General features: G+C 40.2%; 2 long non-coding RNA genes across 3 annotated transcripts; one reads left to right on the top strand and one right to left on the bottom strand.

Moving 5' to 3' along the window:
• Window positions 1-2,681: 2,681 nt before the first annotated feature.
• On the top strand, window positions 2,682-31,890 carry LOC112990946 (uncharacterized). Its single transcript, XR_010389071.1, has 3 exons — window positions 2,682-2,789; window positions 16,949-17,139; window positions 31,089-31,890. It is a non-coding gene; the product is annotated as an uncharacterized LOC112990946 (long non-coding RNA).
• Window positions 22,316-99,391, bottom strand: LOC112990945 (uncharacterized). 2 transcript variants are annotated; one of them, XR_010389054.1, is made up of 5 exons: window positions 99,292-99,391; window positions 64,202-64,255; window positions 33,485-33,590; window positions 28,829-28,975; window positions 22,316-24,830 (listed from the first exon to the last, which is right to left on the bottom strand). It is a non-coding gene; the product is annotated as an uncharacterized LOC112990945 (long non-coding RNA). The 2 variants fall into 2 exon arrangements; XR_003261191.2 differs by lacking the exons at window positions 64,202-64,255; window positions 99,292-99,391 and adding an exon at window positions 38,103-38,212.
• Between the last annotated feature and the right edge of the window lie 31,239 nt (window positions 99,392-130,630).

The following is a 130,630-nucleotide window of genomic DNA, read 5'->3' on the forward strand; positions in this document are numbered from 1 at the left end:
ATACATGCCCTATAGAGTGCTTAAATACTCACCCTTACCCAGGATAAAAAGGAAAAAGGGAAAGCAATTCCACCAAATCACATGAGGTGTAACCTACTTGAAAGCTAACAAAGCACTTTCCAAATGAAACAGTCTCCAACATGTTACCTCTCCCTGTTCTTCTCTGCTTGTGAGAATAATTACACATGAACTGAAACAGAGAAAACACTTTTTTACCTTATTTGAATTGATCATAATTTCTGGCTCTGGTAATACAAGCATATATTTTCCATTTGTTTCTCTTCACAGTTAAAAATGTAGATGGGAAAGAGAGAAAGGGGAAGGTAACAAAAGCTAAGTGAAGCAGAAAGGTATTTGTGAGGACCTTTCAGCATGAATTTTATGCAGAGGCTTTGTGAACCATTTGGGTTTTGTTCTTGAGACAAGGGTGAGGAGCAATGTAGTACTCAACTGGACACTTTCTCTGTGGAAACCTGCTGACCCTATTATGCATTGCAATTCAAAGCAGACATTTTCTTTTGTCATACCCACCTTTTCATTACAACATGCATGTGTATACTCATGAGCTTGTCTTCCAGTCTTCTTGTTCTTGCATGTTATACATGTATACTGCAGGACTGAAAAAAAAGGTGGTTGTGACTGCTGTGGCAGGCCAAGAAGCTCACTTCATTTTCTATTTTTCTGTTCCTTCCCACAATCCAATTCGAGACATCTAAAAATCAAAAATGAACCTAAGCTCATTTAAAAAAGAAAAGAGAAACAGGAGAAAGAAAAAGGTCAAATGTCTAAATCTTTTCCTTGTAGTAGCTGTCTTGAAATGTAGGTGATACAAACCAATCATATCCAGAAAAAGTTTTAATGGCTTTGTTCACCCTCACCAGGATGTGGAGAACAATAAAGCAATATCCTCAAAAAGCTTGCTTTTTGAGAAGGATGTAAGCAGCTCAGAGTGCTAGAGCATACTGATGTCCAGATTGCTATGCATTCTACCGAGACCCTAGAGACTCCCTACAACCCAGCAGTCAGTCAGCTTAGTCTGATAAGCCAACAGTTTTAACCAGAGAAAGAGTCTGGTGGCATGAAATAACGGAACATTAAATAAGGAACTTAAATCAGCAGTTATATTTAGGATAGGATTCTCCTCACCTACACATAGATGTGTAAAAGTCAGGATCTTGATTCTGCTGTCCAGACATAGGGAATGGATGCCATTTGAGATGCCCTAAAATGCCATGCCTAGCTCCTAGCTCTCACTCCAGACGGTTTCCCACCTATGCCATATCTGCCAGGCTAAATATATATACCCTCATATACCCAAAAGAGTATGGTCCTAGGGACCTTTGTCTGAGCAAATGATTCAAACTCTAAGTCCTCGACAATTAGAGCTGAGAGCTAGTCATTTAGACTTAGACTACTTAATGGAGAAGACACATCACCTCCAGAAGAAACTCACATCACTTTAAAGAGAAATGGAGAGAAATATCCACCATTAAGACAGATAATAGATTTCTGTATTGTCTACAAGCTGATACTAAGACTTCAATTCAGTTGCCCAAATATTAGGCACCAAGAGTCATGTTTACGCTCACTCAGTGGTCTCTAGACAGCAATTCAACTGACAAAATGGAAGGACTGACTTTTGAGTGAGCTGAAGTGACCTTTTGCCCCCTTGGCTGTATTAACTAGATCTGCATTGGATATGCTGGGAGCTCAGGCAGATAGCACATGTAGACATTATAAGCTAGGCAAATTGAATATCACTTGTAAAATTTAAACATCTGAAGTGAAGTGAGATGAATCTCATTCTCTGTTTCTTTGTAGATTTCTTAAAATCACCAAGGCCAACATCTACATGAATGCTGAAAGGCACTGTGAGAAAACAATGAGTCCTCAGCCACCATGGTTGGCATTACTCTACAAACTCAGGGATTTACACCTGATATGTATTGGATGTTTGGGCCAGGGATGCTACACTGACAACACTCCCTGTCGAAAAGTTCCTAAGGGTGCTTAGAGTTTAGTACATTCTCGGAAATTTTTCTGAATAGTTACAATGGATCTACATTTCTGTGTTAGTGCTTACTTGAATTAGTGATTGTAGGATCTTGTCTTATTTCTTTTCAGCCAGTGAAAAATTTGAAAGGCTTCTAACACTACCTAATGTCTTCTTAATATTACTATTGAAATCAACCATTTCTGGAATTTTACCACAGGACTACTCTATTGATTGTGAGGAGAATAATTCACAAGTCACTCAGTGCAGTATAACATGACCAGATTGTGGAAAGATTGGAGGGCCCTTCCTACACAGGAAGACTTAAACTGCTTGGAAGAATTAGCTATAAAGACCAGGGGAGTAAAGGCAGGATGGATTTCTGAAGAAGAAATATATTTTCTCTCATAGTGGCCAGTGAATAGTTTTATCTAATTGATCAAAATACCTCAGTTGTAACATGTGACAATATGAAGGATGTGGTAGGAAATGCTGGTTTTCATCGACTAGATAAGAATGTGTTTATCATTTGCAAGATTTGCAATTTGCAAGTTATTGCAGGTATTGCAAGACTTGCATGTTGGAGCGAATGAATCAATCAAGCACATAAGACAGAAGTCAGCTCTTTATAGAAGACACCTTGGAACACAAACAACCCTACCGAGGAAAACCTGCTGATCGCCTTTGTAAAAACAAAGGTGGAAAGTTGCTCGGGCAGATTATAGGTGTGCTGTCTATTGGCATAACTTGCCAGGGCTTACAGATACAAAACAATTCTATTGCAGAAAAGGATCTGGTAAGTAATTATTTTGCTTTTGAATGCAAACATTAATTTCTTTAGAAGTAGCCATTCTCATAATGAAGTGATAAGCAATTAAAAAGCCCAACAAAACCTTGTTTTTTATTTACACATTTGTATTTCCTTAGGAAAGGTAACATAATTTGATTATTCAAAACAACTAAAGTTTTCCCAGTGCTAATCTCTGTGATATTTACAAAGAATGAACTGCAAATCTATTTAGAATTACTTATAAAAATATCCCATATAAAGATACACAAGTAATACTCAGTGAATAATTTGTTTTTCCAGCTTTTTTTCTTGCAGTCAAATCACCTGAAAGTTGTTTATGGTTTTTTTCAAATTAAAAAGAAAATATTTTTGCAATTCAAATTATTCACCAGATATTTCTTGTAAATAATTGTATATAGTTAGTGTCTGCTGGCAGGAATATACAAAATCAGAACTGTGATAGAACATGCTGATCACATGATGCTATTTTTTTTTTCCCAGGTTGGATGAGTAAAACTTGGAAATAGCTTTCTTCACAAGGACAAAAATGTACTTTGATTTGCTTATGCTCCATTAGAAATATATTGTTTAGCTGATCATTTCTGTTTGAAATAAATGTTACCATATCCATGGGAAATGAATACAAGAACAATCAGAGAAAGCAGATTCGATTCACCATTTTTAATGAGTATGCATGCTAATGTATGTTGATCTTTACGTAGTTCTTACAGACTCTAGCCAAAGCCAGTGAAAGATAAGAGGTATTCTTACATTGCATTCATGTGGACTTTGGTCTCTCCCATTAATTGTTGCTGTTTCTTGAATATGTTTGCGATGACCCATTAAACTGAGCAAGTCAGTGTATCTAGTTTGCTTCAGTGAAATCATTCTTATGCTGGCTTTTAAAATAATGCCTAAAGACTGACATTTACAAAATTGTTCTCAGTAGCATTGCAGTAATCCACATCTGACCCATTTTTGTATTGTGTTTCTAATAGCTGGACTGCCTTTTATCATATGGTATAGACATGTTTACTAAAAAAAAAAAAGATGTTAAATGTCAGTTTTCAACCTGTAGGTAATTACCTTTTTGTATAAAGCTACAACAGATAAAGTTTTAAGTCCTTCTTGCCAAAAAGATTGTATTTATTCCCTTAGTACAGCCATGTCTTCTGTTCTTAACCATTTTTGAAGTAGAACATAATGATGTGGAAGATTCAGTGGTCTGTAAAAACACACACAAAAAAATTCAAAATCTCTCACTGCAGCTTTAATTTTTTTAAATAAAGATCAATAGAAGCCAATAAGAAGCCAATATTTATTTTCTTAAAAGGAAGATCACCATCTTTGACATATCAGCTGAAATACATTAAACCCTGCTATTTTTATCATTGTTTTACACTGCTTCTGGATGATTTTCAAAGCATTTCAACTCAGGTAATGCTATACCACCTGCAAAGAACTTGCTGTCCAATCTATGAAGGAGTTATAATTCAGTGAGGAGTTTAATACACAATGGTAGCAAATATCACAGTTACAATTCTGAAGGCATATAGCTATTAAATTTTCTGGTAGGAAATCATTTTTTACACAATGGTAAGTTGAAACAGAGAAACACAGAAAGGTCTCCAAATTTGGAAAATGAATCCATAAGGAGTTAGAAACACACAGCCACCTCCAGGTACCTGTCCATGGCCTAATGTAGACCCAAAGGCAATGTAGTCTCGATTGCCTCAGTTCCTCTTCACAGACATAGATATTTTCTAGGATCAAGTCTGCCTGTTCTTTGGTATAGTAGACTTTATAGCAGGGGTAGTGCTAGTTCAGGCAGATATTCTCTTGCTAGCTCAGGAGTCCTATGTTCTTACTTATGGTGTTGATTCAGAATAGGTTCTAGCTAGCATTAACTCTACTGTAAATGAAGACAGGATTAGAAGTACTCTTTTGATGTCTCCTGTCTGTAATGGAAGACGAGGAAGGCTACAGTCTTATTTTGCAGATCTTATTTCGGTCAGTGACAAGAATGATAATTTGCCCCTTCCTACACCACCATATTCATGTTTATAGAGGCTTTGGAGAGAAACTAGCTTGGGCTCCTTTTTATGTGCACAGGCCTAGGTATCCTGTAGGACTCTGACTCTGATCTTTTCTAAATCTTCACTGATTTCAGAATGGCCTGAAATAGGTCCAGCATAAGACACCACTTTGTTAGTCCTATCTTCTTTCCAGCGGCAATTCTCTGTTGCTGATGCAGTCAAAATATAATCAGAACACAGAATTCTGACCTTCTTGAAGTTGAAAAGATTTAATGCATTGACTTAAACCGGACTAGGATTTCACCCTAGCTCCATTAAGAGCATGTGACATATGAGAAGTGGCAAAACTTAATACAAGGACCTGTCATAATTTAGAGAAACAAAAGATTATCTCACCTGCAAAACCAAATGGTTTACTAACAGGTATTCTAACAGCAATGCAGGATTGCCTATTATTTATTAATATCTTAAAATAAAATCTAATTTGGGATGTATTTAGTAGAATCAGGAAGAAAATACTGATGTACATGAAAAAGCATACGGTGGTGACTGATAGCAAAGGAGTTAATGTGGAAGATAGTGTCTGGTTTATCATTGAAACTGTTGGAAAGGCATGTAACAGCTAGCCTTTCTACCCCTGCCCTAAAGTAATAAACGAAATGGGGTTATCAGAGGATCTTGTAGTAAATCTTGTGATAAATAAGCAAGCAATCACTGCCTACGTTTGTTGTCAAGAAAATACCTCTTATTTAATTATTCAGAAATAACTATTGGATAAAGGGATTTAAAATCTATAAGCATATGCCATATTTATTAATCTATACAAAAATAATATGAGGAATACATCTAAAAGCAGATTACAGCATTGGCATGAATTTGGGAGCTTCTATGTGGACCATGTCCAGATTGCAACCTTAGTTTGAATATGGGATTCTTTTTTACTTACCTATTAGAATAGAATTCAAATGGTTAGTGATGCAGGTCAGTGCAAACTCTTTGGCCTGAAATAGATGAATCCAAGAGAAAAAAAAGTTTTCTCCATTTTTTCTGCAGCAGACCAAGGATGCTGGATTTTTCCAAGGGCAGAACACCTGCCCTTGAAAACAACAGTGAAAAAATGGGAACAAGGGGAGAATTATCACTGACACAGGGAAGCAGGGATGAGAGAAGAATTCATACAACACAAGCTTATGTCTGCAGTTATATTCAAAATAATTCTCAAGCAGTCTGAACTACCCAAACTACTCTCATTTCTTTCTGTATTTCAAGTTTTGCAGGTCCCACTGAAGTGATTCATAGCATGTTTTGTTTTTTTTTTTTTTAAACGTCAGTACTGTAGACAGATATATTTCAGGTAAGGTTGCTGTTAGCAGCAATCTTCTTTGCCTTCTTTGCTAAGTTCCAGTCTCATGCAGTTAGCTGTAGCAAGTGAAACAAGCCAAAGAAGAAAGAAAAATGCCTTCTTGAGATTGAGAGAGGCCATGAGTCAGAGGGGTGTTTTCACACTCAGCACTGAGGATCCTGGATTTCTGAGAGGAGCCTGATGCATATTCAAAGAACACTGAAGAGAAGGTAGCTGAGGCAGGGAAATTCTGATAGGTGTGTTGTTATTTTTTCTAGATCTGCGTACATTTATGATAAATAGAACATAATTACATTTTGGAAACCGTGAGAGTAGATATATAGTATATAGTAGTTAATACTGTAAGGAAACATAAAATGCTGCATTAGAAAACTCATAAGTTATCCAGTCAGAGAGATTATTCCCAGATTTCTAAATCTGAATGAGGACAGCATACCACACTGCACTGTGAAAATATACTGATAGGCTTCTTATGCTTGAGGGTTCCCAAATAATCTGGGCAGAAAGGCCTAGAGTTGATGGAAAAACTTCAGAATCAGGCCCCCATTTAGGGGGAAGAAAAGGTTTTTGTTCCTCCCCTACTCCAGACCTATCTCCACATAGATTTGGCCAATAGTTTTAGTGGCAGCAATTGTAATGCTTTATGGAAAGTGTTTTTCGTTACCTGTTATAAAAATCACATTGCATCAGGAAATCACTATCATGTGAACAATCAAAAGCCAATTGTTTCATGGCACTTTAGCATCACCTTTAAATGCCTCTGGGTTACTTATTGCATACTAATGATTAGTGAACTTTAATATCATTCATAATTAGATTAGAAAGTTGACAGAGGATGAAAAAGGCAAGGGGAATGATTCCAGTGTCCTTCAATGTCAGACTTTTAGTATAACAGAGGACTTACTCAGGTCTGAGAAGGGAATAAGAGCAGATTCAGGCCCTGAGTCTGTGCTCCAAATGATAGGCAGGTTAAGTCAAAAAAGATGGTGAAACTGCAGTGAACTATTATACAATGTTTGCATCTTGTACACAAGACTTGCAGAGGCACAGGGCAAAGAAGCATCACAGTCTATCCTCAAAGGTCTACACTATCTCCAGAAGCACGAGAACATCAAACGCCAATGTAACAAGTGCCAGAAATTATCTGAGCTGTCTATAATGCTATACTAAACAAGGCCAAGGCACAGGATTGAGCACTCCATGCTGCTAGCACACTCTTTGGCATGGGTTTGGTCTAAGACAGCTAACACTCCCAGCCCATGGGATAGACCAAGCCAGGAGTTGTTTTCATTAGGCAATACAGAGGAGGGCACTATCTTTCAGATGTGGGCGAGAAAGATGTAATTTAGCTGTACAGATATGAGCTCTACTGTGCAACTTGCCCTCAGGGCCAAAGAACTGGACCTGTTCCATTTTATTTACCAGTAAGATGCATCCGCAGATATCAGAATGGGAGGTATGGCATAACACTGAAACGTAGAAAGTGCCCCTTTCTGTATATGTAAAAACATACTCTATTTTTCATCTTGAATATTGTAGTGGTATTTAGAGTTAGAAGTTTTGTCTTTGCAGAAGAAATACACCCATCATTGCACACAATTATTCGTAATAGCTGCTTTTCATTTTACATTTTTTCATTTCATCTTACAGAACATCACAGGTGTGCTTAGTATTCCTTGTGCATAATCCTTAAAGGTCAGTACACATATTTACGGTTTTGCTGCACAAAGATTTGTTGTTGAATGTAATTTTAGGTCACAATATTTAAGCTCACTTCAGCTGAGGTCAAAAAAGAGAAAGCAAAGAACAAGACGATGCAAGTACCATGCATGAGGAGAACAGCTCATAAAGAGGACAAACTTTATATTATTCATTTTAGGCAAAACACACAAAGGCTCAGTCCAAAAGGAAAATCTTTCAGAAAGTTAGAGACAAGTAGAAACAAGGTTAGCATGGAAACGGTTTGGGAAACTACACTAAAGTAATGACATTTTAAAAAATGTCTGTAGACTGAACATTTACTGTAAAATTTTAGTCTTCTTTTCTGTTGCTGATTTTTTTCTGTGACAAAGAGTGGTGTTTTATTTTACTCCATATTGCATTATAGAGTACGATTCAATATAGTGTTACAATGTCTATTTAGATATTGCGTGCAAGAACAGGGCACTTAGGGAAGCCACATGATTGTAATATCATCTTAGCTGTAATTGGATAACTATCTGTATTTTCTTTTATATCAGCTAAAGAAGCTAAGTGTCCTTCTGGAACACATTTATTGCAATTGATAGATAAGTTTCTTGTTGTTGTAACATTATCTAGTATTCTTAGTATCTAATTGGATTATTCCCTGTTGTGCTCCACATATGTACAAAACAGTGCTGTATTTTTAATTTTTGGTGCATGGGTTAAGGATGACTGGATATAAAAAAAGGATGTGCCTCATAAATGTAACATGAATATTACAGGAACACAATGACCCTGTCTATCAAGAAAAAAGAGTTCATTTGTAAAACACAGACAAAAAGCAAAATAACCAAAAGACAAAGAACAAAAGGTTGGTGCTTCATTCATGTACTAGCTAAATTAAACCCACTACATTAAATTTCTCTCTCATGAATATCTATGTTGCTGTATTGACCACAACTCTGACCTGTTTACATGTTAAAGCTATAGAAAAAAAAGAGGAAACAACCAGGCAGAAAACCAAAGCTAAAATCGGTTCAAGTTACGTTAAAAAAGAAAAAAGAAAAAAAATAGTTGTGTTTGTAACAGAGAAAATATTCTCCATTAGGTTTTGGGTCATTCTTCCATGGGGTTATTCACACCAGTGGCACTGAGAATAGAATTTGGCATCTGATGGTTTCAAAAACTGAGTATCAGCTCCTGGTCACTCTGTCAGGGCACTGCCAGGGCCCGTCCCCCCACCCGAGGGAGCAGGGGCAGCCCCAGCCATGGGGGCATCGGGCACTGCCATGGGGCCGGGGCCAGGGTGGGGGCCGGGGGGTTGCATGGCTAGGCAGGGCTGGGCTGTGGTGGGGGGGCAGGGACAGGGAGGTCTGGGGTGGAGGGTGGGGCGCAGGGCCCAGACGCTCTCTAGGAGAAGGTTATGTTAGAAAATAGATCATTTCCCCAAGGACGGGTAAAGCCATGAGGCTATCTCACTTCTAGGTCAGTGCTTTCTCCGATAGCCCAGCTCAGTAGGAAAAAAATCCTTACAACAGCACCTTTTTGATTATCTAGGCAAAATTAGCTGTCAGTCTCAGTTTCTGGAAAAACTGGTCACATAGACAAGACCAGGCTTGATTTTTTCTTTGATGTTCCAGCATATACTCCATCAAAACCGATACAAACAAATCCTGTTTCACACGTGTAAAACTGAGTATAATTTTTTCTGCTGTGGAGGCAGGCTGCCTACACAGACGAGCCTGGGAAAGTCAGCAGGCATGCTTTTCCGAGTCTCAGTTCTCTTTCTTTAGACAGTGACACATCCTCTGTAACTGTAGATGTTTTTGACTGGAAAAGATCCTACTTTCCTCTGTCTGTCACTACCTTCCCGCTAGGAGCTCCCATGCCTGCAGGTCTGCTGCTTCAGCTCCTTATATCAGGTCTTCCCGTTCTGTCAGTCAGACAGGCATGTTTTAACTGAACTTTGATAACCTCTCTCTTGAGAATGACATAGGTGGGAATATCTTCAACACAGCTGCAGCCAGAATGAGATTTGTGTCTCTGTTCAGCAGGTACCCAGCAGGCAGAGAAATCTAAGAATTGGTTCAAAGGTTCAAATCCTTCTATCAACCTAGTCCTTGGGTGAGTTGCCCAGTTATTCAAGAAACCTCTGGTAAAACATAAACCAAGAGCTGAATCTGCACCGTAAGTTCTGGATTTTGCTCTACCTCATGAGCCCCACGTTTCTTTTGAAAATACATATACACCAAAAAACCCTTTCACTTAAAACTTTGATGGCTAACTATGCTTCAGATTTACCTTGTGAGCTACTCTCATCATCTTAATGTTAAATTTGCATCAAAATTATCATTTCAGAAGGCATTAAAACAGGTAGCGTTTTCTTTCTCCACCCTTTTAAGTTTTCCTGCATTTATTGTGAAATATGTTCAAGCTGAGAGATGAGACAGGTTCTGTTGCTTAAATATGCTTATATAAAGCATAGTTTACTTCTTGGGCATTACTATGTTCTTTGTGCCTGTTGAGTGATACTCCAGGGTTCTTGTGGTGACAAAAAAAGGTCTGTGGTCTGGCAGGCTTCTGTTTGAAAAGGGTTAGGTTACTTCAAGAGAGAAAAGGCTGAGAATAAAAAAGATTTGACAAGAAAAACTTGCTTGATATAACTAAGTGCAAAAAACCAAGGTTTTGCATACACCTGAAAATTATTCCATAATAAGATGGGATGATGTGTGTGTGTGTGTGTGTGTGTGTGTGTGTGTGTGTGTGTGTGTCTACATGTATAAAATGTACATTTTTTCCCATTACTACTGAATTCAGTAATAACTCTATGCACAGATCTTACTCTGAATAAGAGCACCTTTTCCTGGCATCATCCACTTCCAAAACTCCCTCCTCCTGGAGAGTGGCTTAATTTTTAATTTTTTTAAGATAACCATTCCTGAATAAAGTCTGCATAAACAGACCTTTATAAATACCTGTTTATGATGACAATTTGTTCTTGGTTAGAAACAACAGATCATTATGCAGAGTACTAGAGTACACAGTATATACAAAAGGTAGAGGAACTATGTTTTGGGGAAGATGTTACAGGATAAGTACAAGGATCATAAAACCAGGAAATTCTTATTTATCATTAATTATAAGAGGAAATCTAGACATGTTAATCTTAAATGCTGACGTGTTTAGGCATCAAACCCAGTTATTGACAATCACTGTTGCTGGGATTTGGTTGCCTAAATAGAAATATATAATACATACATCTAAATCTATAGCTATAGCTATCTGCAATATATTAATCGTGCACAGGACCTATGGGAGACTTTCTCTTCTCTGGAAGAGCGACTGGCAGCTAGTGCATCTCAAATGTCAGTAGATACCTCTGTTCAGGCAACTGAATTCCATCTTTTGTTTCAGTGCAGACTTTTTTATTTTTGATTATATAAAAAGCTATATTGAAAAATTCTGAATAAGAAATTAAAAATAATTGTTGGCCGAAGTGCCTAAAGTACTGTTTTGGTGTAGTCTAGTTTTCTTTGGAAATGAAATACCAGTGGAAATGACCCAATTTGATGAAGTCTTCATGATGAAGATTTCAACAGAATGGCTGATTCCATCAATCCTTGGTTGTACTGAAATTTTGCTAACCAGCTCCACTGTTCAGCTTCTGGCCTCATATAGCTTCTCACATCACACATCTGTTACACTGCTGTAGTGTAAAGTTACACTGGATAAACACTGGAAAGCACAGTCTGGCCCAGAGCCCACAAATTACTTTATCTGTTTTTAAAGCCAGTCTTACTCTCTCTATGAATTCAAATGGCTAAAATGATTGACATTCAGAGTTTAGTTTTTTTTTCTTGTGAGCAGAAATTTTTATTTTGGAATAAAAGCACAAAATATGAATTGATACATTTTTAAAAAATCAATACAGGTTCAAGACATATAATGAGAATTAACTGTGATGAAGTATTTGGTCCACTTGATGTAGAAGTGCTGTTAGTACAACTTAAAAGTTTGCTACTTCATTGCAAATGATCATTATAAAGCAACCTAAAAACTCATCCAGTTGTGACAGCTACTATCCTGGCTGACATCACAGACGTCCAGAACTGAGAGAGAGATTCTCTGTAGCTGGAAGTTTCATCATCACTAAAATGAGCTCAACATAGAGTCATATATACAAGCAAGTTTATGCATTCATTGGAAGCTGGGGTAGGACGTGAAAAGAATGATGCCAATGGAATGAAGCCTGAATAGGCAAGGTCAGCACCAGCCCCACATTGATGGCTAAACAGTGTGGGGATAGAGCAGAAGGAAAAAGCAAAAGCAATATGTGCAGGTGCAAAGTTATGACAAGGACTCTACACGTGTTATTGGGCCTCAGAGCCCAGCATCTAGGAAGAAAACATGGAAATGGAAGAGTCCTAATGAGACTGTGATGACCAGTTGTTTACTCAACTACAGCACAGAACTCATTAGTATCAGTTGACTGCCCTTGTGGTGTGCTGTGAGGGACCTCACCTAATTGCCTGAGTTGCTGGAGATGAAAGATGTCTTCCCTTGAATAAACAATGATCTAATTAGTGCATTTCAGTGCAGCATTTCTGTTTCTGTATCTTTTTCGTATTTTGGTGACCATGTTATGTGGTATACAAAGGCAACAGCATTGAACTCTTTGGATGTTTAGTATATTGTGCCAGCCTTTAAAAAAAGGTCTTTCAGAGCTGAACTGCCATGGGAAATTTTAACGAATCAAGGTACAGATTTCATATTCTGCTTTACCACAAAGGTGTTCAGGAAGCTGCAAATTAAATAGATTTATTGTATAACATTTCTTTGTGAACAGTTGGACTATTGAGGGAGAATCCTACAAAGAACGTGAAAGAACCAGAAAGCTAAATAAAAATGGATATCTCAGTGTATGCAGCTTCTACACAATAGAAAAATAGAAAAGTTTATGAACTATTACTTAAGGAAGGCAATAGATGCCCTGTGCAACACCATCTGCTATAAGATTCAGTTGCATTCAAGTGAGAGAGACTCCTCAGATACACAGTATTATGCATGACAAAATGGCAGATGACTGGAATGAATAATTAATGCAGTTTATGTGTATTTAGAGAAAGCACAGGATGAATGATAGCAATAAAAAGGGCGACAGGAGAAATGCTCTTTTGGCAGAAGTGTCTGACTGGCAGATCTGTGTTATATATATATATACACCAAGCTCTTTGGTAGGCTTGCTTTGTAGCTCTCACTGCAGAAATTGCAGGGATGTTTTATATTACTACTGGTGAGTCATCTAGCCAGCCTGAGCCTCAGCTTCTTCATCTATAAAATAGGACAAAAATACTTCTCTGGTTTGCTGGAGTGTTACAACTTAGCAGTTTCTAAAACACTGTGAGTCACAAAGTGGTAAAATACATGGGAGTGCAGAGAATGGTCATTACTTTTATACTCTGTGCTGCGCGGTTTTGCCCAGAGACATATCTACCACAGGTACTTCTTTGATAAGCTTGTTTGAAGTGATATGCCAAAAAGCCTTTCAGTTTTCAAGAAACTGTTTGTGTGTGCTTTGGAGCATGTCAGAACGTATCTGAGAAGCAAAATGCATTTTCCAGGTCATTTCAGATCACAGAGCCTCCACACAAGGAATAGCTGCAGCACACACACACTACCCTTGCACTACCAGCCCAACAGAAGCTTTTGATTACCTAGCGGCAAGGGAGGCACAACGAATTCTGGACAGTCTCCATGAAGAAAGGACAGGGGAATTGGCTGGTGACATCCAATGGATAGAGCACGTAGCTGACTGCAGCTGGAGCCTCTTTACAGCCCTGATGAAGTTTGACCAGCATTGTGATAACTAGTCCATAGCTGGTGAGACACAAAGTATCTCCAAGCGTTGAAGTTGCCCGAGGCTCAACTGAAATTTCCTGTGTTTTTTCCAAGGGCTCTGCTCCTGCCTGTGATTGCCTTACATACACACACAGACGCTCATGCCTCTCCCATGTTTGGGTCAGAACACCCCTTCTCTTACCTCAAATATTCTTGCTCCCCTGTTCAAGATCTCCCTGCCAAGCCCTGTTCTTGCTGGATCTGTCACAGGCACGTCTTTGCCAGACTGACCACTTTTAACAGATCTTCATGCATACATGAGACCAAGGAGAAGTTCCCATGTCCTGGTTTAACATAAACCTTCACATACCTCTAGAAATCTAGAAATAAGAGATGTCTTATATTTGTGAATGTAACCGTGATCTTCAATTACAAATAAGTAGTCATCTTCAAGAGACAACATTGTGTAGAAACACAATGAAGGCTTGTTCAGATAGTGAATAGTAGGCTTGAGTGGAAAAAAAACCCAAAAACCTGGAGAGCTTTAGGCACAGGTAAGTATATTTCTTCAGTAAGCAATAAACTCTGCAAACTCATTAGGGGGTGAAACCCCCTATCCCTTATTATGTGAATTGCCTTTGAGTGGTGAGAAAAGTGAGCAAATTTGTGACAGTGCCCTAGACACTGAAGCATGCAAGACTGAGATTACCCAGACTGGGAAACCTCACAGAATGGATGATATTCTCATGTTTTACAAAAAAATAGAATATGGACGATGTTCAAATGATTTGGAGGGATGCCATCTTTGTAATTTAATGTGGTACCAAAAGTACAGAGAACTAGGAGAAGTTTGATTCATTTACTGTTCATGTATTAGCCCTGAGCTATTCATGCAATGGAACATACATAAAATCTATACACCTAGAGACTGGGGTCCTTCTAACATCAGTATTGCATCTACTTCTTTCAACTGAGCTTAGAAATGATCTTTCTTGATTATAAGTATAAAAACTAAGGGCTTTCTTTATTAAACATGCATTTGTTGACATGACTTGTAGAATGGTTTATCAGGCAGTGGAAAAACTCACAAATTGCATAGAGCAGCATTAGGTCTCTTTGCAATTAGAATTACCCATTTCACAAATGTTTCTCAGCTTCTTACATAGGAGAGGCTTGGATCTGAGTGGATTGTTCAGGGAGCATTCTCAATGAATAAAGCTGTGCCAGAATGGCCAATAACTGAAGAAGTTTTTAATGTACAATATATTTATCATAGTGAATGGTGGATTTTGGTAACCCTCACAGGACTGTGAGCAGGAACTGGAAAGCCCAGCTGAGTGGTGAGAATTAAAGGACAAGCTGAATGAAGTTTAGTCACTGTGGCCTTTATCGCAAGGAACTACATCTTAAAAACTGCTGGTCGTCTTGGAAATGGCTGTGGATTAGTTGAGCTGTAAAGCTGTCAGTTTTATTAAGATATGGGTGCTGAATTCATGCTTGTTTTCAGTGATGTAAGAGAAATGGAAGACAGTCATCAAAAGTGTCTTCAAAAGGAAATGAGCTGGCTATCATGTTGAAAATGGTTGTTTGGTCTCTGAATTCTGGCTTGAGAAACAAGCTTTCATAGTGATTTCAGGTTTGAAGGCACAGGTGATTTTTGGCTGTCAAGATGAGCCTAAGTACCTGACTTGTTCATGTGTCTCAGTGAATAGACTGAGTTTACAGAAATTGAAAACCATGTCTTTGAACCTTTATGATAAAACTAGGGCAATGAAAAAGCAAGCATGGCTTATAGGAGCAGAAATTGCTGCTCACTTCCAGCCTTGGAGTCTTTCCTCACTGAAAATTAATTGAAAAAATATTCCAACCTCACTGATGACATTAAAGAACAATTGCCTATATTTGGTTAGGAAGTCAAATGAATTTTTTTCTGACAGTATAACTAATGAGGTTTTTATCATGTACATTCAGCTTAGAAGACACCATCCAAGATGACTTTCTGGGAAAGGAAAAGAAAGAAGTGATTAAATTATGATGTGATAGTATGCTCATACTCAAATTCAAGAGAGTGTCCTCAGAGTCTTTTGGTTGAGAACAAGAAAAAAAGAGGTTGTTTAGCTTGATATTGATTGTGATCATCTTGATATTTTACATATATATTTTTTATTTTCTTTCTCAGACACCATTAAAATATATATAGAAAAAATCACAATGATAAACTGGATTTTTGGCTGCTGCTTGTCACAAAGCAAAGCACACATCTGTCTAATAAATAGTCTCTGGTTTTCTATGAGAGAATACTTTCCGTTTCTCCTTATTTCGATCCTTTAAAGATATGTAAAGTAAATTTTGGTGCTTCTTTGATAATATATCTCATTAGAATGAGCAAGAAATTCAGAATTATGTAGCATGAAGGATATAATACAAAATTATTTCCCATGTTGCAGAACATGAACCATCTAAAATCACAGGATTCAGAGTTTGTATGATCATACTAAGACTAATGTAGGCATAGTCCATCTAATTTTCAGATTCCTTGCTCAGGAGGTGTGTGGAGAGACAGAGAAATCCATTTCTCCTAAGTAAGTCTCTATGGTCCTTAGAAGGTCAGTGAAGAAAGGTAGGCTCCTTTGATGTCCTCTGGATGTTAATCAGTACCTCCTAGGTTAGGTGCCTCCTTCCTTATTCTGAGAGTATATGTAATTCATTAAAAACGTGAGATGTCTCCATTCTTTTGCAATGTGAGCCAGCTTAGGAGGGCTACCTAAGAGAACAGATGAATTTAAAAAAGTAGTTGTTGGCAGCAGTTTTCTCCTTTGCAAAATAGCCTAGCATCTACAGTGCTTGCCTAGGAAAACTCACTCTCATTTCTGAGCTGAATAGAAGTTTTAACCATACCTCCCGTATTTCAAAAGCATATGAATTGCATCTGGAAGCCAAGAATCATGGAGTCAGAAGATAAGGCATGAGGAAGTCTGATGGTAACCTAGTGGTTAGACCATCAGCATAGGAGCAGGGCCTTTAGATACTTGTCCCTCCAGAACAGTCCTGGTCTGAAAGCAGACTCTCTTTCACTGTATTAGATGGTTCAGTACCTACAATGGAACACAGATCTACCTTCCAACCATTCCAAAGTTTGCAGTCTATTTACGATGGGATCCTTGCTCTGTCTTCATACCTGGAATAGACGCAGCTTGGAATACACAGCAGGTAAAAGAGCTTTTTCTTTTTTTCTTTTCTCATAGGACATCATCAAGCGTCACATCTGCCAGACATCTGTGCTGTTGTCTATTCTGCGTCTTCTGAGAGAAGTTTGAGGTTTTTGTTTTGATTTGCCAACATGCAAAGTCTCCTCCCTCTCTATCTGATAAAGACACAGCAGTGATGAGTGCAGCTACTCAGCTAGGAGTCTAGTTGGACGTCTGCATTGGGGCTTGTAAGTAAAGAGAGTTTTCATTTTAATATCAGCTAAATTCATAAAGAGGAAATAACGAAGGAAAGAAGCTTCAGCTCACTATGTCACATAACTAGCTATTTAACTTAATTGAAGCTCCTGGGCTGTCACTCATCAGTTCAAGTCTCAAAGGGACAGCAAGCCATAAAGAGCTCATCGAGCTCAGAAATGCTACTTCCGACAAGTTATGGTCTCCATTAGGCTTACGTCCCTGCCGAGGCTAGAAGTTCAGATCCATTTGACTCTTTGGATACATTACAAAGCCTCCTACTCAGACTTTAGAAAGCCACAATAGCAATGCAGCTTGATATTTGGAAGGGTTGTTTTACTCTATGCAGAGTAAATAAAAGCATAAATAAATAAAACCACTTAATGGAAAGCAAGACTGAAGTAACCATATGAATGGAACTCAGGATTAATTGACCATAGGGCCAGGGGTTGCTGTATTGGTTTCAGATAGTTAAGATTCTCTCAGCTCTCTGCTTAAGTGTGTTTTGACAGGATTTTGGGGATATATCTCAAAAAGTAAAGCACTATCTTTTCCACCAACAATAATCAATGTGAATCTTTGAACTACAGTATTTGAGTGAATGACACCACATTTCAGCTTGGACCCAATTATAAACTTCAAAGACCCTTCAAAGATCCTGAAAACTGTGTTAAGACAAAATTCCCATTTGAAGTCAGTTCCTATAGGGAATTGAAGGATATTTATATTCAAAAAACCACACAAATTATAAAAGGAGTGGCCTATTTTATGCTTGAACACAGCTCATTAGAGAAATCTCTTAATGAATATTTTTCAATCATCTAACAGAGAAAATCAAAGCACAAAGGGTATCTTGTAAGATTTGCATGGATTGAGAGATACTCTAGTGAACATGTGCACTATAAATTGTGTGCCATTAATAGTTTTGTGCTCATTCATCAGCATATGATTTGATAATAATTTCAGTAGTGAATTTCTGTAGTATGTATCTTACGAAAGAGAATAAAATGCATGAAAGAAACAACAATCTGCTGCTCTAAAATAGCGTGTCTTAGACAATTACATAGTTAATGGTAGTAGGACTTTTACATATACTAATGAATTTTCAGCAACAAAATTCCATAAATAATCTTGTTTATTTCTTTGACTTATTTGGTTTCATTATGTGAAGCAAACTGCTACAGAATCTGTCGCCTTTCTGTCAGCATGACATTTATATTTTTTTCTTCATTTCAACTCCAACTTCAACAAAAAAGGATGGAAGGTGATAATAATCCGATAGTTATTTTCTTGGGAGTCTGTAGGTTGGAACTGTCTCAGGGTGAGGGAGATTTAAAATATCTATGAATGTTTGGATGCATTGCTCTGACCAATGGGGTATTCTACAAGGCAGCCCCAGGCATTTACCAGTGATACTAGCTACGGATTTTTCTGAATATTGTCTATTTCTAGTGTGCTCAGCTGGGAGAGGACCCTGAAGGACACCTACATGTGGGGAGACAGGCAAAGCATTCTGAAAGCAGAGAAAAGAAAGACTAAGAACATTTTCAAAAGTAATCAGAGATTCAGGCTATGTCAATCCTAGGGACTGCATGAGCTGCAACTTTCAAGAAGAGTCAAGCTCCGACTGATTGGAAAATTTGAGTTAAGATCTCAAGCTGGATGCTCAGAATCGTTGTTTTTATTTAGTGAATCTAAGAACGGAGACATAAAACATCCTTCTCACACAGGGACCTATTTATGTTTAACAAGCTGGCACGGCTGCACAGGGAATAAAATATGGGACCTTACTGTTTGTATTGAAAATGACTTCCTATCAATGAAATAACATTTCATGAAGGTATAGCAAGAAAAGCAAAATGCATATCATTGCATATACAAATATGTAGTAAATTATTACTGCTCAATCATTGTTCCCCCCTTAGACTGCTCCTGAAAGAATAGTTTTTTTATTTATTTAATAAGGATAAATTCAGGCTTCTGTATAAACAAGAGCTAGATCACTGGTTTACAATGTATTCTGTGCAGGATGTAGCATGGGGTATATAACGGCACCTGGGGACTGGAAGAATACGATAGAAGTATGTGTCTTCCCCTGAACTCTGTTGCTACGGGAAAGAAGTTACCTGTTACCCATGCAGCAGGTACACAACAGTTAAAACGCCAGGAACAGATGATATCCTCCTTAGTGATATATCAAATTGATTAACAGGTGACCTCTCCTTCTTTGTTTACACTTTCCCGTTTGCGACAGGACAGGGGCAGTCTGATGCGTAAGGCAGATGACTTGCTTCAGGCAGTCGAGCAGACCAGGAAGCAGCGAGCTCATGTGTGGAGCAGCCGCACTTCCCTATCATGTGACTGGGAACATGAGCTATGTCAGCAAGGTTGCCAGGAACGTAGAAGAACTCTACTTTCCTACCCTTATTCCTCTCCATCTCCAGTCAGAATAACGAGAATGAAAGTAGCTACACTGAAAATGTAGAACAAGACTATTTCTACTCTGTCCGTGAAATTATTACTAAAAATCTATTAAAAATGAGATAACATTTCGCTTTTATGGAAAAGTAATATTCAGATAGTTATTTTGGCTTCTTTTCTGCTGTTTGCCTCCCCAGCAGACTAACCCAGAAGGTCTCTGAATAACCTGTGCTGGAGCAGAGTTGACATGTTGTGGGAGCCTTCCATCCAGTGGCATATCTCTCCTCCTCTCTCCCTCCTGGAAAGATCTGAATTCTTGCGTTGACTTACCCAAGCCTTTCTACTCACGTTCAAACTTCTCTTTCAGGCCCAGCAGACTCCTTGATCTCTGTGTGTGTGGCCTTTCTCACTGCCTCCTCTTCCACCATCTGATGCTACTTCTGCCATATATCTCCCCACATTCTCCAAAGCCACCTATGTTTCAGTTCCTGCTTAATGACCTCCCACGTGCATTGTCTGTTCCACTCCCTAGGATACAGTTTTCTATAATGCCTACTAGGAGTAGGCATGTCTGTTGCAAGAATTATGCTCACCACACAGTTTTTAATCATAAAATGACATCTAAACAACTCTGATTTGTGTACACCATCTGCTTACTCAGTGTATTCAGTGTCTTGAGTTGCTCTAGCAAATTTAGGACCTGCCTGGGGTGGCTCATTACTCAGCTGCTGAGGCTGTGAGGGCAGCAAATTCACAAAGGATAAATCCACATCAGGCAATGTAGCAGTATGTAGTTGTAGCCAAACTGGCTGCAAATGAACTGGCTCCAAAAGTATAAGGGTTATAGCCATTTCAGAATGATACCTCACACAGACTTCCTCCAGTGGAAAACTGTATTAATTTATGCCTCTGAGAGCCAAGCTAATATCTCTGCAAGACAGCGCATTGTGCTGTTTAAATGCATTCTTTTATTCAGACCTAGCATGGGGCTCTCTATACAGCATTGCATATGTACAGAGCAGTCTCCTCTTCAGAACCTGCTCAGGAACATCTGAGTTTTGCTGTTCAAGGTGTGAAGTTGGGGCCAGGAGAGATAGGAAAAGGGGTTGCATTGGAATTTCTCCCATGTTGCAGTAACTATCGCCTCACTCACCTTGACCCCTACTTCAGCAACAGTACCACTAGCAGCAAATCTAGTCTGCCCTACACACAGTAGACAAAATCTTGGCCATTTTGCAAGCCTGCCAGTCTGCTGCTCTGGACAACTGCCTGCACAGACTGTGCTTCAAGCTGGCTTTACTCCTCTCTCAAAGGCCTGCTGTATCCTGCATTTCTGCTGGATCCCTGGGGAGGGTCATTGACCCAAAGCAGAGAGCAAATCTAGCCTGGCATGCCAGATGTGCATGCTTTATATTCTAAAGGGAGGTAGCAGCTGGCACGCTTCCACTGCATGGAAAGATGCAGTAATCTACTGCTCCGGGCTCAGGCCAGTCTTCAATAGCACAGCATAACCCATAGATTGTAAGCTCCATAGGGAAGGGACACTTTCTTGCTTTTTTCTACTTTATACAGTGCCAAGAACATCAAAGGTTTCTGTAAATAAAAATGATAAACAGCAATCTCCCAGAGTTTCACTGTGACTGCCACATTCTGTGCTTTAATGTGATTTGACATGTTAATTAGTTGTGAGTGGTCTCATTTTCTTGCAGAATGAAACAGATCTTGCAATAAAACAGAAGAGAACATATGCCTAATGCTACTTTCATTTTGCCTGCAAGAAGGAAATTGAATTCACCTTTAAAAAATCCTCTTGAAGGCAACCATCAAGATGTGCATAATTTAAAAGGAATAATCATGAAGTTGTACCGTCATCTTCAGTTTGCTTCCCCTCCTCACACTGTTTACTAATCCCATTTGTTGTGTCACATCTTAAAAGCAGGTTGCACACAGAGCTAATGGGGATTTTTTCTTCCATTTCCATAGTCAGCAATATTTCCATCTCACAAAACTAAGCCTCAGCCTGGCAGGCTCTTGCCGATTCTGTTCTTACCCAGTAATAAAAGAGAACTGAAAAGAGTCTTCCACTTGGGAACCTACAGGCAGACTTAGTGCGAAGCAGGAAAGGCTAAATGTCTTGCCTCTTCTCTCTGTTCCTTCAGCATCAGCCAAGTTGTGGGCAAAGCAGGGAGTTTGAATACCCTGGCTGTTCAGTTAGCCAACAGCTTGATTTAAGTTGGTGAGGGAAAAGAAGGGAAAATCAGCTTTCCAGGTTTTCCAGTTCAACACCCTACATGGAAGCTGGAACTTCCAATTTTGTTTATGAGTGGATATTTTTCTGCAAATGATGAAAAATATGAGGTGGAGGTTGGAATTCTCTTTCAAAATGGATTTTTTAATCTGTGTCTATTTTTTTAATCTGTCTATGCAAAGCAGGATTGGCTTTGCATTTGGCTGCTAAATCTAGTAGGCTCTGCAAAAGAGAGATCTTATCATTTGCTGTTATTCTTCCAGGCACTATATAAATCTGAATTTTTAAAAATTAATGCTTCATTTCTTTACTTTATTGCTGATGCCTGTCTAAATAGAAATACCTATGTAAATATATATTACTAATACATATATAAAAATATACATAATATATACACATAGACACACACTTATACATGTAGCACTGCTGTATAAATTCAACAGAAATTTTATTTGCTGATAGAGAAAACCAAGTCTGTCAAGGTTGTGTGTGGACTAAAATCAGGTAATCTGAAATGATTTCCTCTTTCCATGTAAACATGTCATGTTTATTGTCACTTTTCTTCCATGATTTCAAGCACAAATTGAAACTCCAAAATCTTGGTTTGTGATTAAATTCAAAATTTGACTTCATCTCAATTTGGAGTGAAAACAAGACAATTATTGTTTTCTTAGTTAAGCAGATGCTCTTTCCCTCACAGACTTTGTATTTTGAAAAGTTTGCTTTGGAAAAGAAAGCTTGAAGTTGAACTTCAAATTTCAGATCACATAGGCAGGGGTGCAAAATAGGGTGTACACAAGATTCTGAATCACATTATGTCATTGCATGTCAACAGTGATAACGTTTCATTATTCTGCTATATCTTAAAAGAAATTAACAGCAGCTCCTAATTATTAGAGATTAATGACAAAAGGTTTCAGTGTCTCCTACTGTGCTATTAAATAGTTTAATGCTTTCAGCACTTTATTTTCTATTGAATGCATCATTTCTTCAGCGCATAAACGGGGAACACTCATGTGGAAGGCAATAAGGGCTCTGATTCACAGTCTCTGATGGGTTTAACTGCAGTGGCAAAAGAGGTTACTGTTTCCAGCTGTCCACCCTTTTCCCGTGGGGAAAGATTAACAGCCCACTGCAGAGTCAGTACAACAAGCAGTATGCCTGCCCCTCAGACACCACAGCTCACTGCCGGGCATATTAGTGTAAACTGCTATCAGTTTACCGGGATAACTGTAGCATCTGAAGACATGCTCAATTTGAGAGGGACTGTGAATCAAAGTTCTCAGTTAGGATTTTCAAATAGTACTAACTGGCAGCTGCCCTTGATTAATATTTTTCTGGGCACCCGTACCAAGTGCTTAGAGTTGCCATTAGTTCAGCCTCTTGATTCACCTGGGGCCACAATATTCTTAAGTTCATCTTACAAGAGAGAGACAGAGACGTGAAATGACTTAACTAATGTTGTATGGCTGGGCAGCCACTGAACTGGGGTCACAGTGACCTTTTCCTAACTACATGGTCATGCTGAAACGAGATGAGGTCTGTAAGACAAAATGGTTTCCTGTCCCGAGTCTTGCAAAAAGCAAACGATACTAGGGTGGATTAGACAAAGTAGGACCTCCTATCTGAGATGTTGCTCCTTTGTGCTCCCATTTTCTTGTTACCTGAAGAGTACTCAGAATGTCATTTTATCTGGAACAATGTTTTCCGTGCTGTTGTCAGGTCATGAATAATGGAGAACTGAAGAAGAGAACCTGCAATGAAGACTGTTTCTGTGCAACACCCCAAACAAAATCATTAGAGATTTTTTTCCTTCTTTCAAGAAAGAAATAAGCCTTCTAGTAATATTGGCCCTTGCTTTGGAAAAGCCTAGCTTTCTACACATCCAAAAAATACACATCCAAAAAGACATTCCATTGGTTTCTCTACAGCTCAATAAAAGGGCAGGAAGGATACAAGCTTATTATATAAAATGAGCTGTTAACAAAGACTGTGCTTTCTCTTAAACCCAAATGTCTACACTAACTGTCCTTACTTGAGGAACAGTTGAATCTCTTAGACAGGAAGCAGTAACGCTTGCATGCTTACACTGATAGCAAACCCTTTCTCCCTTCCAGAATGGATAAAAAGAGGCTGCTTCTATCTGCCAGAATAAAACTGTCGGGCTGATTTCAAAAGACAAACATGTAAGCTTTTGCCCTAAATCTCCCCCAGCACTATTGTAAACCATTTTAATTGCAGGGTTTTGTCAGTACTTTGAGTCCTGTGAAAGAACTTCCCAAGGCATCTGCACATTGGGAGACCTGAGATAGCCACTTGCCTACTCTGTTTCAGTTTCAGGAGGATTTGCTGCAGCATTTCAGGTAGGCTGAAACCACATCAAAAGGAAAGTGTTTGTGCACAGTGAAGCATGTCTTAGACTGCATGCCAGTTTGTACCGTCCAAAGCTGCTCTATGTGTATAGTTTGCATAAAGCTGCAATCATATGTCCTGCTCTGACTGCTACTAAGTCAAGCAAATAGATTGTCCCCCTTCCTTTTCGTTCAGTTAGTATAACTGCACATACAATCACTCTCTGACCCAGTTCAGTCAAAATGATCCAGGTTAGCTCACACACTTTAAATAGGAGGGTTTTTTTCCTAACCTGTTTCATTTTGATTGAACTGGGTTAGGGAACAATTACATGCACATATCAGAGGGGGAGAATAGGGGACGGGGAGAGGGGGATAACCTTCACAGGAGACAGTGACAAGTAGCTGGTACTGGGAACCGTTTGATCCAGATCAGCTGAAGCAAGACATGAGATAGCAACTTAATACTGGCAAAGCAGGAAATTCCTATGGGACTGGGTCTTCATCTGGTGCAAACGATCTTACTTCCTTTGAAGTTGAGAGTGATACGTTCATTTAGAGTAGTGGAGATACTGTCTCCTGTGTATTTATGCAGGGCTGCAAAGTGTTTTACAGCCATTCAGACTGGCACTCAGTGGTGAATCACTTTAACTGTTGGAAGTATCTGCAAACAGAAAAGATTCATCTCAGAAAAGGATCACACCAGTGGGCCTCTGTAGGCTCACATTTTTCACTCATAGAAGAATTCTACTGACAAGGTTTCTTCATTGAAAACAGAGATAAGCTCAGCTTTCCAGGCTTCATTAATTAAGGAACAAAATAAAAAATACAATAAAGGAAGACCAAACAAAACCTAGCAATGATTCTAAAGGCCAGGGAATTCAATCCTTTAAGTCTGCTTCTTCTTTATCTTTTTTTTTTCCACAAAGCCTCCACTATAAGTCAATTAAAATGGACTTGCTAATGGCTAAAGAGGTTGATTGCATATGTGCACCCTATTAGCCATGTGCTGGCCACAGCATGTCACAAGGACAGAGAAGCAAATGAAATAGCTCCTGCACATGCAGTGGTTTTATGTGAACGATTTACTTGGCACAGCTTGGCTCTTTCTTACTTTCGAAAAAGAGGTCTCTAAGCTCTGGGTTTTTGTTCAGTAGGGAGGAGAAGGATAGCCTCACTTGACTGAATGCTCTAAGCTCTACCATCTTTGAATGTTACATTATAAGGAAATGAATTATAAAGAGCTATGCAACTCTTAATTGTGTAGTCAATCACTGTGTGAGAATAATGGGCAGAGGTAAGGCATGCTCTCTGCCCCACAGCATCTACTGTCTAATTTATGTTATTTGATAAATATAACAAGCAATGATATAAATCAACAAGGAATTCATTGTGTGTGGGTGATAAAGGAAAGGCTGAGGTTAAAGAAGTTAAGGTGAAAAGAGCAGGATAAAGCCTCTTCGGAACCCTGAGCCTTCAGCTGGTTGCAGTCATCTGAGTTGCTCAATTCTGCTGATTTCCTTGGTGTATTTAACTTTCAGGGAGCAGGGGAGAGAGTGCTAAGTTGGGATTTTTTCTGGAGTGGACTTACATGAAAGAAGTGAGAGACAAAAGAAAGAAATATTTCTTTAGCTGTCCTTGAGAAGTGTAGAAGGGAGAGAGGGGCAACATGAACTACGCAGATGTGACTGGAGGAGAAAAAATGCATAGAAAAAGTTAGAAGAATTGGTTAGCAGAGTTTATTAGAGATGAATTAGAACCATGCTGCTGTTCAGCAGGGCTATGGAGAATGTAGGACTCCTACAAAAAGTTTGTGTGGGGAAGCTAATGAAGACTAGAGCTAGGGGATTATAATGGTGTTAAGAGAAGGAGATGACATCTCTTACATTTTGGAATGAAGCACACTGGGGAAGCAATGGTCAAAGCTACATTTCATTTGGGCATGAACAGTATTCTTTTTTTTTTAATGGGGCAGTTAGGGAAAAGCAAGCTTCACAGACTGAACGTTTGAGGAAGACTCCACATGATGGGAGTAACAGGGAGGAAAAGATATGAGTTTGGGAAAATGGAGTCTTACAGTCAATTCAGAAGAGCTAGAGGCTGCATCCAATCCCCTCTTATGCTTTCAGGATAGGAAACTATCATGTCCAACCCAGCTTCTTCTCTATCATTAATGCAACTCATGAACCCATACTGCTGATGATAGGAGGTGTTTTGTGAACAAATCCCATTCACTCTAAGAAGAGATGTGCTCAGCCATCTCAGGGAATAACCCTGTGTATATTTATGATACTACAAGGAATGGAAGAAACGTTCTTGAAAGGAGTTACAGAGGTGCTTGGATCAGGCATGCGGCACTAGAGGATAATGTGAGCTTGTTTCCTTCTCTGGCTTTTCCCAGAAGTCACCACAACCTCATGTGTGCAATGCTGACACAAGAATTTAGACATGCATGGCCTCAGGCTCCTGCTCAAAATGCAGTCTAGATATAATTAGGTGTACTTGACTTACAATTACGTCTCTGATACTGACTTTCTTTTATTGATTGCCTTTGGGCAAGTCACTTAACTTCTTTCTTTTTTTAAAAAAAAAAAAGCCTTTAGAAACAGATATGGAAAAACTTACCTGCTTGTCTTTCCGAGATGAATGAGTGGCTGCTCATAAAACTCTTTGAGGATGAAAATATCATGTACATGCTAAATAATAGTTTCCTGTGTATGATTTAACTGCTGTCTGCTCAGTCTCACTGCTGCCTATTCATATCCATTTGCGCAGGATTATAATTCTGACTGTTCGCACACTATAGACAAGTCAGAGATATGGAAGATTCCCCTAGCAACTTTCTTAGAGTTAAATCTTGTTTATCTGACATCCCAATGAACTGATTTAAATTGTTTCTTAAAGACTCCCAGAGATTTTTCTAGTCTTATGCCTAATTATGAGGCAGAAATAATTTTTTCTTTAAAATCTGAATCTATTAAGAACAGCCTAATTGGTCCTTCTAACCCAGTATTCTGTTGCTGGCGGTGGCTATCAGCAGTTACATGGGGAAGAGGAAGAACAGGTCAAGTATTTCCCATTGCCCAGAACCTCTGATCATTTTTAGTTCTCTGATCATTTTTAGTTCAGGAAGCTTCCTGAGTAGATGTAGTAGCCTGTAATGGATCTCTCTTCTAGTGCTTGTCTCCATCCTGGAGCCTAAGTAAACTTCTTGCATCTGTCCCCACACTGTAAAGAACATTCTCTTTTCTCTGAATTAGCACTATTCCAGTGACAATCCATTCACAACTGCACTGCTTTTCCCCATAAGCAGTACATAAGCAAAAAGCTTGTAGAAGAGAAAAAAGGAAAGACAAAAGAGGAATTTACCAAGAAATCAGTTTCTCTGTGCATTATTCCATATTTTTTCTGTTACATTAAAGGGGCTGCACTGAGTAAGAGCATGAAGACATTAGCCCTGTGGCTATGATTGAAAAATCCTTGTTAAGAAATTATTCCTTCCTTTTTTTATAGAGAAATTTATATTGTATGCAATTATGTTATTCATCTTGAGATTCATCACTAATCCCATATTATTATGACATTCTAGCTTCAATATAAAAGTGTAATTTGGAAAATAATGCATGGATTGGGATCCATTTTATTCACTGTTGCTAAACTAAGTGAATGGAAGTTACATAGATTTGCAGAAGGATACAAAAAGTAAATTCTTATAATTACGTGGTGGATTATAAAGAAATTAGTCTGTATTTATCAATTACTTGCTATATTACTCTTTACACACATAATTCAGTAACTGATGCATCAGCTCCTGTGCTCTGTCACCTATAGTGAAAACAAACAAGAACCCTGATAAAGACTTGTGCCTTGTGTTTCCTATACACTTTTCTTTCTGCTAATGCATTGAGTTATTAGTGCAGTACTAATGAAATCCATTTATAGCCTGTGTTGTCCAAACAGTTGCCTGAGCCTTTCACATTCTATTCAGCTACATATCTATGAGATTAACTGGCTGTTAATCAGAGCAATACCCACCATCTGCATGGCATATACCAGGGAACTTCTGTGTTGTAACTCATCACAGCAAAGTTTAGCCAAACCACAATACTTTAGAGACCTTCATCTTCCCCATCTTAATTGAAAGGAAGCTTAGAGAATGCAAAAAATTAAGATAAAGGGATTCCAGAAGAACAGTAATCCAGAAAAAAATGTTGACTTTTTTTTTAAGACACACATAAAACAATGTAAAAAAGTATTTCCCCAGCAAAACATAACTCTCTGTTGGAATAAGTCATCTGACTTATCACAATCACAGAATGGTTTGATCATGACATGTATAGCAAAATAAGCATTTCAGTTCTTTCCTAGTCAATTCTGCTATGCCATGACCATATGGGAACTTACTTCCCTCAGATCCTAAATCCACGCTCCTAAAAAATTTGTGTAGAATCCCTACTGGTAGAATCCCGTATGTTTTACTTAAGTGATTCTCTCTTTTAACTGGCTCTGTAGGGAATTTAGACAACTTTAAGGAAAGATTCAGATTGGTGATGTTAGCTACCTGTCACCCTTTGAGTAACCTGTTCACTCAGGCTGCAGTCTACTCCTGCTCCTCTGTGGCTGGTAACTTTAATGGAGCAGTGTGATAACAGTGGTACTTACCTTCAATGCAATAACCTAAAGATTAGAGAAACTACTCAGGAAGCAGGAAGACTTAAGTGATAGGTCCATGATCCATGCCAGCAGGGCATCTCAAGTCTGGAAATTAGGGCATCCTCAGTCCTTCCATCAAAGCTGAGCCCCATGTAGCTAGAAGAGAAAGCCAGAGAAAAGTTAATCAAGAGAAAGCCTGGTTCTGACTTCATTTGCCTACAAGAAATATCCTCACCTCCAGCCTTGCTTCTGTTTCTACCCACCAACAGTCCTCTGCAAAATTCAGGCTCTTTCTTGGGAATTCAGAACCCTAGTTTTGCTGGGCAGTGGCAGGAGACTGTCCTCACTACGTGAGGGGATGGCAGCCTGTTGCCTGCTGTCCTTCTGGCCTCGTGATTGTTGCTGTGTTTCTCAGATGGAGACCAAACCTCACACCCATCCCCTTTGTCCATGATCCCCCCAAACCCTTATAATGAGGTATAGGGAAAGGGGAAAGCAGCACTGATAGGTCAGGAGAAGTTAGCTGTAGTTATGAGCACAGTTAACTTTTGAGGCCGCTGTCAGGATTTGGGCAGCATTTAAAAATTTGCTATCTGAATGAACTACGTAGCAGTAAAGCTTCAAGTGGGACATAAGCAGCCACTTTCCCGGAACAGGTATTAGAGTATCTAAAAGCTAAATAAGGAAGCATACAATGACGTTAGGCCCTTCCAGAGGCAGGCAAGTAGTGGTGGGGAGTAGGTAGGTTGGATTTAGCCAAGCTGAACCCCATGCTTTCAAGAGTTTTGTTAGATTCCCCACCACATCTTCCTTTTATTCCTAGCTGGGAGTTGAACCTATCTGTCTTAATGTCTTTGCAAACTGAATAGATTTTTAGCAGTTAGAAAGCCTGAATGCTTTGACACACTTTCCTCTGAGATACTTAAAAATATCTATTTTTCAAGTAGTGTCCCTAAAGGAAGACATGTCATTGCTGCGGGCACTAGTTACCCATCAAGGATAGAATTAAAATAATTTATTAAAGAAAGACCATGGAGTTGATTGAAGACAGATATGTTTTCCTGTAAAAATCTATGATCTTGCTGGTAGATAAAACAGTCATGAAGATTCATCCAAAATATCTTAATGGACTGGTATTGCAGATCACTCTAGAGCAGCTAGAAATCCATTAGAAATTACAGAGCAGATACTGCAAGGAGGAGTACCATACAGTAGGTAATCATGGGAAATATATTTTAAAAGCTGCAGATTAAAGAAAATTGCTGTTTTCAGTTTAGCAGAGACAGTCAACCAAAACAATTGAGTTAACAGAGAATTGAGCTGACATCCAAAATACTACCATAAAGAGAAAAAAAAGAATTAAATCTGTCAAGGATTCAAAGAAGAATTTGGGGTTTTTCAGCCTATTTAACTGAAGAATAGATATATAGTAGCTCCTGCCAATTTAGCGGGATGTCTTTCAAACACCTGTGCACAAAAAAGTTCCATTATTTTCAGTCCCATTATTTTCAGTATGACTAATCTAACAATAAAGAGTTTTGCATGTTAAAATGTCTGAAGAATCAAGGCCTTAAGAGTCATGGCTGATAAATGATACTCAAGTACTCATTATTACTTTTACTTAAAACTCATTTGGTTTCATGTAGGCATTAACTATGTGATTTATTTTAAATATGAAAGCAGTCCTTTTGATGCCAACTTAAATTTACTCATGGGGTAACCAGTGCTTCCCAACTAACATTAGAAATCATTAACTAAGTCCCCCACCCCCCAGACATGAAAATAAGGGGCTACAAGGTAATAATTTGAGCACTGACTTAAAAACAATTTTTAATTCTGTAATCTCTTGTCATAGCATCAAGGCTCAGGTTTTCAAGCTCTTCTGTAGTGATAAGACTCATGCTTTCAAGTTTTCTGCTTTACCCACATAAACTAGAGCTGTATTTTAATCTCGGGAACTTAAGTCTTTCCATGTTCAACAAATTTCTGTAGGTGCAACAATATCAAAATGGAAAAACTTTGAGGAACACTACCTTGTCTACCTTACCTTTGGATTTTAGTTTTATGCATAATGTAACAATATCTGGGGACAAGCCTAGGGGCACACATCTAAGAGAAGGCACTAGTAAAGAACCTGGAAGAAATAGTGTCCTGCTCCTAATGAAATACAAGACACTATACCTAACAGGCATGATTTCTTTCACAGAAAAAGTATGAGACATGAAATTGCTTGAAAAGTATTTGTTTTGATGTTTGTTTCTTTCCATAGACACACAAAAACCAGGATACTGAAAATGGAGAAAGCTTCAAGCAAGATTTTTTTTTTTTTAACAATCGTCTTCTGCAGCATCTGTTTTGTCTCTGTGTATACATGTGAAAACACAGACCAGTTCAACTCTGATTGTCCTGCTGTAAATCAGAGCTATGTACTTGGCACAGGACCATGGCTGTGCTGACTGCTAGAATTATTTCCTTTCAATTAGCTTCTCTGCTTGTGAAGACAGCTGTCATTTAGGTGAGCTTAGCAAACTGAGATACTGTAAGCTGATTTCAATGATTATTCTGTGAGCTACATTTGGCTAGCAATAAATGAGACCAAGTAACAATTTAGACTACTGAAATCAAAACCGTACCTGAAGAATATCTTGAACATGTATTTCCATTACCTTTGGACTTTCCATTACCTTTGTCATGAGACTTTCAACACCCTTAATAAAGTTGGAGACTTTCTGTCATGTGGCATTTGAAGGTCAGTTAGTGTGAAATCAATCACTTTAAATCCCTTTGCTAAATTTGATTAAGTTTGTTCAAGTATCTTTGTTTGCATTTTCTTGGGGGCTTTTCTGCTTAAAAGTTTAACACATTGTGGCTGTACCTGTAATATTAAAACTCTTCTGTTACAGAAAACAGTTGTATCCTTGGTCTAATTGGATGGACTGAAGATAACTAGTCTTTCCTCAAAAGGATTGGCCTTCTCTAGATAAAATATTGAACTATTGTAGAGTTTTCAGCAGAACTGTCTATCATCCTTAATGATGTTCAGCCTGATTAAAAAATAAGCTTTCTCTTTATTGCTTCTTTTTATGGGTCCTTGTGAGATCTCTTTCAGAATCCCTCATTACATCGTTTTATGCCTACCCAGTTGCAGGCAGCTGAAGGTAGTTCCCAGATGGCAAAGACAGTGCATCTGCAGATGGTCTGTCTGCTTGGACAGAAGGGGTAGATGTTTTCTGGTGAAGATATAACTTCATATTTCATGCAGTATAGTATCCAGTTTGCATATTTTATTTTACTTCTGTGGATTTCCAAAATATTATTTCAAATGTGCTTTTTAATTTGTAGTTTGGTTACTATGCCTGGTGATAGGTCTGCTATATGAACAAAGCTATCATAGTGTTGTCCAGCAGTTATTTCAACACCAGTGACGGTTTCCTTCACCATTTCTGGGTTTAGATAGTAAATGCTATCACTTGTCCTGTTAATGCTTCAGTATTATGACTAATGAAAAGTTTCCCTGATTAGCAGAAAGCCTAGCTTGAACTTAGAGGCTTTTTTGGTGTTCATATATGTGAAAATTGTTACCTGAAATGATGTTTATTGAAAAAAATAATTGTTAAATTTGATAATTGAGAGAGGATTTTAGCTTTCTGAACATTCTTTTCTCATTTTTCAGCTCTGTTTTGTAGTTTCTATTCAGAGGAGTGATATGAGGAAAAGATGGTAAGATAGAAGGGAGCAGGAAATGTCAAGATGACAATAGGGAATGGATGATTCTTCCACTTTCTTAAGCCTAAGAAGATGTTCAGTGAAATCCCACCTGAGCAGGGACACATGTGAATGCTTACTTGCTTTAGAAGTGAAATATTCAGCTCGATGCTATCATCTACGAATTATATGGAAAAGTAGATGAAGAATTCAGATCAAAAGAGAATAAAAATGAATTGAGGTTAAATTCTAGTTTGATGAGAATTAGACTTCTCATCCTTACTCTCTTAAGCTTATTCATGTATTTGGTTGCAGGATCTTGCAATCAGCGGCATTTTTCATCTTTGAAATGTAGTCTTCTCCGTTTTAACCAGCCATATTTGAAGTTATGTCATTTTAGTACTTTGGAAACATTGACTGTTTTGGAGAGGACTTTGTCCCAGACCATGAGATAGGGTGCCAGAGATGCTAACAGAGAAAGGACTGTGAATAAAACAGTACTGGGAGACTGATTCCTGGGCATGCAAGAATCAAGGTTAGGGATTACGGAGCTATAACCATAGAATGTCTGCCTTTAGGATAACTGATCTTACTCCGTTTTTGTGGAAACAGCGCATCGGTCCTCAAAGGTCTAAGTATCACTTTCTGTTTGAGTATGAGCTTAATCAACATAAAGAGAAAGAGATAAGACAGAAAAGTGTGTAAGAAAATGTGGCATGTTCCTTTATGATGTATTTCTGAATAAATACAGGGTGCAATATCCCCAGGAGTAAAGATAAGAAATACAAAAAATTGGATGTTCTTTTTTAGTGGTGTTCGTGTAGGATTCTTCTGTTAACATAAAAGGCCCATGAAGGAGACTAGGGCTTCATCTTCTGAACCTGTGGGACTCAGAGTGCTGCATGGTTCTCAGAAACACTGAGGAAAAGGGCAGAATAAAACTCTCCCCCACTTTCTTACTGTCTCACTCCTCAGTTCATTGCCACTACCAGACAGCGTAGTTCCTGTGGGAGCTGTGCCTAGTCATAGGATGACTACAGAAGTACTTTGAGTCAGGAGCTCTAACCTGTGGAGAAAGGAAGCAGAATTAATTAGCGAAAATATGTTCCAGAGTCACTTAATATTCATTGAGACAGAGATTGCAGGTCAAGAGAACTTGGCAGGCTGTATTTAGGATCAAACCTCTTTCCTCAGAGAATTTTGCAGTATTAAAGAAGGACTAGTGGGCTAGTCTCTTCTAAAAGTGAAAGGTTATTGTTATTGCCTTTATCGATACCAATAATAATTAATTATAAAAAAACTTCTTCTAGAATATAAGGAGATTTTCACTCATTGAAGTCTCCTTGAAGACGCTGAAGGTTAGTGCGGCTGTAGAGGTCTCCTTGCATCTCTGTGCCTAGTATAAAACTAAAACTGTTGGGTTTATACTTGTAGTTAAGCTATCTTGGATATCTAAATATTTTGAAGGGGTAAATGAGTGCTGCTATCTGAAGATCTCTGAATAACAAACAGAAAACTGCCTTAGTGCCTGTCAGCACTTGATAGGAGTTTTCTCTTTCTTTTTTAACCAATTTTGTGGCCTCTTTTAACTCTCTAGCAATGTAGTTCCTTGAATACTTTTAAGTCCAGAAGCAGGTACTTACGCTGGAAGAAAGAAGGCTTTTACTCCCACTGCCTTTGAGCAATGACTAACAGCCTTGCACTGCCCTTCTCCTTCATGCTTGCTGGAGTGTTTGTGAGTGGGGCTCTGTTCTAGCTTAAGACTGTTCAGAGGTAGGATTCAGCTTGAGATTAAGCCAGCTAAATTTTTTCAGCATCTATGTTCATATGCAGTTGCCTAAACATAAACATCTAGTGTCATGCAAGATTCCTTAGACTAACCCAGCTGTCCTCCAGCTACCTTTCTGGAAGGGCATGGTTCTCCCTTAGATCCTGTGTCATATATACAAGCTCCACAGAGGTATCTTAGATATCTTAGGGCATCTGAGGTGTTAACAGGTACCTACTGAATTCTTGCTTAGATCTCTATTGATGCTAATGGAAATTCAGACACCCTTTAAGGGGCTGACCTTTAGACTCTAACATTGGAGACAAATACATTTAGGAGCCTGAACCTAGACCCAAAACCTACTCCATGTTGCTACATGGTCAGGGAACTGACCTAAGTTAAAACTAACTGGGTTTTTGTGTAGACTGTTTTTTTGTTGTTTTGCCTTGTTTTCTGGGGGGAGTAGGCATGGGGTGGGAGGTTAGGTTGTTTTCTTTTTCTAGTTGAGCTGTAATCAGATTGATTCCCTGATCCTGTGTACCTCATAGTCATGCAAGGTGACAGATGCTAAGAAACAGGCAGCCATGTTTGGTATCATGGGTGACTTAAGTTGTCTTGATGTGCTCATGGAATTACTGCCTGACTGAAAAGTTTCATAATGTAGTTTTGTGTTTAATGCCCTGATAATCTGGGAAGTGGAGGATTACTTTCCCCAGCTTTGCTGTATTTTCTGGCATTGGAAAAAATAAAAAAACCCTAGAAATTCATTCACACATTTCTATTGGATTAAAAAAATCAGCGACATTCCCTTGAGTGCTTGCTACAACTCAATCATGTCTGCAAAGTGAAATGCAAGACTGGATTGAAACAAAAAGATAACCTGAAGCTCTATGCTTGTCATTACAGATGAATAAATGCAAAAACTTCACCAGCAGCAACAGTGCAAAACTATATTTTTCAGACTGATTTACTTTTAATAATGTAGCATTATTAATAATGATGTAAAGGTTATGCATTAAAGCTAATTTTGCATTGGAGCATCCCTTACACATTTGCTCTAAGTGTGTGCTATGAAATAAAAATTAAACCTTGTTGCTTTCTTCCAACATCTCAATATTTTTAATTAAATAATAATTACAATAAGCCATTACTAGTTGGCAAAGAATCAGCTTGAAAAGACCTCACTGCCTCCATGCAGGCTATTGCAATGTCTAATCATTCAAATCACAAAGCTATAGCCCAGCTTCAAAGAATTCTAATTTTACTATACTGACAGTTAGGCACCTGATTCTTTGGGCAGTGTTTGATAGTCCTGACTGAATTTCATATACAATGAATGGAGGATTTAGCGGCCTAAAATCAAGATTTACCTGATGCCAAGCAGGTGGATATCATCAGAAAACTCCAAAGAAAACGTGTGTTTGAAGCTGTGCCTCTCTTCAGTATCTATCGGAGACTGCAATTGCTGTATGATCTCTCCATTGTCCCTCTCAGCACAGCTAAGTGTCTCCTCCATGACTGCTGTAATACAATCCATGCTTTGCAAATATTCTAGTGGTCACAGCACTCCTGCAAGCATGGGAGGAGACTTGATTTTGGGGCCTGTCACAGGCATCTGAAGAGACTCAGACGCACAGATCAAACATCGCGGAAAAGTGTGCTAACCACCAAGTTTTGAGCACAGCTGGTGTCAGCCCTGCTGAGCATGGACACCACAGAAGGGAATGCGAGTCCTGCGAGGGCAGTGAGGTGACCTTGGGGAGCGTGCAGTGACTGCAGCACTCCTTTAGCTTGTCACTGAGCATACACAGTATGTTAGATCCTTAAGTTTTATGGTAAAAACAGGAAAATTCAAAGCACTGAGCTTGTTTACAGAGAAATGTAGTACACAATTTGAGCAGTAGCTGCACCTTGCAAGCTTTTATTCAGCTCTCCTTCTTGCCTTGTAAATCATGAGTGTAATCATGAGTGCAGAAATCTTCTATTGACAGTTGGAAATTGTAGAGAAACAATAAGGTTGCCTGAATTTTTTTCCATTTAAACAAGGTATGAACACACTAATAGTAGTCCCTTGACTGATACAAGCTGACTAATTCCGTATGTTGTTATAGCTGTTCTCAGTTCACAGCCAATTGCCTAACATAAAAAAAAAAAAAAAAAAGATCAAATCTGAATGCTAAGCATATATATCATTGAGTTGTTAAGGCAAATATTTTCAACCATTTATTATAGCTTTTATTTAGCATCTGAAAGTGTGTTAGGTGCCGTACTGATAAAGGATATAGTCGCTGCTCCAAAATATTTAAATGGCTTATTATTCGTAACAGATCAAGTCAAAAATCAAAAGAATGAGGAGAGCAAAGGGAAACAAGCCCAAAACATAATTTGTTAATGTGTTTGCTTCTGTTGTTCTTCAGGAGTCCTATTATTTCAGGTTTTGTGTATACCTGTGTTTTTATTTTGTTAAAATAAATATCTAAATAATTTGGGAAAAGGTAGAAGAAAGAGCTGTGGTAGGGTGAGTGTGCATGTGTCTGCATAGGGAGACAGCAGTAGGGAAAAGAAAAAAGGGAAAGAGAAAACAAAATGGGAAGAAAGAGATAGCAATGAATAAAACAAGGAAAGATTATTGAAACAACGTCCACATATGAAGTCTGACTGCATAAAAGATGTGGCAGTAAAGGAATGATGGGAAGAGGCTGAAGTTAGAAGAAAGTTTGTTATACAAAGTAGTTACAATATTGGAGCCCAAAGAGAGTTCATAGCTGACTGTTAGTGGCTAAACTGAGGAAATTGACTATATTCTCAGAATGTGGCCAGTATCAGGCGTGCAGAAGACAAAAGTAATACCGCAGAAATGACAAATGGTTGTGGTCTAGAAGGGACGAAGTTAAGAGATTCCTCCTTTTGCTAAAGATGTATCGCTCCCTAAGTTCGTATATGAAACAGAAATTGAGAGTTTACATTTTGAAGCTGGATGGAAGCAGTAGGGCATGGAGTCTCTTTTCAATAAAGGCTGATCGGAGCAGAAAGGTACCAGACTGACCTTTCAGGAGTTTATCGTAATACTGCTAACCCCATGAAAAACACGTGCCAGAGTTTCTTGATGCTAGCATAGGTCTTGATGGACCTTGCATTTGCTCCCTGTACCATTGCACTTCTGGTTTAGTGCACATTTTCCAAGACTTTCTCATCACTATGCAGAAGAACCTACATTTCCCAATAGTTATTTCTAAGTTACTGGTGTCTACTTTTCAGCTAAATATTTTCTACTTGACATACCATTCCCTTCCTCCTTTCTTGAGCAAATACTTGGCATACTCTAGACCTTAGAAATATGATACTAGCTGCAATGTATTAATTACTACAGCCCTGTATTAAATATTGAGCACAGTTCCTGTATGCTACCTTTGATGGTGTGTGCCTGGTGTGCACACAAAATGGCCATCTCTTCATTTTATTACTGCACTCTTCTTACATAAACAAACTGCTTTTGCAATGGAGTCACCCTGTTGGCATGAAAATACCTGTCCTGTCAGAACAGTTCAGCACACAACGTTCAGATAACCAATTAATCACTGCATCTGCTTGAAACTCCCTAGAGGCTTGCATTGTCTGAGCCAATTGCCCTTTAAGAGTTTCTCTTTATCCCTAGGCACTTATGACTTCATTTGATCTGAATCTAATTAGGTGCAGAAGAATGTGAGAAGCAAATCGGTAAAACAATGGAACACAATTCTCAACGCTGAATTCTGTAGCAGCACCCGTAGCAGAATTATCCCAGGAATTTCAGAGTAGACAAAAACTTACATGCTATGTTATAGAGATCATATTTTCAGACCTAAGCATGCTGTTCTAGAAAATAAGAAGGACTTCCAGATGTCTTCCCACCCGGTTGCAGAAAGCTGTTGGACATCTGAAGTCCTGGACAAATAGACTTCAGACTGCAGTCTGAAACAAAAACAAAGTAGATTTATTGTGTTTCAGGATGACTGTCCCAACTGTGATAAATGCCACAATTCCTGCCTAGGATTTCAAAGAAAGAAATATGGGGCATATAAGTCACACCTGGATGTTTGCCATGGACCACACTTACGGTGGAAAGAGCTCCAATTTGGATCAGCAGTGGGTCTGCTCCTAAAAACATTACAGACTGCACATTCAGAAGAGAATATGCCTACCTGCCATGGCTGCTGAGACATTTATTTTTTATCCTGCTTATCTCTTTTACTTTTAAAATAATTATATGAACACCAAGGCAGTGTTTACACAATTAAAAATATTCCACTTACACATGAAGTAAGCAATACATACATCTAAACTGAGAGATACCTTGGCTGGACTCCTATCTACAAGTCCCTAGGTGCTTGAATGATGCCTGTAAAGTGAAAAAAAAATGCTTCTCTGTAGGTACTACTTCACAGTTTTGGACTTATTACCAAGATTTTAGTCCATTCTACCTAAGTTTTATGAAAAAGTCTTTATACACTACCTTTTCAAACTTATGTATGGTCTTTGAGTTCTAATGACTGCTCTCCTGCAATCACTTACTTATGGGTAAGCGGTATAGGCACCTGATTTGATAGGACATTAATAAAACTCACATAACTAAAATCCTGTGGAGTCTTTAAAAATGCAGCAGGCTCAAGAGTGACTAGGCACTCCATCCTCTAAACAGTCATGCTGATAGTTAATAATTTTATTTTCCAGTTCATTAAATTATGCCTCTCAGCACTTGGGCCAAAGCATATATTAAAAGTCAATCAAACCAGAGTGACGCAACATAGCATTTAAGAAATCAAACACAAAATTTTTATAAGTTTGTCTAAAGTGCTGCTCTTCTCCATCAACCTCCTTCGCCAGAGGCCAAATGAAGTGGAAGGTGCATCAGCATGGTCTGGAAATTAAGAGCTCCAGGTTGCTTATCAAGGGTTAAGGCAAGTTCTAGTCAAATGTCCTTCCCTGAGGAAGGGCCATCATGCCACCTACACTCAGAAGTTTCAGCCGATGTGGGGTTCAGTTAGGACTCCCAGATTAACTCAATAGTTGTGAAGAAGACCAGAAAGGTGGTGTCTGTGTGTGTGTGGGGGGGGGGGGGGGAGTGGGGGGGGGTGGTTAGATGAGTTCTAGATTGTTGGGTGAATTTTGAGAGACTTTTATACTACTATTTGGGTTCATACAAAAATTCTCCTTTCAGAGCTAATATTGTACCACTGATGTCACAACAAGCTTCATTATCAACCTCAGAGAGTGTAGCAACAAATCCTAAACAACCAAGAACAAAAGCGTGTATTAGTTCATGGGTTACAGCTGACACATGGAGTTAGAAATGAACTGGAAGCCGGAGCATTCTGAGCAATAATAGTGCACTTCATTTCATTAGAGATATGGTGAGAAAAGAGGTGTCAGCTGCCTTTTGCATTTTGAACCACCTAAAATTTATCAATAGTCTTTAAATGTAGATCATAGCACATTGCAGTCATTGAGTCTGGAAGACATAGAGAAGCACAAATGGTTTTGTTCACCTGCCTATATAAAATATAAGAAACATTCCTTGGCTACATTAGTACTGGAGTATGAAGAGTCAAGGCACAGATGTAGCAGACCCAGTTAGCACATGGTCCACTGAGGACAGCAAGTCCAGATATTCATGGATCAGACTCTTATGATTAATGGGCAAATGTTGATGTCCTTAAGTTCTGAATAAAACTGGAGAGGTCTCAAATTCATAAGCCACATTTACAAATGGTTGTTTTGGGCTTGTTATTTTACACTGCTGGAGCTGTTTCTACTGTAATCTCTTGAAAACATAATCTGCAAGGTGCAACAATATTCAGTAAATTCACAAGAATAAAAAAAAACCTGTATATTCAGCCTTATGCATGCAAACCCTCTGTAAATATTCAGTTGTAAAACTAATAATATTCTACAACTTTCTCATATACAAAGCCAATCAATTTCTGTGGTGAAAAACATGGTTCATTTTCCAGTCATGAGGGTGACCTAGTTCTGTTTTCCTGATGCTGTGCACATCACAGTCAACTTCTGTTTCAGAAGTGTCATCATTCAGCGCCCTGTGCAGGGAGATTTTATGCTGAGTACACCAGCGAAAGCTATAGGTTGATTTCTCCTTTCATCTATACTCAGCTACACAGACATAGCTTGTTCATTTTTTGTGTGCACTGTGAGTAAATATGGGGTCAGTGGTATAGTGGCAAATAAGAAAGAAAGTAAACTCACCTTGCTGGTGCTTATGAGAAGCAGGTAAATACTATACTGTCCAGATTAGAAAGAAATACATGCTGTTCATATGGATTTACAGTGCTGATGGAAACATAGCAGAGACAGCGTAGAGAGTGAAGTTTAATTACATTCTAAGGAGTATGAAAAACCAAAGGCACTTGAATCTAATATATGAAACTGTTAATACTTGAGAACAAAGCCCATGAGACTTCAAGATGCCTTTTTCCACTATTCACTGCAAACTTTGGCCCTTACTGTGTATAAAAGCCTCCTGATCAGGTCTTACAAAGGTCTTGACCTTTGTAACAATCATTGCTGTTTGCAAAAATGGTGAATGTTTGTTTATTGTGTATTTGATTTTTTTTTTTTTAACTAGTGCTAGGGGTTATGGGGGACTGGCCTAGAGACACCATTTGGCTGTTCTTGGGTTCTCCTACGGAATGGAGGAATCTGTGGGAGGCAGCTCAGGCACCAGCTGTGCCCGTGTAGGTATGCCAGCAGAGCCCTCTCGTGGAGATGCAATGTGGAGCAGCAGCAGGAGTTTTTCTAACCATGCAGCTATATTTTCCTCAAACAGCTATACTAAGAAAAAACAAACAAACAAACAAACAAACAAGAAACCCTCTGCCTTTGACAGGTCTACACAAGCCATTTGGTTGTATAATCAAATTGGTTGGGGAGGATGCTGTCCTAGCCACTGCTGGCTATGCTGGCAAAAGATTGTAGCATGCATTTGGCTTAAGATCCTGAAGTTACACTGCCTGAGGCTTCAGCTCTACTAAACATTGCTGTTATACAGAGTGTGAACAAATCACATGCCCTGTTTCACATGCCTATGCCATCAAACCCCCCCTATGAAGGTGCGAACACGCCGATAGAGGAGCGTGTCCATTGGCAAAAATAACATCACTTGGAATGGTGGTGTATCTCTCTCAACAAGGAAAAATCTCTTTTCTGGGCACTGTCTGTCTCCTTTTAGGGATCAGTAAGCAAAAGCTCTGATGTATGGATACCGGCTCTGAGCAGCAACACTCTAAATCTGAGGGCCTTCATTGTTCAGGCTGTGCCAATGGGGTTTTAGGCTAAATCCATGCCATAAGCATTATGTGGTAAAGGTATTTGCCAGTCAAGTTCTCCAGCAGCCTCTGTACTTTGTATGCTCAGAACTGGTAGAGTAAAACTGCTTCCCCCATGAAGAAACAGCAATGGTGGTGAAAGCATAGCTTTGAAAGTACAACTGTTTTTGCACAAGGGTTTTTGCCATGCAGCAATCAGCCCTGAAGTGTAGACTTGGTCTTAGACTGTAATCTTTTAGTTCTTTTTATGTGCTGCCTCTCGTGGAAGAATAGCACTAATTAAACTATTGACATTTGCATTTATCACTCCCTGATTACATTTTAATACCACTTACTTTGTTCTTCATCTTGCTTGGTTTAATTATCAGTTCAAGGATGTGCTGAAAAGTCAATAGCTACTTCCATGAGGACCCTCATGGTCCTTGCCAGGACTATTTTCTCTAGTATTCCTGTGGGAATTGCCAGAGCCTGCTGTTTGAACACTACTTGCTGCTTTCTACACGCTCACCTGTTTTATAGTAAATGTTTAGTAGTTAGGAGTTTGGAAAACACTGTAGAAATGTAAGTAAATAAACTGCTGATAGATTGCTTCCTGAGTAGAGAACTCGTCTACACCTTCACCTTAGGAGGTGGAATGCACTACAGAATAGTTGACTTCAGTGTCTTCTGCACCTTTATTTGCTGCTATGTTCACTAGGACTTAGTCTTCATGATGAATAACTCCTCTGCTAACCTATAAATCTGCCTGACATGCTGTACTTCCATCTCCTCTTTGTTAACACTGGTTCTTTATCCCTGCTTCTACAGCTCTTGGCAGAACAATTCACTTCCACAGCACTTATAGAAAAGAAGCCCGAAGAGACCATATGGCAGTTAAGCCTCCTAAGCCACCAGAGAGAGCGATCCTATTAAAGCTATATTTAGCTGGCACCAGCCCAGCCTTGTAAGTTGTGACAGTAGCGTTTCTGTGGCTGTCACAGCAATAGAGTCTGATGTGGGGCTTGGTGGAGCATCTCTATAGCCTCTCCCTCACATCGTGTTGGATTTGAGAGATCAGAAATAAAAAAAAGAAAGGAAGAGGTAGAAACTGATGCAGCTGATCTAATAACTGCACTGATTTATTCTCTCAAGTGGATGTCATGTGAAAAAAAAGAAAGGCTAAGCAAGTAATAATAGAAAATGTAAGCAACTCCCAAGCAGCCTCAGTGATACCTGATGTTAATATCCTGATACAACCTCATATCAGGGTGCTGAAGAGAATCTTTGGACCCCATGAGTTTCACTGTTTTCTGTTGTCCAGTTTCCTTGAATCCTACATAGTCAGAATTTCAGATCATCACTGACTATACAGGGTAGGGGAACCGAATTGATTCTAAGACTTAGGGGATCCCAAAAGGAAATAAGACAAAGGGAGTCTTAAGACTGAAGGCAGCAATAGTCAAAATTCTATGAATGCCTATTTGTACTGATCATTTTCCTCAGAGGAAACGAGGCCAGAACCCATACCATGTATTAGAATCAGAAAACAAATTCAGGTTTAACTCTATTATTCCTTAAAGGTTCTGCCTCACCCTGTGCATGCTAAATTTCCATGCTTGTGTTGTTTACCACTTCCCTAACATTCCTGATCCTGAAAGCACCTAACGTGAATGCTGCTGTCTATCACTCTTATGCAGCACAGTTCTGTGAATAGCAGACAAAGTGTTTTTGTCAGTCATTTCTTTCTCAGTACAGTTCTGTTTCTTTGTCTAATCTTTGTAGGTTTTTTAGGATCCAGGGGCAAACATTGTACAACACTGAAATAAAAAGCAAAAATTGGCTCAGAGTTCTTGGGGACTAAGCCTAAAGGACACCCCCTTGAGCAGTCTGATTCTATGTGAGTCTGAAATCTTTTCTGAAGAGCTGCTTAAACTGCAAAGCAACAAAAGCTGAGGAGGGGAAAAGGTTGTTAAAAAGGTGATTCCTCTGTGAAACTTTCAGAGTTGCCAGCTCTATAGTCATGTTGTCAAAGCCAGTTCTCCAAGTAAATTAGAGGGCTGTGAGAACAATCTTTAGCTCCCTTTGGTAGAGGATTTTCATCTATATTCCAAGTTGTTTTGAGGTAATTTGAATATGAATGCCCTCATTCAGGTCCTCAGATGGTATAGATTTAGGTAGTCTTTTGCAGAGGTATGGAAGCTTATTCACTTTTCTGAAGACTGTAAAACTCTACAAAACACCAACCCTGTCTAGTGCCCACTTCACTCTTTGTTGGCGAAGATCACATTTTGGAGAAATTCATTCAGGAGTAACTGGGAGGAATGGTGACAGGTCTTATCATAAGGGAGATTTCTGTCTCTTCAAAGAAGACCAAAGTTTCTCTGCTGTCAGAGAAAAGAACAAGTGCATGAGAGAAAAGCCAACACAGATTTTTAACCCTGAAATTGCCAGTAACATACTTGTCTCTGGAATAGATGAGAGGTGCTTAATGGACTGAGTAAAATATGGTTGCAGAGAATCTGTGATGGATCCATGGATCAGCAGCTACTGGCAATGTGGGATACCCTACAGCATCTCAAATCACTCTTTATTCCTTGGTATGGGCATCTGAACTCAGCCCGTGAGTTGTCTTTCTACCTCCAGGGCAGACAGAATGGGTGAGAGAAGTTCCCCTTGTCCCTCACGTAAGCTTGTTCCATTTGTTTCTTTTAAGGTCATACAAGGCAGATGCAGATCATGGAGTCAAGAAGAAGGGGAATGAATGGCATTGTGCCCATTACTTCTCCCTGCAAGCAAGGTTAGGTAGCACAGGGTTCATAGCTGGAGCCTGAAGCCAAGACAAAGGAGAGTGTCTTTCACCTCAGAAAAGGTGTGCAGTAAATTATTTGCTTGAGCTCCAGAGAAGATCTCTGACAAAAATTAGGCCTCTGTAGGTAGTATGGCTGCCTTCAGGGCAAACCCCAAATGCATTTTCAATAATGTGATTTGTAAGGGGAGATAACAAGCTGAAAAACAGGGAAAAAAAAAAAAAGGAATAAAAGATTCCGTATGTAAAAACACCAGTTATAGCAATATAATAATTTTAGCTAAATAGATCTCCTAGCTATGGCTTTGCATGCACATGGAGGTAGAGCTGCAGAGAAATAAAGAGCTGGAGGGAGCATATGGAAATGTCCCAAGTGGTGAGGACGGGATCCTAATAGTCATGGACAATCAGAAGGATGTGGAATGAAAGGAACTATTCCAGTTTCCTCTTGATTGGCAGCTATTGAAGAAACTCAGTCAGATTTTCAGGGGTGGCATGTTAACCTTACAACTGTTTTACAAGGCCTGATCAAGCAATGCTAGCAAAGCAATGCTAGCAGTGTACCATGCTAGCAATGTACATGTTACTCTCAAGTACTAGTTAATATCAAACCTTCCCTGAAAGCTCAGTGCTTTGTTCATGTCTCTTTATTATTAACATAAAGTACGAAATAATGCAAGGACACATACCAGTCAATAATGGCTGATGCTTATAGGAGTTTCCACTAGTAATGTTACCTCTGTTATTATTAAAATGTTCAAATTTTTGAAAAGATAAACAGAAAAAAAAGGAGCGATTGTCTTGCTTAATATGCAAAGTCTTAAAATGTATGAATTTTTGGACCTATAAGTAAAAATTCTTTACTAAAATCCAGGAAATTCATGGAGACACATATTATCCTGTACTCTGCCATTTAGGAACACCACCCAAGGTACCATCTAGTCCTTCATATTAAGTCCATTTAAGTCTTTTTTTCCTGAAAGGAAATTAACAGCTTAGAGCATAAAATGTGACTTAGAGCATAAAATTGCCTTGAACATGGCACTAAGCTCATGTGCAATCATAGATGACTCATTTAAGTATCATGGTGATTGCTATAATGTTTATAAAACACAATATTTAAAGCTCTAATAATTGGCTAAGAACTATAGTTTAATGACTGGTCCAGTTTCACTATAGACAGCACTGCTAATGATGCCTGTAATTCATATTATCTAGTGCTTCTGTTTATAAGATCATTGCGTGGATTGCTGGATCTGAACTCTTTAGGCCTGAATATATCCGATCTTGAGTCTACCTAATGAGCATTTTCAATTTCAGTTTAAAAGGTCCATTCATTTCTAAAAGTGAATTTGGAAAATTGTAACATGTAATTTTACAACTACCTGTAAATCTCCAGCATCTCTATGTTTTGGGACAAGGAATTAGAACAGTTTGCCCACTTGTCAGGAATATGCCCATGAAGTTCCCATGAGATGCTGCCCACCTTCTACCACTGTGATGCCCTTTTTATTTTTTTTAATTCATACCTTTTTGGTACAGCCTTATTAGATGTTAGAATTAGTGAAAATCTCTGGAGAGAAGACAGAAGATGAAGATGGAAATCTTCAGTGATCTTTTCTATCCCTTTACACTTCCAGGTCCCTAGTTCAGTATGCATGTGCCGTCCCAGATGAGCTGAATATCTTCTCCTCTAGTTCTACAATCCTAATTCTAATTTCATAACCTTGGGGAACTTGACATTGCAACCTTAAATTTTCAGTATAATGTGTTTGCGTGGACTGGTGAGTATGTACATGCACATTAATGTACATGTGTATTAAAAAGTTCTATAGCAGTTATTTCTCTTCAAGCATAACTTTGGATTCAAGCTTCAAGCATTTGGATTGATTGTTTTTTCCAGCTTTCCTTTGACCACAGCTATAAGAGCTGTTGCAAGCAGCATATTAAGTGTTTCCTAAGATACCGAAAAATATTTGAGATGCCTGGATGAGATGTTTTACTGTGGCTTTCTTCCTCTCTGTGCATTCAGATTTCCCTTCATGGTACTAGGGGCAAGGGGAAATGGTGCACGACCAACTGCTATCCTACATATATATTCAGGTACAGATAACACTGAAAGCTGGGAAGCAGTGCTGGGTCTCCTAACACAGACATAACTGATATGGGCTAATTTTTCCTACTAGCAAAAGTTTATGGAGAGCTTTATTGTCTGCATGATATAATAACAATATATGTAGTAAGGGTGGGGTGCAGTTGCAATGTTAACTGATAAGAGAAGGCAGGGAAACAACACAATTATTTTCTCATCCTGTAATGCAGAACAGTGGTAAGCTACTTACTGGAGCCCCCTTACTTTAACTGGTATATCCACTCCTGCCAGGAATATTTTAGGGCGTAAAGATCTCTACTAGAGTACAAGTAGCAAAACTTAACTGTAATTGATTAAAGCAGTCTTTCAGCAGTGGAACAAATTTTGTTCTGCTGCAATCTCATAATTCAAGTGACATGATTTGTTTCACTTGTGTTGAACTGGATTTGCTCCATTGTAATAGTAAGAAGAATCTGGCCCTTACAAAGTAGAAAAATATAATTCTGTACCTCCTTCTGTCCATGAAGTCCCAGCTGCTCTGCACTGTTTAGAACAATACTAAGAAGACAGTCGACTAAGTGCAGGGTATTATCTCCTGTGTGAGTGCACTTCTACTGTAAGATAGAGTAGGTGGGAGCCAAGGGAAGAGAAAGCTGAACAGTGTGTTCAGACCTTCCCTTCCCCTGACCCCCAGACACCAGGAGCATAGCAAATGAGCAAGACACTCCACAGTCACCACTGAAATAATCCCTTATAAGTACACACCAGTAACATGTTTTTCAAAAGTCTTTCTCTTCTCCCAAACCAATCCTCTTTCTGGATATTCGGTGTTTGCAGCGCAGAAAGAAAATAAATAGAGACAGTTGCTTGGAACATTACAAATGTTAGGAGCACACTGTGCAACCTCCTAATTATAGTTTCATTTCCCCGGTGTGCGCTCAATAGTCCATTTAACATGGATGCTATTTAGCATCCATTAAGCATGGATGCTTTTTCTATTCATTCTGCTTCAGTTGTAGCCTTTTTCAGACATGTGACATCATAATCACTCCAGCGTTCTGATGCTGCCCTTTTTCTGATTTCCAATATCTGCACTTCTCAAACAAGTGGGATTTTTTTTCCCTATCAGTGTATGCCAGGATGTGTGTTGCTTGAAAGGTCGGTAATAATACATTTTAAAGATGTCGTGAGAACCTGCATGTGCAGCAAAAGAAGACTCTTTCATATAAAATGACTCTGATTCAGCAGTACTAAGAGATTTAAATAAGCATTCAAGCTCTTAATACACACTGAAAACAATCTCTGTGTTTACATAACAATACAACACAATGCTGAATATTCAAAACTAGCCCCACATGGGGTTAATTTTTTTCTAAGGTAGTTGAGCAATATAATGCTTGAAACAGGGAAATAAAAGAAAACTCCATATTCTGCTAAATTTCCTATAACTGATAAAATCCTGAGCTGGGCCTGCAGCTCATTTGAATTGCTAAGGTCAATAGATCTACTGTGAATGGAGAAAATTAAAAGCTGTGTTGTTGCCTTTTAGATTATATTTGCTGTGACAGTTTTTAATTATGTTAGCACTGATGCTTTCATGGATGGATGAACACAATGGACTGGGCTTAGGGTTTTGTTCCTCACCTTGTAAACTGCAAATACAATGGAACCAATTGCTCAGTGGTACTTCATATCAAATACAGGATGTGGGTTTTTATCTCCAACTGAATAGTGGTTGTATTAAATAATTGTCTTTGAAATATAGCAGAGAAGCTGGGGAAGATAAATCACTGCTCTTCAAGCACTGAGAACAAATTTCTGATAATGTTGCAAAAGACCACTATGGTATAAAGGTGACCTGAATTGGTTTTTGTAAGTGACAGGCAACAACCCTAGAGTCCTTTGGCACATCACAAAATCTCTAAAGTAGTTTCAGCAAGCTGCTTTCATATGATTAAAAACTTCCACACCCTAGTCCACACACTGCTCTTGCTTCAAGACTTTGCTTCTCACTTGCATTGAAATCTGCAGACATCTGCCAGAAAGAGGAGCACAGAGCAGTGCTCAGCAAACCCTCTAAAGGTATAGTACGCTGCACCTATCCTATTTCTGGTACACTCCTGAGTTATGCCACATTCAATGAATTCACATGCCTAACAGTCTTGCACATAACTCTGTGGGACTTCAGAAAAAGAAAACCTTGATATTGTAGGCAACCAAGACATAAAAGCCAAGAACTCTAGCCAGAGTTCAGCTGCCAAGGTGCTTCCAAAAGAAATGGTAGGCTGTAAAAACAGTTCTGCCCTGATAACTCTTTTGCCTGAGGCCTGGCTCATCCTACCACTTGGCTGGAACTCCAGTTGGAGTGGGGCTGTAAAGACTGAGGGAAAAAGGATTTAAAAAAATCATAGGATGATCCAGGTTGGAAGGGACCTCACAGGTCTCAGGAGCATACTCCTGCTCAAAGCAGAGTCAACTATAATGTCAAAGTAGGCTGCTTATAGCTTTATCCAGTCTGGTCTTGAAATTGCCAAGGATGGAGAGAGACTGCACAACCTCCCCAGGCAACCTGTTGCTCTTCTTCACAGTTGGAACCTCTCTTGTTTCACCTTACACCCATTGCCCCTCACCCTCCTGCTATGCGCCACAGGAAAGAGCCCAGCTGTGTCTTCTTGATGACCTGCTTTCAGGTATTGGAAAGCTGCTATATGTCCTCTCTAAGGTGCCTTTTGTTGAGGCTGAACAAGCCCCATTCCCTCAGTCTTTCCTCACAGGGCAAATGCATGAGCCCCTGACCATTTGGGGGCTTCTGCTGAACTCACTCCAGTTTGTCAATGTCTTCCTTGTACGGGGGAGACCAAAACTGGACTCAGTATTCTAGATGTGGTCTAATGAGAGCTGAGTGAAGATGGCTATTCAATTCCTTCAGTCAGGCTATGGTCCTGTTAAGACAGCACACGATGCTGTTGGCCTTCTCTACTGCCAGGGCATACAGTGGGCCCATGTTCAGTTTGCTGTCCTCCAGGACCCCCGGCTTCTTTTCATCAGAGCTGCTCCCCAGCCAGGCAGTCTCCAACCTGTATTGCTGCAAGGAGTTAGTTATTAGTATTCCTCCCCATGTGCAGATCTTCACATTTATCCTTGCTGAATATCATGAGGCCTCCAGCCTGTGTCTGTCCCTCTGGATGGCATCTCTACCCTCAAGCATACTGACTGACTCTAGACCACTGCCTTTCCCCTTCCCTCCTGCCAAAGAGGTGTCATCTGAAAAACTGAGGAGAGTGTACTCCATTGCCTCCTTCAGCTTATTGATAAAGATTTTAAATAGGACAGGTCCCAGGATAGATGCCTGCGATATTCCAGTTATTAATGGCCTCCAAGTAGACTATGACCCATTAACCACAAACCTCTGAGCCCAATCCTCCAACCAGTTCTTTATCCAGCTGGTTGTCCACCCAGCCAGACCACAAGGTCCTAACTTGAAAACAAGGATATTGTGGGAGATAGTGTTGAAAGCCTTGCTAAAATTGAGGTAGATTAAATCCCCTGCTCCCCTCTTGTCCACAGCTTTTTCAAGTTGGTCAGCTGTTTCCACTTGGTAAATCCATGCTGACTGTTCTCAGTCACTGTCTTTTCCTTCGTGTGCCCAGATATGTGTTCGAAGAGGACTTGCTCTATGATTATCCCAGGGACCAAAATGAGGCTAACTGGCTTAAAGTTCCCTGGATTGTTCTTCTGGTCTTTTTTTGAACTGCAACATTTGCTTTCCTTCACTCATCAAGGATCTACCCCAATCTTCCTGACTTTTTCAAGAAGACAGAGAGCAGCCTCGCAACATCAGCCAGTTCTCTCCATGCTCTTGAATGCAGCCTGCCTGGTCCCATGGACCTGAATGGGTCAAGTTCTCACAAGTAATCCTGGACTCAGTCCTCATCCACTGCTGGTAGTTCTCCTCCTTGAATCTATTCACTAAGCACACAGGCCTGCCAGACCTTGCCAGTGAAGACTGAGGCAAAGAAGGCATTGAGTACATCAGCCTTCCCTCACTCTGCTGTTATTAAATTACCCATCCCATACAGAAACAGCACTACATATGTCTTTTTCAGCCTTTTACTACCAATGTAGAGCTGGAAGCCCTTCTTGTTGCCCATGATGCCCCTTTCAAGTCTCAACTCCAGCTGAGCTTTGGCTTTCCTAACACCATCCCTACATGCTCAGGTAGTGTTTCTAAATTCTTCCTTTGCTGCTGGTACCTACTTCCACATCCTTTGTACCCCACTTTGCATTGGAGTTCTGCAATGAGTTCTCTGCTTAGTCGAGATGGTACCCTGATACATCTACTTGTCTTCCTGTGTATTGCAATGGACTGTTATTCTGCTTGGAAGATTCTATCCTTAAAGACCTGCCAGCTTTCCTGATCTCCTCTACCCTTCAGAGCTGCCTCTCATGGAATCCCACCTACCTGAATAAAGTGAAGTCTGCTCACCTGAAGTCTGAGGTCTGTACTCTGCTATTCTCTTTCCTCACTTCTTTCAGGATTTTGAACTACAATATTTCATGGTTGCTACAGACAATGCTGTCTGTCATGGGTTAACATGTCCTCAGACAGTTCTTCCAGGCATTTCCAATAACATCACCTGAATATGGAACAAGGGGAATCTTAAGTACATTGCTATCAAGAGAACTGCATTATTGATTGTAACACACTGATTGTAACATACTGACAAGCATTAGTTCAGTATTGGTTGGCTTGCTGCATGAACAGTTACTTGTGATTAGAAACTGTGACTCTGGCCTTGCCAGACTTAACAGCTTTAACCAGTTACCACTGGATTGAGCCATGAGGTGTGGAAGTTCATCAACCTCAACAACAATAACTTTTATAAACAAGCAAAGCACATGGGCATCCCCACTCAATGACTGACCCACACCAAGTTTTCACCTAGTCTGTCAGTCATCCCACAGAACAGCTCCATACATCCAAGCTGCTCCATCCCAGAAGGCAACCCCTCTTCTCATCTTCCTGTCTGTCCTTCCTGAAGAGCTTGTATCCATCCATCATAGCACTCCAGTCACACATGACCTGTCCCACCACATCTCAGTTATCCCAGCACTGTCATAATTCTGTCACTGCATGCAGTTCCTCCTGCCTGTTTCCCAGGCCACAATAATTTATGTACATATGTGTGAGGCAGGTGCCCTTCTTCCTAGTTTTCTTTCTGAGGTCTCTCTTATAGCTGTTATCCTGCTCCTTCTGCTTTCCCCCTCTGTCCAGCACTTCCTCACTCATCTGTGGGTTATGACAGTAATCTCCCTGCCCTGCCCCGGCACCAGCCCATGTCTTTTCCTAGTTTAAAGCTCTTCTTTAGGGCAGTTTGTTGGCAAAGATGCTTTTGTCCCACATTTTTAGGTGGATCCCATCTTTCCCTAGCAAGCCTTAGGCCTCAGAGAAGGTCCCGTGCTTGTAAAAGCTCAATCTCTGTCATCAACACCAGCAGTGTTATTTTGTTAACCTTCAGGATCAGTCCACTTTTCCTCAAGCTTTCCCCTTTCAGCAGCAGTATGGAGGAAAACACCACAAGTCATGCTTGATGTGCAAGGTCTCCTTGGCTGTGTCACTGGTGCTTACCTGAAGGAGCAGCAAGGCAGAAGGACGTGAGGGCTTGACAAGCCTTGGCAGTCTCTCTGCAACATCCTGCATCCAAGCCCTTGGCAAGCAGCAAACCTCCCAGCTGGAGTGGGGTTTCATAAGGGCTGCCAAAAAGGCAATGTGCTGCAGGTAGAGTTGCCTGTTGAGAACTTACCCGAGAACTCTTTTTGACTGGGCTATGGTTGTGGATCTTGCACTAAGGCTCAGCTCAGGACTAGGGCTACAGCTAGGGTTAGGGTTGGGGTTAGAGTTTGGAGAGAGACAAAGCTTAGACCTTCAGCTGGAGTGGGGCTACAACTGGGCTGCAAAAAAAGAGGAAACCCTTGAGAAGTTTTTTATCTGGACCATGGCTGGGGGTTTTGAGCTAAGGCTCAGCCCACTTCTCTGGTTAAGGCTAGGGCGAAGGTTAGGAGAGACAGAAATCATAGAGCTCCAGTCACAGTGGAACTGCAACTAGGGTGCCAAAACAAGGTGTAGTACACAGAGATTTCACACCTGGCCGTAGATACCAGCCTTGAACTAAGGCTCAGCCCATGCTTACAGTTACGTTAATGGCTAAAATGATGTTTACGGCTGGGGGAGAGACAAAGCCTGGAGTTCCTGTTGAAGTCAGGCTTTAAAGGAACTGTCAAAAGAAGGAGTGTGCTCAGCACATGCCTATGGTAATGATTAAGGTTAGAGTTAGGGTTAGTAGAGAGACAAAGCCTCACTTTCCAGTTGAATTGAACTGCCAATTGACTGCCAAAGGAAAAATAAACGAATTCTCCCTTGATGACTTTTTCAGCAGTTATGGCTTGGAGTCTTGTAATAGGGTTCAGCCCACCTCTACAGTTTGGATTACAGTTGTAGTTAGGGTTCAGATTAGGAAGGATCAAAAACCTAGAGCTCCAGTTGAGGTTGCAATTGGGCAGCCAAATGAAGGAGTTAGTAGCAAAAAGAATTTTGTCCTGAGAATATTTTATGTGAAATATAAAATCTTTATCTTAAATTCATTAACTTGTTCACAGTTCCTTCCTTCCTTCTACATCTATTCCTTCATTTTGTCCACAGTGTAATTTCTTTTTCATTTCATTTCCTTTTATTGCTGCACCCATGTTTAGTATGAGCTTTTCTTTTGTCACAATAGTGTTTAGTCTTGTGCAATATGTTTAAAGAAAAATTGTGTTCTTTCTCAGCCTTTGTTTTAAGATTTTAAACAGCCACACTCTTTTAATCTTCAACGTTTTCTATTCCCCTAGACGTCATAGTATATTTATGTGTCTATTCCACTTTGAATCCACTATTTTTGAATACGGAAGACCAGAATAATGCATAGTATTTTAGATGAGCACGTTTTGCAATGGTATTTATGGTTTCATTGCTCTATAAGATATATTTTACTTGAAATACACTCACATTTGCTTTTCACATGTCAGTATCATCATCTGTATGTGGATCTCACTTTTTGCACAAAGGTATATAGAAATGCATACAACACGCTGAAACACTTCTGTACAAAACAGTAATATTTAATGAGACCCAGCCCTTATCTCTGCACAAGATATACTAAATAAATAGGTCTGCTAAAATCTTTCATTTATTAAATCCTGAAGCTTTTTTTTTTTTTTCCTGGGAAACTTTGACTGTCTGGGATTCTAAGGACTGCAGATGGTGAAACGAGATTGGTGAATACATGACTAAGCAAATCTACTTGTAATTTTCCTTTCCAAAGAGGTACATAATAAATTTGGGAGTTATTAAGACAGTCTGAAAGCATAAATGACAATGATTTCTATGAAGATCCTGGCAAAAGGTCCTAGCATTTTGCTGAGCTTTCCATATCAGTGCTGTGTACCTGAATTTGGCCCTGTCTTGTAAATCACTTCCTATAATTCATTCTTCAGTTAATTTCCTCCTCCGTTTGTTCTTATTTGTAGCAAAACCATCCCTTGGAAATGGGAAGATTTGTATCTCAACTCCACTTGACTTCAAGACCTACAAATAATGGCTATTAGCAAGTGGACTTGAAAGAGTTTACACAGAGATGGCTATCCTGCTGTTATTCAGTAAGTTGATCATTTGAGATTATCACAACCAGTAGGAAACATCCAAAACAATGGCTGAATGCTGAGAATGCAACAGAGACATTCAATTAATTTTAAGTTACACATTTTCTTTAAAAGGATTGCGCCAATATATGTTGCTTGTACAAAATACCCTTCAAACTAATTATCTTAATTAAAAAAATAGGCATATGTTCATAGAGCATTGATCACAGCCAAGAATCAAGTCTTGGACAAATTGAATTTTTCTTGTCACCTCATACATATATTGCAGTGTAACTATGAACGATTTCACAGCTCCAGGGAGAATGCTCTTCAAGCTGCACGACAAATTACAAATACCTACTAGCAGTTTCATTGTGCTATAACCATTACCCATTCCTATTCTCTTCCAACTTCACTCTTCAGTTTCACTTACCCATCTTCCAGTAAAAATCTTGACGTTCTCTCAAATTCCTCCTAAAAACTTTGCACCTTCACAGAGGTATATTAGCTAATTTGAGAAAGGACCTCTAACTATGATCAACAGGTACAGACACTTGTTTAAGGCCCTTTCACAACTCTAAACCATGTCTTCTTTCTTGTCATCTAAGCATTTTGTTCCTGCATATATTTTTACCTCATTAATCCAAGCGATTAGTTAATGATCAGAGACTTGTAAGATTAGCTGTGATAAAGGGAGAAATGAATGATGAGAGCTAGGTATTTTTTGCTGCAGTCCTGTTTGTTTACGAGAAACGTACATGGAGATGTTTTCTTCATGTAAGAAACAGGCAATTTCTTTGCTTTCAAGTGCCATATCTGAATCTTCTGTCTGTTCTCTGCCCCAGAAACTTTAATTCTCTGCTTATTTTTGAAACACTTTTATTTTCTGCTGGATTGTACCAGGTCTGCTGTCTCAGTTGCACATGGATATTCAGCACTGTTGTGTCCTATCTCCTGATCAGGTCTTTTCATGACACCATTGCCTTGAGTGGTGTTTTCAGCTACTCTGTGGACAGGCTTGATTGCTCCTTCCATTGACCTATCACATCCATCATCTGTAAGCAAGCCTGTTATTCCATATTAAGTGAAAGACCCACTTCACAGAACCTGTTAACACCTTTCAACAGTATTTCAGACATCATATTACTCAGACACTGCTGTTAAAATTAACTTATTCAAAACGTCTCTTTACCTGATCTCAGCCACATGGTATTTTTTCCTCCCTTACTAGATTATTGAAACCTCTGTAAACAGGAAGATAGATTGAATGAGTCACTGCAGTTTAATCCCTCCTGTGAAATTTTGCACTTCTGTGCTAATAGTTATGGATAATTTATTTCAGCTTTCTTTGTGCCAACATCCAACTACTGGTATTATGACAGGTTCTGAATTTCACTGCAAATTAAAATGAATTTGCACTGTAAAAATTCTTTGTGTATCTCTGATAAATTAATCCAGATACTGATTTAAAAATAAATAAATAAAAAGAACAAATTATTACCTCTGCTGTCTAAATTACACATGGTTGAAGACTAACCAGAATTTAGCAGTTAACCCAAATATGTTTCACCAGCCACTCACTTCCTTCTTCCACTTGCACCAGGATATGTCTTTCCTTAGTTCTTCTAGACAGGTTAATGTTTTTATTTGCCAGTGTTTATTTAAAAAGAACTCCAGATAAGGTACTTCTAACTAACTACTCTACATCATTAATGTAGACTTTATCCTGACCAAGTACTGATGTTCAATGGTCATCTATCACTCAGGACCTCCCAGGATTTGTTCATAACATAATAAGGTTGTTGTTTTTATTTCAGATGTGCCTTTCAGAATAATGGATGATGCTCTCATGCTTCATGTAATCATCCTGAAAAGACCATTACACATTCTTATTTGGTTTGTATAGATTGGGGGGGTCTTCTTCTCCCCCTCCTTCCTTTAGCCATTTTATTTAATTCTATTACAGAATTTCTAGCCTTCAGGATTTTTAGAAACAAGTGCACGTAGATATGTGTAAATGGTGGCTATCTTATACTCAGTGGACCAGAAGGGTTTCTCGTGTCATGATATATTTTAATAGAAAAGGTTGGAATTAATTTTTAGCTCCCTCTCTTCTGCCATCTGTTAAGAACAAACAATTATTTTTTCAAACAACTTTTTCTTGAAATAGAATGTTTTTCTTCTCTAAACAAAAATGCACTTTTGTCATATAATACTTTCAATATCACCAGTCACAGCTTGTTACAATGGCACAGAGATCAGTGTAGATGCTAAGCTGCAGAGTTGGATGCAAACTCTTCAGTGGAACTGCTCTGTAAAGCCATGGGGTGTGGCAGAAGCAGACAAGCCAGACATGGCGCAAATGCTAAAGTGATCTTACCAGGGATATTGCAAGCTCCTGGGGGATAGACTGGGGGCACTTGTCCTGGTATATGGTATGGACATAACCAATCCCACCCTTGAAACATACAGACCTTTTACACATAGCCAGTGTGGCTAACGTTGGTTTGCATTAGTTGTCTGTAGTGATTTGTGTGGCCCTGGGATGAGCACATCTGAAGTGGTCCCTCTTAAGGTTACAATAAGAACAATGCTCTAAGGAGCACTAAACGGAAATTTACGCTTCAGTCATTTATGGGCATAGCTAGGTCCCTATGTTACTATGGAAATCAGCAAACTATTATCAGCGTAGACTTGCCAGCACTACAGTGCTGTATCTCAGGTCTGTAGGAGTTTGTCGTGACCAGAAGGACATGCCCACCCACTTCTAGATGCAGAAGCATTTTTGTTCTATAGTAGGTGTCAGCTGTGGGATGGAATGGGTGGGTGAACTAAAAGAAGGGTTGGCAACATGCTTGCATACAATTGTTCGCTCATGGATATGGATTGCCCCCAACAGCTGCCACTTATTGACTCTCCTGGGGCAGGCTGCCTCTGGACACAAGCAGGTACCTGCTTTGGGCAATAATGCTGTTAATGGCCTTAACAAGGCTGACAGTATGGACCAGCTTGTTGGAGATCATTTGTAACGGGAGCAATGCAAATATGACAAATGCTGCATTGCTGTCTTTTTGGGGGGCATTCTTTGATCAGAAGCTGAAGGACAGCTGACTTCTTCTCCAGCTGAGTTAGTCAGTCTTTCTCAGAGCTCTGATCGTACACAGGAAGGCTTCTTGGCCATGGGCCTTTGTAATAGCTTAAGCTTGAGGCAGAAGGGTTTTTTCCCTACTTTTAGTAGTTCCTCTTTTTTGGCCTCAGTGTAGCTGTCCTTCAGTCTGTCTACATTAACCCAGTAGTGCTCTATAATAACCCAGTAGTCCTCTCCAGTCAGCAATATCCACATAGGTGTGATCACTGAAAATATCCTTTCCTCAATGCTGGTCCTGCATATACTCCTCCCAAGGAAAAAAGAATAGGCAAGATACTGACCCTCTGTTGTCTCCTCCAATTCCGTCCTCAACCAGAATGCCTTGGAATTGCTAACACGTCTAGCTTGCCATCACAGTACAAACATATAATCATGAGCACCACACGTCCCACCAGTGCAATGGAGTTTAGGAGAACACTCACAGTAAGTAGTAGTGATTGCAATAGAGCACTGGAGTGTGGTATAAAGCCATGTCGTGCAGCTTTGTTACATGCATGTTGGCAGATTCGGATGCCTCAGATGAGACTCTGTCTGCTTGCCATCACTCATTTGAAGCATACTGGAGGGAAAGTAAAGCTCAGATGCTCATCAGGTTCCTCCACTCACATTTCAGTTGTGATGATCTGTAAGCTAGATAGATGCTCTATAAACTAGACATTGTGGACCCTGCAGGAACTTTTCTTCAGGTATAATGTCCTAGCTATTTTGACAAGAAAATGTTGATAGTATCTTCTTTAGTATAGTAACAGAAAGAGGCAGCTGAGTAAACATAAAGTGGGAGGATGTTCCATACACAAGGAGCATGCAGAAAAGGCACTGAGGTAAAAGCAGGAAAAAAAGAGTATCAGCACTGATCTTGCTGGCCATAGAGATGAGTAATATAGCAGTCATGTAGAATCCCAGAACTGACAGGCAGCAGCAGACCACAGTTCTGGCTGAGAAAAGACCATCAGCCTCTCATACACTTGTTTCTCTAAACTGAGAGAAAAATGGCTTTAAAACCTTGCAGTATGACATAAGGAGAATTTCAGGTAAAAGTCTAGTCCACAGTGACAACATGTTCATATTCTCTTTCAAGACCCTGAAAATGTTCTACCATTGGTAACAAGGTCTGATTGGGCAGGTGCTGTGTGTAAAGTAAAATTATTCCTCTCTGAACTACTTTTGCACAATTTTATTGCTTATTCAAATGTTAGCAGAAACTGGGATGCATTCAGTATATCAACACTGTACAGTGAAGAAATTCTAACTGTCAGACCTCTACCCTCAATTAATGCAACACTCATGTCTGTCCCAATTTTCTGGGAAGCAAGAACACTTTTATTCAAGAATGAAGTTTTTATTGGTGTTTTAGTGATACAAAACCACAGCCCTTGAGTCTTAAAGTTCCACTTACGTTGTATAGAATCTTCTGCCAGGAAGGATGAGTAAACTTTGACCACAGATAAGTTATTCTAAAAAAGATATATAAACAGTTTCTGACAATAAAAATGTAAAGGTTCTGTGGAGAATTTTAGTGTAGCTGGTATGAATGGAAAACTTTCTGTTTTCCATGGTGTGATCCAGAAAGAATTCCAACCCCAGTCTTTTTCCCAGTGAGAGTTTTACCAACATGGAATCAAAATTGGTCTCTATATCAGTTAAATCTTCAGCAGGAATTCTCTCCATAAGTCAAAACTGAACTATTAATTTTGTCTACTAAGCTAAACTGTTAAGTGATTTGAAAAAAAAAAAAGAATTAAAAGCTCCTTTTCCTTTTGACTGCTCCCACACCAGAGATTAAAATTCAACCACACAAACAGTTGATCTGACATTCAGCTGAATGTCTCAGAGGCCTGACTGTTACTGAGAGAATTTTCCCTCTCTTGTTCTGTGCTGCCTTTCCCTCTCCAATTCCAGAAATTACTATCTTTTCAGCTGTGCTGAATCAAATGGTCCTGTTCTAGCTGAGGGGACACAAGCAAACTGCTGGAGAGGGAAGGACTATTGATCCACTTAAAACAGCAGTAAAAAGCTTTACTGATTATCACTGCAAAAATACTGATCAGAAACTGGTTACCACTTAACAGTCCTAAACAAGACACAACTATCTTTTCATGAAAAAAAAGAAAAACATTATCTGGTGCCCCCCGAATTAAGGTGACACATGCCCTTTGTATTAACAGGACTAAAGATTTGGTCAAGACTCAGACCTAGCTGGGTCAAGGAATGGATCTTTGAATAACCCATCGAGGAGTCCAGATACATTAAAGGAAACTCATCTGTTCATGATAATTCATACCCATTTAACTGTTCTATGCTCCTGGGAACAGTTTTGTTCCATTTCAGTTACAGTGTACAGAGCGAACATGGGCCAGGGACTGTTTTCAAGGGAAAGTATGGATAAGACCACCTTAACTATGGATGGAAAGGGGACAACTGTTTAGTTGCATGCGTTCAAGCAGCACTATGATGCTTGCCCTTGGGGCCAAATAACAGTCCCTAGCTCTCCAGCACTGCAATTTGAATACCTTTCACTTAGTGCATTTCCGTGTTCTATTTTTTATAACAAACAATTCTCCTTTAAATGCTATTTTGAATAGATTTGTTCACTGAATAAACAGTGTTATTTTCAGTGTTCTTCACTGACATGCATTTTAGGCAAGCAGACTGCATTGATATAAATTCAGCTAATGAGTTACCACAGAGGATTTTTGTAATGTTGCTAAATATTTCTGGCACATTCAAGGGTTCATCATTTTTTTCTAAAATCCCGGCAACCTCATTAATGTTACCACACACATTTTTTTGTAATGCCTTCCAGGCACAATGCTTTGCTTATTCTCCATCAGCTAGGAAATTTTTTATACAACATCAACTAGTATAAGCATGTGAAAATCAAGAAGTCCCACCTTATCCAACTCACAATATTTATTTTTTCAGGTACAATAGTTTGGATCACAAAATTCCCAGATGGCCTGCATTCTTCCTGAGGGCTATCTCACTCACCATGAGCTATTCCAGTCATTAAACACAACTAAACGCAACTACATGATCCATTGTTTAGGGGTGGGAGAGTAGGGCTGTATCTGTACAGGAAACTCTTAACAGGAGGACTCAGAATCATCCCAGCTGAGTTTAGATATCTTCCTGAACGGTCAGGACCATCCTTCAACAGCCAATGGAGAGAAATAGTCACCTCCAAAGGGTGATTCAGAAAGTTTATGGGATGAATCACCTTCTAGACCTTTCTCTCCATTGGCTGTTGCACCTTAACCCAAATTACAGTTAAGGTCCTAAAGGTCCAGACATGGATCTTGACTCTGACTGCCCAGTGGAGCCCGCAGATCTGAGTTACACCTAAAAGAGCTGCCTTATACATAGAAAAGGAGAGTAAGATAAAACTTTACACCACAAAAATTGTCATGCTGAAGCAAAGGACTCTAAGCTAGCAGCTAGCACATCAGCAGTGGTGGAGGGAGGAGTGGTCTAAGGCTTCAGGATTAAACACATTAATCTTGATTACAGAAATATGCCTACCTTAAGTAGGGATGTACAGCCTTGAAACTTCTTCTCAAAATAAGAGAGTATACCAGCTCTTTCTTTCAAAATATTACAGGATGAGGAATTTCATTTTTGTCATGTAGCTTGGTGGCTGTAGATTTCAGCGTGGTAACAGTAGATTCAGGTTCAATTTCCGCCTCCTCCTCCTGCACAGCTTTCAGTCAGGTTGTTGCATAGCACAGCCCTCATCTTTAAGTTATAAAGTCTTTCAGAATGAAACTTTCCCTCTTTCCTGCTCTGTCCCATGTTTCATTGAGATAGACAGATAATACAGCTCTACAGTCTTTCAATTACAGTATTCCCTTAGCAGAGAAAAGTGAAGATTTTCCACCTAGCCCTTATACCTTTTTTATATTAAAGCTTTCCCTGAACTCAGGACTAGAAGCAAGACTTCTGTCTCCTAAATGAGTAATCAACCCACTGTATTAAAGAACCACGTTTATTATTTCTCTTTCTATATCAGAGAATGTGACTGAGCAGGATTTCAGTTTCAGCAAAGATACGTGAAGTGTCTTGGATCTGGGATGGAATGTAATGTAACAGCGCAGACTGGTCATCAACTGAGTAGAGAAGTGACTGCACTTTTCCACCACACTGTTGGTGGACACCAAGCTGAACGTAAGTCAGCAGCATTGTCCATTTCACAGTGAAGTAAGTTGAGGAAAGTAGTTATTCCCCTCTATTTGATACTTGTCCAAACCACATCTGGAGAACTGTATCCAGTTTTGGGGTCCCCCATACAAGAAGTGCACTGATCTACAGAAGCAAGTCCAGCAAAGGGCCACCAAGGTGACTGGGAGATGGAGAACAGGATGTAAAGAGAAGAGACTGAGAGAATGAGGTTTGTTCAGTCTTAAACTGAGAAGGCTGAAAGAAGATCTTAGTGCTGTCTACAAATATTTCATTGGAGGATATAGAGAAGACAGAGCTACATTCCTCTGAAAGGTACAGTGATAATACAGGAAGCAAAGGACACAAATTGCAAGAGAGGGAAATACCAATTAGATTTAAAGGAAAAATTCTGCATCACAAATACGGTCAGACCCTGGCTGTAGGTTGCCCAGAAAGGTTGTGGCTACTCCATCTTGGAGTTATTCAAAACCTGACTGGAAAGGTCCTGAGTGTTGTAATCTAACTGGACCTGCTCTGAGCAGATGGCTAGATGAGACGAGCTTCAAAGATCCCTTCCAGATAAAATGTACTATGATACTGAGATTTTACAAACAGTGGCAATTCATCTGAAATGCATTCATAATAGTACCTTTTTCACCCAGCTATGCATTCACAGGTGGTGTAAGCTCTGAAAATTGTATGCTAGCAATCTAAATATACTAATTAAATCAGTTGCATTAGAAATCAAACACATTATCTGTGTGGCCTTTAGTCTAAATTAGCAGGGCCGAATTCAGTCAGGGGTAAGCAGATTTAAAACCTCTGAAGCCACCAAATTTGTATTTGATACCTGTAGGGGTAAGGCAAACTTATGCAGGCTTTTTCTAGCACCTTCAGTGTTGTACAGACTTGACTTCTGAATTTTTAAAATAAACTGATAAAAATCATCCACCTCTTCTGATCTTTTAATGCATTACAGTCAAAGGTTCTCTTACCCCTGTTCATGCCCTGTTCTCCACTGTCTCTTTATACCTCCCTGAATTTCAGCTGTTTCTCCCACTTCTAACATTGCACATATATTCTCGTGATGTTGACTATTGCTAGAATAGGATATCTCCAGACAGAGATATCTAGAATATCTTTAGATAATCCTGCTATAGGGTATCTTGACCCCTTAACCTTACAACCTTTTCAGTGTAATTAACTAATCTTCCATAGATATCCTTTTAATATTTCTTGAAAAATATTCCGTTGGAGCAATGAAAGCTGATTATTACAACAGTCTCAAAACTATGCTGTTTTATTCCTAGGTTCTGTACGGTCTGGCAGTAGATTTTTCAAAAGCTAAATGAGGTCCTTGGGAACAGATTGCTGGCTTGTTCACATATATTTTATGATTTGCTTTGAAGACATGACTACTTGAAGAGGGTAAGAATATGTGGTTAACCAAGGTACACTTGGGCACCACTTGGGCTCAACTGTAAGTGGGTGTACTAGGGTTTATACTGGTTTGTGCCTTTAGGCTAAAGTCTGGGTAAATGGGTCAAAGATATTAACTAAGGATGAGGTTCATTTTACCTCTTCCCTGAAACTCTTCTCCCCCCTTTCTACTTCCCCAGTTGTCTGCTCCTTCTGCTTGTGCAAAATCAAACATTCACAGAGACGTGCTGAAAATCAAAAGACTAAAATAATTTAGGTTAACTCCTCCAGCCTCCTCCCAAGCAATGTGTTTTTTATGAATTTATATAGTATCACTCAGATAATTTCCAGTGGGATCTTATTTACTGTTTGTATAAAGAAGCATGTAATAGTAACCCTCAATAACACTTTTCAATACCTTCCAAAAGTTGCTCATGTTCTGCAATACTAAGAGTTTGGGAATATTAGTCTGTGAGGGACTGAATTCCTTGCCCAAGTCTGAAAAAAAAATCTTAGGAGGTGTGCATGTACTCAAGTAGTCACTTTCTTTGGGTGCAAGTTTTGGGAGTCAGCTGAAATTTATATTTAAGTTTTTAATACCTATAACAGAAAATATCTGGGATAAAATCAATTCTTCAGTGATAGCCCTTTGAAGGAAGACCAAGTTAACAGCAAAACTAATAAGCTGTTTCAATAGGATCTGGGGATAAGGAGCCTGCTGGAAACCTCATTTTAGTCAGATAACTGAATGGTAAAAATTGAGAGGCATTGAGCTGAAACTTTTAAAATAAGCATGTACATAGACATTCTATTGTATTTTCTTGTGTCATTTACACTTCCATCAGTTTTTCCTCTTATTTTAAAGCTGTTTGAAAGTACTGCCTTCAGCCTGTCTGATAACATATCTCAGTGTGTCATGGTAACAATTTTGAAAAAAATGAATTCCTGATCCCCTATACTGCCAAATTGTTATTCTTGGATAGAAGTATATTCTGTCAATTACTCATAAGATGTAACTGACAGAAATATTCTTTAACAGAGGGAGAAACTGTAGGCTGAAGAGCCAGAGGGCAACAGGCAAGAAGAATCATTATAGTAAGGGGACTGAAAAAGAAATGAAAACATTTTAATGATGACAATGGGAGAAAGAGGAGTGAGAGAAAAAGAGCTGGAAACATGGAAGAAAATGAAAAATTGATAGAATGTATTGTCAGAAATGGGTGTGGAGAGGAATGTGTAAATATTTAAGAGAGAAGTGAAGGCCTGAGGTCTTCTCTGCTTTTATTACACTGGCTTTTCTTTGTTTTTTCATACCTTTTTCCAAGTGTGATCTGGGGCAATTTTCTCCTTACATCTCTTTAAATCCTCCTGTAAAGGCAAAAGAAAAAAAATTTCTATACACATTTTGCTATGAAAATGATTCCCACTTAACAGGATAGACAGTGCCAGTCAATCAGTAAATTACAGAGTTCACTATGTGTCTAGCTCTTTTTGGTCTTTGAGGCTCTTCCTGTATTAGTAAAGCAAAGAGGGTAAGGGCAGAGAAACAAGCAGTGACATATGACTGCCCAAACCATGTAATTACTAGAATGCTCCTAGGAACAGTTTTGGCCTGTGCTAGCTAGCACTTTCCCAAACACTGCATAGGACAGTCCTAGCAAGGAGGGGAGGTAAGGCCACCCTGTTTTGCAAGGAAGAGAGTCTAGTCCTTGGATGCGCTCTGTGCCATATTCCTTTCCTTCAGGGACAGAAAACATTCCCTGCTCCTTTTATTTACTGGTTTAGACATAGGAGGAAGAAACTCCACACTTTTTAATCTAAACTATGGACACCACCTAGTTAATGCTATGTAGAGAAGTTTTCCTACACCTGCATTTCCTCCTTCCCTTAGAAAGCTTCTCTGTCTTGTGTTTAATTTCTAAAGAAAAGCACTAGAAAAAAAATATAATGCTTATAACAACAGCCATCTTGCATATTTAGTTTTGTCTAATCTTACATTTATTTCATTACAAGCTTAGTTAAAAAGGCTTTTCCTCTGAACTCACAGGAGAAAACAGGATGGACAAACATGCTCCTGAGAAATTTGTACCTCACCAGACATGTGAGGTCTCATCTCTTATGTCTTTGTCAATATTTTGATATAGGCACAGGTGCAATTAGGAAATGGCTATTACTACGACTTCTCTGCCCAAACACACCTGCTTATTTCTCTTTCCATCTTCCCTGTGCAGATTTCTTTTTTGCCACAAGTTACCCAGCAGATTCAGGAAAATGTTGACTCTTCATCTGCCTCAGTGTAAAGCCAGTGATCTCAGCTTAAACCATCAGTGAATCTACCTAGCTTTCCACATTCTGGAGTATGTGCAAAGTCTATTTCTTTACCTTGAGATTCTTGGATTTTATTCACAATAAAAATGGCATATTTGTAAATAAAAATGCAGCTAAGCACATATATTCAGAGCTAAGGAAATATAATACAATGATAAAAATGAGCAAATGCTGTTTCTCTGCATTTACTCTAACTATTCCACAGGGCACTAGCTTTCAGCTAGTAGATCATAGTGAGTAGCTGATGAGAAATGTCTTCAAGTGTTTCAGTCAGCAAAACCTTAAAACTCATGTCTGACTGTGGCTTTTGAAGATCTGCTGTTGCAGATCTCCAAGAAACCCCTTCCAGAGTAGACTCAGCTGATACTGCCAATAGCTTGCACCAGTTCAGGCAGTGGAGGCAACACATACAGGCTGAGATAGTTTGAAGTCAGAGTAACTTCTTCTTGTAGGGTCTTTTATACCTATAGAAATATCAGAAATGAAATTATATCTCTGAAAAACATTGTCATGCTAAGAAAATGACTTGGGAGAAAACTCGCCATGAGCTGACCCATTCAGCTTTGCAGAGAAGGACCTTGGGGTCCTGGTGGACAACCAGTTGAACTTGGCCAGCAGTACACTCTCGTGGCAAAGGCGGCCAAAGTTATCCCGGGCTGCATTAGGAAGAGTGTTGCCCACAGGTCGAGGGAGGTGATCCTACCCCTCTATTCAGCACTGATGAGGCCACTCCTGAAGTACTGTGCCCAATTCTGGGTTCCCCAGTACCAGAAAGACATGGATTTACTGCAGCAAGTCCATCAAAGGGCCACAAAGAGGATTAAGGGATTTGAGCATCTCTCATACAAGCAGAAACTGAGAGAGCTGGTACTGTTTAGCCTGGAGAAGATGAGGCTCAAGGGGGACCTTATCAATGTTTATTAACATCTGATGCGAGTGTGTAAAAAAGATGTGGCCAGACCACAGAAGTGATCCCCTGTGACAGGATGAGATGCAATGGGAACAAACAGAAACACAGGAATTTCCCGTTGAACACAAGAAAACATTTCTTTACTGTGAGGGTGGCTGAACACTGGAACAGGTTGCCCAGAGAGGCTGTGGAGTCTCCACCTTGGAGATATTCAAAACCTGACTGGACAGAGGGAATTGGACCAGATGATCTTCAGAGGTCCCTTCCAAACCCAGCTATTCTGTGATTCTGTGATTTTGTGTAACCTAGTAGAGTATATTAGAGACATTGTTCAGAACTTTTCCAGTGTGTTTTAGAAAGTACCACAATCCCTTTTTCCTAGATAGTCTCTGCCACCTCATCACATGCCTAAGGGAAATATTTAAGAGAAACATTTAAGAGATAATCACCCCTTGATGTGACAAATCTGTCAGAAGACAAATAACCATGTATGTTGGCCACATAGAGGCTGCTGAGACTTGTTTTGGGCCACTTCTCTCAGCCCATCGTCTATCTCAACACCTGACCCACTTCTTGCTATCACCATTCCTTTTGTATGTCCAGCTCCTCCGCTATGTGGAGGACAGGAATGAAACATATACTCCTTCCCCACTCTTCAGCTTCTACTCCTCTGCCATTTGATATCCACTCTTTTAATAACTCTTTTCTCCCTTCAAGTCCCTTCAATTCCTCTCTGCTGGACCCTCCCCCCTGCCCCAGTTACATTCTGGTACCTGTCCCTCTGTTCTTCTACCTGCTGTGTGTGTCCACAGCTCTGCTAATAGTAAGTACAAGACCATGAGAAAAGGTCTGCTCATACAAGAAAGAGGTGGTCACTGGTGGGGGGGAGTCTGGTTCCATCTTCTGAACTCCCCCCATTAGGTATGTGTATAAATAGATGGTCTCCAGATGTCCCTTCCAACCTCACCTATTCTCTGAAAAAGGGCTGCTCGTACAGGAAAGACCGGGTGGGGGATGGGAGTGGAGCGAGAGAGAGAGAGATGTCAAAAGCTAACCAGCCTTTTTCTTAGTAAAGAATACAGAATACTGATAATACAGGTAATACAGAAACCTTATCAGATACATGAAATGGGTGATCCTATAAGAAACATAGGGAGAAACTTACCTTATACCCTGTTTCCCATATCTACCAGGGAAGTAGCTGCTGGCTCAGGAGAAGGGCTCTATAGTAAATTACACCTTGTGTATTCATGAAAATAGAAATTCCCTTAGTCCTCATAGCCAGCTGCTACTTCAGGGGATCTGTCCCAGCTATTCTTCCAACTTAGTGTGTCTAGTCACATAAATAATGACTAGTGTTACAGGCATTTTGATAAAAATGGATGGATTAAAATGTGTAACTAGAGACATGTCCCAAAAATAAATTACTAAGACTTCTTCCCATTTCCATTCCTTTTACTCACAGCTACTAAAGTTGGTGGCTAATTTTCTCCCAAAAAGAATTTCTCTAAAATTTTCTTTAATATTGTTCCCAAAAATGGTATTAAAAACCTCCTCTTTTCAGCAGTTCATAATTCCTTTCAGTGAGGTATATGGGCAATGAAAAATAGCAGTGTGTGTTTAACAGTCTGATCCATTTGGTCTCTGATAGTCTTTTCTCTGTCTTTCTCTCTCTCTCTAATCTTCATTGATCTCAACTCAGTATAAAATACGGCATTCTGCCTTTTTCTCTTTGCCATTCACAACAAAGATTTTAAGTAAAGGTTGAGAAAATCATTACGAAAGAATCAGAACCTAACCCACTATTGCACACATTTAAAGTAAGCTAAACTGATGAAAAAAGTAAAGTTGCCTCTCATGTGGTTAGTGTATTTGAAACAGAACTTATTCACAGTATGTCCTTCATTGTCATTTGATAGGCAACCTATATAACCAAAATATGTATTGAAGGAAAAATGAAAGGACCTGAAAAGTCTTTAAAGACAGTTACTCTGTGCATCCCAAAAGTGTTTTGGCTACCTAGATTTAAAGCTATCCAATGATTTGGTGTGCAATTGCACTTATACTCCTAAAATAATGTTAGGGGAAGGTTTTCTCTTTAATTTCTAGTCTGGAAATACTAGCTCCCCATGGACAGATATGTGGGTCACTCCATGCCCTGGGAAGGCTTTTGTTATGGCCATCATTCACCTAGCATTAAGCGACATCCTACACTGCTCACATGCAGTAAAACCCTCATATTTTGTCTCTGCAAGAGAGCTAAACATGAGCTTTAATCCTCTTCTGTTTTAGCGTAACCATGGCAGTTATTTATAGAATCACTCTCTAGCAATGGGTGGGCATTGCAGATGGTTCAGTCTCACCATAGAGCTAAATTAAGTAATTTGTTTCTGAAGGGGAGGTTTATTTATTGACCTCAATAAAGTTAATCTTGCTTTTGCCTAGAGCTCAACATACAAATATAATCCAGTGGGTTTATTTCACTTACTCTAGTATTTTTTACTTTTGAATGCTTGGTTTTGTTTCTATTTTCATCCCTTATGATTCTAACGCACCTGTTATTTTAGACCCCATTTCTTTAGACAAATCCTCTGGTGTCATTTTCTTTACAGTGTTTTGATTTATCTGGAAGTTTAGGAGCCCCCATTCAGTTGTAAAAATGGTGCGAAGTTAAAAATCTGTGAAAGTCATGGAAATAGCCTCACAGCTGAACCTCCCTCACAAGAGGGCCTGTTGCATTAAAACGCAGTGTTGAGGCAGCTGTCGCCTTTTAATGCGCAATCTCCCGTCCGTCTGAGACGGCACGGAGGCTCCTCCTGCCTCCGGGCCAATGAGCACTGACACCAATATGAGGATGCTACAAATGGTGTTTATTGGACGTATGCATTCACTTATATACCTACAAGCATACTGCTATCTCTGCGTCATATCCTTCCTCTTTCCGTGCCATCGCGAGATCTTCCGATCGCCGTTCCCTACATCTCCCCCTCCCCATGCTTTGGCTATGCTATTTGCTTTAAATTGCCGTGTCGCTGGTTAAGCGTTCATAATGTGGGTGTGGGCAGGACCACCCCTTTTCTAGCAGTTGTCTTACCAAGCATCTAAACACTAGTTTACATGCTAATATGCCTAGCACGAGCATCAGCAGCAGGCGCAACCCTTCTATTAGTAACTGCCTGGCCCATGGTCCTAGCCCAAGCCAATTACCAAACCAACTATCTAGCGGGTTAGTCATTACGGTAATTTTTTGCGTGTGCTCCTTTAGCCATTCTAACTCACTGTGTATTGACCGGCTGTGCTCCGTCAGATTAAAGCAGCACATGCCTTCCACATCTTTATACCCATGACCCTGGGCTAACAGCAGAAAGTCTATGGCTGCTCTATTCTGCAGGACAGCATGTCGTAAGCTATCCATATCTTGTGCCATTTCATACAGTACTTTGGTTGTTACGTTGCTCTGCTTCACCGCCCAACAAGCTAGCTTTCCCAAGGATGCCAAGGCATGCGCTGTACCAATCTGCGGGATGACTGATGCTCCGATTCGAGATGCCGCTCCCCAGATCTCAACCTTATCATCACACTCGGGGCCCAAGCTCGTCAGACTGCGGCACCTTCGACTTGTTTGATTTGCCATGGTTATCACAGCCGTTAGATTGGGCGCAAAGATAGTTAAGCTGCCTAAGTAACAAGGCCCCCCTACAGCACGTCTTGGGATCCCGGGCCACGCCCGGTCCCCACATATCAGGAACATTCCATCAGGGAGGGCCCTAGCCGTCTCATTTACCCAATGGGTCGGCCCTCCTCCTTTTGTTTCCGCCCCCAAAGAGCCGTTACAGTATGATTTTGCGGTATAATCAAACCCCGGTGTGCTTGAGGACACATTGGTCCACCCGGTCCAGTTAAGGTTTCTATAGACATTTATCCCTTGTTGATTATTCCCAAAGTGCACGCATGCTGCACCGGTGTAGTTAATTGGTGCTACCAAACCCAGAAGGTCAAGCTCTTGCGGGTCCCAGGGCAATGATGCATTCAGCGTGTTCAAGCAGTTACTAATATTGCTTGTGTTTGTGCAATGCTCTCTCAGCTTTGGTAGGTCTACGGTCAAATTCAATGGGACCCCTATTAAGCATGTCTTAAAAGGCTGCCCTGCACCCGCCAGCATCAGGCAAAATCGCTTATTTCCTGTCCGGTTTGCCCAGGTGAGCCATAGATTGTTACTACCCCATTTCGCTAACGTTGGTTCGCCTTTCACCCCTTGGAGTCCCAGTCCCAGCATCGCTACGAGGAGAGCTACTTGGGTCGCTCCCCCTGCCATCTTCTCGGGTTTTCTGGTTACGCGTTCTTCTTGTGGTTTCACGCGCCTTTTCTCATCTGTTCTTCTTCTCCTGTCTGCTGTCTTTGCTGCTAGGAGGGATCATCGGCCATTCAGGGTGGTCCTCCCCTGCAATAAAGCTCAGACATTCATTAATTCATCTGACTCTCTGCTTCCTGTCTTGTCCTTCCCCTGAGGTCTGGGCGCACCCACTTTGCAGGGACCCATCTTACCACTTCTCCCTGCCTGACCGCTGCATACCCTCGTCCTTGGGTTACCAGCTGCCACCCCTCTTTCCATTCCCCTTTTTCCGGGATTCGGACCTTTACGTCTGGTCCCTCGTGCATCGCTCGGACCGCCCAATGCTTTTCCGCTGGCGTCTTGTTCTCCTCCCCCCTGGTGAACTGGTTCAGACTGAATAAGGCCCGCATAATTATTTCTGATTGTTTGTGCGCGGGGATCCTTTGTGTATATCCTTCCCCCTCCCCAAGAATCTCGATCCTTTGCTTTAAAGTGCGGTTTGCTCGCTCGACGATGGCCTGACCTGTGCTATTATAGGCAATACCGTGCACTAGCTTAATTCCCCATCGTACGGCCCATTCTTTCGTGCTTTGCGCTGTGAAACACGTGCCGTTGTCTGTTTTAATAGTTTCTGGGGCACCCAGCCAGGCCATTGCCGTGTGCCAATGCAACTGTGCCGCCCGCGCTGTGACTCGTTTATGTTGGGTCGCAACGATGATACCGCTGTGTGTGTCCACTGTGACAGCCAGCCAGGGCCGTGGTCGAAGTCGCTGGCACATTGTGAAGTCCGTTTGCCATATTTGGTTTCCTTTCAGCCCCCTGGGGTTGATGCCGGCGCCCCACAGGGGGTTTTTTGGCAATACGGGCAAGCCGCAACCACTTCACGAGCCGTGGTGAGGGGGATGTTGCAGCTTTTTGCCAGTGCTTTTGCACCAACATGGAGAAGGTCGTGCACCTGCCTTGCTTCTGCGACTGTCCACACACCTTTGGCCGCTTGATCGGCTTTATTGTTGCCTTCTTGGTACACTCCTTGGATTGCCTCATGACTCCGAACATGAATAACAGAGGCAGTGGCCCGCCGTTGTTGTAGGGCTTCTTCTAGCATTAGCGCAATGGGCGATCCGGCCCATCCGGGATACGACATGTTGTGTAACAATTTAAAGACGAACATGGAGTCTGTCACTACATTCAAATGCTCTTCTGGCCACATTTGCAATGCCTGCGCCACAGCTCGGGCCTCTAGATGCTGTACGCTACTGTCCGGCTCGCTGATCTTCACTCGGTGCCATTGGGCCTTTTGATCTTGCCACACAACAACCGCTGCCCTGGTCACCGATGACGCGTCGGTGAACACTGTGCGCCCTGGTGCAGGTCGCTGTAGCACTCGGGCTTTCAGATGGGGCCGAAGGACGGTGAGGTGTGTATACATCTCCAGCACAGGCGATAATCTGATTGTTCCTGGGAATCCTTCTAAAGCTATTGCTATACTATCTTGTTTCTGGACCACGCTGTCCCATTGATTCCTTTTTACCGGCAGGTAAATGGACTCAGGCTCCTTCGCGAAGTGCCGAACGGTGGCGGTTCGTCCCTTCTGTATCATCTGTGCCAACGCTGTTACGATTGTGACGTATGCCGTACTTATTTGGTTCGACACTATCCACCATACGACTTCTGGACGCTCCGGTGTCCCTTGTCCTAGAACGCCTATGGCTCCTGTTCTTGTAACTGCCACGTACAGATTGATTGGTCTGGCCGGGTCGTATCTCGTTACTCCGCCCTTTGCCATGAGATCTTCTATTTTTCGGAGGGCTTCTAACGCGTTCGGTGTCATCTGCCTCGGTTCCCATGGTTTGTGGCCCTTGAGCAACTCGAGCAGTGGCTCCATCCACTCCTTGGGAATACCTATCAGCCCTCGCAGCCATTGGAGAGCTCCAACCAATTGCTGTACATCATGCAACGTCCGTATCTCTCTATTGAGCTTTATCGGCTGTGGGACCACAGCTCTGGGGAGGATGGTGGTTCCCAGATAGTCGACAGATTCTCCCCTTTGCGTCTTTGCTTTCTGAACGTACAGTCCCGCTTCATTTAGGCAGTTAATTACTGCCTGTTCTGCCTGATCGGTTTCTTGCTGGGTCTCTGCAGCTATTAGGAGGTCGTCCATGTAATGGATGATAAGCGCGCGCGGGAACTGCGCTCTTACCGGCTGCAATACCTTAGCTACTGCCGCCTGACAAATCGTAGGTGAATTTTTCATGCCCTGCGGGAGGACTGTCCATTGATATCGCGCTGCTGGCTCCTGCAGATTCTCTGAGGGCAGTGTGAAGGCAAATCGAGCTTTGTCCTGAGGGGCTAATGGTATAGAGAAAAAGCAATCTTGGATATCCATCACCACCACTGGCCAATTCTTTGGTATTGCTGATGGTAGTGGCAACCCTGGCTGGAGGGCACCCATCGCTTCCATCTGCTGATTTACCGCTCGTAGGTCGTGCAGTAATCGAAATTTAGACTTATCCTTTTTGTGTATCACAAATATAGGAGTGTTCCAGGGACTGTGGCTTTCCTCCAGGTGTCCCTGCTCTAATTCTCTACTTACTATTTGTCGGGCAGCCGCCAATTTGTCCGCTGTCAATGGCCACTGCTCTACCCACACAGGCTCATTGGAGCACCATGTCAACGGGACAGCGAAATGAGCCCCGAGGAGGTAGGCAGTGGCCCTTACCCTAAATTTGTCAGGTGAAAGCCGCTTTGCAATAAGGCATCTCGCCCTAACAATGGTTCCCCTATGGCAGTTATGTACGGCCGCACACGGATGATCTGAGCAGGCCTATCCGGGTCCTCCAATACAATTGTGATATCGGTTTCAGAAATCATAGCCTCCGCCCTGCCTCCCACTCCATCTAACGAGCTTGCCACTTTTGCTGGCCAACTCGATGGCCACAACCACGAGGGTACACATGTAACATCTGCCCCCGTATCTAGCATCATTATTAAGGGGATGCTAGGAGGACCCGCCCCTGGTGGGCCTATCAGATGCGCTTTCACTCGGGGTCTCTTCTCACACCCTAAGACCAGGGCCACGCGGGGTTTCCCTTCGGAGTTTGGTCGCTGGAGCTGTCCATCAGCAGTGTGTTGTTGTTGACAGGGGCTACTTGAGGCCGGCTCACCGGGGATGGGTGGCCCCCTACTTGCCCTCCCCGCTTCTCGTTTCCCGACCGCCGACAATCTCGTGCTCTGTGTCCTGGTTTTCCACAGGCCCAGCATGTAAGGCTCCCCATACCCCTTGTTGGGCGCGCGTAACTTCCCTTATTCGTGCACTGTGCTCTCAAATGGCCCATTCGCCCGCAGCCAAAGCATGGGCCTCCTTTTGGACCTCCTCTAGCTCTAACCTCCGGCATTGCCATAACTGCTGCAGCAATCTGTAGGGCTGTGGTCTTGTCCCGGTGTTCTAATACGTACTTGATCGTCTGCCCTAGACTTGCTCCCTTAGGCGCTGTTCTTAGGATTTCTTTTGTCAACTCGTTGCCCTGTTGTTTGATACATTCCAACATCACCGCTCCTTTTGCAGCGTCTGGTAAAGATGCAAGTTCTACTGCTGCCTGTAGCCTGTCACAAAACTTGTCAAACGGCTCTCCCACTCTCTGCTTCACAGTCGTCCATGGCTCTGCCTGCTGCACCAGTGGCCCAATATCATCAAAGGCCTTTTGAGATGCTTCTGTTGCCACCAGTATCTCCCGAGGTGTCAGGCCCGCTGCCTGCTGCTGGGGTGTAGCCATGGCTGCATCATTTCCTCTTAACCGCGCTAGGGTGGATTGGCCCAGTGGGTTCTGCGGGTCTGCCTGTGCGGCCATCAACGCCTGCTGCAAGCGCGAGGTCCACGCTTCTTTCCACATAAGGACCATCGTGGGCGATAAAACCAGTCGCGCGAGGGCGCGACAATCCCACGGTATTAGGCCTCCCGCGTGCGCCGCGTCCAGCAATGTCTGTGTCACCGGGTGTCGCAGGCCCTGTTCTTGCACTGCTTTCAATAGCTGTTGTACCGTCTTTGGGTCGAGGGGCATCCATTCCACTGCCCCCCCCCCCGGGGCAACTCGTACTGGGAAGGCCCCTATTGGCGCACGAAACTTGAGGCCACTCAGGGCACATTCCGTCGCTATCAGTTTCCAGTCTGTTAGGGGAATTTCTTTTCCCCCTCCCGCTTGGGCAGAACCTGCTGTCTCTGATGGCCCTCTTTGTTTAGCTATTGCCTCTGATAGCCCTCTTTGTTTAGCTATTGCCTCTAATAGCCCTCTTTGTTTAGCTATTGCCTCTGATAGCCCTCTTTGTTTAGCTGTTTCTTCTTCCAGAGCTGTAAGCAGCATAAACATCTGCTCCATATCTCTTGTGACTTTCCTCCTCTTTTTTTTTTTTTTTTTTTTTTTTTTTTTTTTTTTTCTCCTTCGCCTCTGACTGCGGCGGGGGAACTCCGCCCTAGTTGCTGCACCTGAGTCTTCAGTCTCCTCCTTCTGCAATGCTGGTCGACGCCCACTCCTCTCTCGGCCAGCGCCATCTTTTCCCGGGTGCGGCACCCTCGGTTTTTCCCCTGCTTCTGGTCTTTCCCCTGCTTCTTCTCTTCTTTCGTCCTCCCACTGCACCCGAATCATGGCCCCCAGTAGCCAGTCTCGGGGATCATCCACTATAAGCGGTCTTTCCTTTTCTTCTGCCTCCTCCACTTTCACCTTGCTTTCTTTTCCTCTACCCGCCTCTGGCTTTTTCATATCTCGGTCTCCACAAAGGTCTCCTGGTTCTCCTAGTTCTCCCCCTTCCATCGCCCTCATTTCTTTCCACAGATACCGCGGCGGAGGCGGAGAAGAGGGCGTTATTGGGTAAGCCTCTGGAGTTTTTGCCTCCCCCTCTCCCTGCTCTGGTTCTTGATTAACCGCCTCCTCCTTTATGTCTGTTTCCACACTCTCCGTTTTCACTTCATCCCCTACTATCGCCTCTCCCTCTATCGCCTCCGTTCGCTCCTCTGCGTTCGCTGCTGTCTGTGTCGCCATTTCCGCGGACATGTGCAGCGCCGCGCGAGCAGCCTGCCAGGTCTCACGCTCCTCTCTAGTCCTTTGTAAAATGGTCATTACGTCTCCCCATGTCTTGAGCTCTGCGGCCTTCTTTGTGGCCATGGCTCTCTGAGCGAGCGCTCGAGTGCATTTCTCCCAGTTAGAAGGGGAAAGAATGTCCCCTGGTCTAACTATCGCTCCTTCTTTCAGGAGCCGCCCGACGCAGTTCGCAACTGCATCCGCTCTCATAGAGAGCCCCCATTCCCGGGCACCCACACGTACAACCTTGACTACCGCGTCCATGATCCGGATCCTCTCGACTGCCTGCGGTCCGCCGTCTCAGCTATCACGTCGGGGTCACCACTTGTCGCCTTTTAATGCGCAATCTCCCGTCCGTCTGAGACGGCACGGAGGCTCCTCCTGCCTCCGGACCAATGAGCACTGACACCAATATGAGGATGCTACAAATGGCGTTTATTGGATGTATGCATTCACTTATATACCTACAAGCATACTGCTATCTCTGCGTCATATCCTTCCTCTTTCCGTGCCATCGCGAGATCTTCCGATCGCCGTTCCCTACAGGCAGCCCTGCCACAGTCGCAGACATCTGGCAGCTTTTCACTCGCCCTCTCATCCCAACCGCTTTGCTTATTCCATACCTCACATAAACACTGGGGGTGCTGATAGCCTCAGCTATTTCGTTCTCTTGTGATCTGGAGACATTTGATAGTGCATCAGAAGCGAGTAAATTAGGCCTCCCCTCAGAGAACAAATCACACGCTTTTGTGTTTCTGTTCCTAACAAAGACAGCAAATGTTTGGGTGTTGCTGTTGAACCACAGTCACTTTTGTGACTAAAAATTGCCAAAGGCATTAGTGCAAGGTGATATCATGGCAGCCAGGCTTTCTACTTCCCTGTCAGATGCATGCAAATCAGACCTTTTTGATAGCTTCAGGTTCCCGTCCTGTGGCTTCCAACTTCCATAGAGGTGCCCTGATCACTCTGAGGGTTTCTTTTAGCCTGTTACCTCTACAAACAGACACACAAATGATTCCTGGACCCTAGACAGAATAACATTGTTTCTTATCATACAGTATCAAGAGCTCAAATTCATACAGAAAGGCAACTAGAGCCCAAAAGAACGTAATTGAAATTCCTTGCAACATTTATCCTTTAATAGCAAGCTAACCACAGGTAAATCACCTGGTGGGCTGACTGTTAATTTTTCATACTCATCTCAGGAAAGTCCATATGACAGCTTTTCAAATGAAGTGAATATATCCTGATGAAACAGCAAGGCCTCACTGATGGCAAGTGTTTGTACATTCTTGACATGACCATGACAGTATACAAAGCAAGATAATGTGGTTTGCAACCTGTTGCTTTCTAGGATAAATATAAAAGTGAATTTCATTACTCAGCAGAACTACCATAAATACTACCTTCTTTGAGAAGAAAATGAATTTCACTAAAAACTTTATTCTGGATTAGTCAGAAGCTGTGAGATGCACCCATACCAGGTAGACACTACTGCAAAAGTGAACATCTAGTCTGCCAATCAAAACTGCAGGTACTGAGTGCCTGGAGAAATTCATTTCTATGGGCAGTCTTCCAGTCCACATCTACATAAGGCTAGTTAGGATATTTCTTCTTTTTTCTTTCTTTCCTTTTGGGGGATATTTGTATGAAGTTCCTAAATTCTGAAATCTTGCCTTGCATATTGCGCTTCTTTTTACTTCTGTATGTATTTGATAGGTCCGTTTTTCATTATGAGAATTATTTCATGGTCCAATTTAGTGTTTAAAAGTGTAGTAAGGAAAATGGATAGTTTATTTGAATAATAGTGTGATTCCTGGATCCAGTTCTTATCTGCTATGGAAAGTGAATCTAGTAATCTCACAGCACCCAAGAGCATTTGCATAAAATTGCATATTGTATTCATTTTGTTATATGTTTATATTTCATTTATTAAATAGCAACAATATATGGAAAAGGAGCTACTCTTACATCCACTTTTTAATTTGGTGGTAAATCTACGACACAATATGCAAAACTGGGATTGAAGAAATTTCAGCCCAGGAATTCTCTGTATTATCAAACTCCTTATATCTGCCCAGAACAGATAAGATCTCCAAATCATTATATTTTTCCAAAAAATCAGGAGGTTTCTAGCACATAGGATAAGATTAATCTGTCCATTGCACAAAGAGATGTGTTACTTTATGAAAGTGCCTTTTTCTCTCCATTGACACTGAAAGGAACTTACAGAGCCTTTCTCAGCCTTAAGCATCTAACTTCTAGAAGACTAAAAGCAGAATGACTCAGCTCTTCTGTGAGCCAAGATGAATTCCATGTGTGTTATTTTTCTATATTTTGGTTCTGTATTTTGCTTACCACCTGATGCACTTCATAAAACAAGCTGCAAAATATTTTTTGGTTTTAGGAAATAAGCATCCTCAGTCTTTGCATTGTCAATGGCATCATAGTACTACATGAAGGCTCATAAGAAATATACCTGTTATTTTCAAATTTTAAATTAGCTGAACAGTGTGTTGTTATAGGAGACATCTGTGTGATCAGATGTGCTTTGGGTTATATACAGCAAACAAGTTTCATTGCATATGTTGTCTGAGGTTGATCACTAATCTTCAAGCTAATTCCAGACATTCTTCATACCCTCCCGTAGTTTATAAAGAAAGCATGTTATACCTGGTCCAGTTATAAAATAAAATTAGTTTAGACATTATAACTCTTTGAACGCTGTGTTGTATTAGTGATACCACTATACCTATACACTATACTACATATAAACTTGATACCACTATACTGGAATGATATACTACCAGAATTTTATGGTATGTTAGTAAATCATGATTTCAAACCAGTTTCTACTTAAAATTATTTTCAGTAGTTCTATACTAAGGGCCATAATTTGTCCATGTACCTAGGAACAGGTGGCTTCTATCAAGTAAACAGTAGGTTCTCTACATATCAGGAACATAATGTGCCCAATGAACACAGAGGGGGAAGGTTCTGAGTCTATATTCTTTATTATATTAAACAGGATTTTTTCAGTTGCAAATGTCACATCTTATCAAGATGCAGACCATCCTGGCCTCTTATGCAATAGCATAAGGACATTTTTTGCCAGAGGAAAACTAAACTCATGCTCTTTTTCACATATTAAATTTAGTCATATTCATGCTGCCATATAACATGACAGTCAATGTCACTTATGTTTCAGTTGTTAAAATTGAATCCACTTAAGACTCTGAGTGTTTTAGTCATGTTGTTAACTATCGCAGTAAAAATTCACGGAAAAGCGAAATGTTACACTGATCATTTGTTATCAGCATAGTTTTTTATATATATAAATGTTGGATACCTGTAGAAGATTATTTGAGTGAAATATATTTACTTGAAGACATGTTATTGTATGTTAACTAGGTACAGAAATATACTGGAAAATTACAAGCAAGATGTTTTAGAGGAAAACTTTAAATACTAGCCTTTAAATACAGCCACATGCATTTCAGGTGTTTTACCTAGTGACATTCACTACTCAAAACTAACACTAAATACATCCATAGATTGCAAAACGAGGTAATCCTAATCCTATTCTTTTGAAAGTCGGTGTGTATTTTGCCATTGTTTTCAGTGGATATAAGTGAGAACAACATCTAAGAGAGAACAACGTTCATGGGAGTCTGAGCCAGAGAACTGAGGTCTGATGCTCCAAGACTAGTTGTCCTCAACTTTTTTTAATAAATGAAATCATTAGATGGGGTTTAATAGTACAGTGCATCTGTCTCACAGGATTTACCCAACCCTTCATAGGGTCAGATCTGTAATGATTTTGATGGTCCTGTACAATTCCACAAAGCACATTTTTCACTCGCCATAAAAACTGTTGTGCGTGGGGCAGTCTAAGGAACAAAGTATCTCAGGAAATACTGAAGCTCAAATTTGAACAGCCCTGAGCTGGATCTTGCACAGGGCATCATAACTCTCTGTCCATATCTATTCATTGTCATTGTCTCAGTCTTCACGAGAAGAATTTTTTCTGCTGAAGAAGAAAAGAAGGAAGCCAGGCCATATAGTAACTGGTGGGATTCCCAAATTTTCTGAGTATCAAAATATGGATAAATATATGCCTAGCAGACATTAATTAAATTCCTGTAGTAGATGCCATGGTTTTACAGAGTGCTTTGTTCTCTGTTTATTTCTTTAATTTGTTTTAAAGTTCATAGTTAAGCCTAAAAACACTTTCCCTACAATCCTTCTCTGTATAATTACTTTCTACTATGTAATTCCAGAGCAAAATCCTGGTCTCACAGATTTCACGGAACAAGTATTTCACTCACAAAATTATGTTAATTGCTTGTATTGTCAGAGAGACAAGTTAAAACAGATATGCTTTTAACATAAATATATATATATATTACTTTCTATCTTCACCAGCATCAACTAATAACTAAATGTAAGCCAAGTTTTGCTTTCAGGTGTGAGATTCAAGGGGCACTCAGCAATCTGTTAGGCACTCAGGCTTGAACATTAGGGCTGCCAGAGCTCCTTATCAGGTGATTCTTAGGGAAGAAAACTTGAGGAAGTGGAGGCATGAGAAAAATTGTAGGATTTTCAAAGGGATTTGCACCTTCTTGTACTGGATTTGATATCTAATATTCTGTAGCCCCACAACAAAATCTTATTCACACTATCTGTAGAGGATGAATGAGTTTCCAGAAGTGAAGGAAAGTAATATTACTGGTTATTTAAATACACTTTTGCTTAATTTTTCTTTAAAGACTTAAATTTGAAATAACAGTATGAAATTATTCACATGTTGGTCAAATCTTTTATGTATGTGATGATTGCTGAGGTTGATTAAAAAAAAAAAAAAGAAAGAAAAGGAAAGAAACAGGAAAAAGAAAAGGCCCTGTATGATCTTTTTTTTTCTTTGACAGGCACTGTAGAAATGATTTCACAAATGTGACTTCCCAGTAGGAAGTCCACACCAATAATGTACTAGATAAAGAGGTTTAGAACTCTTGATTGTTTCCATGTCTGTTATTTACAGCTGAGTTATTTGCACATACCATGCTCTCCCTATAACAAATATTCTGAAATGAAACTGTTTCTCTCAATAATAAACAAACTGAAATCATATTAAGTTGTTACGGAAACTTATATACACAATCCCTCTCCCCTAAAAGAGATTAATATATGCTTTTTCTATCTTTCCTCCAAAATCAACATTTACTGGGTATATTAGAAGATTATGTCCCCCTAATCTGTGGCAAACAATTTTCCTGCAAGCCCCTTCTGCTGGCAGATGCACTGTAATCCTTCTTTCACCCTATCAAATATAATCCTACTTGTACATCAGATACTAAAACACAGCTGCTGCTGCTGCTAAGACACAACCTCCTTCCCCCACCCTCTCCATGTCTAACATGAAGAAACATGAAGAAATGCATTAAATCAGCAGTGCACATTGCATACCTATCATTTAACAGAGCAGCTCCAAGTGGAAGAGATCAAGGGGCTAACATGTGCTTCTTCTCATTTTAATAGACCAGAGGTAGTTTTCTCTGTCACTCTGTTTCTGATACCACTAACTGGTATGGCATTGTGCAGAGGAATCCATGCCTGCAGTACTATTTGTGTTTCAGATTTTCTTTTCTTGCTATAAATTAGAATAGAGTGCATGATCGAAAATGTATGCTTTACTGTAACTTAATATCAGTGATCTGTTATCATTCACAAACTACTTAAGTTGAATTACCTGTTTTAGTAGATCACCAAAACTCTCTAGATTGCATTACCATCCAATAATTAATTGTCTATCTTCAGTTATTCTTTATTAAAATATGAACTGTATCACTTTACAGCAGGCATCTTGCCAGTAAGTATGTTATTAAGTAAAATGCAGGAGATAGGTTTGGCTGAAACGAAGTGCTAGTGGTTGCCTCATTTCTGCTCTGATTAGTGGCAAGATTTACCAAAAGAACACCTGCCCTACCTTCTCCTGTGACTTACAGCCCCAAATACTCTCAGCTGCTCAGTAAAGATTTATAAAGACATCTGCTTTTCAAGGACACCTGATCCCTTTTTTCTTGTGGCTACCTGCAAGAGTCCTGTGCTGCATTAAATTTTCCATTCAGAACTGGTGGCCACCTTGGGTATTGCCAAAAAGAATCAAATAAGAATTCCAGGTCTGACACAATAAACAGCTGTAATCAACAGGTTTTATTGTTATTATTGTTATTATTATTTAACTATTAGGGATTTTAGATAAGGATACTATTAGGTGCTCTGCTGAATTTCCTGCTGCAGAAGAAAAATGGCATTTTTTGCTAACATTGAGTGGTTTTATTTCTCTTGAAAATAAGGTTTCATTATCCAGAGCCTGACATTATTGAAGCTATTTGCTTTGATAAAAATACCTACTTCTATCCTTACACTGTATCTGTTCCTTCGGAATTTAGACATCACAGGTTGGAAAGTGCCTCATGAGCAGTGGCAGGCCTTATGAATAATGAAAACCACTCATTCAATATTACTGGCATGTATCATATACAAAAGATGCTAAACGTTTAGAGGGAAAACACGTCCCAGGCAACAGTAGGCAGATAGATGCAACATGGCACCCGTAAGAGGATCTCTTTTTGTCCCTTGAAGTCAAAGGAGGTCGATCAATGAGAAATCTACATTAGGAAAGGGAAGAAAGAACATCAGAGAGGTATCTGAGACTGAGAGGGATGCAGCAAGGATATGGAAGGCTCCAGGTCAAGCAGACATGGGAAACTGCTGAGAAGAGCATGGAGTGAATGCAGGCCCAACTCAGAGGTGACGCAAAGAAAGAGAATGTAAAATTTGATCTTAGCTGGGCTGAGGCCTGTTCACTCATGCATGGCCTAGAGAGGGTGACTAGAGATTAATTGTTCACTGTCTCTTCCAGCATAATAACTATGTGATATTAAGGAAACTATGAAGAGACAAGTTCAAAACAAATAAAGGGGGTGATGGTTTTTCACACATCGGGTAGTTAAGCTGTGAAACTCCTTGCTAAAGGTTGTTGTGGGTATTTGAAGTTTGTATTGATTGAAGAGAAGGCTTGATAGGTTTCTGGAGGACAAATCATCTGATGGTTGAACAGAATATAGAGAATATAGCTCAGGAAGTCTCTGAGTTTGGTTAGAGGTCAGAGAGTACTTTGAGAACATATTGCAGATGTTCATCCTGTTCTTATGCTCTTTCCCAGGCATCCCCCTTTGGCCAATATCAGCGACAGGATACTGGACTTACAGGGACCTTTGGTCTGACCCCATACAGACACTCTCATCTTCTGAATGTGAACCTCTTAGATGTTCATCATGTATTTCAGAAAACAAATAAGAAGCAGAGTAATGAAATTTAACTCATCTAAAGAACAGAATCACGAAAGAGTTGCTTAGTTGAAATGCCGGTCATTTCAGAAAGAGATCAAGCTTCATACGGCTGCATCTAATGAGTTTCCTAGGAAAGAAAATCATTTCTGAAAGGCTGACTTCTTCATGAGCCGTAGAAAAAAATTTACATCACCCAAGTGATACTATGCCTATCTTGGCTGCTGTGATTGGCTGTGACAGGTTGAAAGTTAATTAAAAAGCTTAATTGCATTTGATAAATTTCTGAGTTTCACCAGATGTTAATGCTCGTGAAATACTGATGCATAAACCAAGTCTAGTACCAAGTCATGCAGACGAAAGGACAATTACACCCTTTCTCTGCATGCGCATTCTGAGAAACTGCTTCTATTTACACAGCCTCACTTCAGGCACATATCGCAGGTGTTTATGGGTGTTCAGGAGCACTGCAGGGCTCCCCTCAGTGCTGGCTCTAACCCTCCTTTCAGGCCACCAGTAACAGAAGAATGAGCCACATTTGCGTTCCTAATTAGCATGATGTATTCATATAAAGCTGATTTATTTCAGTGTTATACTGCACAGGGCACGTTTTGCTACTGCAAGTCAAATCAAAGCACACCTTGAAGTCACAGGCAATACAGATTTACTGTACTATCACAATGCTAAACCACCACCAAACAACACCAGAGTAACTGGGCACTGATGCTACCATGGTATTGTGGTCACTGTATCAGCTACGTGCCATGCTTTGCACAATCCTCCTGCTGTGCCTCTGTCTCTGTCTCCTCCTTTCCAGAAATGGTGCCCACACTCCAGCTATTCCTTCCCTCTCTCCACCCTTTCCACTCTTTTCAGCAACTTGCTTTGTCCACAAGAAAAGTACAGCATTGTCATGAATAATCTATAAACAGAGTGTCTTGGATCCCAATGGAGTAAGTGGAGGAGGAGAGCCTCCTTCACCATAGAGGGCTGAAGGAGAAAGGAATCCCAGCCCCCCTAGCTATATCATGAGATAAGTTCCCCAGAGAGAGATACCAGTAGCAGGGAGGGAATAAAAGAGACTCTTTCTCCATCCACAGCCCTGGCAAATCCCCTAGGTCCTTTATTCAAAAATGTTGGCAGTTCTATTATACTTGATGCTCTTTGGTATCATTTGCTGTGACAGATTCTGGTGGTGTTGCCTGTCATAACTGTATGAACAATTTGCCGTTGGTCATGTTTTAGATAGGAAGCTGAAATATTCTCTCTACCTCCTCCTTCCTCCTCCTGAGTCATAGATATTACAGTTGCTTCAAAGGTCATGGAAGAAGAGTTATTCCTTCTGAAAGACTGACCTAGCTTTAAAGATCAAGACTGGCCCTTTGACACTGACATGGGACTGGAGCCATCTGATGACCATGCTGCTGCTGGGTTGCATGGCCTCAAGGCTCAGCAATTCACGCACCAAATTTTGTTCCAGTTTCCACTTGATCTTTATGATCAGCTGAGAATTGCAATAATTTAGCACATGCTGGAATGAGAAGGACCATGTCTGAGAGGACAGAGCAAAGTCTTCATACACCAGATATCAAAGAACCTCTTTTGAGTCACAGTGATTGTCTTGGACACTAGAAGTAGAGGCCTCAAGCTTGCACAGACCTATCCTATGTTCTGACTTTACAGTTAAATAAAGTTATAGTCATCGGAATTTTTTTGTCCTGTTGTCACAGGGGAGATTTTCTGAATGATCTGAAACTCTTCTTCTATATAGTTTGGGACTCTGCCCCCAAAATATCTATCACTCACCCAGTCTCAGCCTGTGACACTATGGATGAAATTCAGGTCTACAGCATGAATAACTCTTCTAAAACATAAAACACATTCCTGTCACAGGTGATGTCTCCAAAAGCAAAATGTGAGTGCTGATGTATTCATCAGTCAGCACAATTTTTTACAAAAAAAATACCAACACAAACTAGCTTTGTGTTAACATTCAGTATCAGTTAAGGCTCTGCTCCTCTCATGGCTTCATCTGGCAGACAGAAGATGCATATGCATCTGGTAAATTCTTCCTGTTCTTGGAGTTTGCCTTCTTGCAAAGGCAAACCCTGGCCCATCAGTGCTGTTTAGCTGATCTAACATGGAATTTGTGGTCCTCACATTTCCATCATGTTTTCTATATTAAGCAGTCTCCTATCTCATATAGTATTTATGAAATGAGTTTCTCTTCACTGCCACATTTAGATAGACTGAGCTGAAATACAGTTTAAACGTGATAGTGGAAGTAAGCTCTTGCTTGTATATTTCTTTTTCTGACAAGCCCTCAAAACTGTAGTTTTCATAGGTTTTATAGAGGGCATGTCTACAAGAAGTAGTCCAGACATCCTTAAAGGCCTCTGCCTGCACTGCAGAAGCCATACAGTCAAGTTGTTACGGTATGGTGCTGAGACAAGTTAGCTCAGCTCAGCTCAGCTCCCCAGCTTTCAGACAAGAGCTCAGCCAACTCTGAACATGGGCAGAGAAAACCTGTGTCTACCAGCACTCACCATCCAGAAAGACCCACCTTTAGTATTTTCTATCACTCTTCCAAATGCCAGTTTTTCCGTTTGCTTAGTACACCCATTTGGTTAGCACACCCATTAGTTGAATTCTGGATTTGGACAGTGTGCACTGATGAGGCAGGATTTTGCTCTTCATGTGTGTTTAATTATCAATGAACAAAGGATTGTTTACATCTAATTAAGACCTAAAGATATGACTGTAATGCTATTAATATTTCACGAAAAGACCTAGATTAGATTCAGACATTGTAACATTACAGTCAGAGCTGATTGAGAAAGAGTTTTCATATTATGCAAAAATGTTGAAAGAAATTCCCTTTTCCCATTCTAAACATTAAGAGTTTTCAGCAATTTGCATGAAAAGCCATAGAGAGAGAGAGAGAAATATATAGAAAAAATAGCCATTCTATGCTTTAGGGAAGGGCCTTGAACAAAATATATACGAATGTTCCACATAAAGGCTGTAACCTCAGGGTTATTCTAGGGTTGAATGTGAATGGGAAATTCTTTACCTATGGTTAGGACATTAAAGCTTTCTTTGAAGACTTGAAGACTTTTTCTTCGGTTACATTGTCAACAAATGTTTTTCAAGGTATCTGTGAAGACAAAGCAATGTTTATATCCTATAGGGCAGAGAAGGAGATGAGATAAAAAATCTGGAACCCAGAATAGATGCAGGGCCAGAACTGTGGAACGAGAGGCGAGAAGCTGGCTGTTGTCTCGTGCTTTTTCAGATACCCAAGCATATATACTGCTAGCTTGCATTTTAGACAGTTCAATTCTGGCAGGCATAGTATCTCTAATTCATTTTTTAATTTAATTTAAATTGGTTCCAATATTTTTCTCTGTCTTTTAGATAGACTGCTGTAGTTACTGCCTTGTTTTCCCATGAGAGTGTCTGCATTTTGGGGTTCAAAATACTGTAGTCTGGTAGCAAATCTGACCTGTATATGTGTGATTAGTGTTATCCATGCAAAAAAGAATTCAAAGAGCCATTTATATGAAAATTATACAAAAAGATAGCACTGTCAATCTAGGAGAGATTTTTTATTGTAGAATGTAGTCATAATAGGTATATTTACATTGTGAAAATAACTATCATTGCTATTCTGCCCAAATATCACTAGATGGCAGTAAGAGCCCCAGCAATCCATGGTCACAGCACAACTTATTAAACCAGTGCCTTAGGCTTCGTTGTGTCAATTTTTCATTAAGATTTATAAGAATTCTTTGCGAAAAGAAAAATAATTTTGAACGCTCATTTATCAAGATATGTCACATATGCATTTCTGATGTATACTGAGTTCTAATTTTCTCAGAAATTAATGTAGTAAATAAATAATTCATATATTGAGAGGATATGTATCATCCTTATATTTACTGAAAGCTGGCTATAGTTTTTATCTGTGTCTTTTCATACCTTTGATAATAAGTTGTTTTTATACCAATATAAATTCTGGTTTTCAGTAATCTATCAGATTGATTAATGGAATAATTTAACATACATGGGATCAAACTCAAACAGAAAAAGGAAAATTCTGAGCACAAGGATAAATGGCATCTTTCAAATCTTTTCCTGCAATCAGTGTGCCAGTTGCAAAGGACCCAGCTAAACAATTCTTATCTGAATCCAGATCCAAGTTTTTTTATCCCTGATCCAGATGTAGTCACCAAATGAGATTATTTGACCTTGGAAACTTTTATCTGAACCTCCCTGTAGTTGCAGAGTGCAGACAAGCTGAGACAAAGGTACAGTTCTGTTTATATCTTCTTTTGATTTTCCCAAACCAGAAATTCACTTTTTTTTTTTTTTGCTCACCCCTAACAAATCACTCTCTGGAATCTCACTGATTTAAATTAAGGAATTTGTGCCGACTTTTTGTTCATTAAATAGTAATAAACACTGACTACTTTGTGAAAGTCCCACAAAACAGTTAAGTGCTAGTGTATATAGAAGGGCATTAATAGACATTTGTCAATACTCAGTTTTTAATTATGTTTGAAATAGCTAGTGTGCAGAGAAACTTCTGAGTAACTAATAGGTGTGTGTGGGGAACATTCTTGCGGTTTAAAAGGATAGGAAAAAATTTCCCTTAAACTAGGTTGTGTGAGATGCGTTTGTTCTTCTGCAAGATGGAAATGTGGAGAATTTCCTAAGATCTTAACACACTCACTGATGTTCTGGTGGCCTTGGTCTCTCCTGCTCTGTTCCTGTGTATTTTTTCATGCTTATGGTTTATTACATGAAATATTTTAAATTTGTTTGTTGCAGGAAGTGATTTGCAGCTTCTGGTACACTGTAGCTGTGGTGTGTTCTCATGGGTCTTTCTCAATCTACCTTGATTGTTTGGGGGCCTTTCTGATTTGAACGATTACCTAAAATTGCAAGGTACCAGATTTGAACCTCACTTTTAAGGCCCTGTTCCTACTTTCACTCACTATAGATAATACTATAAAATTATTATACTGCAACTTTGGGAATCATTTTTGATAAAAATAATAATAAAAAGATCTCCCTTACAAATGACGCAAAACTCCATTTTGCTGAAAACTCACTATCCCCGCATCCCATGAACTGGAATGACCCCACATCCCTAAATTGTGGCTCAAAGATCTCCTGAAGACTTCGATTATGATGAGGGTACAGAGACAAAATTCACAAAGTAGGTTTTCTTACTTTAAAAAGATGTGCAAGCTTGGTTTTATTTACAGTGGGTGTCAGAAAGAGCATATTGCATGGGTGTTGCAGAGGTGTAACCTAGTTCAGAGTTCCCTATCCCACATACAGACTCTCCTAGACCCATGGTGGTTACAGCTCTGAACAACCTCAGAAATCTTTGCTATAGGCTTGTGCAGGGAGAGAAGAGTTTGGGAGCTGGAGGAACAGGGCAGTATTCCATTGTTATGGTAATAAGTATCTCAACATATATTCTCCAAGAAAATGATAACCTATGGGAAAAAACCTATCCCAAAATAGGTTTTTTCATGGGAAAGTTCAACTGATAAAGGATACTGCTTGCCCTAACTTCCTGCCAGGTGTCTAATGGAAACTATATTAAAATATTTATGTTTATTATATGAAAATAATTAGCATTACTGAAGTGAGAAAGTGACTTTGCCCTGTGAGGCATTGCTGAATATTATAGACCTATTACAGAAAATCTCACGTTAGGTTTTGAACATGACAGTGCCTATGAATATTTTAGTCTCTCCACATCATGAAGGGTATATTTTTGAGTGTGGAGTGCAAAGGAGGTAGTTCTTAGCCCTTTGAAGAGATGAGACTTACTTCCCTCTAGCAATAGAAGATAAATTAACTCTGTCTCTGTCGTAACTTCCTGCTTCCCTGCTGTTACAGCAAATTGTTTTATACTTAAATTCAATTCAAAATACGTACTGCATATACGGCCATACACATAAGTATCACCTTATTGGTGACAAGTGAAGCATTCATAAAATGAGAGACACCCCTTTACAAGCAGCTCTCATATGACTATAACATCTGCAAGGAGAAAAATAAAAAAGAATTTGAAGTTCCCACGAGACAAAGAAATTACAAGGAAAAGCCCTAAAATGTAATTTCATTACTTATCCTGTAACTTGCCAAGCACCTGTCAGCTCTACAATACCAACTTCTGCAGAGGTTGAGTGAATTTGGCATTCTGAAGTATTCAGCTTGTTTCAGGATAGTACCTTCCTGAGCCTGATACTCTGTACGAATAGATAAAATCACCAGTGATTGTAACTTCTGAAAAGAAATATTGCTTTCCATTGTATCTAGATCTTATCACCTGAAGTGGGTGTAATCTTCAAAGATGCAAGTGGCTGTAATCAGATTGGAATGTGCATTGTGCAATTCTTGAACCAGACTTGCAGCACTGACCTTTAGTTAAATTACATTAATGAAGTCATAAAAACTGTCTGAATTAATAGAAAATGATTATATGTAGTCATATGAAAATCCTGAACTGGGAAAGCTTTTCCTTGTCAGCCTTTCTCTCTCATAATTAATCATTCATGCAAACATTCAAAGCAACTTCTGTTAAGGAGCTCATATTAATAACCAAAAAGCACCAAAGACACAAAGCAGATACAAAACAAAAAGGTTTTTTTTCCCAGATAGTATGAGCTACTGTCTCTGTTTTTTTCCTCCATGTAGGACTCCTAAGTCCTGCTCATAGCTTTTGCTGTGAACTTGAGATTCCACTCTTATCCTCAAAAATGGAGGATCCTGTTTTTATCAGGAAAAGATTAGCAAATGCATATTTGAATCTCGCCATTTTTATTAAAAGTCACAAATATTTTACACACAGGCAAAGTCTGACCAGTATATTTTGGAGGACAGGAGTAGTACAGTCAAAAGTCAGCTAGTGAAACTTTTGGAACTATCTCCTCCCCCATAGCTGCTGTTAGAGCCACTCCCAGTCTCTCTTTATGATTTCAGCTAATCCTTAGAACCCACATGCTATTTATAATTGTACTTGATTTTATTATTGAACAAAATGTAATATCATTAATGCAATGCTAAGGATTAACAACTGTTCCCAGTAGTATTTTATTTGTCCTTTTCAATAAGAAAAGTTTGTTCTGTTCCATAAGAAATACTTCCCTAGTAATACTTGATGAAACTTTTCCCATTAGGCTTAGAAAGACCAAGATACTATCCAGTGGGTTTTATTTCTGCATATTTTAACAAAACCTTTGGTGAATTCTTTGTTCCGCTGAAGCAAGTGGTAAAACTCCACATGGTTTCTTTGGGGACAGAACATGAGCACATATGTTTGTTTATTTTGCATACAGTAGGCTTTTTCCCAGGATCAGACTTGCAAATGTGCCAGCAGCCAATAAACACAGGCAGCTGTTTCTTTCTTTGTTGATGCTGAATTTTCTTTTTATCTTTTTATCTGCTCACATCTTTGTATTTGGACCCTTGTATTAGCTCAAATGCTATTTACGATCCTGAGAAATAGTAGTTTCTACTTCTGTACCATCCGGTTCGCCTACTCAAAAAAGAACAGCACATGTGCTCCTCTTTTTCTTTCCTGCTTGTACATGACTAAACAAGTCTGAACTTTTTATAATAAAGAGAAGCATTTAAGAAAAAATCACACACAATGTATCAAGATGTGAGCCAAGGAACTTTCTGCAGAGGGGAATTATTCTCAGTACTATAACTGTTGGGCTGAATCAACTGCCTCCATGCAAGAGAGCAGTCTACCTCCTGGAGAAGTGAGCTCACTGAACAGGTAGTTCTCCAGGCTAGTCCTTCAGAAACCTCTCCTCCCTCTGATACTTACATGCCTTATTCAGGTCACCAATAAAATGCCTCAAGCTGTCCTGGCCTTCCAGAGGTTGTCATGACTGGAAAAGGAGATGCTGGTATCTTCATTATTCTTCTCCCTGAAGGGATTTGTACTACCTGCTTAGTGCCGAACTTCACATCTCATCTTCTGAAGGTTATACCTGTTAACAGTTGCCAAATCCAGTAGCCTACCAAAGGTGAGGCTGCTGCAACTTCATGTCTCTAGGTCCAGCCATTAGTGAGGCTGAGCATGTATTCTCAATATACACACACACAAACATGTACACAATACATATGTACATATATACATGGCTGGCCACCCAGACAGAAAACACAGCACTCAAGCAAACACACACAGCACAAATGGCCTGATCCTGATCCCCTCTGGCTGATTAGGATGAAAACCTTATAGTGGAAAATATATAAATATATACACACAGCTCTGATATGGATTCCTCCCTTAGACGCTCAGTCTATCCAATAGCTGGTCTGGAGGTCCTCAGTCTCCCCAGCTGCTGGCACCTGGACATACAAGCCCTTGCAGCCTGCAGCCCCACTTAAGCTGCTGATACTCAGACCCCCTTGTACACATGCACCCACACACACTGGATCCCTCTAGTAACCGGCCTTATACATCCAGTCTGCCCAGTAGCTGCCCCTGGATCCCCTGGTCGCCCAGCTGCCTCATGTACAGACACACACACACACACACATGCACACATATAGATCTCTCCAGCAGCTGGTTCAGACCTACAGTGCCCCCAGGAGCTGACCCCCCCACCCCACGGTCTCTCCTGTAGCTGGTTTGAACCCCTTGGTTCCTCCAATAGTCATCTCCCAGGCCCCCTTTTCTCTCCAGGATCTGCCACAGATTTATGGCCACTCTAACACCTGGCTCACAAGCCTCTGGTCCTACTTGCCACCTGGTCCGTCTTGAAGTTTGCTGGTGATTACCTCCTGACATATACATCCACACACACACACAGTACACACAGTACACACACACTCCAGTCTCTCCAGTTGCTGGCACCACGGACACATGAGCCCATATGACCTGTGGTCCAACTCCAATTGCTGGCACTTAGACATCCATACACACAGAGGCCCACAGAACAGAGAGCCTCTCACCAATGAAACTAGTTAGAAATGGAGAGTAATAAGGAGACGGAACAGACTGTGCTGGTCAGGTGCAGGGCATGGTCAGAAAAGCATACTAACCAGCAGCCAGTTTACACATGACTGGTCCCTTTTATCCCCTTTCCCCTCTATTCTCCCATGCTTTTTCCTCCCCAAACCACCCTAATCGCTCCCTTTCCCTGCTTTTGGGAGGCCAGGTCTCAGGCTTCCAGGTGAGTGTCTGAATCCTTAGATCACAGAGTCAGTCTCACATTTGCAATCTCTATCTGTCCCACTCACTGCTTTGATGAACCACAACCTTCAGCACAGCATAGGTCACTGTACACACAGCAAGTCTGGAGGTCCTTCTGAGAGTTTAGACTTGCAGCTTCCAATCCCCTTCAGCAGGGGAAGAAACTGAATCTAAATTTTTTCTTCTTGAATGCTAACCCTTGAACTTCTCCACAAAAGGAAGAAAACTACCACTACCATCACATTATCTGTTTGGCAGAGACATATCTAGTCATTACATAAACACCTACTAGGTCAGCTCCCAGGTTGAGAAACCTTAATTTATAAATCATTATGGTGCTTAATGTGAAATAGTTACTGAGCTGGTGTAACTGTCGAAACTTAGGGGGAAAAACCTCCAAGCATCTTGGTAATTTTTACAGTGGAAAAATGAATACCTGTGGACTTAAAACATCTTGAGGGTTAGAGGGCAATTTTTCAAAAGCTAGATTTTGAGTATCTACTTACAAGGAAATTTGGGGCTAAGTGACTCAGCCTACATTTCTGTATCCATAAAGCCTATCTGGCACCTACATTTATTGTATGTCTAGCTTTTAATCATGACAGTTCTCTGGACCTTTTCCTTGGAATAAATCCTTATCCTTGGAATCTAAATTTAGGCTCCCAAGCACATGCAGAAATGCCCTAATCAGAGCTGCCAGGCCTGTGAGCTTTCAAACACCCATCTAGCACACATGCATACACATCTCCAAAGAGTGCAGATAAAAACCAGTGTGTCTGGCATTCGTTCCAAGAGACAAACGCAGTCAGCTTCAGACCATGAGTCATGCAGTGAGTCATGCACCTGAACAGGGATATCAGCTGTGTTTCTAGACTACTGAATTTCAGCATAAGAAGCTTAAAATATTTTCATGTTATTTTATTACAAGAGAAATAAATTCAACACTTCCAGCTAAAATGCTTCCACTTTTTCTTCTGTAGCTTTGCAATCCAATGTGATAATCTTTTCTAAATGACATCATTTCTTTTACAAAAATATAAGAAGAATAATCTTTTATTACTTGATTAATTTATAGCTTTACCTTTTTTTTGGCTGTGTGGGTATGAAAGAGCATGTGAAGAAAATAAGTTTTATTTTGGATAGCAAATCAAAATTTTTGTCACCAGAAGAAAAATATCTGGGTGTCTCCTTGGAAAGAATAAGTGATCCTAGAAATTCCACTCCAAGGGATTGATATCAAAAATATCCCCAACAAATGTTAGCTAGCAGTCTGCATTATTTCTTCTAGCCAAGGTTTCCAGTGCTCTTTGCAGATGTTATTTGTTAAGTTTCCTCACAGCCTTATAAGGAAGACAAGCATTACTTTCCTCACTTTCTGTATAAATAAATGGGAATGATAAAGGTTGAATGACATCAAGTCACACAGGAAAGCTTCAGTCCTAAAATACTGCAGTATTCTGCAACCGCACCCCTGGAAGCAAGGGCTGGTATCAGAGGATCTCAGTGCTATAGCTGAAATGTATGAAATGACCTGTCTTTGAATTTCATCATCAACATAAAATGCTATCTTTCCTTCTACAGAAAGCAAACCTGTGTAATTAGCCTGGGGTTCATTTATCATGTATTTTGAAGAAACAGAAGGCAGAGAAGATGAACCTTCCTTTCCTATTAACCAGCCTAGGAAAGGTACAACTGGGAGTGTCACAAAAGTGCCTAAGTTCTGAGCACTAAGACACAAGATTATTTCACTTGTGGCTTAACAAGTTACTAGTACTTGATTGGAAATTCTATTATGCCACTGGTAATGTGATGTAAAACTGTCAGCTCAGACTTCAGTCTAGGTTAATGAAAGAAAAATGTCTTCCACAGCATTTGCCACAGGGTAGGAGAGAGCATGGGGAAAGAGCGAGCACCTAGGCAGTCACCCTGCCTCAGCTGACATGCAGTAATTTATTAAGCTGCAGTAACCCACCAGTGTGCCTGGGCCGTTAGAGACAGAACAATGGATCACCCTAATTAAAATGCAGCTCTAGAAGCTGCCGTTCAAGAGTAATGGTGTGTGCAATGCTGGCTTGATTCTGTTTCGTACAGGAGGGAGAGGAGATGGATTTTGCACAGTCAGGAGTTCACTCTGCATTTGAAGAAGTAATATTAATGATGGGGCTCTTGGAAACAGAGAAGCAAGTGCAAAACTTTCCTTGTAGGATAGGAAGAAATTATATCATCAGTGCTGAATAAAAGCTTATGTGCTAGAGGGGTTTATTTTTAGTGGGTAATTTCCATGTTATTTCTACATTAAGTTGTATCTATTGTAATGTATTACAAGAACTTATCTAGTGCTAATTTTGTAGTTGTGTTTTTGTTCAGAAAATAAGCACTGACATTTGGCTAGCAGCGGGTGGGTCCCCTATGTGCCACCTCCATTCAAGACTGCTTCTAGGTACAGGTGAGGGCAGGGAACTGCTGGGACAGGGAGGCGAAAAGGAAAGAGTCTAACAGTCCTCTTAGTTGTTTTGCCTGGTCTGGAGCTGCGAAAGGCCAAGTTGGCTATTGCTGTTGCTGTTGTCAGTGGGAGGGCTAGGGTTTGTGAGATGGCAGCCTTTGCTGGACAAGTGACCCCTGACACATGTGTAATCACCTCTCTGTCCCTCCTTTCCCCTTAGATGGTGCAGGGACTGAAAGTCCAGCTTCACTGGGCTTTTCCCCCAGCTATCCATCCCATCCTCCTATCTTCTTCATCTTATTTGTGGGAGAAATCACCAGGGCCTACCACCTCATTCTGGGGTGGCAAAAGTCAGTTTTGGTTACACTTAGTTGAATGTGCTTGGTGCCTCATGCACTGTTCTCCACAGCTGCTGTGACTGCTGCGCACCATCCCAGTCTGCAAACCTTCCCAAACTGAGCTAGTGATCAGGATGAAAGACGACTTCAATCTCCCCTGCACTTTGCTTTGATTTCTAGAAAGTGAAGAAACTTGTTTTGGAACACAGTATAAATAAGTGCCTAATAAACCAGAAGGTAAAGACAGATACTACAGTGAAGGAGAAATAATGGCTCCACTTCATGTTCTTTCTCCTGTGTATCCTCCTATATATCCTATAATCTACAGAAATTGTCCTGTGTAAGGAGGAGGTGATCAGGGTGTTTTGGAGAAGCAGGACATGTTGAGGAACTGCATACAGCATGCATCTTTGCTGCCTAGCAACTGAAAACCAGTCTGGAAGTAGCATTGTACTATAAAGTATAACTCTTCTGGTTCCTGTGCTAACAGGATGGGTATTAGAGGAGAGTGCAAGTAGGACTTATCCTAGGGTGAGTTCTCAGGAAATTATTCAACCAGAAATAGTCAGGGGCCCAAGTTATCCAAAACTAGCACTTTGCAAAACTTTCTCATTCAACTTAAAATTTTTCTTCTTTTGGACGATTATCTACCAGTGTATTTTGCTCTGCGATAGTGATTTTTAAGTAAAGTATTACTGTAAAGTTCAATAATCATTCATCCAAAGGCCTTTGACAGAAATCTGTTTCAGCCTTTGCGCTCTAACTGATAAACAAAGTAATCCAAAAGCCCAGAAATAGATTAAAACCATCAGTTGTTGGAACTTTACCCTCCCAAGGTGAAAATTAGTCTGGTAAGCCACTACCTTGTGCCACTTATCTTTTTCATCTTCCCTGTTGCCCAACATAGTACTGGACAGTTATATCATTAACACTCACAGACAAAACACCAGAAGGTGAATGTATTTTAACGGATTTTGGAGGCATCCTTGAACTAGAGGCATAAAGAAGCAGATGAGATATTGAAATGCACCCTGAATTTAAAAGGACACTTTTTTTAATTTTAGGTCTTCATGGCCAGCATCGTGTGGACAATTCAATAAAAGATACCCCAAAGAAACATCTCATATATGGAAAGAAAAATAAAGCCAGCCACAGAGACAAGAAAGCAGCAGTCCTATGAAGGCAAACTCCTTCCATTTCAAAACTCCTGCTCCTCCCAGGAGTTCCAGCATTGCCACTGCCCATAGTGGTGGTACAGATATGCCTGCCTGTCTTTGCATAAGAAGTTATTTAATTTTCACTTCAGACTAGGTGTTGAAATAACATAGGCAGCCTCAGAATGAAAGGGAAAGACCAGAAATGGAGTAATAATAGCATTTGACTAAATAAAACCCAGCGAGTCACCGTTCTTCACTTTGTGTCTTCCTGGCATCTTGCCTGACAAGAATTAAGGTCACACTGCTTACAGTGAAAGGAAGTCAGGGTGTTCTTTGCAAAAGCAGATCTGAGGAGATTTTTGTTTTGCTTCTCTGCGGGTCATCTGCAATATAAATTTCACCCTGGTAGCTGAGGTAGTGCTGACCACAATTCTTCCTTGTTCTTATTTGCAGCTAGCTTTTTGTCCAGCGCCCACTTGCGAACAGTGAACATCAGCAAAGGACTCTGTGTGCATAGATTAGGCTGTATGTAAACTAGGCCCTTCTGGGTGGTGTGTATGTCTTGTCAACAGTTTTCAAAAGGACGTTCAGTCAGAGCAAGCAATTGCCAAGTGAATAATTAGTGTGTCAGCCAGGCCACTCTGGAAAAGCAGGTTTCCAAAGCAAATTTGGCCTGATCTGCAGCATTAGGACACGACTTTGCCCTAAGCCATGTCTGGAGTAGCCAAATTGTTCTGGAAAATGTATGAGCCAGAGCTCTTCACTGGAAAGAGGCATAGGGAAAAGGTGAACTGCCACACTCAGCTCTTCCTCCCTGCTGGGCAGTCACCTTCCCAACTCTGTGTTTGCCTATGAGACACAGAGATGCTTTGTCTGGGACATGTCACCTATAAAGCCAAAAACATTAGCTCACAGTTTTGCCACCACTAGTCTCATGGCAGCTAGTAGAGATTATTTATTTCCATCTCGGAAATGTGTCATTAAAAAGGTGTCAACTCACCCTCACACATCCACTCACATAAATGAACTCCTAGCAATTGCACCGCACAGCCCTTCAGACGGTGTTGTCAGCCAGTGCTCTGTACTCTGCTGGCCTTTGCTCTCTGCCTAGCAAGGACTGACAGAGACATCTAGCCTATGTTGGATGGTTCAGTGGGTTTGCAACACATTGCAAGGGCAGGTTCAGTTTCTCTGACTTTGGCCATAACTCCCTCATAATCAATTAGTGTAATTGAGCCTGTCTGTCTGTCCCTGAGACAGCTTTGTCTGGATAGAACCCCATATTCCCCTCCAATTCACATCATTTGATGTAAATTTATTACTGTGAAAATCTCTTCTGAATTTGAAACCCCTGAGTACTGAGGGCCAAATTTTGCAAAGTGAGGGCAAATGAGGACATTTTAGCAAGCCCTAAACAGAAGATCAAGTTCACAGTTTTCCTCTGAAGGGATCCTTGGCTTGTGGTTGAATGATTTTGGATACTAATATGCTAAAAATAATGTGATGTCTTGCATTTCACTGATAAGATTGTTGTTGTACAGATAATACTTCAGGATGCGTGAGAGAATGTGGTTTAGCAGGTCATGACCTTGAGGGATTTTTTTAGCAGAAGATAACTTTTATAAGACCAAGAATCAATTAATAAAATACTTATTCCTCAGGCCCTTTTGCATTTAGAACACCCAAAGGCACACTGACACTGTTTGGTAATTTATTATTCTGTGAGCAGAATTTTGCATCATGCTTAAGTCTAAATTAGTTCACAGCATCCTATTATCGTTCATATCTTTTAGGCATTTACTGTGTGATTAACTCTAATGTTCCATGAGAGAGAACGTGCCTCATGCCAAAGGTCACCGGTGCAGTATCCAGACTCTGTAGGAGTAATCTGACAACCAGCATTTCACACCAGTGATGCACTTCATTTATTGCTGTATGAATCAACCAGTTCCACTGCAGAAAAGAGGTAAAAGGCTCTGTGATAATTACGTGAAAATTTCCTAAAATAAAGATAAGAGCAGCCCTAAAGGCTAAAGTTACAGATGGAGAGAGCTCTCTGGTGCCACCTGCAGAGAACACACTGGAAGGAACTGAATGCCCAGGCAGCTTTTGCATGACTTTTGGCCAGAACAAGCAGTGTAGGTTTTGGCTAGAATTCATTTAAATGCCTGGTGTGAAGCTAGCGAGCCTTCTTGTCTGAGCCAGTGTGGTCCTACTGGCAACCTGTAGCCAAATCTGGCACACAGGACCCATCTGGTTTCTTCCCTGGAGGAGACCATATCGCAATTCAAGCAATGATTGAATAGACAAATGCCTTCTCCCAAGGCTGTGAATGAACTGACACAGAGGTGCTGCTACTTCTGATAGGCTAAGCGAGTAGGCAGACTTTCCAGTATTGCTGCCTTCACCCATTTCCCCCTCAATAATTATAGCAGCAGCAGAGCTCTAGGAGACAGGCAGAGTTCAGCAGACACTGCTTGTGACAGCAAGAGGTTGAGGTAGCAACAGCTACTACTTCCAGAAGGTGAGACTGGCTGATGAAAGAAGGGGAACATGCCAAAAAAATGGTTAGCCTTTAACGTGCCCTGAGTGAACACACTGCCTTATCCACACTTCAGTTCAGGGACCTGGGCTAGTGCAAGGCTTGAGATTTCTTCACAAGGGGAAGGATATCTTTGGTGCTCAAACATTTCTCAAGTGTACTGACAGAGCTGAAATTCAGATTTTGGCCTGACAAGTCTTCTCTCCTTCATCCAGACTCTTTTGAACTGAAATCACCCTGGCCATGGAGTGAGTGCCTTCCTGCCTGAACATGGCATTGCCTTGAGAAAGGGCAGGGCCATTACTCCAAACCCACAGACAACAGTAACGGCAAGAGCAAAGAAAGAGAATTCCTTCACTTAACACCACACACGAAACTGAACTTACTGGGGTAGCTAAAAGAGTCTGTACTGAGCTGAACAATCACACAGGCAGTACAACACTGACAGGTAAATGAAAACATAGAAACACCATCACTGCTGCCAGTGATGAGGATGCAGCTACAGGTGAGAGTACCTAGTCAGGAGTGTCTCTAACACTCCTTTACAGAAAGTGGTCAAAGGTAAGCTGAAAAGGGGTCTGCCTGAAAATATCCCTGGGCCTGGAAACGTTACTAACCACTGATAGCCATCAGAGGGCAAAAAGGAGAATAAAATCAAAGTCAAAGGAACCCTTATTAGTGAGAATGTTTTACTTACCTTTCACATGCACTGATTGTTTAAATTCTTTCCAAGTTTTCCTCAGGTAATGAAGGATTCTCTGTCCCCTTAGCAAAGTGTTCAAGTCATCAGTGATGAAACGCTTTCTGTTAAACCTGGTTAGGGAGGCATTTGGTTTTCTTAGGTTTTGGGGTTAAATTTGGCTCAGTTGTGGTTTATATGTTTACTGAGACTTTGAATCCTGCCCTCACTTGTGGGATTCAAAGCTGACAGCTGCTTCAGCAAAGCATGAGATAACAACATTTTCTCCTGTTCTTCTTTCTCCACACTTTTGTGTTTGCTTTTGTAGATTAGCTAGTGCGTCAGGAAGCTGTAGAATGACCTCACTCATACACTCCTAAGCAATAAGGAAACCTATCCCTTTCTAAGTAATTCCTCTAAGGGTGTTTCATTTGCGTTAGTAACACCAAGAGAACATGGGAAACATGAAAGTCTCACCTTTTGCGTTTCTCAGGATTATGGCTGAAGAACAATTATGGCTGAAAAGCTTTTTTTCTAACGTTATGTATGGTCATGGTGTCTGGCCACTCCATAAATGCTCTTAGGGAACAGTATGGCATTTGTGGAAAAAATAATGTCAAGTTCAAGTGTTTATTTTCCAAAGAGATCATATAATAGTGTTCTTTCATAATAACTGTTTCTATTGTACTAGATGACAGATGGAGAATTAATCAGCTTATCTGATTGTCTTGTGTGCTACAGTGACATTTTCTCACGCTACTGCTATTGATCTGTTGCCATGCCATTAGCTTACAGAGTTGACTTATGGTACACTTTGGACATAGGAAAATCAGTTACTGCACAAAAGTGCCCTCTATTTTTATTATGTTAGAACTAAATTCTCAAGGGTTAGGATTAGGAAAAGATAATGCAAAGTGTAAGTACAGTATATTCTAACTTTAACAATATTTACAGTTCTCAGCAAAGAATGATGCAGTTTCGTTATTGACATCAAGTACCTCTGACAGTCCATCGTTAGTCCCTGCTTCAGCAGTCACAAGCAGTAAGATGGTCTGGTGAAGAATTTTTTTTACACAGCCTATCTTGTGGCAAAAAAAGGTAGGAAGGAAAAAAGGAAACACAGAGCCTCAGAAATTTTCCAAATTCTGTATAGTTCAGCTTCTTTTTTGCTCTCATATTTCAAATCTGCATATTCTCATTGAAGTCAAAAATAAAAATTCCACTGCTATCCCAGGAACATGATCAATCCCCATAGCTCACATTTTGACAACGACCTAAATAAACACAAGGTTTTTCATAGGCAGAATTGTCTCTAGGAAGAGACAAAGTAGGCAACTGCAAAATAATCTACACTGGCTCAGCAGTGGTGGCAAAGTGGCTCTGCTTGGTCCCATCTGTTCTGACTGGTCCAGGGCTTAAACACCAACCAAGCCCAGTGGCCCCAGTAATACCCAGCTATGTGCCACTGCCTGCACATCTGGCCTTGCTCTGTGCTTGCCTCTCTGTGTTGTAGGAAAGAGCAGCCACGCTGCAAGAAGGCTTCCCAAACAGTGGGGTGCAAGCAAAGAGGAGAGCTAGCGGTGGGCAGGACTGCCTTGTCTCACCATTTGCGTGGTCAGCGGCATGGTATTGCCTCAGTAAGGCTGTGCGCAGGGGATGGGAGGGAAAAGAGGGGCAGACGCTTGCTCGGTGTGGGTATGGAGCTGGCAGATCCATTATTGCCTGCTGCTGAGAAGGGGATTTGCTCAGCCTCAGAGCCCTGCGCTGTTCATGGAAGATGAAGCTTTAGCAAGCTGCTCTGATGCTCTCATGAAATTGACTTTTTATGACCAAAGATGAGGACAAAATAATGTATTTAATCTTCATCATCTGTGAAGCAGAAAAAAAACAGATCCATGTGCTGTGCTGAGGACACTGAGCCTACCTTGCTCACTGGGGCTCTAGGCTGGAATGAATGAAACAGCTCTGTGTAATGCAATGTAAGGGACTACCAAAGTGAGCCCTCTGACAAGACCAAGAGGAAGCCTTGGGTTCCTGGGTTATGTCTGCACCAGATGAACACAGCACACTTGAATCATCATTTTTCTACGCCTTCAGCTGTCATTAATACCAATATGAAGTGACTGATAATTGCTAGTGGGTCAGTTTACATTCATTTTGCACATAAGAAAAACAACCAGTGCAAAGTGCACTGCAGTGGTGAATCCAATGCAAGATAGAAAATCCGAGATGTGACTGAAAGTTCTGTTGAAAAGTTAAATAAAAAAGATTCTACTTAAACTCCAGATTATCTCTCTTAGCTGGATACACACATCACAGCACATATTTTAGGAAGAGATTACAGTCTGGCTCTTAATTTAGATACGAGCTGTCAATATAAAATTTACTAAAACCTTCTTGAATACGGCCTGTATTTCAGGAGTCACAGATGTTTTGTGGGCATCTCAGGTAAGGCCTGAGTTGCCAAATGAATGTTGCCAACAAACAGGCTTTATTCTTGACTGTCTTCTGCCTGTTGCGGTCAGTTACTGACAGTTCTGGATAAGATCTTTTTTTACAGAGGTAAAAATGACTGCAGATGGTTCCAGAAATGGACTATCAAAGATATGGACAATGTGCCTCTCCCTTTTCGACTGTCTAGGCATCTCCCAGAATTTGAAAACTACTGCAACAATGATTCTGAAAAGAGGTAGTCTGAAACAATATGCCTGGGACAAATTTGAAAAAAAAATAGATCTTAAAGAAACAGCATGGATTTGGGGAATGGATAAAGAAAATAGGAGGAATTTTGTTACCTGATTGAACTTTGTCCTTAGCTTTGGAAGTGTCTCTTCAAAATCTTTTGAGCCCTGTACTCTTGGAGAAAAAGCTTTTCCTTTATAGAGACCCTTTCTATTAAATGAATAAATGAATATTAAATTAAATGTATTGTTGTCTCAGTTTTTATTAATGACTTAATTCATAGGCAAATTCTATATTCCCTGCAGATTTTATGAATCATATGCCATTTATTAAATCTATTTTACTTAAAGCAACAAATTTTCTTTTTCAAAATCTGGGAGCTCTTTAGCTGCCTAAGAAGTCAGCAACATCTAAGCAGGCAGATAATTAAAGTTTCTTTCTCATGCCTGTAATTCGAATGTACATTAAGTGGAGCTGTACATGCAACTTGGAATAAAGCCTCATTCCTCAAAGTGCTGAACAGCTTGCTTAACACTTGGGGGTGGTAAGCAGCACTCAGCGCTGCTAAGCTCCTATCAGCATTGGGGGATCTATGTAAAAGAGAATAACTCTAAAGTGTCTCTAGCTGCTTAACAGAATTTGATGCATATTATTTCAGAGTAAGAAGTCGCCTTATATTTATTATCTATTCTTTGGGTTTCACTCTTAGCTATCCAGACTGTTCAGAGAATGATGAATGTTGTCAGACTTCTGGGGATGACAGCTGAGCTTGTGACCATCTTACACCTTATTTACAAATGAGTATATAGAAATGTATTAATATGTATCTATAATAAGTATGTAATAAATGCATGCCATAATACAAGGAATGTGATTAAAATCTCACGCAATAAAAGCTTCATCTAGCTCAACTCTTTTATGACTTTGCAAAATCTGGAAATATTTTTCTTTTGAATGGCAGTTCCCTGTACTCCTTCATTTGCAGTTGCTGTTCCACATTGTAATGCACTGGATAACCAAGAATAGCCAAGAATTACCTGAGATATAATTATCTGACTGTACTGAAATCATCCAGAACTTAATAGCCTGCATTTTTGTTGTTATTGTCCTCTCTCATGTCCTTTCTTGGTCTAACAGGTGTACAGAGGATATTTTGTGTCAAACATATGTAATAAATATTTGTCAAAGAGTTGTATGCCCAGACAATGACAACTTAAGCTAAGTTTTTAACTCCTGTAGTGATATGCTATATCCCTTGTCTTTAAAATATCACAAATTTAGTCCATTGTCTCATGTCCCTGACCCCGAGTCTTGTGCTGTAGCCTAAGGATGACACTACACATTATCTGAACTTCTGGTCCCACAGGTATTCAATTTCCTCATTGTATAACCCATCATACTTTTTAGGTACATCGGTACATTCTCTACACATCTGGCCAAGACAGTTTAAAACAAAACACTTCCGCTTAATGCACTCTAGAAAAAGAAAGCACATAAACTGTGCAATATGTCTGTATAAAACTTCTTTGTTTATTCTGCTGATGCTGTGGTCTTCATTATCATATGCTAATTTAACTAGAAGAAAGTAGAAGTCATGGGTTGCCTATTCAAAAATGGAGGGGCTATAATAAGTTTTGAAGACTCCTCTCAAAAATAAGGAACTAGGGAGTCCCATCTATTATTTAACTTTTCTATGATTTTCTGTTCGTATCAGTGTTATGCATCAAGATGTATTACCAGAAATTAGTTGTAAGTTGCTGTAGCCATTTCCTTTGCCAAAATGATTGTAATGCGAGTATTTTGCTTGTAGATACACAGCTGATTGCTTTTCTGGATTCCATTGGACAAGATCTGAGGACTGTCTGAATTATGTACGGTACAGTATACATTCAAGTGTTACAGAGTGATTCCAGATTAATCAGCTTTATCTCTGATTGGTTAGAAGTTATATGGGCTTTTGCCTGAACAATTCAGAAATTATTTGCTTAAGGAGTGTGACCATACTGTTAGGAGTTATTGAGCATTGATTCTTTTTGAAATACGTACTACAACACTCAATGATAAAAGGAGGATTGCTTTTCGTTCACCAGGAGCAATAAAGTGAAAGGAATGCTATCCCTACAGTTGTACCAAAACTGATTTTAATTAGTTTTTCTGCTACCAAAATTTATACCTATCATAAACCGAAGCAAATACAGGGAACATGAACAGGAGAGACAGAGCTGAATGTGCAACACAGGATGCAAGAATGTCTGCAGGTGCCTGCACTGAGGTGTTCAGACTTCGCAATGAAGTTCTTGCTCCTGGAAACTTTCATTGTGGTATTTCTCAGACACATATGTTCTGAATCTTTATGAGAAAAGGGAATGATAAATTTTGGGTGCAGATGAGGGATACATGCAGAAGGCCATAACTTACTATTCAGCTAAGGTAACAGTAGCAATATACTTAGGGATCAATGAGCCCTGAACAGATGAAGATAAGAGCAGGATAAGAAACCATAAAGAGAACTAAAGATAACAAAACAGTAAGCCTGCCATCCTGTTGATATTAATAGAAGGACAGCAAACAAGGCCAGATAAGCAAGGAAGGAGAGTGTGGGAAGAAAGAAAAGTTGAGCCTTGCTGTGTTCTATGGAGAAGAAAAGGAGATACAGTATTCCTTTCTTTTCTTTTTGGTTGTGAATAAGAGAGAAGAGTGAGCAGATACATTTCAAGCATGTTGGTAGACAGAGTGAGAAGACAGGAAAGCAACTCTTGTTTTGTACTTTTTCAGTTCTGCTGGGAGGAAGGGAGCTGGCAAAGGAGGAAAGCAGATTTTACTTGCATGTCAGCTGGAGGAGGGGAGAGTAGAGTGGGAGGCCAGTAAAACCTTTTTAGATTTCCAAGATGAAGAGAGCTGTGAAGACTTGAAATCTTGTTTCACTTTATTTGTTTATTAGTGACATAATTTGTTTTAACCACAATTGGTATTGTGGTTAACTTTTAATAAGCTGATTCTAAAGGAAAGAATGAAAATTGGATGGGGGAATAGGAAATAGGCTTTTTTTAGGAATAGGAAAGTGGAGGGTTTTTTTCCTCTAATTGGAAGGGAGTTTGCAGAAATTAAAGCAGTGGTTTTTGTAGCTGTTCATTGTGAGGAGAGAGGAAGTTTCTCTTCACATCTCGTTTAGCTAGGTCCACGTAGTCTGTGGGCTTGTGTTATGGGGAAGAATATGTGAAATGCGCTATCATCAGCAAGTCAGTCAGACCATCAGCCCCAGCACTCTGTCTCTCACAGTGACAATACAAGATGCTATTTAGAGAAAGCAGACAAGACCACTATCTGTGATCATATCCTCCTATAATACCCCTCTATCCAGAAGTGTTATTTTAGAGACGTTAAAGGGTATGTACATCTCTGCCTGTTCCCTTTAATAGCTATTTATGGGTGTATTGTCCACTAATTTGTCTAATCCCTTTCAAGGCTGTCATAGTATCTATCTCCTATCAACAAATTTGAGAAGTTAACTACTCAATGCATAAGAAACTTTTTCTTCTGTGTGTTTTAAACTGGTTTCACCAAATGATCTCTAGTTCTAGAATTGTAAGATTTACTGAATCTCACTTATACACTGAGATTTTCTACGGCCTTCATAATTTTGTAACCTTGATCCTTCGTCCTTTCAGCCATCTCATTTCTATATTGAATAGCTTCAGCCTTTTCAATCTTCCCTAATAAGGCAGCCATGACATCCTCTCAGTAATTTCTGTTGCCCTCTTCTGTACCTTCGCTACCTCCACTATGCCCTTCTTGAGACACAGACACCAGAAATTTAGATTCCTCAAGCTGTGGATTTTCTACAATGGCAAAATGATGCTCCTTGTCTTATTTTCAGTACCTTTCCTGATGATGCCCAATGTGTTGATGGCTTTTTTGGTAAACTGACCATGAACAGTGAAACTCATTTGCTGCCTTTTTGTCCACTCAGTTGTCCACTCCTTCTGGAGTTCATCACCATCTGTCAGAAGAGCTTAGTATCATCTTCAAACTTGAAGATTTTGCTGCATTTCCCTTTCCACATCACTGGTGAAGATGTTGAATAAACCTGGTCCCAGCACCAGGCAATGGAAGACACCACGGCTGATACTTCTCCATCCTGCAAAGCTCTACCTTTATTTCCCATCCTCTAACGACCTGCCAGGCAATAAACTGTCATTTCCTGCAATCCTGTGGCAGCTTAATTTTTTTTGTAATGTTTGGTATGGAATCTGGTCAAGGGTTTTTTGGTAATTCACATGTATTATCCTCTTTATCCATCTGCCTCCTGACAATGTTCTAGAACTCCAGCAGGTCAAGGAGGCAGGATACCCCTTCACCCAAGTCATGCTGACTCTTTCTCAATAGACGATGTTTATTCATGATCTAATGATCTAATTCTTTATTACGCGCACTTTCTACCATTTTCCCAGGGATGGAAGTCAGACTCACCATTCTGTAGCTCACATGTTCTGATTTAGAGCACTTGTCACCATCTGGTCAGTAGTTCTGCAAACTTATGTCTTATTTCCTTCTGAACTCTCGGGTGAATGCCATCCAGTCCTAGTGACTTATTAACATTTCACTCATCTGGTTGGTCTAAATACTTCCAGTATGTTTACTCCAAACTGATTTACCTCCTCTGACACCTCTGCTATAAAGAACATATAGGTTATGAACCAATGTATTCAGCAGTAAAGACTTAAGCAAAGAACCTATTGAGTTTCACTGCTATGCCTTTCTGGACCATCAGTGAACCTTATTTCCTACCATCAGGCAGTCCCACCATTTGCCAAACTGGCTTCCTGCTTGGCTGGGTAGAGCTGCTTGACCTCCAGGAGTAAGAAATGCGTGGCACCATTTCTGCCTTCTTCTCTGTAAATGTTCTAGTTTTGTAAGACATAGGTATTGTCCCCTTAACTTGGGTCAAGCCAAACATACACGTTTTCCTGCAGTGTTTGATGAGGACACGGATTATAAAAAAACATTATAGCATAGTGATTAATGATCATTTTCAAATGTTATAATAAATAAATAATGCTATTTATCTATATTTCTTGTTCAATTTAGCTGAAATTAAGAATGCAGCAAGTCTGTACTGCTTCAGATTAAAGGTCCATCTAGCCTAGTATCCTGACACTGAGAGACAAGCATAACAACATGGCAAACTCCCCCAGTTGCTAATAATTTGTGGTTCAGAGAAACAGTGAACAATTGTTCTGTATTCACCTTCTCTGACACTATGATTTTATAGGCATCTGTCATGTTTTCTTTCAGGGGAACAGTCTTGGCTGAATAGCTTTGTCTATTAAGCAACTCCTTTCCTTGCTGTTACATACCTTTGATCATCCTTGTCCTTGTCTGAACTTTCAGCTGGAGATATTTAGTTTCAGTATCTGTTATCACGTCCTTTGCTTAGTTTTAATTGCTTTATGTAATTTGCAATATTTTTTGTCTGGAATATTATATGCAAAATAGGTCTGGAATTCTGAAAGCTTGTTTATTTTCTTCTCCAGAGCTCAGAATACATAACAGACTCTGTCATGGGGATTTGCAGCCATTTTTAATTTTATATACCTATCCACACTCTGCATTCAAAAAGCAATGGCTCCTATATTTCCAGTTGAGGATTCCTGGGAGAGAAAAATGTGCATGCACAATGTGCAGACTGCCCATCATGGGTGTTAACACACAGTTAAACTGGACAGTTGAACTAACTTAGGGGCTTGTAGCCATTGAAAGGAAGGAGTTGACTCTCCACCTTCATTGTAATTGTTGCACTCATAACTTCCCTTTTGCTGGTCCTGGTGCTCATTTGAACCCTCAGTGAATTGACTTTGTTACCATCTGTCAAAAAAACAATCTGTCAAAAAACTAACCCTACAAATGAAAAGGGAGCAGTTTTTGCTCAGATTGACAAATTGAATCAGTTTATCATTTGGTGCAAGGAGTGTTAGAGCAAGAAAGTTACCTGGATGTGAGCAAAGGAAGCAGTGAGCCATGAAGATGGCCAGATGTGCCCCTTAACTGTATACTGACTCATTAGGGGTGGGCAGAGGCATATGACCAGTTGCAGCACTGGAGCTGTGGACCTGCACAGCTGACGCATTCTGGACATTGGACTTACTGCACACATGCACGACAACTTTGTAACTCATGGAATATCCTAAGCACAACTGACTCACTACACATGCAATGTGGAAGTGCAAAGTACTCATTTCTCATAGCTGCTCAATGTCTGGACACCCTTGTCAAAGCTATAGCACTCAATTACATTGTCAGACATCTGGAAATACTGTCGAAAACATGATAAGGGTTTGGAAAGCACACACAAACAAAACATTTTATTTTATTTATTTCAACATTTTATTTATTTCATATTTATTTCAAGTCGACCAATCTGTACTAAATAATAAACAAGAAAACATAAGAGCTGATACTAGAGAAGCTTATATGAGCTGTCATCCCCAGTCATGGACATGGGAACAGACAGCCCTGCAGACAGCCTCTGCTTTTCCCCTCCTTGTGTTCATAGCTACACTCAGCCTCATCTGTAGGTACATTCACCCTGCCTGGCAGCCCTGCATAAGCTTCCCTGAAAGAACGGAGAACGGGCTGGTATGTTTACAGGGATCAGGATGGCCTGGTGCAGAGTTACACCATGGATGCAGGATAGCTATGATAGCGTGTTAGTGAAAGAATCCCTTTGGGAGCGTGTTCAGAGAACATATCAGACACAGCCTATGTGGCCCTGATAGTGGGGAGTAGGACTGTTTGAGAAAGAGGTGGGTTTTTTCGATCTTATGGCATTGTTTATTCAAGTGATAATGTTACTTTCATTTAGAGTACAGAAATCCTGGACTCAGGCCAAGTTATACCTGGCATTTTTCCAGTGGGTGAGACTGTTTCTGTAATTTTTTTTCATTGTAATTGTGCGCATGGTGGGGGGCTTGCTAATTGTTGAAAGTCTCTGCTATTCCCCTCTATTTATAGCTTCCTGTTTGTACAGCTGTATTTAGAACATAATGAGTTCCTTGAAAAGCTGCTTTTAGATACTCACTCTCTCTTCATGATTCTGTGGAGTTAGTTCTAAGTCTCAGCTGTTACAGAAAATATGTTTAAAAATACATGGTGACGTAACTATCATAAAGCATCATTTCAAACACGGACAAATGAGTGCAAGATTAAGTTCCGTAAAGCCACAGTGTTTAGGAGAAAAGAAATAGCAACAGTAATAAACTGCAGGAGCTGAATCTGCCTACTTCTGGTCATATGTTAAAAAATCTTATAACCATCCACAGCTGCTGCAATGCTGACTGAAGTCAGTGGAAAGATTCTCATGCATCTTGATATGAGCTGTATCAGACTCAGCCATGTCAAAGGAGACAAGTAATTAACATGCAGTGCAAAAGAATGAATTTGCAGTAAATTGTTCTGTACCATTCCTTAAAAAAACACAATGTGCCTCGAAATTTGTAACTGTTCCTTTTCTTTTTATTTACTGTGGCAGCTGAGTCCCTAACAACTACTGTAAGGTCATTTAAATGGCTGATTGCTTTATTGCTAATACAAGATTGCTTCATTACTAATACAACATCAGTACACTTCTAGCATTCTGATAATCGCACCTTTGCTGGAAACCATGTCTGGAATTAGCTTCCTTTCTTCTAATACAAACCTTGAAAAAATAAAGTAGTAAAGCCAAGCATTCAAAAGCCTATATGATGTCACACTTAGGGCTTTCCACAGAACTGTAGTTTTCCCCTCCTTGTGTGTGTTATGATATCATATTTAATTGTAATTTAATTACAAGATCTTCCAACTACACAACTGAAATGAGTGATGCTCTGGGATGAATCTGGAATGTACAATGATAGAGACTGTAGGCTGCTTCCTTTAAAAGCGTAAGTAGATGTGCAGTGGATAAGATACAGAAAATCAGGAAGAGAAATGATAAACTTAAGACTAGATAGTTGAATGGTGTTCCAGGGAAATGGATTCTTACCTTACATCCGCTTCTTACCGTGCTTCTGTGATTCAAAACAAATCACTTAAATTTAACCCGCTACTCTGGCCAATAAATGAGCTTCATACTTTGAAAATTTAGGGACCCATTTTCTGGTTTGGGGGGTTTTCAAGCAGTTAAAATTGGCACATGCTTTGTATTGATAATTTTGGCTTTCATTTCTCTGCCTCAGTTTCCTTCCTATAGAACAAGTATAATGATATCACATTATTTCATATTGTGAAGCTAACTATAATAATAGTAGTTCTGAATCACTCAGCTTATTCTGTAAACAGCATCTCTGAAACCTCTGTGAAGAAAAGGAACATTTACGTTCAGGGTATGGATATGTGTGCTATATCGAGGAGGACCAAAAGTTAGATTTCTTTTTTATCTGAATCACTGGATGATGTGGGAGACTACTGAAAAATGGTAGTATAGTTTTATAAATTAAAGACAGAATCACAATATCAGCGCACCAAAGGAGCAAACTAAGATTGCACAGAGATCCCAAATTCTAGCATCCTCCTGCTTCTAAATTCATTTGAATTTAAAATCCTTGCTCTGTTTTAATGCACCAGTTTTGTATTTAATTTTTTAACAATCTAGCTTTCAGTCCCCTGTGCCCACCTAAATCACTTGAACTTCTGGAATAGCAGAACGTAGCATGCTATGATAGACAGAGAAGAGTCGCACACCTTACACGCACACCTTACACACACACCTCAAAAAGTTTTGAAGCTTTTTTCTGACACCGAGATACATATGCTAGTTACTATAGACTCTTTGCTTCCAATTGCTTTTGTCTGTTGCTCTTCTGCCATTCAGATTATACATCTTCTACCTCCCTAATTCCTCCCTACCTTCCAAGCACCCTCAATGAACTCAAACACACACAGTGGTATTCAATTTTTCTGTGTTGCACAAAAAGACATGCTCCGCCCCCAGAGTTGGGAACTTTTAGAGATTTAAAATGCAGTCAGATTTGGGCAAGCACAGCAAATGGTCCTTTCCCTACTATACCCAACTTCTCTATCAAATTTCAAATTCTTTTCACATTTAGCCACATTTCTCAATAAAGTCAATCAAAATGGGCTCTAGGCATTTGAGATTTTGATATAATGATACTGAAATATAATGATACCGAAAAAAAAGGATCATGAGAAATGCTATATAATCTTAACAACTAATACTAACAGTCATGCAGGAAGTCACAAGGGACTGCATGAGATGCTGAAGTAACCCTTCCTGCTAGGATCCATAGAAGCAAAGGCACACAGGGTCCTGATAAGCCTTGTATCCCCACAACATGCACAGGGGAGAATCCGTACCAGAAATCTGCACTTGTACATTTATTGATCTTCTGGTATGTTCAGTCCTGTCTTCCCAACAGGCATGTTGCACTAAAAGTGTCCAAAAGGGCTTCCTCCCTAGGAGATAAATAGTGAGAATTCATACAAGCAACCTTTGCTTTAGCATGGACCTCCTTTGGGAGTGATTGCCTTATGAAACCATAAGGTTGTTCTAACATAATTGCTAGTAGGACTCAAAATGTTCTTGACAAGGTAGCATTTTTATTTAGTACCATTACTGCCCTCATCCTGAGCAACTAGCAAAAATGGTGAAATTGTTGGCTATTCTGTCTAGAAGTAAAAGTGATTGACAGAGTGTGTTTCTTTGATAATGGTCTCTCTATTTTCAAGCATGTGCCAAGCTCTATTTACTTGCACTCAGAAAGAAGGAAGAAAAAAAAATAATTACCCATACATCTTCATTTTTCTGTATACACCCCCGGAAAGCCCTTTTTTTTGCCCTTAGCTGAGCCATGCACTAGAGACTAGGGTCAATCTTTGTCCTCCATCAACTTCACTGCTCCATTGCACTCCTTCTCTTGAATGACCTCAGTTCCACCAATGTCTTCTATAAACAGCACCCAGCTGAAGCCCTTCTGCTTTACACATTCAGATTTTTGCGTTCCAATAACTAAAACTGATGATAGACATCCTGTTTCTGACTGCTAGTTGACAGAGATGAATCTGGCACATCACCTAAATTAGTGCAAGTTATCTAAAAAGTTTCAAACCTGATGCACCAAGCCTGCATTTATTTTATGATAAATGTAGAAATCATGGCACTAAAAAGGAACTGTGCTATCATGCAGATTTCACCTTTCTCCTAGTCATTAGATAACAAAGATGCATCAGCTCCCCAAAAGCTAATTATCCCCGAGTTGCAGTGTCACAGAAATAATCATTTTTAAAAGCCAGTTACATGAATAAAGTCAATTTTCCAGAGTAATTAGCTAAGCAACTATGACTGAGATGAGCAATTCAATTAGAATTTAAATTACACAGTGCTTGTTTATGCCAATACAAAATAAAAGATTCAGTCCACACTTGGAAATCTGTGGCTTTTGTTGACATTCCTATCAAGACAACTGCAAGAATAAAGCCTCCCGCTAAGGCAAAGGAAAAAAAATACATTTCTGAGTAATTATTATCACACTTCAGGTAGTGAATGTTACAAGCCATGATGCTGCACACTGAGTGACTGACTGTTAGACACATGGAATTAGCCTTTACAAATGCTCTGCCTGAAGTGTTGTTGATGAAATCAATTAACAAACAGTAATAAAGAGCCAGAGCAGAAATTAACTTCTGTATAGGTGTCCAAGAAGGGGATATGGTGTCAGAAGATACCCCCTGATGCTCTGACATGGGAAATGGTTACAGTTCCAGTATTTGTTATCCCCTGAGAAAATGGTGCACTGTTCTAGCAGCGCAGAAAGGAGTATCCCATCCAGAGTACTCTTCTGCAACCACAGAAAGATACAAAACAGAAAGAAAAACATGTCATTTTCAAGTATAACAGTGCAAATGTTTTCTTAGACATTGCAAAATTTGGGGACTCATTTGCACAGATTTATCTTGTTTATTTTAGGCACTTAACTGAAGTACCTAATTTGTTGCTTACAGGATTCCTTTACAGCCAGCAGTGACAGACTAAAATCTGCATGGTATTTTAAAATAGCATAGTGACCTACATAGACATTAGAGATGCAGGTAGCATGTTGCTTTAAACCAAATACTGCTGTATTCAACTAATTATCTCACCTATATTCCAGCATTACACATTGTATTTTTGAACATTTAGAAAGTGGCTTGGTACTTTCTGACCATTTGTATAGGGCCAAATACACCACTGATACAAGAAGGTCCAACTCCCTTGGTTTCAGTGGCATTCAGTGCACTTGCTTGCAAAACAGTAAATATAGCAAGGTCAAAAGTTTAAGAGAGCTCCAGTACTGCAGTGAATGAACACATGCTATCTTATCTCCATATATGATATGGAGATAAGATATGACAATTGGAATATTTTACATAATATGGTCATGACAGTCCATGATATATTCATAGCTTATTGCAGTTGTATAATTGCCACTAAAAGCTCTTTCTGTGTCCACAGGTACTGTTCAATATCATCTTGGATATCACAGTATCTCCCTCTATTTCAAGAAATTAAAGTGCTGAAGTACTTACTGTGCAAACAGGGCCTTTATTTATGCTGAACTTTGTATTATTTTCCTCATGTAAACAGTGTGACCTTTTGAACACTTGAAGATTTGCCTGTTGTTCTTTATGGCTCTGTTGGCAAACCTAAGGCTTTAATCACTGTACTAAGTACTAAGCGATAGCAAGCAACACTGTAGTTACAACAAATCAATGCATATACACAGTACATCACAGCAACCTGGATGCAAAGTGAAAAGAGCTGACCCCAAGATAAAACTCGCTGTGGCGACCACATGTGAAGGAGTATAAACAGAATACACAGGTTCATCCAAGCAGCAATGGAAAGAGGGACAAAACAACCAGTGACTCACAGTACTGTTCTGTGACTGAGACCATTATCAATGAGCATACTGGAAGGGCATGGGCAAAAAAGAATCAATGGCCTGTCCCTCCCAGCGTGTTGCTGGACATGAGCACGTTTAATAAAAGCATCTCATCTGTCACCTAGTTTTGTGTCTCTTCTTGGGAAATCAAACTGGGCAACAAGCTGTCAGAAATCACCATGGCTCAAAACCAGTGCTAAGAAAATATGACTACAGATAAAAACAGGACGAGATGTGGTAATGCCATTTCAAGAATGCATTGCTGAGAAGCAGTTGCTGATCTGAATCCAGTACAGGTTTGGAGTGACTGCAAGAGTTTCTAACACAGTCTACTAAAACAAATCCTGTGCAATAAGTTAGGTGGATTTCAGCCAGTTCCCAAGAGAGACAAGTCTTCATCACAAAAATGTCACTGCTCCTGCCACTAGCTGGCATCCGTGTTGGCAGCTGCAACAGAAGGACTGAAAGCATTGCCAGAGGACAGAAAATGAAATCTTACTGCTCCTTAGGGATTGTCATTCAGTTCAGGACTGAGACATGCTAGCAGGAGAGCAGTGAGCTTCAGCATGTACTGCCTGAGAGTCTGCTGTCCCCCCTATTCTGCAAAAAACCCTCAACCTAGTTCTAGTCCAAGTTATCACCACTTATGTATTCTTACATAGCTTTTATTACTCAACTAGTTGAGCAGTGCTACTCCACAACACATTTTTTGAAGTGCTGAAGTGTTTTTTTCCTTTTTTTAAAAAAAATAGACTAAGAACTGAAGTGAAAATATGAAATGACTTACCTGCAAATGGAAGAAAATTAATCTCACTCCCACCATCGGTCCCTGGGCCCACAGCCAGTTCCTTGAGGCCTGTTTCAGGGATGGTTGACTGTCACCATGGGTGATCAGTGAGCTTAAACTTCCAGTTCTGCTGATGTTAAATATTTCACAGGTTTGACATTTTGTGTGCATTATTTTTAAGAAAGAATAAGATAGAACATAAATTGCTATGTATATCCTAACTATATAGGCAGTAAACCTATCCTGTTGCTTAAATATGACATCAAATACATAATACTGTCATCCATGTTTCATTCATCTGCTTTTTACTCTTTTGAGGTTTCATTCAAGTTAATTCAGGCATTTTCTTCAGCCATTAAACTGGTATTTCTGCCCTTATTAGGAAAATGCTTTACTATAGCTCTTCTAACCGACTTTATAAAGTGTTTTCTGCTGGACACAGAAGTTTACACAGACGAAAACCATAGTACGAATTACATAGCTGTGTCAGGAAGATGTTTTGTGGGAATGAGCTTCCTGCCTTCTCTCTTATTCCTCTCCTCTGCCCGAGCAAAGGCCAAATTGTGACTCTAATTATATGACTATCTAGCAAGCACTTTAAAGAAGGCTACCTGAACCTTCAGACCAGGAATAAACCTTCTCAGCTTCATTTATTATAAATAATAATATTAAGACTGTCTTCCTTTATTATCTAGGTAATGAGCAGTGACCAGGAGGAGAAAATAGGAATGAGAGAGAGAACAGTCCTTAGTTCTACACGTCGTAGCCACTAATTCAAGTGATTGTATATATGGAAATCAATAAACTGCCATCATGATTCTCTCAGCAGTTTAGAGTAGCTCTTGTTTAAAACTAGGCCTTACTAAGCTCTACTGTCACTCAACATTTAAATGTTCCTATATGATGCAGCAACATATATATAAAGAAGTGCAGGATGAATAATAAATGTACAATAAAAAAGCTCAGTAAATGCTTTACCTTGCTTTATAGATGACTTTGGGTTTAAAGACCTTTAGACAACAACTTTCTTGCATGCTGCATTTGAATTAAGAGCTTAAAATGAGAAGTCAGGCAGATACCTTCATATATCTGGTAATTCTGATATTCAGACCCACAGTAATGCTCTACAGAGAAGGTGCTGCTCAAATGCATAAATACTTAAGCAATTTATTAGATTTACCATATTTCTTATTATTCTTGTGAAAAAGGCACTCCTATAAAGACTTAGATCAACACCAATTTTTAGCTCTCAAGAGCAAAATTCTTATATTTCCTATTGTTCACAATATCACTTGTTTGCAGTATCACTGCAAACAAAGTTATACTGAGGTCTGGTACAAAGGTCCCCAGTGTTGTCATCTTTGTTGAAGTTGTTCACCTTTTCCCCTATTTGCTCTATTTTGATCACCATTTTTCAGAAATAGTCTGCTTTAAAAATAAACACAAGGGAGCATTTCACATGCAAACATGAAAATACTAGTTTGTGAAGTAAACACACTTATTCCAGTGAATCTAAAAGCCTTTGTCCCTGCAGGAAAAGTATTATGCATTCAAATAATGAAAATAGGAAAAAAGTCTCAAATCTCCTCTTGAAGCTAACAAGTTATGTGACAACTTAAGAATACTGCTTTTTATCAGTGTGCTTACCTTCCTTTTCTGAGAATCAGCCTTGTGCTCTCGAGAACAGAGATTTCATTTTCATAGGTGCTTGCAAGGTACAAATCATGTTGTTACCAGCAGTTAAATAATTAATAAGAAATGTCAGGGTCACAGTTAAATGCTCTAGTATGTTACCATCACGGTAATGTTCCTTTCTTCAAGAAACAGTTTCAAAACATTAATTAAATATCTTTCTTTTCTCAAGTCTACAGCCTGTGGACCTTTAAGATACAGTAGCATTTGAACACAGTTATTTATTAATCTGTTTTCTGAAGTGGAAATTAAGGCAGTTATTTCATACAAAGCCTGTATTTACATCACAAAAATCATCACGGCTGACAGTTTCAACTCAATCTAGTCCAGGAATCTGAGCAGCTTACGTGCTTTCTATCATGGCTGAAGTACTTAGGCAGGACAATGTGGAAAAACCTGTACCTGTGTTGATTTTCATACCTAAGCCCCTGCAGTCAGAACAGAGCTGGTATTGCTTCATACTGTGCTTTGCCAGCTAACCAGTAACATAACAGTATCTCCCGATGTTGCAATGATTGTCTTGCAACAGAAGGTGTTACCTCTGCACGCAGGTGTGGCTGCCAATGCCCTTACCGCAGTCTGTTGCAGGAGGAACTCCACCACACTAGTTTGTGATGAGACCTGTGCTAGAGCTAGACTACTGCTATTGCTTAGACTGGCTTATTTAAAGCTAGTCCCTCTACACAATAGGAGTGACTATGGTGAAAATATACCATACCGTATACAATATATATGTGTATGCACATATGTATCCAGCCTTCTCAGACTCAGGAAGCTCTGTGGGGAAAGTTCAGTGGTTTTCTTGTATATGAAGAAACCAAAATTACTTCTAGTTTTCAGCAGCTACTGCATCACTACTTGTCTGTCTGTCTTCTTTCATCAATGAAGCCTAATTTTTTGTTTTGGTTTATTGAGTTTGTATCTGATGTACAGGTTTACATTCTGTCCCTTACTCTGTGCTGACTGAGAGAGATGCCAAAGCACTGGCATAAAAAGATACCACAGTGTCCCCATATGAAGCACAGTCCTAATTCAGGAAAAGTTTTCTACGTACTTATCATTAAGTATGTAAGGCAGATAGATAGCCTCAGCTGTATCTCTTTATATACCACAGCTTTTTCATTCTGATCATCTGGCAGATGATCATCTCTGCCAGACAGTTTGGGGGGAACATCATGCTATACAACCACAGGCTTTAGTGAAGGGACGACATATATGTACATGAATTCTGAATCTGTAATTGTAAGGTTTTACCTAGGCATAGGTATAAGGCTATGAGAATGCTTCTTGCTTTCTTCCTGAGCTGTGAACACCCTGGCCCTCTGGTTTCAAACTATCTTGCAGCCTTGGGAAAAAAATCTGTATTGTCTGAAGCCAGTGATGCTACAGGAATGTGTTGGGCAGTATTTCATTTTACTAGTAATTCCAAAGAAGTCAGAGGAAGATTGTCATTTCTTTTCAACCCTGCCTACTCTATTTTTGTAATTCTCTTTCAAACATAGTTCATATGCATTTGCCAGTGTATGGAGCCTGATGTGTCCCAGACACATTGCAGCTATCACACACACATAGATTGAATCTACAGTGCATGTGCTGCAAAATCACTGTGTCCAAAAAATGTTTCATACTTCTGTGCATATGCAAATCAGTTGCACGGTGGTCCCTATATGCTATAAATGTCTCACAAACTGCCTATATGCTACAGCACAAAAGCACATGAAAAGTGGACATGAAAAGTGATTTGTGGACATCCAGACACTCTGACATCTAAGGATCCTAAACAAGTGACAAAAAAATTAGTTCAGAATGTGATTCATAAAAGCCTATGAACAGTGCTACAGACTAGTTTTTCAGTGTGGTTAATAAGTTGTTCAGTCATGATGCCAGTCCACAGTGTAACTGAGAAGCAATGCTCATTTACAATACACAAAAACTGATTTGATTTAAGTTCTTAGATTGTTTCAGAAAACTTGGAAACTAGATGCTATGCTTTGCATAAAAAGTCTGGGGGAATATATTGGACCAGAAATGCATGTCTGAGATGATGACCACAGTTTGTAGGTAATTTTGTATTGGTATCTCTAGCTTCCTTAGGCAGAACTCTCCACTCTGCAACAAACTTACTTGTATCTAACTTGATCTATACGAAATAACTTTTCAAGTCTGTTTTTCCGACTGGCTGCATACTCCACAGGGTGAAGCACAAGACTGAAGATATTTAATTCCTCCTCTAGCTCTTGCATCTAATATTTCTTTTTGTCTACTAGAGAAGTGATAAAGTATAGGATTCAAAAACTCTATCCAAGAGCCAGAATTGTTATCAACCGAGTTCCCAAGCACTACAACATACAGAGAAATGAAAATTATCAAAGCAAGCCAAACCAAATGGTAATGGTAGCTCAAAGACACATAAATTTCGGACTGCGTGAAAACCATCCAGAGGTTCTATATAGCTAAAAATTTGGAATTTCATTTAAAAATAGCCCATTAAAAATGGGACAAAATATTCCAATCAGTAGATGAAAGTGTATTCATAGGGAGAGTGAATCTGCTCTCTTCGAAGTCAGTGAGAGCAAAATTGGGGCCCCATTATTTTGGAAAGAAATTCAAGAAACAGGATCACCCTCAAGGCAAGAAACCCGAGTGTGGGTTAGCCTGAGCATGCCTGTAGCAGACAGAAAGAGGAGACATGAGGCTGACATAAGGCAATGGAAGTTTTGCCTTGACTTCAAAGGAGGCAGGATTTCTCTCTTATTCTTAATATGGCAGTATATTTGGCATTATAACAAAAATAATAAAGGATATATTTAAACTGATTTGTTACGTGCAAAGAGTATTAGGTAAGTAGCTAAAGCTGAATCCATCCAATGCCTCTTTTTGCCAACACATATTTACCCTTATACAAGGCACACACACCCTTTTGCATAGTTTACTTTCTAAAATACACATACTTCTCAATTTTAGTCAAGTCAGTTGCAAATTGGCTTGTCTGTTTTACAGACTTCAAAGGAGGCAGATTAAAACTATCTGACCAAAAAAACTATCTACCAAAATCAATAGCAAAACTTCCACTACTTTCATAGTGCCAGGCTTTCATGCTCCCTCAGAGGCAGTATCTGGACATGCTGTGTCTACTGGCTGTGACTGTTGATTTAAAGAGAGTCAGACTTTTTATTAACTTCAGCTCTAATACAACAAAGGTTTGCTTTTTGTTTTGCTTTATTCCATATCATTAATACAACTGGGGTAAATAAAACTTCATTTAGATCAGGATCAGTATCTGAATCTTATATAAATACAAAATATGTCAGTTAAATTCAAGAGTGCATATCAAGTGAATTTGTCCCTATGTTTCAAAAGGGAACCTGTGAAAGAGAAGCTTATTGACCAGCTCAGGAAAAAAATGTATCATTATACTGGTGATCATCCTAAAAAAATACTTTCACATTTACAACAACCTCCACGGAAATTTCAATCCCCAAAAAACTTTTCAGAATATCACTGGTGCAGCTCAAAGACACAGATCTGAGCATGGCTTTTGCCTAAGTGTGTCACATTTGCATTTATACACTGGGAAAATAACACTGAACTGAAGATACACAGTTTGAATACACTGCATCTTTTTATACTTTAACAAGAATGTGTTAGCATTTTAGCAGGACAAGTTACTTTCAGGGCAAGAACAACTTCATACTCTTGACCTGTTGGTTCAGCAAAAGAATGAACTAAATCGGAAGGCACAGGAAATGGAAAGAGAGACATTTTACTTTTGTTTAGGAATCCAACACTGGTATTCTCCAGTGAGGTTTTGAGTATTTCCAAGGATGGAGATTCCACAACCTCTGCGGACAACACGTTCCAATATTTAACCCCTCTCATTGTGGGTTTATTTTCTGTCTATCTGGCTGAATTTTTTCTTGCTGCAATTTTTGAATATTCCCTCTTGTCCACTTTCTGTGCACTTCTTACAAGAGTCTAGCTCTGTCTTACCTGTAACCCCCATTAGACATTTGAAAACAGCAATTAGCTTCCTCTCTTGGCTTTCTCTTCTGGCTGAACAGATTTAACTTCCTCAGTCTGTCTTTGTATATGATGTGTTCTCTCCCTCTCACCATGCTGTGGCTCACATTCAATTTGACATCCACTGTGACCCCCATCCCTGGCCCTTTTCAACAATGCAGCTACTCAGCCAGGGAATTTTCTTCCTTTATTAATGCAGGGGTAATTCTGCTCCAGGTGCAGAATTTTGAACATCTTCTTGCATGTGATTTCTGTTGGCCCAGACCTCAGGTTTCCAGAGGTCCTTCTGGACTGAAGCTCTGTTATTTGGTGTGTCAACTGCTACCCCCAGTTTAGCAGATTGCACTTACTTTTCTTTCCATTTAACAATTTTAATTGTATATTTTTATATATTTGGCATTATGCATCCTGAAAGAGATACTGCTTTTGAGTAGGAATGCCAAACGAACATGAACAACACTGAACATGAACAAGCAAGTAGTCTTTTTGGAAAAATCTGTCATAGCTTTGAGGTCATTACCATCTGCATAGTTGATTCTTACTGTCCTTTTTGTTTAGAACCTCAAGGTAACAGCAGAGTCAGCATATAGGTCATGTAGTTATGTCAGGTTTTCACACTACGCTTTGAGATAAAGCCAATGCCATCACACAGAAGTGGGCAACACCCACATAATCCCTCTCTGAACTGTAAGGGCCTTGACTGCAGTCTTTTGATTGTAGGACTAGTATGCGAAAAGAACAGGCAGGGAAGGTATTGTTTTCATTGGCTAAAGATAAAGCTGGAAGATCATCTGTTTAAGGCAGGACAAAAAGGTATTTTATGTTAACTTCTACCCGTAACAGAATATGTTGGACTGTGGAATGGTAAACCTGATAATGTCATTTATATGTTCTGTGGTTTTGAGGAAATCATTGACGTTTCTATGTCAGGTCTTTTATGTGTGGAAATGGAACATTACATATTATTACTTAATAGTACTTCAGGGATATATTGGAAGAACTAATCAGTTTTTTACTAACTACTGTGAAGAAAAGTACTAGTAATAGCAGTAGTAGGTAACCATGTCACCATGGGCATTACTACCTTGTTTTATGTTCAGGGCTGACCCTGTCCAGAGCTGCAATAAAATCAGTGCAATTTTACACAAGAGCTAGTAGAAATGGGTACACACTTTCTTGCAGAATCAGGCTCTGATCAGGATACAGAATGATTACAGCAGCATGAAGAAATATAATTTTCTCCCCAAGGCAGACTTGAATATTTCAGAACTTGGAACAAAACCAAGGAGTGTTGAAACTTCTCACAGAATGATGCCCCAGCTCTGGGGCAGCCTGTCAGTTTTACACCATGTGTGTCTAGGGAATTTGGGTTGCCAAGAAGCCACAAAACTGGAGAGTCCTTCCTTCCCAGCTCTCAGCATTCTGTCAGCCCCAAAGACAAGGAATCTGTGAGCCCAAGATCCCTAGCACCAGCCAGAAGGGCTGTTGGGAAGACAGACAGGCAAGCTGGCAGGCTCAGTTGTCTTGGAAACCTGCCTGGATTCCATTGGAAATTGGTCAAAAATAGAAAAACTCTTGTGGAACATTTTGATTTCAATGAATGGTATATCCTGATGAGAACATGTTTCATCAGAATTTTTCCAGCCAGATTGTTCACTGTTGGAAGTGGACAAAGCTATTTTATGGATTTATTGCACTCCCACAAGGTTTAGTAGAATCAGATTAATGAGCAAAGCACTCCAAACATTCAGTGACATTTGGTTCTGAGCTTTTACTGCACGAACCTCTCTCTTTCACTGAAGTCCAAGTTCCAAATTTGTGCCTCAAATATAGAGAAGCTGTATCAAGTGAAGCACAACACTCCCAAAAATTAATCAATTGCTTTCTATTGCTAAATTTCTTAAGTATATTCACAACTGCCCTTAACTTCAGAACAGCCCTTGCACAATTAAGTGAACTAGAGGCTTGCCTCTGATTAAAGATACACATTAATACCAGATTAGTCTTAATTACAGGCAGGAAAGATTTCCTATGGAAATCCTGGTATACATTTCTGTAAGTAGTCTGTGCTCATTTAGATAGCTTGTAACAGTGCTACAGGAAACAAAATCTAATCCTCAAAAAGCAGCTTTCAAAAAGTGTAATATTTTCTGATTATATTAATCCACAAATAATAACATGTAAATAACGAGCATTCTGCAGTTTTAAATCTGATTTTGTGGTTAGGTAGGCAGTTATTGCCTAATTGCTGTGAAGTCAATGACACTGCAGGAGTAATATTACTTCAAATATCACAGGGACCAAATATTTCTCCTCAGAAAATCACCAGAGGTCCCATCATGCTAAAGAATAAAATTATTTTAGAAGTGGCCAAACCACAGTAACAGGTTATGTAGACAGAAGAGCAGTGGATACCATATACTGTGATGTCAGTGAAATTTCGAACTCTGCCTTTCATGATATTTTCACAAGCAATCTTGAAACACAAGATTTAGAGAAAACTACTGCGAGGTGGGTACAATACTGACTGAAAAACTGCACTCAGTAATATAATGTCAAAATACATTTTGCGTTGTGCTGTCCACAGTGGTCTGTCCCGGTTCTAGTACAGTCCCCTACTTTCATTAACACTCCAGATAATGCAATAGTCTAATTGTTAAATATAGAGATAACACCAAACTGCAAAAGCCTGTGAGGACCTTAGAGAACATGATTAGTCTTCAGAATAATCTTTACACATGACACATAGGAGAAAGTTAGAAAAATCAGCTGTATAAATATAGTATTGGAAACTAGCTATAGAGAAGCAGTTCTACAGAAGAGGATGTAGGGGTTGTACACAGAAGAGCCTAAAATGAGTCAACAATATTGCTGTGGCAAAACAGGAAAAACACCATGAAGCAGAGTTGCATGCCATAAATTTTACGTTGGTGATGCATAAATAGGACTGTTGTAGCCAATTTTGAGCACTCTGTTTGAAAGCAATTGTAATACAGAGGAGGAGATTGACAGTGCAGAAAAAAAAGAATTGTGAAGAAAAATTAGAGGAAGTGTGATTGTTTTGTTCAGGGAAGATTGAGAGAAAACACCAAAAAGTCTTCAAACACATAAAAGGCTAACAGTAAAGATAAAGGAAGTGTACAGTTCTCTGTCGTCACTGTGGATGAAATAGAAGGAAATAATCTTGCACTGTGGTAAGGAAGTTAGACAAGTGTTAGATATTAGGATCATAAAGATAAGCAAGTAATGATATAGGTCACTTAGGGAAACTGTACAATATCCATCACTGGATAGAGATAATAACAATATGAAGTAATATTATATGAAAATGATGCGTGGCTTTATCTGATCAGCCATTAATAGTTTTTCACTATTACAGAAGGAAATTATTTAGGAATAATTTAAAATAGCATACCAAGGAGAATATCTTCAGTACATTTTTAACAGAAATGAAGTACTTTAAGAAGGAAAATTGCATTATAACACAAATCTGTTACAGTAACACTTCTCTCTAGTGTAAATCAAGTGACTTTAGCTTCAGTATGTCCTGTCTAGAAATTAACTGTGCAATAGCGTAACAGACTGCCACTCCTCCAGTATTTTCCTTTCCTTTTCTTTCATTCTATTCCAGTTTGTAGCATAACAGACTGATTCCAAGTAATAACAGTTTAGAATTTGAGTCTTGGATGGGTTAATTTTTAAAAAAGTACCAAACAGACTCTCCTTTTGACAAACTATATCATAAAGACAAAAAAAGGGGGGGAGGGACATTCAGACAAATACAAGTGATAAATAACAAAATTACTCTTATATTACATTTTAAGGAGTTTTGCTAGAAAAGCTTGCTAGGACTTTATTGAAGAAATGCAAGCAATTATGTGCTTTTATATAGGTAGGCATATGCACAATCACATGCTCTATAATTAATGAAATTCTCCATAGAGATGTAGACTCAAAACACAGGGTGTGGCCTATTGTCCAGACTTACAGAGAAATAAGTTCATGCCTGTATTAAGAAGCTGCCTTTCCTCAGAAAGGAGAGCCACCCTGCTTTTTTAGGGTGAGTTGTTATAAGAAAGTCCAGAAGGTTTAGCTGTCCAACAACCTACAAACTAGTGTTTCAGCTGAGACAGGAACACAAGCCTAACAAACTGTGTGAGCAGACCCAGCAAAAGGCACAGTAGGAAACAGCCCTGGCACCTTCCTTTAATTATTTCAAAGCTGCAGCTTCCTGTATCTCATGAGTTTTCTTTCCTATACTGTTCGTATAGTACAAAACTTTGAAACAGCATTCTGTCAGTGGCATTATCTGAACGAAAATTTAAGCTGTATGTAGTTTTCAACATATGGGAATGTATGTGTTTTAAAATTCATGGAAAGACATATTGTTCTTTTGTAAGAAAATCTACGGTATTGGGCTTTTACAGTATCGAATCCAGCAGCATGAGAAACAGTTTAAGGTGTTGATGTACAGAGAGTGAGTGCCCTGCTGCAAATAGGAGGTGCCAGTTCTGACACGATAGCTTGCTTAATAAGATAGTTTTTATAATCAGCTGCTTTGCATACCATATTATTTTGATATGGAGGCAAGGCTCCTTCAAAGACATTTAAGTCTCATCTGCTGTGTCAATTCAATGGTAGGAGGAAGTAATCAATGAGAAATAACCTCTTCCTCCTGAACTACAGAGCTCAGAAAACCACCATGCTTATGATCAGATGAACAGAAACTTCCTGCTGCTTTAGTTTCATCCCTGAGCACTGCAGAACCCGCAGCAGGCTGGACATCTGTCCCAGTTGGACTAAAAGGAGCTTTTGAGATAGGAGTCGGTTAGCTGCAGGCAGAGCCAGAGCCTGACTGCATTTCACTATGATTTTCTAGGAATGTTCCTGTGCTGCTCTGAGACTCTCAGCAATAGCAGTGAGATCTTCATAAAGGCATAAAACCAGCGGGAAGACGACAAGTGAAGAGTATCAGAGGGTATATGGACTAAGCCCTGGTAAGCCCTGGATGCTGCTGCATCCAGGTATCTGCTCTTGCAGTTTTCACAGTTGTCAGGGACCTTATTAAAGCTGAGCTGCTTGTACCATCCGGGTAATGCTGCAGCCTGGTCTGGTCTCTGAATCATCCCTTGGATCTGAAACCAGCTGTATTTGGATCTGCTTCCTACAGAAACAATGTCATGTTTCCTGTCCAAATTCTCGTTTTTACTTTCAAAATCAATCAGATGCCCTGTAACCAGTTCGGTAATAGTTTGTAGTTAGAGCAGGAATGTCAGTCCCCTCTTCAGGGATGTGCTTATGAATCTGAAGTTAAGGAAGCATTTCTTTTCAGTGGTCTGGCCAAGCAGGACAGCAGGGATGGAGTGTTTATCAGTGTCCCTGCACTGTTTTTCTTACTCATCACTTGAGGCTTAGAAAGATGGAGTATGGTCATTCCATGCTGGTGAGAAATATATGTGAACTGATAGAATCCACAATTATAGAAGCTGCCTTCTATTTCTGGATATATAGGATTTAATGATTGTATTACAGTCATACCTTGGGGCTCCACCCAGTACAGGCTGTATCCTCCAAATATTTACCAAGCTGCCCTGCCTTTTTGCCCCGTCACCCTGCAGATTTCTTCACAAAATAGGATTCTTTCCATTCCACCAGAAGAGCATAAATATGACAACTGCTGATAATTGTTGATATCTTGGTAAGAAAGGAATTGTTAGCTTTACTGCATGCCAGGATGTGGGTGGAGAGCTTGTTCATCTATTACTCTTGTTATGTGAGTTGTCAAAAATAGAGTAGATTTCTCATGCAATTGCAGAAGGGAGAGAAAAAAAATCATGATGAAGACTGGAGCTTGTGACTTCTGGCAACAGGAGGAAAGCTCCTGCCCCATTTGCAGAGCTGCAACTATGGAATAGATTCAGTGCCCTTGTAGCAGGTGAGGGGCTGAGAGCTCTTTCCAATGAAGCTTCCATGCCAGCCCCACAGCAGCACCAGGAGGAAGCGGCAAATGATGGTAGTGGGAGACTGCCTGCCATGGGGTATGAAGGCTCCCATCAGCCACTCTGACCTGCTGGTTATGGAAGTCTGCTGGCAGCTCAGAGCTCAGACACTGCAGAAAGACAGCCAAGGCTTGTCCAGCCATCAGACTATTACCTGCTGCTCTTTCATGTGGACACCAAAGATATTGCCAGGGGAGACCTGCAGCATATCCAGAATGACTACACAGCTCTGTGGGTGAAGATCAAGGACCCAGGTGTTTTCTTCTCGATCTTGCTGGTGGAAGGGAAGGGCTTGAGGAGTGGACGGATACTGCTGGTCAACAACCGGTTGTACAGCTGATGTTGACAACGGGGATTTGTTTTTTATGACCATAGGGTCGTTGAAGGTCGAGGACTGCTAGGAAGAGACAAGATCTACCTGACAAAGTGGGGTAAAAGTGTCTTTGCCAACACATTGGCCAACCTGGCAAGGAGAGCTTTAAACTAGGAAAGATGGGGGAGGGAGATGACCCACAATAAAGGGAGGAAGTGGTGGATCAGTTTAGCAAGCAAAGGGTACAGAGTGATGTGGACAAGAGAGACCTTGTAATTAACAAAACAGGGCTGGTGGTCCACCTCAAGTATATGCACATAGAGAAAGAAGTGCCTACAGGACAGCGTTACAGGGAAATAATGCTGTTGGGAAAACTCTCATAACTTCTCTGGGAAAACAGCACGACTGGGTGCCCATCTGAAGTGCCTGTACACTAATGTACACAGCACGGGGAACAAACAGGAGGAATTAGAGGTCTGCATGTAGTTGCAGGTCTACAATATGTCATCAGGATCACAGAGACTTGGTGAGATAGTACACACAATTGGGGTGCTACAATGGATGGATATAGGCTCTTTAGGAAAAATAGGCCGAGATGGAGAGAAGAAATCATCTCCTTTATGTGAAAGAGCAACAGGAGTGCATGGAGCTCTGCCTAGGGATGGATAATGAGCCAGTTGAGAGCTTATGGGCCAGGATGAGAGGCCAGATCAACATCGGTGACATTGTGATGGATGTCTGCTACAGAATGCCTGTTCGAGAAGAGATGAGGCTTTCTTCAGACAGCTGGAAGAAGCCTCATGTTCACAGGCCCTGGTCTTCCCTGGAGACATTAAGCACCCTGATATGGGGGGACACACACCAGGGCACAAGCAATCCAGGAGGTTTCTGCAGTGCATTGATGACAACTTCCTGACAGAGGTAACAGAGGAGCTGACAAGGAGAGGCATTCTACTGGACCTCATACTTACGAATACGGAAGGACTGGTCAGTGATGTGAAGGCCAGGGGCAATGCCTTGGCTGCAGTGACCATGAAATGGTGGAGTTCAGTATCTTGTGAGGAAGGAACAGGGCAAAAACAGGAACACAGCCTTAGATGTCAGGAGAGCAGACTTTGGCCTATCCAAGGATCTGCTTGGAAGAACCTCATAGGAGATTGCTGTGGAAAGAAGAGGGGTCCAGGAGAGCTGGTTGACTTTCAACGATCACCTCCACCAAGCTCAAGAATGGTTCATCCTGAGGATCAGGGAATCAAGCAAAGACAGCAGAAGGCCTGCATGGATGTACAAGGAGCTCCTGTCAAAACTCAAGTATTAGAGAAGAAAAAAACCAAAGGCATATAAGAGGTAGAAGAAGTGACAGGTGACTCAGGGGGAATATAGACACATCTGAGTGCACAGGGATGGGGTTAGGAAAGGCAAAGCACATCTGGAGATTAATCTGGTGAGGCATTTGAAGGGAACAAGAAGGGTTTCTATAGGTGCAGAAGCAGCAAAAGGATGACTAGGGAAAATGGGGTCCCGCTGCTTAATGGGGCAGGAGACTTGATGACAAAGGAAATGGAAAATGATAGGGTTCTCAATGCCTTCTTTGCCTCAGTCTTTACTTGCTCTTTTACTTGGTCCTTTAAGACTTTCCTTCAGAAATACTAGCTCCGGAGACACATGGGAAAGTCCAGAGAAATGAAGACTTACTCTCAGCAGAGAAGGATCAGGTTAGGGAACATTTAAACAAACTGGATAGACCTGAGCCTATGGTCTCTGATGGGATGCACGCACAAGTGATGAGGGAGTTGGGAGCTGTCATTGTAAGGCCGCTCACCATTATCTTTGAAAGGTCACCAGCCAGAAAGCAGCTTGGCCAAGAAGGTGCTGGGGTTCCTGGTGGAAAATAAGTTGAACATGAACCCTTGCAATAAAGAAGGCCAACAGCATCCCGGGCCGCATTAGGAAAGCGTTGCCATCAGGTCAAGTGATCCTTTCTCTCCTGTCAGCACTGGTGAGACCATACATGGTGTACTGTGTTCAGTTCTGGGCTTCCCATTACAAAAAAGACATGGACATACTGAAACAAGCCTAGTGAAGGTCAAAGAAGATGTTTAAGGGATCAGAGCATCTGTCACATAAGGAGAGGCTGAGAACACTGATATGTTTAGCCTGGAGAAGGCTCGGGGGGATCTTATCAGTGTGCATAAATACTTGATGGGGAGGAGTAAAGAAGATGGAGCTGGATTTTTCTCAGTGGTGCTCAGTGAGACAAGAGGCAATAGGCAAAAACTGAAATATAGGAAGTTTCATTTAAATGTAAGAAAATATTTTTTTCTGTAAAGGTGATTGAACACTGCAACAGGTTGCCCAAAGAGGGTGTGGAGTCTCCATCTTAGGAAATATTCAAAACTCAGCTGGACATGGTCCTGGGCAATCTGCTGTAATTGACTCTGCTTTGAGCAGAGGGGTTAGACTAGATGGTCTCCAGAGGTCCCTTCCAACATCAAGTATCCTGTGATTCTGTGTCAAAACTGGTAAGTGAAAAATAAAATAGTTAAAATTAGCAGAGGTTATTGTTATTAACTTTCAAATGTGGGTTTTAAAACCTTTTTGTTCTCTTACAATGGGAAATATGACAATATAAGTGTGTGTGTCATTCATCTGCCTTTGGACTGTGCTTCCACTGAATTGGTAAAGCATGTTATTACCTCCTCACTCATTCTCTGACTATAGTATCATTCAAAGGGTATTATTATTACTATTTATGATACATATGAACTAAAAACCTATTATTGTACAAATATCAAATTTCAAAAGGTGCAGGCACCTGACATTTAAATACAGTGCCTGCAGAAAGAAAAAAAAAACAAAAAACAAAAAAAACCCTAAGTGCAGCATGAAAAAGAAACAGGAACAATATCTTGCTGAGATGAAGCATTAATAAACTTGGAAGCAAGCTTTATGTGTCTCCTGCTGTAGCTGGAAGACCTTCACTGTGTGGAAAAGAAGAGCCCTCATGCTAATGCAGGATGTTCAGAGCATGGCTCCTCACCTTTCACAGTGCAGCTCATGAACAATACCATCTGCAATGTGTCTGTCTCAGGAAGCCTACACTTCCCAGCAGGCAATGCCTGCTGGGTACGATCTCAATCTGAGTGTTCCTCGGATGTTGCTCAACTAAAACTGGAGCACTGATGTTTTAGGACTCTGGAAGGCTGCTTGGATCTAGTAATGTCAAATGGGAGAACAAAAAGGTCTCCACATCCACAATGAAAGAGGTTGTCGCTTTGTTCTTTTTCACTGCATGCAGATTTCATGTGGTTCTTCAGCTCACAGAAATTGCTTATAAGACAACATCTCACTGCATCTGCCCTAATACTTAGGATATACCTGATGTCAAGGCAAACATTTATGAGTCTCATATGGCCAATGGCCCATATGGCCAGCGTCCACTTATTCTGTCTTATATTACAGAATATCCTGACCTCTTCGGCACCAGATTGCCTGACTTATCAAAAACCTTATATTAAATTAGGAATTAATAACACACTGAATACTAATAGTAGTACACTACTAGTAGTATTAGTAGTGTAACGTTTAAGGTATTTTAACAAACAGCATAAGGAAGCTTCCCCTACCCTATCCTCCACCTATAATTTACAGAAGACTTTGGTCTCTACCATTGTCTTCCTAGAGAGTTAAATAATATTAGACGCACTCACAGGTAGGAAAAGGTAATAAGAACCCCTGTGGCATAAATGGTATATTATTTAAGCATTTGCAATTATATTAGATACAGTGGAATTTTGCTCACTTACATTACAGATGAACGCGGACTTTCCTTTTATAATCCTAAATTCTCAACTTGAAACAAAAATGAGCCTAAATAAAAAAAAAGAAAAACAGACCTGAAATCTTGGTAATGCTTGGACCTGGAGTTTATTTCAACTTATTACAG

This window comes from Dromaius novaehollandiae, chromosome 1, assembly GCF_036370855.1.
Source record: "Dromaius novaehollandiae isolate bDroNov1 chromosome 1, bDroNov1.hap1, whole genome shotgun sequence".
Taxonomy (NCBI): Eukaryota; Metazoa; Chordata; class Aves; order Casuariiformes; family Dromaiidae; genus Dromaius; species Dromaius novaehollandiae.